Source organism: Coturnix japonica, chromosome 4 (genome assembly GCF_001577835.2).
Source record: "Coturnix japonica isolate 7356 chromosome 4, Coturnix japonica 2.1, whole genome shotgun sequence".
Taxonomy (NCBI): Eukaryota; Metazoa; Chordata; class Aves; order Galliformes; family Phasianidae; genus Coturnix; species Coturnix japonica.
In genome coordinates this window covers 71,141,083-71,245,299 of record NC_029519.1, presented here as the reverse complement: position 1 = coordinate 71,245,299, position 104,217 = coordinate 71,141,083, and the positions used below count along the sequence as shown (strand labels likewise).

Here is a 104,217-nt window from a genome sequence, read left to right as displayed (position 1 = left end):
GAAAAAGTGACAACAAAAGCAATAATAATAGAGGGCAATTACAGTATGCCTTTGCACACGGAAGCACAGCTTTTCCTGCTATCCTCTCTCTGTTGTAAACCAAAGAACAAAGATGAAAGAAAACCTGGTAAGAGTGAGTTGAAGCTGCATTTGCAGCTGGGTAGGATAGTACCATGTTCTGGGAGCTGATATTGGTGGGGCTTGCAGACTCTCAACCCCAAGCCCCAGGCACTGGCTGGGTAGGGGGCTGGCAGGGCACCGGGGCTCTTACCATATGTTGCTGGTTCTTTTTGAGCTATAATGGCCCTACCATTATTTGTCTGGTACCACAGCATGTCTAATATGTGGCTGGCCATATCTGTAAAATTGCCTTAAAACAAGGAAAAAAAAACCACAACTGAGAAGTTGGGGAGTTGACTGTTTCCTTCTGTAAGTGGATAGAGAGCAAGATAAAGGCAGACTGATTTGAGGAATTTGCTGTTTGCATGGATGATCTGATGAAATTCATTTTTTTGAATACATCCCAAATGTATGTGATTATTGTGTCTCTACTGATGCAGACATTTGTCTGTTTGAGTATTATCTTCAATCATGCATTCAAAGATACTTACACTAGTGGAATTATCATTACTGCTATAAAAAGAAATCTTTTTCTTAAAACAACATGACTCACCACTCTATTAAGCTTCATTTGTTCTTATTTAGAAGCTAATTTTCAGGTACCTGTTTTCAATCCAAGCCAAAAGTTCTTTTAACATCGTTTTTTTCCAATTCAGCTTAAAATGATGCAAAGTGACAGAAGTAGACAAATTTCCAAGTACTGTTTGTCATCCTATTTTTACTAATCTCTGCTTTTACCTGTTTTCCCCATGGCTGTTGGTCACTCTGTATCCATTGCTGTGGACAGTTTTGTGGAACAGAATATGAAATAATTTCAACACAGATAGTAGGTAGATTTACACAGTTCTGCATAGATATAGCCTTGAGAAGGAGCAGCCAAGATAGAAAAACTCATTCATTTTTCATATAAACTTTTTCAGGATTCTGTGGAGGGAAAAAGAAAGGGTCATATTCCATGCCAGGAAATTCTAAAAAGTGGTTGTGATTGCAGGACGTTGGCCTGAACTTGAGGTTTGCAAATGCTCCAGAGCGTTGGTCATTTTATACAAATGCCAGCACATTGACCTTGGTTCTGTGGCTGCAGGCACAAGGTCTATTTGGGACTGCAGAGGACTGTTTATTGCTTTGGGGAGTCTGATTTGTTTTACTGACATAAATTGTGTGTGAATTAGTGATGCATTTGGAGGCAGTGAGAGCAGGCAGTGAGACATGGTTCATGGCAGGAGATAGGACTGGAAGAGGAGCAGAATGTGACCCTCAGTTGTAGGACTCTCTAAAGAGTGGTCTTGTGAGAGTGGGCTTGCATGCAGGCAAGGAAAAGTAAGGAGAAAATGAGGGGGAAATATGTAAAGAATGGTTGTACACAGAAGGTAAGAAACTAAGACAGAAGTGAATCAACTGAGTAATTGAAAATAAACTTTATACTCCTTTGTCTGAAGAGAAGCATGAAAAGAATTCATGACATGATTTCCAGAAATATGTATTATTTATATGTAATAAATTAAGAGCTTGAACATATGTAGCATCTTGCAACACATAAAGACTGTTAGTGTCACAAGACAGTGCCTTTATCTGGCGATAGATTACTTGGAAATCACTGTTTCATCTGATCACCTTCTTTAATGGTTTAACCAGTGATTCTGAGTCATTTCAGGCAAGACAGATACCTGTTCATGAGATGAATTGTCTTTCATTTTTCAGGCTTCTGATTTAAGCCCCACTGGCGATTCCATGAAGAAAGGCAACAGCTCTTTTCTTAAGGAGCAACCTGTGTATTTGAGAGATTCCCAGGGAACTTCTTTCATAATGTTGTAGTTGCTTTAGTGTTCTGTGTTTTTCATGTACAGATCCTCTAGGAGTCTTCCAGTTTCCTCCTGGAGCTCTGCAGCCTTTTTTATATCTCACATTCCGGTTAAGAATAAAATGCTGATCAAGCTCTTAAGATTTATGTCAGAATGATTCCTCCCTTTTAATTCTGTTGAGGAAAATGGCTTGTCAGTGTTCTCTGTTTTGCTCTCCATTGCGTATCTCTCTGATCTGGCCTGTGCTTTGCAGCTCCTGAGCTAAGCAGAGTTGCAGTTCAGAGCTCTTTCCACCCATGCCTGTCAAACTGAAAAACATTTTTGGAGTGCTGAACTTGGGAACTTTAATATTTTCTTACTCTTTTGTTGTTTTTTCTTTTTTGCTGGTTCAAAATGAGTCATCTCCTGAAACCCAACAACTTGACAATCACGATGAATAAGGAAAGCTATTTTCTTTTAGGTAGTTCTTTCAGAGAGTTTGAGATTATAAATGTGCCAAACCAAAGGATGGCTCTCCTCAGCCTGAAGGTGCAGCACTGTAGTTGGTACAATATCTTTGGCTTCTGTCTGATCGATGGCTGTTGTATGTTATTTCAGAAGATACATGGAAGAGTCCAGGTAAAGTAAACTGTCTGTCAATAGGCTCTGCCTCATTTGATAAAAGAACCACAACCAGAAAGTTTTGTGTGACATTTACTGAGGCATGGTGATGATTTATGTGAGCATCGACTTCAAAAAGTGGGGAAATAGGTCCTATTATCAGGATGCACCAACTCATCACAGTGTCTGATAGGAATTGTCCTTGTCTTTTCCCAGCTCCTGGACTCTGACTGGGAACTTTTTGGGAGACTGATGGGGCCCAAAAGGCATTTATCTCCTTTTGTGGCAAAATATACTGTATCTTCTCTAGAGCGATCTGATATTAACCATAAATTTAGTCTCGGTTTATTATTTTAATAGCTGTCTTGAGCTTAACTACAGCATTCACCATCTTTTACATCATTGTTTTTTGAAGTGTGTGAGGAATGTGCTGAAGTTGAATATAATGCTAAAGGAAGAGTGATTCCAGAGCTGGAGACCAAAGCATGGTCAATGGCTGAAAGCACTTGCAAATAGTTCTGCAATGGCTGAAAAATATGTTGCTTTTTTTAATGAGCTCATTGTCTTAAAATAGATTACAGATATTTTATTTCTTAATAAATATTTCTTCTCAGAAAAAAAGACTTACAAGAAATTTCCTGTGAAGACACAAGAGGGAAGGAAAATGGGCACTCACTTGCCTAAACACAGTAACAGGGACCGATCCCACATATTTCAACTCTATTTGCTGGGCACACTCACACTTACTGCACTCATGTACTCACATTATTTTATTCTTACTTGTTAGTTCTCACTGAAAGGCATACTGATAATAGAAAATGGATTTTGCTAACTGGGAGAACAGTAGTAATTATTCCATAGACACATTGTTTTAAAATCACATTTAGATAAATTCATAACTAGAATGATTTTTTTTTACAGCACAAAAGCTGTGCACTTAATGGTTGGATCATTGTATTTGTAATGGAAATAATTAACACTGCATTTTAGTGTCTGCCTTTGTATTAAGAACCAACAGGAAGAAAGAGTAGAGCCTATATGTATTTGAAAAAAGCAACAGGTGGTATAAGTATAAATTATTGTTTCCATCTTTTCTGACTGTGAGGTTCTGAAAGCATTGTGCAAATTAAGTCAAGTGATTTCCAAAACATGAGACATGCTATTTGTACATTACCATCAGAGGAAGCCATATATGTGGATTGATTGTGTACTATGAATAGCAGTAATAGCATTTACACAGCATTTCCAGCCATGAAACAAATACTAATTAAAATAAATTGCAAAGTCTTTCACACCATTTTCTATGCTTGAGAATAAAACTGCTCCACTGCCTTTCGGCAGATTAGGCAATGTACTTGAGGTACAGTATCCTGATTTTCTATATGTGACTGGAGTTTTATCACCATTACAGTGACATAAACCCTGGACTAACATCTTACACAGGCACAATCAAAGCCAGAATTTCTCCAGAATTTCTCCAGAATTTGGAGGATGATATTTCCTTTAGGAAAATACTGTTTTTTTTTAGTTTCCTGATCTATAATTGAATTATGTGATCCTGGAAACAAAGGTTTGTACCCAGCCCATCTTATAGATAGGGCAGTACTTTTAGTGGGAAGTGATGCAGTGCTGCCAATCACTTATCACTAAGATATCCAGATGTAACTTATTTATCAGTCTTTGTGCCAAATGCCTGGTTTCTCAGCTGTTCAGCCTCATATATCTGGTGCAGAGTGATTTCAGCAACCCTAATAGCTCTGATGAAGATAGACAGTAAAAGAATAATTTGGATGATTTTTAGGTTAATTTCTACACCTGTCTGTCATCTCTTTCTTTTAAAAATTAATTCCTGTAACATCTAGAATAAGAAGGTGATGGTTTGAATATTGAGCAGTTGGACAGGAATCTGACTGAAGCAGATTCAATCACTGTGTGAATCATGTTGCAAAAGGCACTTTGCTTATTCTCCTTCAATACCAGCTCAAGCAAAGACACTATTAAATTATTTTGAATAATTTGCAATAGCTACATTTTGGAATCTCTCTGCATGCAGCACTGGGGTATCACTTTTTCCCAGTGCTCAGGTGTTGGCAAAAAAAGCCTTTTTTTCAAAGATGCTCGTGGCCCAACTGGCTGTATTCATTTCATTTCAAAATCTAATCATTTCTGCTATTGCTCAGATTCATTGCAAAAGAACTGCCTGTTACCACTAGCATTTTAAAACAGAAAAATTCAATAAACTAATCATTGCCATTCCATAGTGTGGAGTTGTGAGCAGCGAATGAAGTGAGCATAAGAAATATGGCCAACAGTAGAAGTGGGAACACATTTAAAACTAGCCCTGTTTTTTTTTTCTCACTGCAGGAAAAGAAAGCTTTAGATGTTATGAGCAGCAAAACTGAGGGTGATGCATTATTTTTAGGAGTACATTTAATTCCTCTTATTTGTTGTTATACTATCAAAGTCATTTCAAAAATTTTTCCTTAATTCCTTTCATTGTTCTGCTATTTCAGCAGCTGGCAACGTGATGCTGGTGAGTGAAGATAATTTTTAATATTTGCTAGTTATTCACCAGCTTTCATCAACATGAGGGCTTTTTGAACAGCCCTCTCATAGGTAAAGAGGAATTCTATTGACAAGATGAAGATAAATTTACTGACTAGCAGACTGGTAAATAAGAGAAATGCTGTAACATGAAGATAGAGGTTTCTATGATAGCTGACCCACCTTGGATATATCCAGTGTTCACTGGTATTTCCAGTACTCTTCAGGAGTACTTCTGAATGACTAAACTCCAGCCAAATTCTTTGAGGCAGGGATCAGTATCTCTATTGACTCAACACTGTAAGTACTTATAAATGGCCAGTACACTGGGTATAAGTTAGGTAGCCCACAAAGAAAATATCTAACAGTGTTTGACAAGCAGGAGATGGTGACGTCTGCTCAGGGTTACTGCAGCTGTTATGGACAACAAGTTTGGTTTGTGATGTGGTTGGCTGTAGAAGGAGCTAGGTAGGCTCATCCACAGGAGATGTGCCTGGATTGCTTCCTCCCCCAGCAAGGTGATTGCACACGTGTCAGCTCTTGTACTGGAAGAGCCTTGCTGCTGGTGAGGTACTGTAGGCCAAGTGTAGGAGATAAGCTTTATCTTCCCAAGAGTAAGATATGTCCCATGAAATATGGATTGGCCACATCCACACTGCAAATGGCCTTTTGTAACAGTAATAAAAAAGAGAAATGACATGATTTTGAGAGAAGGTCCCTTCTATCCCCAGGGAAATGGGTACTGAAATGGGTTACAACTCTGAACAGCATTATCATGTTGAGCACAGAGAGCTATATCTTCATTAGCAGTTTCCAAGGCCTGAGCGCAAGTTGTGGTGGGATTTATCTGACAAATGAAGGTGGGCTGTTAAAGGTCTAACCCTCTCCTTGTTCATTTGTCTCATGTGGTGCTGTATTCTCTGTTTAGAGTGGGACAAAGCTGTACACTGTCCTTGTTTAGGACATCCTTCCTTCAAGTCACTGCCACCCATGAGCAGCACAGAGCAGTCTCTGGTGAATTCAATTTTATCCTGCTGCTCGGAAGCATGGTGATTTGCTTAACTCTGATAGGCATAGTCAGCTTCCCTGTCTTCAGTCAGTTTCATACTGCAATCTTTCTGAGGCAAAGAGTCATCAGATCTCCACTGTGCCTCCAAATGCTCCAGCCCCAAAGGGTAAAAGAGACCTTGAGAGGATGACTAGCAGAAATAAGAGTATCTCCTTGGTAGCCTCTGCTCTCAGACAAGGTTGACTATGGTCTGCAGATAAGAAATGCTGCAGTGTGCCTATGGCTCTCACATCAGCGCAACTCCACTGCTTGTCATGTGTTGTTGGCTAGCACTACAGTGATATTTGGGATGCTGGGAGAAATTCACGTATCTAACAAGCCATAGATCACTCTTAGTATAGGCATTAGAAAAGCTACTAAGTTATGTGAACATGCTGATGCTTAGAGCATATTTAATGGTGTTTCTCTCCCCCAAAATGCACATACTATGTAACTACTGAAAACAGATGGAGAGCTAATCCAAGAACTTAATTACCTTTGCTGTGAAAGTACTAATATTCTACAACTCTGTGTCATATGTTTATTGTGGAGCAGATGTTGAGCTTTGGAATATATATAGAATAAACTGCTTTCTGTTTATTTTCAGCATGGTATTTGTTGCTTGAGTCATTTGGGAAAATTAAGCTTGTGCCTACCAAATTCTTAGTGCACAGCAAGGTGCTCTGTAAGTTTTCTGTGGTTAATGGTGGTGTTGACTCCTTCATACTGCACTGCTTTAATGAAGCACTCATTCACAGTACCCAGTCCCAATGACACAAACTGGAGTCTCCCACTCCAAAATATAAAACAAAAATTGCTGCTGCCATTAAGGTCAAGCCCAGAGAATAGAATTGTTCAGCATCAATTTTTGGTGTGTGGGTTTTATTTCTTGTTTGGCTGCTTTTTTGCCAAATGGTGTTAAAGCACAGTGTAGTTCGGTACCATGTCATTTATATGTCAGAGGTTTCAGTTGTAATTACTAGGAGATTTTCCAGATCGATATATTTAACATTATAAATTCCAGATGCTAATTAAAGCGTTTTTTCTATTCCCATTGATTTCCTTTTTTGTTTGTTGTTGTTGTTTTGTTGGTTTTTTTTTTCCTTTTTCCGTCATAGTCAGGAGGAACACTGTTGTACCCTGTCCCTGTCAAGCTCAGTTTGCCATGTTTTAGAGTGCTATCTAGAAACAGTACAAATGGCATGGCTATGCCATTGCATTTCCAGTGTGAAACAGTTTAAGGGTAAAGTAAGTTCTGATCATGTAAAAAATGATCAATCACTCTAGCTTGCTTGTTAGAGACAAAAATACACCAGTTAAAAGGAAGAAAGGCTTTTCTAGGTGCAGTCACTCAAAAATTCAACAATTCTTTCTCATACTCTGTAAGTTAAGAAAATTTCACTGAAAAGATTTGATTGCAGCGTGGAAAGAAAAGCATGAAAGATTAAAGTCACAGAAATACAGGTTATTCACAGAATCATTGAATCACCAAGATTGGAAAAGACCCAGAGGATCACGCAGTCCAACCATTCACCCATCACTAACAGTTTTCACTAAACCATATCCCTCAACACAACATTCAAATGTTCTTTGAACACCTCCAGGGTCGGTGACTCCACCACCTCCCTGGGCAGCCCATTCCACTGCCTGACCACTCTTTCAGAGAAGTAGTATTTCCTAATGTCCAGCCTGAATCTCCCCTGGTGCAGCTTGAAGCCATTCCCTCTAGTCTTGTCATTAGTTACATGAGAGAAGATGCTGACAACATCCTCACAACAACCTCCCTTCAGGTAGTTATAGAGAGCAATAAGGTCTCCCCTGAGCCTCCTCTTCTCCAGCCTGAACAATCCCAGCTCTTTCAGCCACTCCTCATATGACCTGTGCTCCAGACCCTTCACCAGCTTTGTTGCCCTTCTTTGAACATGCTCCAGGGCCTCAATGTCTTTCTTGCAGTGAGGGGCCCAAAACTGGACACAGTACTCAATCACAGAATCACAGAATCACAGAATTGTAGGGTTTGGAAGGGACCTCTAGAGATCATCGAGTCCAACCCCCCTGCCAAAGCAGGCTCCCTACACGCATGTTCACACAGGAAGGCGTCCAGGTGGGTCTTAAATATCTCCAGAGAAGGAGACTCCACCACCTCCCTGGGCACCTGTTCCAGTGCTCCGTCACCCTCACTGTAAAGAAGTTCTTCCGTACATTCGGTGGAACTTCCTATGCTTGTACTTTCATCCATATACCCCTAGTCTTATCCCCAACCTACTGAAAAGAGACCAGACTCACCACTATGGCTCCCACACTCCAGGTATTATAAACCTGGATCAAGTCCCCTCTCAGCCTTCTTTTCTCCAAGGCTAAACAGACCGAGTTCCTCATAGGGGAGATACTCCAGGCCCTTCACCATCTTAGTGGCCCTCCGCTGGACTCTTTCCAAGAGATCCCTGTCTTTTTTGTACTGGGGAGCCCAGAACTGGACACAATATTCCAGATGAGGCCTCACCAGGGCAGAGTAGAGGGGAGGATCACCTCCTTCGACCTGCTGGACACGCTCTTTTTAATACCACCCAGTGATGCCATTGGCTTTTTTGGCTACAAGGGCACACTGCTGGCTCATGGTTAATCTGTCACCACCAGGACGCCCAGGTCCCTCTCAGCAGAGCTCCTCTCCTGCAGCTCTTCCCCCAGCCTGTACTGGTGCATGCAATTATTTCTTCCTATGTGCAAGACTCTACACTTGCTTTTGTTAAACCTCATCAGCTTCTTTCTGCCCAGCTCTCCAGCCTGTTGAGATCCCTCTGGATGGCAGCACAACCCTCTGCTGTATCAGCCACTCCTTCCAATTTTGTGTCATCAGCAAAGTTGCTGAGGGTGGTCACTATCCCCATCAAGGTCGTTGATGAAGATGTTGAACAAGACCGGACCCAGTACAGACCCCTGGGGGACGCCGCTAGTTACAGGCCTCCAGCCAGACACCGCACCGCAACGACAACCCTCTGCACTCTGCCAGTCAGCCAATTCTCAACCCACTTCACCGCCCACTCATCTATCCCATACTTCTCTCAGCTTTGTTATAAGGATGTCATGGGGGACAGTATCAAAAGCCTAACTGAAATCAAGGTAGACTACATCTACCGCCTCAATGTGTGGCCTCACCAGTGCTGAGTACAGGGGGAAAAATTCCATACAGAGAAGGAAACAGCTGTGCTTGATTTGTGGCTTGGGGGGCTCCCAGCTTGCAGTTTTTTCCCAAACAGGATCCCTGGTGATTCAGGGGCATTTCAAAGCAGTCAGATAAATTGTTATATCCCTACTCTCCATACAGCTTCTGTCTGTCCTCTGTTCTGTTGTGATCCTGTCTTTTCCAATCTTGGTGATTCAATGATTCTATTATAATGACTTAGGGTTTAGCATTCAAGAGTTTGAACTTATTTAATCACATATTTTTTAATGCACACATTGTGCTAAAGTAAATAAAAAGATGCAAGCATCAATAAATTAATACAACTCTCCATACTACTGCCAATATAAACTGAGCAACACATGAAGGACTTCACTATTCCAGTATAAAAAAGATCATAAAAAGGCACGAGATGTTCAAGTTGCTAATTAAGTCATGTGGGAATTTCTGAATACACTTTATATTGGACCAAAGTAAAAATAACTCATGGAAACTTATTTTCAGTGATATTTTAAGCTTCTCTAAGTTCAGCAACTATCACAGAATCACAGAATCAGAGTGACCCGGGTTGGAAGGGACCTCAAGGATCATGAAGCTCCAACCCCCCTGCCTGGCAGGGCCACCAAACTTCCACATTTACTAGATCAGGTTGCCCAGGGTCCCATCCAACCTGGTCTTGAACACCTCCAGGGAGGGGCATCCACAACCTACCTGGGCAGCCTGTTCCAGGACCTCACTAATCTCTCAGTAAAGAACTTCCCCCTAACATCCAACCTAAATCTTCCCTCTTTCAACTTAAAACCATTTCCCCTTGTCCTGTTAAACTATGATTTGAAGTGTACATAAATCAGTTATTTAAGTGTCTGTGAACTGTTCAAGAGAAGTACTTCAATCTGCGTGATTTAATAAAGTCTCACTTGATCCAACATGTGTAAGAAAATAGAGTACTGGATTTTATGGATTACTGTTATTAGGATACGGAATTTGTTCTGCTGAAATCTTGTTAGCCACATAAAGTCATTATATAGCTATTAATACATAAATATATACATGAATACTTATATATACTTAAGTATATATGTGGTAAAAAAAGCTCTGCATGTGAACATACATATATATTTCTTTCCCTAGCATAGATATGATAACCAGAACTGCAGTAACATCTCTGATAACTGAATGCGTTTATTAACATGGCAGACCATTTTTGTACACAGCCTCTGTTTTGAATAAGAAAATCTCTGCATTTTTAAATTACATTAAAAATTAATGACATAACTGCACTATTAACCTTACAGCAAGAAGTCTCTTGAATTTGAGATGCACATTTCTCTGTGCATATTATTTGAATATATTGTAGAAGAAACATCTGAAAGCAGCAATTATCCTAAAATAACTACTAAAAAAAAACAAACCCCAAACCTTTTTTCTCCTGACTACCTTCCTAACTACAAAAGGCTTTTAAAATTGATGAGCATTCTTCATACCTTACTGAACACATACAAGGAATAACTGTCTAATAGCTTGCTGTCTCATAAGTTTTACTCTCTTTTTAGTAGTAGTGAAGTACATTATCTGATTCAGAGTGATTAGTCACCACTGTGACAGAACTGTATTTGACCCCATCAAATAAAAGTAGTGTTGAACCAAATTGGTGCATAACAGCAGTGTCACAGCCAGTGGACAGCCACACCTGAAGGTAAGAAAACTCTTGACAGTTACATTTTATTTTTAAGGAGTGATTTTCCCTCAAGTTGGAAATGTTTATGGGAATTTATGCTATGTGTTAAGTTGAATGTGGTGAAGATGCGCCTCAGGTTAGAGGGTCAGTTGGCAGAGCCAAGCTGGTCAGTGCTCGGCATTTGTCTGTTATTTCTGCTTCTCACATTCCCTTCACAGTTTAGTTTATATTTGAGAGGCTGCTATAAACATGTAAAAATGCACATTAGTGGAGTGGTGCTGGTCCTTCTTCTGACATATGATGGGAACTCCACAGCCAACAGAGCTGTGGTGCAGGTGAGGGGAGAGCTGGCTCCATAAGAGAACAGGGACTCCTCCAGCCTTGTCACCTTCTTGGGCTTTTATGGCATTTGTTCCTGTGATGCTTTTATTCAGTAACAGTGGCGAGGCTCTGGAACAAGTGACCAGAGAAGTGGTAGAAACTCCATCCTTGGAGACATTCAAGATCAGGCTGGATGGGACTCTGAACAACCTGATCTAGCTGTAGGTGTCTGTTTGTTCCAGGGGTCTTGGACTAGATGATCTTTAAGGGTACCTTCTAACTCAAATGATTCTGTGATTCTGTGATTCATCCTTGTTCTCTTACATGTAAATTCAACTAACAAAAATGCAGACTGTGACAGGTATTGTGAAGATGTCACATAAGGAGGAATTAGATAAATGCAATGCAGGGCTATTTTTTGGATTTATAAGGCAAGGAGAACTGCTCTCTTTTGTGTCTGCATCTTAGATAGAGGCGAAGGCTGGAGTTCTTTTGCTATGAAAGACATTTAAAATGATGAAACCACCAAAAAATACAGAACAAAGCAACTCTTAAAATCATTAAAATGGAACACAGAAGGCCATAGAGCAGATAAAACATATCAAATATCATCTTAATAAGTAGTAAATGTTTGCTCTTTAATCAAATGCTAAATTAAAGAGGGATTCTGCCGTCGGCAGTGACAATATTGTGGAAACTCAGCCTGACTTTACCCTTTGTAAGGAGGGCACATTGTTTGAGTTGTGCATGTAGGTCAGACAAATATTACAGATGCCTAGGGCAAATCCCTTCGTTGTACTAATTCCTACAGAGCAGCTCACAAAGTACAAAGCAGACTGTAGAGTTATTTTAAATTTCACTCTTCCTAAGAAGCAGTAGTATTCTAATTAACTGGATAATAAACCACAGGGTGGCAAGATTGGAAACATCTGTGCAATCTACTCTTGACTGGACAAGGAGCCAGCCCTGCAACATTTTCATGTTTTGACTTTCATTCATGTTGGTAATCAATCATTCTTGCACTGCTTTGAGCATATTTTCAGCACTGCAGAGAGTTTTTTGTGAAATCCCAGTCTGCAATGGAAACAAAGGTTCTGTGATTCTGTGACATAAAATTATTGCACAGTCTCCAGAGGAGGGCTACAAAGATGGGGAAAGGTCTAGAGGACATGAAGTATGAGCAGCAGCTGTGGCCTCTTGGTTTGTTCTGCCTAGAGCAGAGGAGATGAGGGGAGGCTGATGGTGGCTGCAGCTCCTCACAGGGAGCAGAGGGGCAGCTCTGAGCTCTGCTCTCTGTGACAGCGACAGGGCCCGAGGGAACAGCATGGAGCTGTGCCAAGGGAGGGGCAGGTAGGGGTTAGGAAAAGGTCTGCATCAGAGGGCGGTGGGCATGGAACAGGTTGCCCAAGGCAGTGGGGGCAGCCCTGAGCTCCTGGAGTTCGAGAAGCTTTTGGACAGTGCTCTCAGACACAGGGTTTGGGTTTTGGGTGGTCCTGTGTGGAGCCAGGAGTTGGACTTGATGATCTTTGTGGGTTCCTTCCAACTCAGGATATTCTATGATTCTGCTTTTATGATCTATCATTTGAAAGACAAAAGAAATGTCTTTGCCTTCATATTACATTTTTAGTCATTCCAAGTAGCGTAATGACAGTGAAAGCATGTATGATGTGTTACAATTTTCTGTCACTTCTAAACCTGAAAAAAAAGTTCTTAGTACTTTGAACAATTTTGCATTCCAGAGTGATCATCTCTTCATCACCTCCTACATCCTGTGGGCTGACACCACCCACTCCATTTGGATTCCATTTCTTCAACCCATTAGCTTGTACGACAAGCCTGACCCCACCTACAACTACAGTTTGAGAATATGTATATATGAGAATATGTGTGCGTGTGTGTATATATATATATATATATGATACATATATAAAATCAACAGAACTAATAGGCTTTTTAAATTTTAAGTGATCCATACCAGCTGTCACAGAAAATACAGAAACTTGCCAGACATAATGATTCACCTCCTACTATTGTTGTATTGTTCCACCTTTTACTTTCTTACTAATACTCATTTCTATTTCTAATATTTATCAGCCAATGTGAATAACCAACAAAGGCTTGTACCATGTAATATCTTTACAAAATTGAGTTAAGAAGCTCTTAGAGCAAAGAAAGAAACTTCAGTACACAGTTTTCCAATGATTATCACTAAGCATAATGTTCCAGTTTGCATTTGAAAAGTTCCCTTGAATGGAGAAAACTTAGGGGCTTTGGTATTTTTCTGGAAACATATCACAGAATCACAGAATCACAGAATCACAGAATTACCCGGGTTGGAAGGGACCTCAAGAGATTTCATGTCTTCCAAACCCCCTGCCTAGCAGGGCCACCAAACATACACATTTACTAGAATAGGTTGCCCAGGGCCCGTCCAACCTGTCTGAACACCTCCAAGGACGGGGCTCCCACACTCACTGGCAGCCTGTTCCAGACCTAAACCACCCTTCTAGTAAAGAACTTTCCCCTAACATCCAACCTAAATCTTCCCTCCTTCAACTTAAAACCATTTCCCTAGTCCTGCTATTATCAGCCCTTTCGAAGAGTTTACTCCCCTCCTGGAGTAAGTTCCCTTCAGGTATTGAAAGGCTGCAATGAGGTCACCTCGCAACCTTCTCTTCTCCAGGCTGAACAAACCCAACTCCCTCAGCCTGTCCTCATAGGGGAGGTGCTCCAGCCCCCTGATCATCTTTGTGCCCTCCTCTGGACCCTTTCCAAAATCTCCATATCTTTTTTGTACTGAGGACTCCACACTGACACAGTACTCCAGATGGGCCTCACAAGAGCAGAGTAGAGAGGGATGATCACCTCCCTATCCTGCTGACACCCTCTCCTGATGGAGCCCAGATCCCGTTTGCTTTCCGGCTGCCAGAGCGCACTGCTGGCTCATGTTAAGTTTCTCATCTATCAGGACCCCTAGGTCTTTTTCAGCCGAGCTGCTCTCAAGGACAACTCCTCCCAGCCTGTACAGGTGCCTGGGTTCTTTCGGCCCAAGTGCAAAACTTGCACTTTGCCGTGTTGACCTCATTAGGTTCACCCGAGCCCAGCTTTCCAGCCTGTCAAGTCCCTCTGAATGGCATCTGTTCCCTCCACCGTATCGACTGCACCACTCACTTGCTGTTCATCAGCAAACTTGTGAGGGTGCACTCCATTCCTCATCGATGTCATTAATAAAGATGTTAAAGAGCACCGGTCCCAAGACAGACCCTTGAGGACGCCGCTCGTTACGCCTCCACCTGGACATAGAGCCATTGACACCACCCTCTGTCTGCGGCCTTTTAACCCAATGCTTATCCATCTAGTTGTCCACCCATCAAATCCACCTCCCTCCAATTTGAGATGAGGATGTGATGGGGACCATGTCAAGGCCTTGCTCAGGTCCAGGTAAATGACATCGGTCGCCTTCCCTTCATCCACCAACGCCGTCACTCCATCATAGAAGGCACAAGAATTAGTTAAGCATGACCTTCCCCTGGTGAAGCCATGCTGCTGTCTCGGATCACATGCTTGTTCTTTATGTGATCAAGCATTTGTCCAGGAGGATCTGTTCATTAATCTTCCCAGGCACAGAGTGAGACTCACCGGCCTGTAGTTCCCGGTCTCCCTGTCCCCTTCTTGTAAATGGAGTGACGTGACCTTCCTCCAATCATCCGGGACCTCACCTGACAGCCACGACTTCTCAAATATGATGAGAGCGGCTCAGCAACCACCTCAGCCAGCTCCTCAGGACCCTGGATGCACGCCATCTGCCCATAGACTTATACTCATTCAGTCTAAGGAGCACTCTCGACTTGCTCACCCTTACAGTGGGGAGGATTTACCTCCTTGGTCCCCACATGAGATGGGGTGCAAGACTTAGGGACGTGAAAAAGACTAGAATCCTGGCCACAGTGAAGACCGAGGTGAAGAACTCATTCAGCACCTCAGCTTTCTCTTCATCTGTTGAAGCCATTTCTCCTTTTAAATTTACCAGAGTAGGCACGCCCATTTTGGCCTGTCTCTTCTGCAATGTACCTGTAGAAGTTTCTTGTTGTTTTTCACATCCCTCGCCAAGTTCATTCTGCCTGCGCCTTGGCTTTCCTGATCCCACATCTGCAAGTTCGGACGGCATCCCTGTATTCTCCCGGGTGACACAGCCTTGTTTCCAGACTTGTACACCCCTTTCTTCACCCTCAGTTCTCTTAGCAGGTCCTTGCTGAGCCATGCCGGTTTTCTACCTCTCCTGCCCACTTTCTTAATCAGGGGAATGGAGACCTCTTGTGCTGCCAGGAGGCATCCTTGAACAGTAGCCAGCTCTCCTCACGTCCTTATCTTTGAGAGCGCGCAGGGATCTTGGCCAGCATTCCATTGAGTAGCTTGAAGTCTGCTCTTCTAAAGTTGAGCATCCTGGTCCTGCTCTTTGCCAGGCCCACATCGCTTGAGATCACAAACTCAACCAGGGCATGATCGCTGGAGCCCAGGCAGCCTCCAACCTTGACATAAGACTGAGTATTTGATATTTTTCTTTCCTATTTTTTTTTTTTTTTATTTTTTTTTTTTTTTTCTTTCCTATTAGTGTTGGGATTTCTCAGTTCTATTGAACTGTAGGTCAGCCCGTAGTTCTCACTGCAACCTGTACATTTATGCCAGTGTGACTGAACAATGATCCGCGTGGAATATCATCTTACCTCCATGAGTTATGTACGCAGCTCAAAAGAAGGTGAAAGATGGATGTAATAGTAATGTTGTAATGTTTTGTATTTAATTGCTCATTGAATGGGTCCTGAGCCATTCACTGTAAAAACAAGCCATCTGTCTTGCATTCTTTTTGCCTCAGCCATATTTCATCCTTTTAACCAATTTAACTTTCCTTAACTTTTCTAAAGCATAAACAAACCTTATCATCTAACTCTTCCTATGCCTCTTTTAAAATATGAGAGAAAAGACATTTAATACTACATTTTTTCAACTGATTTCCTATGCATATCTTTTGTCTCTTTTTTCTTTTGATTACTGGTGCAAACTGAGGAGTGATTCCACCATCAGCTCAGAACGATACCTGAAATTCCTTCCAGCATGTTTTATACTAGATGCTGGAAGAGTATCTGGCTTAATCCAAACTAAACATATGTAAATACATCCTGCTGCCTGAGGGACTTAAATACAAACCTGTTCTCTAGTTGGATAAAAAGAATCTGAAGAGTTCTTTTGATGCCTTGAAAGAAAGCTCAAAAGTTGCTATTAAGGAGAACTTTTCTACTCATACATTCATTTTAAAGCATATTTTACAAAAGAAATCTGGCTCTCTTACTACACATTAGCAATCATTTGAGAATCACTGCTCAGGAGAAGTCTTGAACTAACTAACTTGACAGTTAGTTACCCAAATGATTGGTCTATCACAGCTCATGGAGATTATCAATTAGGAAGATAAGGTTTCAGCAAGTAAGTGACAGCACATAAATTGTCTAAACTTGCTTTATAGTGGTGTTTTTTTAAAGTAAATATTTCTTATGCTGAATACCATAGAATTAAAAAAAACCCTCATTTTTTCTTCTGAAGAATTATATCCAAATGGCTTATTTTTTATTTTATTTTATTTTATTTTATTTTATTTTATTTTATTTTTATTTTATTTTATTTATTTTATTTATTTTATTTTATTATTATTTTATTTATTTATTTTATTTTATTTTTTAAGAATAAGAATTAAAACAGCCAATCTTTTATGAGGGATACATAAACTGTCTCTCTCTGTACGCATATGCATATAAAATAAAATAAAGTTTAGTGCAAAGAGGTGAATCCATTAGAAATTTGGATTTATGATTAACTCCTTGAGGTCATCTTGAAAATGTCAGACTCTAAGGAAAATTGTATTTATTCTTTCCTACAATCTTTAGCATGTTTATTTTTCCTAACAAATCAATGCTTTCTTGTTTCAAATTTTGAACAGTAAAAATATTTCTTGCTATTGATTAGTAAAAATAGGAAGAAAAGGTGGAAGAAGTTTAAAGAAGTGAGCATCATATTTAGCATGACTTAATATTTAAGTGTAAGAAAATCAGCGTCATAGAATCATATCACAGAATCATAGAACATAAAATTGTAGAAGGTTGGGTTGGGAGGTTGTATAGCCCAACCAGTTCCAACCTCCTGCCATGTGCAGGCTGCCACCACCAGCTCAGGTTGCCCAGAGCCCCATCCAACCCGCCTACAGCCTACTGGATGGGCACCCACAGCTTCTCTGGGCAGCTGCAGTACCTCACAAGTAAAGATCATCCTAACATCTAATCTAAATCTTCCCTTTTTTTAGTTTAGATCTTACCATGATGTTTCAGTATGGCGGCTTACAAAACAACAGGTAAATTCATTCTTATTCATGTTCTTAAAACACTGTAATTAAGAGGTCCTAGCAGAATAATATTTTGCTTTTTTTTACTTTTTGGGAATTATCTTAAGACAACCACAAACTACTGCAACCTCATGCATTCCTTTGTTCTTAATTGTACTAACTGGAGTAGAAGGAAAATTAGCAGAATTATAACAGAAACATGTAAAGGAGCCCTTATCATCCTCTCCCTGTGTTTCTCTTAGGTCACAGCAAAAGTGACGTTAATGCAGCTTAGCTTACCAAGAAAGACAGTTGTAGTGACTCAGGTTATGCTTGATTGCTTACTGAGCTGTGATAACTCGATTACGAGCCCAAGCACCAAGCCTTTACTGTGAAATTCACCTCTTCGCAGGGTTCACTCTGTAATAACATCACTTGCACAGTACAGGCCTAGAATGGAACTAACAGCTCAGTTAAGATAACAGCTGGAATCTTGGAATTTAAAAAGCTGCTTCACCATTTGGGTCTATACAGTTCAGCTTTTTAGATTGCATTTCAGATGCTTTTTCTGGAATTGGCTGAAAGAAAAACATGGCAGGTGTCTCCTAACCATGCTTTACTCTGATTTGTTTCTTCTTGCTGTGTGAGGTGATGGGAGCTGTAATAGTTTGCATGGGTATCACTGTAAGGAAAAGCACATTAAAATAGTCAAAAGGAAGAAAAAAAAATCAGTTGTTTTGGTGTTTTTTTCTCTTTTTTTTTTTTTTTTTTTTTTGCATTTGAACCTTGAAGATGAAAATTCTCCCATATGGCTGAAATACTCACAGCTTCCCCCACTACAAAGCAGATCCTTGTGAAATGAAAATTGGCTTCAGAACCTGAAGTATGAAATTCAAGTTTTATGCATATTTGAGATCTCAAGTTTTCCATATCTCTGTACCAGAAAGTCATTTGACTGAATATCACATCATAAAGTAGAGCTTTAGCAACTCAAAAATCACTAGTAGCAAATGGCAACTTGCTGCAAAAAAGGCCCACTGGATTCAATAACTCTTACACATCTTTATTTCTACCACTAGCCAGTTTTAATCATTTACCCCTCACTTATGCCTGTATTTTTATTTCCACAGCCTAATATAAACATATGAAAGAATAAAGTGCGGAATCTGTCTTGGGAAGCAGAATGTAAGTACAACTCCATAAAATATACAGTTTCAGAGCTAAATTTTCTTCGCCATAACTCCCAACTAGCCAAAGGCAGAGTCCAAATTGAGTTGAGTCATTCATATGAAGGGACGTACAGCCTTGTACTGGGACATACAGAATGTCCGGGGAGCTGAACGCAGACAGATTTAACTTCCATCACATATTTAATTCTGCAGATTTATTTTGCCACCTTTGTGCGTGGACATAGCTGATCAGGCACACACAACCCACCTGTGATGCTTGTACAAAAGAACACAAAGTAATGGTGTCTCATTGAAACAGGAGAACTGAACCTGGCCCCACACAGAACCACTGACAAACACATGGCCACAGACAGCTTGACATGTTCAACAAGAAAACCAAACAATACATTTGAGATATTTTCCATGTTGTCCTCTCATTGCTGGAGAAGCTATAGCAGCAAATCATTGGAAATGAAAAACATGAACAACTTTAACAGCACAAAACTCTCTTCAGAGTCAGAGATGAGAAGTTACACAGCACCTGCACATCTGCAGCTTCCACAGAAACCTCCACAGCCCCAGGCAGAGGAGACAGCAGCCACTTCTTTAGCCAGCAAGCAGAGCAACTGCACCAGTACATCTGGAGGCTGGAACTATTTGCAACTGAGCCATGGGCTGGAGCAAAGGGCACAGGAGTGGCAACTGCTGGCAACTGCTGTCCTTGTCTGCAGCCACTGTCTGCAGAAAGTGTGTATCTGGAGTGTGTCTAACTGGTCTATGGCAAGAGATGGGTAAGGGGGACTCAGCCCCTATTGTTAATACTGCACAATCCCCTGAGCTGCGATATGAAGTTCTATTGAAAATCCTTTCATCAACATGTTTATAGCTGGGCTCCAGATGGAACTGTAAGCAATTGTAAGATAATTTTATCCTGTTGAAGAAGTCCAACTGAACTTCTCTGCCAAGCCATCATGATATTTTATTGAAGATATCTGATAGGCATTACTTGTTGACAGTGTTTCTGTAGTGCACATCAATGAATAGCACTGAGTGCTATATTTTTCCAATTGTAATAATAATAATGGATTCTAGTCCAGCCACCTCATCTCAGTCAGATCACATTATCTCATGTCAGTAGCTCTAATTGCAAAGTAATTTTCAACCTGAATGAGAGGGTCTGAACTTGCCAGTCTTGCCCTACAGGCAGTAGAAGAATTTCTTCTGGAAATGGTCTGCAGGGGTGGTGTTCAAGTTCATTTTTTACCTAGCCACCATTTAGCAAGCCTCATGTAACATATCACATAGGCAACAAGAGCCACTGAAAGAAGACATATTCATTTGCTACGTATAGAACTTTAGGAGGGGTTTTTGAAAACACCTTTCTTCATTTTTCTCTGTGGTATTTGATTAACTTGTACATCTCATGATCAGCTGGTACAGTTCTGATTCACTCCGTTTCTTATGAGTAGCACAAGTATCATAAATCTGAATCTTCGTTCTTAACTCTCTTCCTTACATGTATCTTTTTATTTTTTTCATCTTATTTGTTGCTGAATTTCTATCCCAGTGAAACAGCATAAATCCAGGCAGAAAGTCTTAGAACAATTTTCTTATGTTACCCAGTGATGAAATTACCCTATTAGGCAATTTATGCTTACAATGTGTGCAGCAAATATATCACAAATAAATAAATCACAGATGCATCATTTAGAATAGCTATCAGGATCTCTGATCTTAATTTACAGTATGAAGCAAAACAATAACCATCTTGTTTAGTCAGGGAAGCCTGAACAGAACAATTAATAGAAAGCAATTCTCCATTTATTTCTCTCTCTCTATATGAATATATGTATAGTCATATATACATTTATATTCTGGATATATATAAGTATATACATATATATATATTTTAAAAATCCCAAATTTATGAACTTACTTAAGCATTAGTAAATATAACTTATGGAAGCAGCTGTCTCTACCTAAATGCTGCGCTTGCTTCTTGTTCCATTTTCCTCTCTAAGAGCAGCACTAAGACTTACTGGCTTCTCATATGAAACAACAGCTATTCAAGTGCTTATTTCCAGCCTTATCATCCAAGTTACTCAAAGAGTCAAGAAAAAACATTAGTGTAATTACAAAAACTAAAGTTCATTAAAAATATCCTAAATGAAAGCCAACCACCTGGCAACCTGCTGAGCCTTGCTATCATTATGCAGACCTTGAGGCCATTTTTAAAGAGCATGAAATAGCTTAGAAACTTATAAACAAGGAGAAGGTCCAGAGTTTAAGAATTAAGCCCAAATTAAATTAATGTCCAAATAAGAAATAGGTTCCCAAGTTCCTTTGGAAATCCAGCTGTTGAGAAATGATGTTTACAGGGTCTCAGGAAAATTTTGGCTTCTAAGACTTGTTCTAAAAGGAACTTGAAAAAGAGGAATTTGTTGAAATTTTACACAAACAGGAAGTAAGAAAAGAAAACCAACTCCAGAGAAAAATTAACAACAAACACCTTTGGGAAACTTGGCATTTGATTATCTTCTCAATGCTACACCCTACAACTACTATCAAAGTTCTTTCCCTTCAATATGAGGGTTAGATTTCCTTTCATACTAAAAGTTCTAGAAATAGTCCTACAAAAATATATGTACCTATCTCACAGAAACACAGTGCCAGCTAACTCAGAAACTATGGGAAAATGATAGATCATGATTTGCGGGACAGATAGAGAAACGTATCAGGCCCTGCAGCTCCCCAGTTATGAAAAGCTGGGAGGTCTTCATAAGAAGCAGCGAAAAGCCAAAATAGCTGAAGAAGGACTGGAAGGTTGAAGTGTCACCTGTCTTCTTTTTCCTTACTTCTCATGTGTAGGCTTACTGACTGGGAGCAATGCAAGCTGATCCCATTTCAGGCTGGCTCACATTGATTCCTAGCAACCCTATCCCTGCTGGCACTCCTACCCATTCATCTCCTGCCAGGTATACACACGCCTCACTGTCAGCACACAACAGTGCCCGGCCAACTACTGCTCCCCACAGCCAGTATGCTTCCCCAGCTCTATATTCCTCCAACCCACTACTTTGCAGGTGTCCAAGAAAACTCTGGCTCTTATTTATTTAAACAGCTGCTGCTACTCTGCCTCCAACTTCCCCTACATCACCCTAGCTGCTAACGAGTTCACCCATACTCACTTAAAAACATATCTGCAGAGGAAGTAGTTCATGTTGTCACATTAAAAATACAATATACTCAAAATACTCAATGAAAAGAACACATTTTTTTCCCCCAGCCACCCTAAAAGAACATCCATGTTTTACACAATTGCTTGTTTTGTTTCCCCATTGTCCACTGAAGAAGTGAAGTTTGATTCTTGCTCAGCGCTTGATTTCCTCTCTTCATGGTAATGGTTCATTTCTTGCATTTCCAAGGAAACTTTATTTCTTTTGGCAAATGCAAGGCTGATCTCATTCAGTGTCTTATTCTTTGTTTCAGGCAGGACAAAAAACAGGTAAGTTGCTCCTGCAAAGCAGATGGCAGCAAACACGAGGAAGCAGTAGGTTTGCAAACCACTCTGTGAACAGAAAACACATGGGATATGGTCACTGTGTGCATCAAGGTAAAAAAAAAGCCAAAAGGAAATAAACATCAGGAATGGAGTGAAAGTCCAAGTGGGTGGTATAGAGCAGTTTTTAAGCAAGTACAGTAGGTGCTGGCATTCACTACAAGTCAGTGTGCCTTAGAAGTTCATAAAAATGCATGAATCTACAGCTCTTTCAGCACCAGCAGCTCAAAGACATGGCAACAAGCTGCAGGCAGAGGTGCTGAGAGGCACCAGGCTGGGGCTGGGTGCACAAGGAGCAGGAGGAAGGGGGGCTTCTGCTGCCTGCACAGCTTGACCCAGCCTTGCACTTGGGCAGCACTGATGAAGACAAGGCAGGTTTTTCACCAGACTGCTCTGAACACAACCTCTCAATTTCTAGGTACAAAAAAGGAGGCATGCTTTTATGATATATTGCAGCTGTACATGACACATGAGAAACCTGTCATAGCCAGAGGCATCTGCATCACAGATGTTACAGCTCTGAGATTTGCAAAATAAACAAGGAAGGGAAAAAGACAGACATTTCTATCATTTCCAATGTTACAAGAGCTTCAAGAAGAAAAATTTCCATGAAATTCAATTCTTTCTTGCCAGAGACGAGTGTAAGAACTATTATCCCTAACTCCTGAAGAAATTCAAAGGGTCCAGGATCCCTGTAGCTCTTTTTGATCTCCTTCCTTTCTGTATGAATTTACCTCATTCTGTGCTCTTAAAGCAAATGTCTAATGAACATTTCTTACTCGCTTTAATTAACAAGGGCAAAATTAACAAAAGCTGTTATCTCCAGATCCACAAATAAGGCAGTCTTTCCACAGAGCTTTGTGTGAAGTCATGAATACTGAGCATGGGGAGAAATTCATGTCTCAGACACAATATGAGGTGTTTGAATGGAGGAAGCAGAAGGCTCCATCTTCTATTTCTTCATCTTCGACACTGTTGAGGCAAATCTGAAATCTCCATGGGAAACAACAACAGCTCATAGTCAACACTGGTTGAGATTTGTGGCTGTGAGTTCCTAGACTTACATATTTATGATTGCCATTAAATCATGACAACACTAGACAATGACATAACAGCAACTTCCCATAAACTTTCTACTATATGTCCACCATAATTAAATAGCGCTATACTGTAGGGTGGGTAAGGAACTCAAAAGGGTTATGCAACTCCTGGGAATGTTGATATGTTTTGCTTGCTCAATATACATAATATGGAAGCATGGAAGTAGAATATGAAGTCATGTGTGGAATCAGGAAGAAAAAGAAATAAACTTCTGCAGCTTCATGGCTGCCTGCTCAGAATTTTCCATGGATAATTCATTACCTACTTCAGCCCCTCAGCTCCTGACTGTAATAGGAAAGGATTGAAAGTGCATCCTCTGAAACACTGCCTGTGGACTCTTGAAATCACTGACACAGTTTTTGTTAAATCTTAGAAGCACAAAGTCCTGAACAACCTGACAATCACAAGCCAATGAGCAAGGGTGATGAGGAGGAAAAATATTCTGGGAAGGAAACTGATACGGCTTTCAAGCTTATATAGAGGCAGAAGCAAATGAATTTAGTAGACAGGAAAAAATAACTTCACAGTGCCTCATAAATCATTCTGTCATGTTAAAAAAATCCAAATTTTGCATCTGGCTTCTCTGCATGTTAAATTACTGTTCACTGCAATTGTAGGGTTACAATCTAGAATTATGTTTTTCCCATTTTAAGATGTTTGTTGAACTAGACTTTCTCCTTGATGCAAACAAGCCATTAATGCCCAGTTTTACTTAGCCTGGCCACCAGTCCACTGTGCATCTTGGTAATGCTGCCACAGGTTACTCCCAGCTTTGTCTCTCCTGATCATTTCCTTGCTGACCACTATTTGAATTGGTGTTTATTAACTTCTTTGATTTGTGCTCACTGAAACCTTTCCTAATTGCACTGAATACTGTCATGACCGCATGATTTATTTGCAATTATTTTACATAATATATTTACAATTACTGGTAATAAACTTGCTGTCCTTAATTTCTGCATTTCCTTTTAGATATTGCCCCCAAGGGCCTCCAGATGAAATTTCACAGAGAATAAGAGAAAAATTATACTTTCTTATAAATCCTGCTAATGAGTTCTGTAGGAAGAGACTGTTGCTTTGCACTCCAAATGTTCAGGAAGATGGAACCTTAATTCCTGGAGAGGATCACCACAGGGCAATCATGAAATGATTGTAACTTTTCTCATCAGCTAGTGTTCAGTCATAATATTTCTTTAAAGCAGGTTATCATTTTACACACAAAGAAAAGACAAACGTTCATAAGCCTTTGTAACTCAGAGTTCAGCTAATATCTTCTGAATCTGTGTCTGCAATAGAAGAATGCAAATTACATTACCCATTTTAAGCATGAAATCTTCTATCTGCACTGCACACTGATAAAGGAATTAGGACAGAAGTACAGAATAAAGCAGAAGGTAAATATCAAATCTTGAATCCTAACTCAAAAGAAACCTTAAATGAGGCATGAAAGGGATACAGCTCAGCCTAGATTTTTAATTCATTTTTTAGCTTTCCCTGATGTATGCTGAATTGATTGGTGCCAGAGGGAGGAATCAATGAATGGACGAGTATATCTTGTGCTCCTGTCAAGAGATGCTGAAGGTAGGGTAATCTGCTGGAAAGAGGCTGAGCACTGACTTACTGCACACTCAGGCTGAGAGGGAGTTCTGTTGGACTGGAGTAGGAGTAAAAAACTGGGGAAAAATTTCAGTGAAAGCCTTCAGTGGCCATGCAAGGTACAGATACTCTGCAACTCTGTGCACTTGGCCCATTGGGTATGGTCTCAAAATCCTCTACTGACATGTGCATTCTCAGAGACATAACAATAATGATAACACACGATAAAATTCAAAAAGTTAATTATTTCAATGATTATGAGGGATAGAAGCATGTATTTCCATCTGTTTTCCATTACTTCTTCAGTGCATTCTTCTGCATGAACATCTGAGGTTCAAAGTTGCCAAATATTTCAGGAGGTTTCCTGAACAAGCAGGCTCCATCTCTTGAGAGGTTCATAGTTAGTCAGTCAGAGTCAAGGTCAGATACACAAATGCCCTTGAAGGACCATGTTTTCCATGGGTTATGGAAGACTGCCTGATTTCCTGGGCTCCCAGCAGAGGGTATGAGAAGAGCAGACATGATTTTTGCTGCCATCTCTCCAGGAGTACACCCTGGGTATTGCTAGTTAGTCAGTAGGCTACTAAATCTTCTTCAAAGTAGACTTAAAGTGCTTTTTTTCAAGGATGCACAGGATATTTTAAAGTTAAGAATAAACTTTTAAACTCATCACCTTCTATTTTCATATTGGCTTTCTAAGGAGCCTATTTAAAACCCAATGTTTCTATAAATGTCCTGCCACTTGAATGTTGAATTACTCATTTTTTATCCTCTTCATATTTCTGCAGCTGATCAAAGCTCTGTATTCTCTGAAAAGTTGGAAATCAGGAAATGATTCATTTAAGGAATGCATTTGATTACCACAAAAAGGAATTAACATCAAAGCACTTTAACAATTCTGCCAAATCAGATCCTCAGCACAGCAAATCAAACCTGATTCAGACAGTGGCCTGTAGCTCTGTAACTGAGGTGTGTGAATAACAAAGTGCAGCACAGCACCATCCTTTTAAAGATTTAAATTTAACATATTCTCAGATTGTGTAGGTCTGCTATTGGCATTATGCAAAATGTACAGGCCCAATCTCTCCTTAAACAATCTCTCCCCAATCTCTCTTTAAACATAATGCTAAAGAACACTTAATTTTTTTACCATTAGAACTTAAAATGCTCAGAATCGATGAACAAAAGAGCTAGCATTAAAATTTTGAGATCTCTAGGGTTCATAAAACAAACAAACAAACCAACAGGCAACCAAACAGCAACTGCCCCAGATTTGCTCCTCAGGCAATAGAAAGTTACTTACTGATTTAACTCATTTTATGGTAAAGATTAATTTCTAGGCAGAACGGCTACACTGAAAATGGGAAAACTTACATTCCTGAGCATATACAGAAAAGAAATGCACAAATAAACAAATTCTGAATCAGATTTAGCAAGCTTACCAAATAAATATTTTTAAAACAGTACTTTTCACTCCCTGCAAATGTCAGAATTTCTTTCCAAATGTGATACCAATGTGATTCCTTCCTACTGAACTACCTTTGTAGGCTTTCACTACTCTTGGGAATATAATCCATAAACAAACAAATGTGTTTCTAGACAATGCATTTCAATTTCCATTTGAGCTTTTATTTACAGAACAGCAATATTTTTTGAACTCTGCCTGATTTCTCCATCAGTTGCTGCTGGGTCTCATATATGGACTTTCTGTCTTCCATCTTTGCTTTCTTATTTGCTTCTGCATTTCATAGTAGTGAAGTCAATAACAAAATTATTTTCAATATAGTGGAGTTGGAGTCCTAGAAAACACACACAATTTCAGCCCTAAAAGTTAAATTGCAAGGCTGAAAAAAGCAGGAGATTCCTTCAGCACCATCCAAACTTTAAGTGGGAGGCAAATGTACCTTTTCAACTTCCTAGTCTCTAAATTCTCAACTTAAAATGTCTATGCACTTTTGGCAATGGCAATGGATGCTTGCATTTGGGGGTTACCATGAAGTTTTGAGTCAGTAACAGTCAATTGGATATTTGAGGTAATTATATAAAATAATAATGGTTTGATGCCTTACTAAAAAAGTGGTCCACAAAACAGTAATTCATGTGGATGTTTGGCTTTATTTTCTCTTGTAAAAATAAGGGTGAAAAACCACAGAAGTTCAGAAGAGACTCCAGTAGGAACTTATACATATAACATAAGTGAGGGAAATAAATTAGCTTCTGAAAGGGGGAAAATAAACACACACATAGGTCTTTGTATCACAGTAGTAAGCAATCTGAACAAGCTGTGTGACAGCAGTACTCCATATTATACTGAGCCCCATCTGGATCACAGATCAAAGCATGATATTCTTTCAAGACTGTAGTAAGTGTAAAGACAAAGTTGAAGTTTACTTAATCTCGAGCTAGTGATAATTTGTACTCTGCCACTTTCAGATCTCTCTTTTCTAATATAAGTAAAAAGCTTACATATGAAGAATGTGTATGAAAAACAGTATTGTCTTTGAATTCTGTGCTTAAAAAGCCAGCTAGTGAAAATGCTCACTATTTCAGGTATATGACCTTCCACACAGCCCTTTGCTTTACTCTTCTATTACCTCAGTAGCTGCCTCTGCCTTTCAGCATCAGCATCTGGAGCACCAGCCCTGACCTCCTACACCAGAGGGTTAGTTTCTCATTTATTATTGAAGCCTGTCCCACATCTAGTGACTTATCCACAGTAAAAAAGTGCAGCCCTTTGCACTGCCAGTGAGCCAAAAAGGAATTGCAGAGGCTGTTTCTGACAGTTGTTTAACCAAACTGAAGTGTCAGCACTCAACTACAACTTAAGAATTATATGCAAACCTTTGAGTGTTCATCTCTCAGATCTACAACACAATATACATTTGCTTATCAACATGCCTCAATCTACAGTTCTACAAAGAAACAGAACAGAAAAGTACATGATGGTAAATAGATAAATAGAAATACTATGACTCTGTAAAAAAATGCTTTTTAGAACCAGACAAAACACTCAAAACTGCACACTGATGTTTATTAGTCCCTGCAAAAATGAGCTATTCTATGCTACTGCTCTGTCAAATGTCTGCAGAACACCATGCAACTTGTAGAACTATTGCCTCAGGCTTGCTGCAAACACATTTCAAGAGAATAAGAAATATTATCCATTGAAATAGCGTAAGCTTCTCTTGGGGCAGAAGTAAAAGGGAGAAAATCATTGCAGTCCTCAAGGACTGTATGTAGGCCTGGAAAGGTGGAAAAGATAGAAAGATAGTAAATGAATTCCATTCAAATTTTCATTTATTTTTATTTATTTTTTTTTTCTAGGCAGCTAGGCAGTTCTTTGTCATTTAGACAGGGATCTACATCATTTCCTAGTACAACCATGTGAAGAGATCTGAGATCTCCATCAGTTGTTTCCCCAGCACTACTCAAGTTTCTCTATCTTTCTCTGCTGTAGGCATGCAGCCTCACAGTACCACAAGTAAAAGCCAAACTCCACCAAGGAGCAGAGTCAGCTTTGCACTTAGTGGACCTGTAAGCACATCTGAATACTCCTCTGTTACCCCTGGTAATTCCTCCAATCTCCTTATTACATACTTATTACAAAACAGTTAGCATGGGATATTAATGGAATCAACTGGCAAATGCCAAGTACATTCATGGCCGATAAAAACGACTGTTTTCCTTCATTTCTCTCTGGATTGCTTCTGTTTCCACTGTGTTACTGGGAAAGTGTGTTATTCTACGATGTAATTTAGTGTATCTGTTGAAATATTCCAATGTCAATAAAATACACAAGGATATTTTAATGTGTATTTTTTGAAAATGCACTCCTTATACACAATGATTGTAGAACCTTAAAAAAAGAGACTCTGCAGTCTTTCTTCTAGACTAGGAAATTACTCTGGTAGAAAACTTCTGCAGCAGAATATTGGTTTACCATGTAGTCATTAAGTGCCCCATAACATTCTAAGAGAAGAAACTGAAATATGAATTAAGAATGGATTAGAATACAGTAAAAAAAGCACAGTCACTTGTCATGTCCTGAAATTAACTTCTAATTCTTAGTAATTCTGTATTTTTACACTACTTTAGAAAAACAACACCATTCCTGAGATAACATGATATAATGTCCTGCTGACCTATCTTGGTGCAGAAAGCTGTCACTGCAATCATTTTGAGGAGTAACAGCTGAACACTTGCTGAATACTACTAGAGCTTTTCAAGCATTTTTCTTCTGCTGTAGTTTGTTGTCTCATCTGCTAGCTTCAGCTCATGGCATCTATTTCCACACATGTAAACACTCATATTTCTTATTTACTATATTGTCCTGTCCTTCACAATCCAGACTTCCTGAGCATAGCCATTCCTACCAGGTATCACTCACTCACAGATTCCTGTACTGTGGGCTCCAGAAAAGATAGAAAAGGTCGCAGATTTTCTATCTGGCAGCATAAAATAGAACTGCAGATTTAGAGTGGTGATGCCAAAAAATGCCCACAAATAATAGTTTTGAGTCTGATTACATTAGTAGGTGTGTGTCTATATCTGCTTGTAAATGTATGAGATTAGGGTTTTATTCATCTGAGTGTTTGGGAAATAATTTCTGTTTATGGATGCACCTGTGAGAAAGAGAGAGCAGGAGGCTCATGTGCAAGCAAGCATGTTTGTATTACGTGTTATTTAGCTATTGATCACTCCTCTGTTTAAGAAGTTCTTAGGACTGTAATAAATGCCACACAGAAGGATGAGCTCCTTATGGTTCGTGAATAGCTTACAGAAATGCCAACACCTGAAATATATTCACTTGTGCTCTTCAGTCAACAACTAAAAACCTATGAAAACCTTCACTCTCTTCTGTTCAGCAGAAGATTTAACAATCTGCAACAAACCATCTGATAGATGACGGGTGAAACCAGTTAAATTTAATGCAGGAATAGATGCAATTTAATATTTGTCACTGTATAACTAATTGGTAAGTTTGAAAGCTACATCAGTTCTTCAGGGGAAATTTAGAATTTCAAGCACAAAAACACACACCAGTGTGTTAGAAAACAGAGATGCAGAAGAGATACATGGGTTCCTCTGGTCAGGTTTATTGTTTTGTATGTTTTGTTTGTTGTTCTTTGCAATGAATCACTTCTGCCACAGGGAAAATGATCTGTTTCCTCTTATTATCCATAAAAAAGAAAATATATTAAGCAGCAATAAGCTTGCAGAAGGATGACTAATATAACATTGAAGGCCTTCAGGTTAGAGATCCCTCAAATTTTCCTGCTCAAGTTGTTGGGAAATTCACAATATCCTCTGATAATTCTGAAAAGTTTAACACCTTCTGATCCTTTTGAAACGAAGAAAATAACTATTTTTTTCTCTGTCTTCTGTCATTCACAGTCAGCCTTTCCTACTTCATGTTTTTTCTCTAGGTGGAATAGTTTTAGTAACACAGCAACAAAAAAAAGTTGAAAAGAGCCTTCTGAAACACTTTCTGTGTACACTTAATGAGAAACTTCCTCTTACGAAGGCTTCAAATGTCAATAAAATCATGAGAAACCAGGAACACAGATGCCATTAGAAAGGTTGTCTCAGTTCATGTTGGACACCTGTCTACATGTCTGTTATATGTCTTTTATAGATCTCCAGTGATGGTCAAGCTGCAATTCCTTCCCATAGCTTTACAAATACACAACAGTCTCAAAAGGTTTGCCTAACTTCCTTTTTGAAGCAGCACCTGAAAATACAGCATGCATTCTCAGTGCTTCGTCAACTGGACCTGGACCCAGCTAAACAGAGGATGGGGAAGTAACTGCAGGTGGGTCTCATATGCCTGCAAATGTTCTAAACTAAGTTGAGGATCAAAACATCTCCCAGCTCAAGCTGTTAGCTGAACTAACCCCTTCTGACTGCTTAGTTCATGTTACTGCTTAGTTCATGTGGAGGACTGTGATATATATACATCTTAAGTGTGAACTTCAGTGATCCAGTGTAGAAATTGTTCAAGTAATCCATTCCATTTCAATGGAAACTGACAGTTAAAAACTATCACAGCAATCAAGTCTTGGAAGTTTCTAGGACACAACTGGACAAAGACCTAAGAACCTGGTTTGACCTCACAGCTGATCCTATCTGAGCAAGAGGTTGGCTCAAAGACCTCTTGGGCTCCCTTTCCCATGATGCAAAGGCTTACTTTAGATCTCAAGACACTGTGTATCTGGAGGGCTCCTTTACATTTTCTAAAATGATTTCATGTATTAAAAGGTCAGATTTTGAAAGACTGACCTGACAGAAACAAATAAAACAGAATTGTTGCACTTTTACATGCTTTCCAAGTAGGCTGCCATGTAATAAAGTGCTTTAAAAAATCTTTATAGGATTATATTCACAAAATGTGCAGTTTGAGACCTACTAATGTCACAGTATCAGGTGTTCTTGTAAATTCATTACAGCATCAGTCGTAATTTTAAGCTCAGTTCTGACTGTTTGCACAAACAGTGCTTTCAATAGGCAGTGATGAGGATTGGAATAGTAGCTACATTTTAAATATGTTGCAAAAATTGATTTGTATAGTGGATTTTCACATTTCATTATGTTTTCATGTGTGACTCAAGCCAGTGTTTTATTATATTACGTATTTTTACTGATGGTTGAGTGGAGAAAATCTAAGCACACTAATTAACTGGTGGCCTTTGCAATAATAACTACCAGGTGATTTTAAAAATAACTCTAATGTTAATATATTTTTTTTCCCCAGGAGTTTGGGATAATATTGTGGAAGTGTGCCAGTGATCACAGAAATGCTGTCTCTCAAGCAATCAGATTAGCACTTAAATACACAGAGAGGATTATTCGTTCATTCCATTAAGACATTTTAAAGATTTTTTTCTGTCTTAGAATTGCAAAACTAAGCTAAGGAAAGGCTATTGCCACTCTATAAAGGGTCAGGTGAAATACAAGATGAATTCTGAAAATAAGCTGACTGAAACAGAAAGAAAAGAGAAAGTTAGGGAATGAGGAGATGTTATAGTTTGATCTTGTAAAGAAGGTTTTAAAATCATAGTCTGAATAACACTGCTTTCATCTATAGGTTGCTTTTAAAATTTCTTTTTAAAATCCAAAATCTCTGTAATATGGAAACATAATTTTCTTCATTAAAATTAAACTGGTATTCCTGTAATCATATAAAGGGAAATTTTTATGATGCAAAGATTTCCCAAGGCAATAGCAAACTTCATGTGGATGTATACAGAAACACTCAAAAAGCATTAATGTGCATGTGAAATAAATAGAAATTGTAGTTTGCCTTTATATTTGAATTTACTGAGGACCTTTTTAAATAGCAGACCTATTGAGGGGGTTAGCAGAACAGAAAGGTTACATTACAGGGAGAATCCTGAGCTGAGTAAATTCATATTGATGCTGATGACTAAGGTGAAGTTTTCAAAAACATGTAGGATTTGTCTAATTGTTTCTCTGCTTAATTTGATAGATGTTCCAATGACCTCAGTGGGAAATTAATGATATCAATTCTACCTGCTTTTGAATATCTCACATGAAATGTTTGAACCAGCAAGTCCTTTATCTGAGCTATAAGACTGGTAAAGAACACTCACAGATTTCACTAAGCATTAAAACAAACCCTTAACACTTCCAGCTCTGGGGAGTGGAATTGAAGTTAATGTTAACAGTAGCGCAGTTTGGAAGAATGACAGCCTTTATACTCGTGAACTTTTGAAGGTGATCCAAGTAATCAAAATGATTAAAGTCATTTTCCTTTTAAAAGAAATTTTAAATTGTGTCAAATGTAGACCAAGGGTCAGATTTTATAATTCTTTCACGTTCTCCCATAAATTCCCTCAGACAGATGATTTCCAACAGAACTACTTAATAAAAGCAGTTTCACTCTCAAATGATAGTTAACTTATACAGGCTTAGAGTAAAACATATTTTTACAGTATCTGCAAATACTGCTGTTCTGCATATAACAATGCATCGCTTAATCTTCAGTTTTTAGAAAGCACAATCAGCAATAATACTTCCTTGCTGACTATTAAAATCTCATTAATCGAAATTAATAGATTTGTGATAATCTCAAATCTCTTTTGCTAGTGAGGACCTGAAAGTATGCTAGAAGGCTCTTTCCCCTTTATACCCTTCACTGCACCTTATGTTGTCCTCTGTACATTTTAAACAACTAATCAGAAATTCTGTACTTGTCCTGTAGTTTTGAGCTTCACACTGAAAATGTTATCATTCAAGCTGGATGGCTCCTTAAAGAATTTGAGTATGGTTTCTCAAGGGACTGATCAGCTCTCCTTCAGCTCTGAAGATAGACAAGTAGCGTTCATGAGATCTTCAGAGATTGGGGGTGGTCCTGGGAGAAGCTCACGATCAGGAAAAGGCCATCAGTGTGGTTTTGGATGAAAATCTGCTATAAGCCTCCGTCGGCAGATGGCTGTACATCAACTGTAATGAGGCATTTGTAGGAAGCAGGGGGAATGCTATTTTGTGTACATTTTATTCTATTTTTATTTAAAATTTTAGTTTTTTGGACTATAAGTACATGCTGTTAAAATACAAACACTAGTTTTTGGGCAGCTCTTAGTGAAACTGACCTCAGACCTCCATGCAAATAGTTCAGCCTAGGAAATAAAGAAGCAACTCACTGCACGTGAAGCTTATGTGAGCTCGAGGAAGGCGACAGAAACTAGGTGCAGCTTGAAGGAACCATTTCAAGAAGCTCAGACAGAGGGAAAACCAAAGAGAATTTATTCACCAAAGAGAATAATAAGGATCCTCATAGCACCAGATACACCTGAAGCTGGATGGCACAATGACTGCAGGCAGCAAGGACAGTCTGACTTACAGACACAGCCATCACATCAGATTGCATTGCTATAGCACTTCTCTTGGTAACTTGCCATTTAGGGTTGTTCACTGCTAAAATATTTGCTATTTTTTTCACAGGATGATTTTTCCTGTGACATTTGGATGATATAAGGGTAGCACAGTTAAAATGCATCGTAAACACAGCAGGAATTTCATTCAGTTCAATGAAAAGACATTTCCTATTACCAGAAAATTACTATTCAAACATTATATGGTACAGCAAACAGCTGTAGCACATCAAGGATTGAGCATGTTGAGTACCTGAATGAAAGGGAAGAGCAGTCCGACTGCAAAGTTGGAGAGCCAGTTGACTGTCCCAGCTACCATGAATGCGGCCGGCCTCTGAGACTGCTGGAAAAACTCTCCTGTGAGGACAAATGGGATCCCACCTGGAACAGGGTCCAAGAAGGTGATAGTATTAGTAAACATCCTCTACCAACAGCTCCTTTAATAACAGAGGCAAACACACTCTGTATTGCACATTTTAGCAACAAACACTGTCCTGGGGTTCTCTTTTCAGGTGCATAGATGGGCTTCTGAGCAAATAGTACGATTTCTCTAAACCATAGTTTAGAGGAATGTTACATTTTGCTGTTTAATGTCACTGCATCTCAGTGATGGGAAACAGGTAACTGCCCAGAGAATTCACACAACTTCCAGAGTGCCACGTGATGAACTGGTTATTAAAATAAGGATCACCATTTCTACAAAAATGCTTGAAATTCCGAAAATTGAGAAATATTCCAAAATACTTTTTGGCATTAAAAACTAGAGAGATGGCTCTGAAGAGCTCAAATAGTATTTTTGGATAGTTATTGCCCACTTAATTTCGGTAATAAAAAAAGCAAAACATTTGCTTCTCTGTAGGCACATTTTTCATTGATATTTATTCAACACATTCACTTACTAGCTGGCACTTCTGGCAAGGTCTATCCCTCCCATCAGCCAAGGACTCTGACCTCCATAATACCCAGCTCTGTTGAATACCACATTTGTCACTAGTGTTTCCTTCCACTTAGGCAGTGGGCTATTTTGTATAGCACTGGCGTGTTGTTGGTCTAACAATAACCCTCAGGGAACAGCTGTCTAGAGCTGAAAGTCACAATTTATCGCCAGCTTCCTTCATTTTCAGTGTGGTATTTCTATAGAAATATTTTCATAGAATAAAGCATGAATTGTAATTGCTGTCTGGATACTTATTATAGTTAATTAGACACGTACAATTTGCTTGCAGGATTATTTTGTAGCAGTTTGGAAAAATGTTAGTCTCATAACATTAGTCATGTTTTTAGTAATCTGTTGCTACTAATTTCTAATTTGAGAACCTCATGTCTGCCTTTGTTATTATGCCTCCTTTTCTGCATTATCACTTATCACTTGGCTTATTAAATAAAATCATAGAATCATAGACTCCTTAGAGTTGAATGGGACCACTGAAGGCCATGTAGTCCAACACCTCTGCAATGAACAGGGACACCACAGCTAGATCAGTTTTACCAGGGCCTTATCCAACCTTGCCTTGAAAGTCTCCAGGGGATGGGGCATCACTGGGCAACCTTCTTCAGTAACTACCCTCATTATAGAAGATCTTTTTCTTATATCTAACCTAAATCATCCCTCTTTGAGTTTGAAAACATTTCACCTTGTTCTGTCACCACAGACCTTGATAATAGGCGTAAAATAAAAGGCAAAGTGATAGAGAAAAAATCTAGATTATACAGTAGTAAATGCCACTCCATTATCAACTAGTATGGCTTTTTGTGAGAATATATTTACAACTGTAGCAAGTTCAACTTTCTGTCCCAAAGACTGTCAGCATAAATTACACATTAAAAAAACGTAGAGCAAATATGTATTCCTATCTCATACGTAGGTAACAGAAATACAGAGTTTGGGCCATCTGTGCCCCAGTCTTTCCACAAGTCACAAGTAGTATCCAAATTCTTTGATCAAAAAAGTGACCACTACTACTTTGACCACGTAGAACAGACAAACAGGCGTAACTCACTGAAATTCAAGTAATGCTGATCTATCAATCCTCTGTAGTTTACAATGCCTATTTCATCATGCACTTGGGATTGGGGTTCAAAGCCTAAACCATGGCAGGCAAAATAACAATCACACCTGTCCTGCTAGTATCTGTTTTAGGTCTCAAATGTCGTGTGAAGCAGTGGTTTGCCAGAGCACCTGCCTCTCTCAGAGAAGAACTGAATGATTGGATACATAGAAACCATGGAAGTTATTTATTTAAGATCATTTATTCTGTCATGCCTTTGCTGTAGGACAGTCTACAGAGGTGCTACTGTTCTTGTCAGTATAATAAAAATGCTGTTCTAGATCCATTTGAGAAAACACACATTGTAGAAGAGAGGAAAAAGCCAGAAGCAAAAATGAAAAAAAAAAGTTCAGGACAGAAACATATCAGAAAGAATAAATGTTATAGAAATAAAAATGCACAAGCATTGTTAGTAAAAAAATATTCCTTGAAATTCAGATGTAGTATCTAGACACATATTAATCACCACTACAGCTTATTATGACTCCTACTTATCACAAAAGCTCTTCAATCTAATTTGAAAATTAATCAATTAATCTTGTGAAGGTAAAAATAGCATATTGAAAAGGCTTAAAAAAAAAAAAAAAAAGACAAAAAAAAATAAAAAGCAGCTCCTTGGAGCTCTCAAATGTCTACAGCGTAGAATTGTAGAATCACCAAGGTTGGAAAAGACCTAAGAGATCATCCAGTCCAACTGTTCACCTATTACCAATAGCTCCCACTAAACCATGTCATTTCGTGGCACTGTAATATGTCAAGAGCTTCTTCCAAGTCAAAGGCATGGTGCACTTTGCCATGGCAAAGGCAAAGGTGCACAACCACCAGACAAAGCAAAGCTGCAGACTTTCTCATGGCACAGACAAGAATTTCCACAGCATCACAAAATGGAGAAAGCCAGATTACATAGAAGGATGACTTAAATTAAATACACAAGACAATCAAGGAGCCTGAAAAGTAATTGGTGACTTAACTGAAAAACAGGCCAGGTCGAGAGATAAATGAAAAAGAGAATGAAAGCAGAATATAGCTGGATATTGCAACATGCCAGGAAGAGCAGAACTTGACCTTACTAGGACAAGGGGGATATGAATGCCTACCAAGAAACAAATCACTCCTCAATGGAGTGAAATGAATAGAGAAATTAGGGTAAGGTGAAAGAAAAATGTAAATCCTTAAGATGCTAACAGTGAAGGCACCTGAAATCAGCTAAACTCATAACCCCAGGCATCCACCCATCGCCAGCTGTTTCAAGGTGCAGAGGTACTCAAAGATCTTTTTGCCTTAAATCAGCCTCTCTGAGAACAACATTCAGGTGCATGGGTTATAAGGAAGCTTGTAAGATGCTTTGAATTGGTCAAGCCATGTTGTAGAATATGCCACCACTGTCTCTGATGCAGGTTTGATCCTCATTCTCTATTTTTACAGAATCTGAGGATTTTCCACAGGTTTTTGAGTGGTTCAGTCATCACAACAATATGGCATCTTACCAACTGCTCCTTACAGTTAGTTTCATTGTAAGATACCCAATGAATTAATTGGTCTGTGCTCACTGCCGTTCAATGGTTGCTTGGAAACCACAGCTAAATGCAGTCTAACCAATCCACTGGCATTTTGAAACAGCCTTTTAGCATTTTATCATGAGTTCTGCTGCCTTGTATGTTTAAATTTGGGTAAAATGGTTTCACCTTAAAGCTAACTGGTATTCTTTCTCGTGGGTGATGAATCTTGAGATAGTGTTTCCACTGGGAGAATTTCCAAGCATTTTTCAGTTGAACAGCTTTATTTTAGCTCTGATCAAAAAAATGAAAATGTATATTATGATTTCCTGTAAGAACACTTTAGCAAAATAGGTTCTGAGCATTAAGTTAGAGAGCTAATGCACTGACCACAATACTTACAGCAATTCATTTCTAATGCATTGCTGTTTTCAGCATTACAGTGAACAGAATGGAAGAAGCTCCTGACATATTACAGTGCCACTAAAGACTGTTCCAACCTCTTAGCATGGTACCTCTATTGGAAATCACACATTGCTATTGCAGGCCTTGCATACTAATGATTTAATGAAACTAAACTAAGCCTATATGACAGAATTTGACTTGCACCAAAACATTTATATCTATGCATTTGATTTGTTTTCTTCCATAATTAGTGCAGTTACACATAGATTCAATGCCACTTGGTGAAAGATATCCAGAGTTTCAACCCAACAGATTTTTGTATTTGAAATTGGAACAACAGAACAGAAACAATATTCTTGCTGTACAAGCCAGACATTTTCAAATAGATATTTACATTTGCATGAGTATTTATGTTTTCCTATCCAAATATTAAATGCACATATTGACTAGTTTGTTCAGTAAGCAGGTACAAAGAAATACGGATTAGCAAAAGTTACTTGTTTCAGCACAGAAGTCTGAATGCAAAAAAATGTGAAAATTGAAGGAAATACAGAGATCCTAATTTTGTTTTTATCCAGTACCTAACTGGTAGTTGGTCCTAGTTATATACATGATTTATGAAATAAGACTGTTGAGAGAATAACTGCCTAATACAGGTCAGGGAGATTTATTAGATTGGTAAACTGCCTCTAGAGGCAATGGAAACTGCATCCCATAAAGCAGGGAAAAGAAAGGAACTCCAAGTTCCCTGCTCATCTCTTAGCACTTAGGCTTAAGACACAGCTCCATGTGTTCAGCTGGCAGCCCCACACAAACTGGGGTTTCAAGCTTCACAACTCAAAGGGCAGCTGAATGCCTTTCCAATAGGAGAGCTTGCAAATCCTGGAAAGTCTGATTAGGGTAAGAACTGACAGATCTTCCAGCCCTGCATTATGGGAAAAATAGTCTTCAAGATGAGATGTTTTGACTGAGCGAGCAAGTACTTTGCAACAATGTTCTGTTTTGCTAAAAGATGTCTGTGTAGCTCTTGATCAGATCAAGCCAAACAGATTTTGACCACAAGGCGAGGACTGATATATCCTAATAGGGCTGGAAAACAGAATGCTAGCTCAATGAAAGGCTTTAGTGTGTGCAGTACAACTGGGAACTCTGGAAGACAGCTGTGGGGGAGAGGCAATGGAAGTGAGACAAAGCTCCTGGAAGAAAACTGCTGGCAAAGAAACCTGATATTCTTCAGAAAGACAACAAAAGGATGTTAGTTTGTAGCCAAGCCGCCCAAACAAACAGATTCACCTGAAAAATATACTGCAGATCTGCTGGTGAAGCGCCCAGCACAACCAACAAGTGCTTTCTGTCTCTGTGAGCCTATATATAGAACATACTGATTTTTACAGAGATTCTGGGTAGCTGCCAGGTTATTTTGCATGCACGTTCTACTTGGTGGAACAATATGCCCCTCTTTCTCAATAACGGCGCTACATTTTCAGATAGGACAACTGCCTTGCTAGCTAATCCTGTTTAGAGACCTGGGAGAGGAATGTGTGATAAGGGTAGGCTGAGTCAAAGCTTCATGCTGCAGCACTCTTAAATGTCCCCAGCCCTCCACAGGAGAATTGTTGATCTCATCTGTTACAGCATTAAGGAAAACAGGCAGTTGGCTTGTATAAAACAGTATAGCTGGTTAACAACATTATGAGCTGGAGCTCTTCTGCATTAGACTAAAGGCCACTTGCACAAAGGATTTTTAAAGCTTCATCAGCCGAAAACAAACCAGCAGTGCAAACCATAGAACCAAATTAGCAAACATAAAAAATACAGAATCCAGCAAAACTAATAATATAGTAACAAGTACCTCACAGTTATTAACATTCTTGCTTTTAGTATAATGCTGTATGGAAAAGGCTTTTGCATTTCATAACTTATGTTTGGTTTAGCATCTATAAAAGTTGCTATTCCAACAGCCTATAGAAAATCAGTCCTGGAGGAATTTGGATCTTTACTGGTGCAAGCTAGACCACATCACTTTGGATCAGTTAAAGTAACAAAGCAAAGGAGTACAACACAAGTACATAGTGATATACTCTGTTGCAAAATCACTGGTTTAAAAAAAAAATCTCAGTTCTCAATTATTGATGTTAACATGTATGACATACAGCAGTAAGGCCACTGATAAACATAAACTACATAGTATTCCTTCTATGTTCAGTTTGGTAATTAAAGTAGATGTTCCATGTATTTTTTTCAGTGCTAACAACCTAAGTATTTCCTTATCTGAACCATCTGATAATTTCTTCTCCCCCTCTTGAATAATAATTAATGCATTTTCTCTTAATTTTTCAGTTCTGATCTTAAGCAGAATTTTATGAGCACCCATTTACTGACTGAATCATTTTTATCTTAAAAATTGTTTAATGAAGGCAAAATGCATACTACATAATTAAAGAGCCCCAGTAAGTTCAGTCATTTTCAGATATTCTCCTTTACTTGAGTTATACCTCTTAAATACAGCTCTGCTCTTGGAAGCCCAAGAAATAATATTTCATGGCTTTTCCTTTTCCCTGTTTCCCTGATCCTCAGAACTCACTCAGTTTTGACAGTACGATCTTTTTAATGAAACCTAGACCTGAAAGACAAGAGCAGAAAGCAGTTTTCTACTCTGACCTCTACCTCATTTAAGCCTAAAATTCACCTCTGAGTCTGCTTGCTCTTCCAGCACAAAATGTCCACTATTAGTTCATTCATAAATGTTTCAGCTATATGCAAATTGTCACACCCTGTTTCCATTATCCTTAGTCATTTCTACCTGGTGTGCATTCAACTTCATAGGTCCAAATACCACTCCCATGGTCTTCTTTGTCACCAGTCAGACAATTTTATCACCCCTTTTTAGCACAGTCCTCCCAGTCCAGCTTTGTCACAGCATCAAAACTTCTGCATTTGAAACTGATGCTTGCTAACACATCTTGAAAAACCTCCCACCAATTTATACAAGTATCTGGTGAAAAATTAAGTAAAGTAATCTGTAAATACTGCAACTCAGAACTATGGAAGACCAAACAGACACCAAAAACCAGTGCTCTGACATGTGGTTAAAAAAAATACAATTCACAATTACATTCAACTTTTAGCTGCCTGTAAATAGTCTTTTAAACATCTGTTGTATTTTCAGACACATTTATCATATCAGAATCTTAATTAAAGCCTGACTTCCTATTCTTCTATTTGAACATGAAAATTTTTATTGAGGTATGACTAAGAGTCTTTATGATATTATTCATTCTGTAATTATTTTCAGTATCATTGCAATGATAATCAGATCCTGATTAAAATTGCTTCTCTTAATATCAATTTATTTAAAAAAAAAAAAAAAAAGACCTTTAGTAAGGGAGTTTTTACTTTAGTAAATGTAGAGAACTGTCCATTACATTTTCATTCACTGTAGGTTCAGTAGTATCATGGAAATGCCTGAAATAAAGACCCTTGGGTGCCTTCAGTTCTAGATACAGGACAAAAAAGACAAAAGCCCTATCAAGTTGAGTTTTTGGCTTCTGTTGGCTTCCTTGGAGGTGTTCAAGACCAGGTTGGACAGGGCTATGGGCAACCTGATCTAGTAAAGGTGTATGTTTGGTGGCCCTGCTAGGCAGGGGGGTTGGAACTACATGATCCTTGAGGTCCCTTCCAACCCGGGTCATTCTGTGATTCTGTGATTCTGTAATAGTCTACTTGGATAAAAACAAAAACAACCAAACCAAAAAAACAGGCATGATTTCTCTGTGACGAATTCAAGATGATGGCCCATTAGCACAAAATGCTGCTTGTTATGAACTTATGCAAGCTAAAACAAACTTGAAAACTCAGTGTGGCGTGACACGCTTTTCTCATGAAATGTTTTAGCAAACAAATTAATCATAATATCACTACATAATTATGTCATTGTAAAGCTGTGTTCCTCCAGAAGGATCCCAAGTGTTAGAATGTTGTACATAATCAGAGAAGTTGGGACAGAAGAGTCTCTCATTGTTCCTCCCATTTAAGATGTGTAACAGACTGTTTTCACAGTTCCTTTTCTGGGAACTTTCGAAGTCTTTAGGATGTGGTGTCTCAAACACCACATTAAATAATTCAGCTGTTGCTACAGCTGCTACTGTTTCTGATTGCAGAAAGTTTATGAAGAATAGGAAACATGCAGTTACTGTGCCCAATAGCAAACACCAATATCTGTTTTCAACCATACAGAAAGTCAAATGGATAGAGCCTAAATGAAGTTGTCCTTCCTTTACTAGTATCAGCTCAAAAAATGACAGTATCAGTTTTGCTGCAGTGAGACATTTAAAACTGTCTGATGAAGTAGAATCATTCAGAAAGAAGAGATCCTTAAAAGCTATAGAGATCTGAACAAAACGTTCACCATTTTCAGTCAGTGCTTCACGTTGCTAGCCCAAGCATAATAGCCCTAGAGCATTTCAAACTCAACTTTTGAAATTACATAGCAATTGACTACAGCTTTATGATCCTAATGCTAGTGGTAATACACCTTAAAAAGTGACACAAAGTGAACAGCAAAGCTACATGGGGAATCTCATCTGCTGTACCATTTGGATTGCTGGATGAGAGCAAATAAACGCAAAACTAATCTAGATAGTTCCAGGTGTGATAAAACAACTGAGGTATAAATAACATGTCTTTAAGCTATGTGATAAATGTGCACACACTTCTTTATACCGCTGAATCTATACTTTTTGCATTGAGGGTAACTAATAACCTTCATATGCGTAACAAGTTGAGTTTAAGCCCTACAAAAGAAAATCAGTGTCTGGATCCTAAAGATGAAGATCCATATTCAGCCTCTACCCCAAGAACTCCCAACCAGCAGATTGCCAGAATTTTTGTTGGATGCATTCTGGAGGAAGAAGAGACCTGTTCTCATGTTTCCCTCTAAACATCTGCAGCTGGCATTACAAGGCAGCAATGCATGTGAGGCTGTGGTCTAACACTGTATAGCAGCTTATGTGTTCATATGAGCCCCAACATTTAGCTGTACACACACATTAGAGTATGCCTTATTTTATTCAGCAGAATGGAAGGACATCAACAAAACTAAAAGTTGTCTTTCATTCAAGTTGTCTTTCATTTGATTTTCTGAACTACTTTTTCCCCTGAAAGTGTCCCACCTTCAATAATTTAGACTGGCTATTAAGACCCACTTTTTGGTCCCTACAGCAGCTTCTCATCCTTATACAAAACTAGTGAACATTTGCACTTAAATGTTGACTATGGAGCTTAGCAGAAAGTAGATGAACTTAGAACTTTCCTTTTGTGTGCATTGCAGCTGCTTAAAAGGAAAATAAAATATTTTTATTGTCTTGCATTTATTAGATCTAATTTATTAGTTCTACATCTGTTGTTCTACATAATTATTAGTTTTCTCTTTTGTAAATATAAATATTTTATACTACTTCACAGAAGAAAAAGGCTTTTTGATTAAATACCTATACAGCTTGTAAACTGTGAATTATAAGGCCTTCAATATTTTTTACTAGGCTTTCCTTTTCTACTCCCTACTAATGTGAATCATGTACATAAGTCACTTATGTAATATTTGAATAAATCAGCTTTTTTTTTTTAATGGAGCCCCAAAGCACATGGATGCATTTTTTCAGCAGTAAACTTCCTAAGATTTGGAGTTGTGAGCCATCAGCAAGTAATTAGCTATCATTCAGGCAAACCTGCAAGTTCAGGTAAGAGGAGTGCTCTCAAGTGTCAAAGTGTTCATTTTTTGAAGGCTTCAATTAAAATAATTTCTAAAATCTATTGTTAAAGGGAGGAAGTTAATACATTTGCCTGCTGCTAAGAACTCCATGTGTCATCTCCAGCAATTCATTTATCCAATAGATAGTTACCTTAAGAATACTAAAGGATCTTTTTACTTTCTGAACTTCCACTAATTGTAAAGATTTAAATAACTTCTGCAATAGAACTGTTAAAAGGTACACACTTACTTTACACTGATCTCTATAGAAAGAAGTATTAAAACAAAACAAATATCCCTGTCTTTAACATAATCAAGGGACATGCAATTTTACCCTCCCCAAAATTCAGTGGTGATGCAACCATGTTGAAAGCAATTCTGTTATTTTATTCCTTAACAGCTCAAAAACTCCGTTTACTGAAAGGCAACCAAAGACAAGTTATTATGCGAAGCCCTTTAACTTCTCATTCATTTATCCCCTTGATTTAATAGCAGTAGTTGAAAATTCTCCTTCCTCAAGTGTAGGCAGTAGATTTTTCCATCACTAAATGGAAAGGGATTGGTAAATCAGATCTCCTGCTCCTGTGGTTTGCAGTCCACATAAATTAAAGAAATGGCACTCTGCATTAATATGGCAGGCTCTGATTGCTGGCAGCTGGGAGGCTGAAATGGCACCCATAGGGCAACTTGTGTTGGATGGATGGCTGTCTGCTGCAATGGAGAGGCACGACAGGACAGAGGATGGGGCCAGAGAACCCAACTGAGACAATTTATGGTTCATATTACACTATACTTATATATCTCTGGGTCAGAGATGAGTTATCTCTGAATGGAATTGTAATTCATGTATGGAATATTTAGCTTATCCTAGGGAAGCAGTTTAAAATCTACTGTTGTGTCCCCAGAAGCCATATAACTGTTAACAAACCAAAAATTTATTAAATAACTAGGAAAACTAAAAGTTGCTTCTATGCATATAACTATCTTAAATGATGCAGGAACTATTCAACTTTATCCAAGGATGCTTGCCTGCTGGAAAGACTGTAAAGGCTTATAGTTACAGAATAAAAAATGCTTTAAGAATTAACCTAAACTTTCAATTCTACCATATTTTAAAATAGATATACAACAACACTGATTTATTTTCTTCTTTATAATACATTTTTTTCTAGTACAAGAGAACATTTTTCCACCTGAGCAAACTCCAAACACTTTCCTGAACTGTACTGAAAGAATGGCTCTGTGGGATGCCACGAGCATTAGAAAGTCGCACATCCCACTCCAAGTGGAGAAGCTAGAGAAATCACACACAGCTTCAGTAAATGCCTATTTCAGGTGGTAATAATGACACTGCATTTTATTTCAGTACTTTTATGTATACATGCATGCTATCACACCTTTCTTTGTGTTTTACATCTGAGATTTTTTTTCTTCTCTGATGACATTTCAGACTGAAGAAACCTTATGGCTTTCACAGTGACCCTTCTATCACAACTGCTCTGCTGTCATTACAGTTGTATGCTGGCATTCAGAATAAGAGCACAGACTATTTTAAACTTTAAATAGCAAAATGTCTTTGATACACCTCAGGGCACAGAATTTATTTCCTCCAAGTTCTCTTGTGTTTACTCTGTAATGTCAATTTAACATATGCTGAAAATACTATTACCATGTTTCCACTTTATCTATATTCAGCTGTGTTAGGAAAGACTACACGCATTCAATAAACCTTGACAAATATATATCATAAAACTCAGTTATAAGACAAAACCCTCAAAACAGAGACAAAAATTAAATGAAACATTTGTCTGTAATGGTCTTGTTTGCTAATGTTTCTTATTGATGCCTGAAAATGCAATCAGTATTAAAAGCAACAATTGGAAAAGGAAGATCTCACAACCATAAAATTATTATTATTTTTTTTTTTTTTCAAATTCCATCAAAGAGTGACTTCTATATCCATTTTATGTGATGAGCCTAGAAACATACTGATGATATGATTTTGCCATCTTTATTCATTCTGAATAGGAACTAACTTTGAAAGTGGGAATAGAGCAAACTTGCACTGATTCACTTCTGATCCTGTTCATGCTACATTCAGCCTTACACAAGGGGAGTGTTAATCACGCACAGAAATACCTAAGTGATTTAGGGCCAAATAAACACTTCTGAGGTGTTACACAATATAAGACAAAGTCAGATGTACTATTGTTGTAAGCTAAATTTAAATCATGGACTGCGTGCTACATGGAATAACAGCTAGAAAATCCTCTCTGAGAATGTTTGTCTTTTCAGGCACATAAGCTTTTTTGACAAATGGAAGCAAAGACTGTACAAAACCTTTGGGTCTAGCATCTCTGTTGGAGACAAAGGGACAACACGGGTCTTGGAAATAAAGGAGCACAGAATTAGACTGAATCCAGGTCGAATCCCATCCTCAGCTCTTTCAGACAGTATTTCATACAGTCCTCTTATAAATCTGTAAGAGTTGTTTGCTTAGTTTCTCCTTTCACTGTTTCCACTTAGAAGCTAATACAGAGCTGAACTTCTCCAGTGATTAGAATCTGACTTCCAAATTTGACTCTAAATTCATTCCAGGCTACCTAGCCAACTTAGACTTGAGTTGTTGTTGTCTTCTGCAGTAACATTTGCTGTCAACTTGTTCTTTCTTCTCAGTGTTATTCTCCCTTTTGAGAATGTATTTAGAAACTGAAAACATACACTCAACCTTCTCTTTTGTTAGGCATTAAGAAGATACTCAGCGTCTTTTCTCATAAAACTCTACTTCGCCTTCACAGTATCCCTTCTTTGCAGCCTTCCCGTGCAAACTGCTGAATGAGCATTGTTGTATTCTAACAATCTGCTCTAAGCCTTCATCACTACAGAGATGATGTCACACTCGGTAATACAGTGAGCATTTTTCACATTGCAATACAGAGAGATTATAGGTGGCAATATGAGGTCTCTAGGAAAAGGTGTAAAAAAACAGGCATATAGCGTGTTAGTATAACACTGCCTTTCAAATGACTTACATATAAAATAGGATCAGTTACAGAGAAGCTTTCTATGTGGCATTCTTATGGACATTTTCAGATGTCCTTAAATCTGCTCCTCAGTTTCTCTTTTTCACTCTAACTGCCTACACTTACACATCATCTGTTACAAGAAATGAAGATGATGAAGTGAAACTTCAACCACATCAGTATTCTTGAAGGGCTATCAAACCAACATGAATTTCCTGCACAAAGATAACTTGAGTTATATAGCAATGGATATAAAAAAGACTATTCAGATTTAGGAAACTTCTCCTAGTGCTTGTGGTAATAAAAGCTGATTTTTTTTTTCCTTTCAGAGCACTTCAAGAAACTTGATGGGAATGTCCCAAGGAAGAAAAGATGTTACTGCACAAAGGTGGCTAACTTCCCTGTGAGCTGGATGCCAAAGGAAGAGCAATATGAACAGCTTTTCACAGGTCTTAGTTCAACAATACTGCACTGGGTTATTTGTACATATTACCAAAGGTTAAAATAAGTCCAGTGCTTCAGTTTACTGTGCCTCCACTATCACTGAATTTGCAAAGGTTTGATATGAAATAGCCAATACTTCTTCAGTTTCTGAAAGGATGTTATAAAGGAAGGATTGCCTCAAAGCTAGCAATATTTTTAAAACAATCCACCTCCCACTCTCCACTTTAGTTTTTAAAGACGGGTCCAACCTCTCCTTGTGCAGCATTGCCTCCTCCATTTCTCAGTCCTGGAAAGAAGGATGCCACGCATAAACAGTACACTAAAGAAAAAAGTAGAAATAAATCTTTTCAAACGAAGATGTTCTTAGGGTCTCACCATATATTTTGTTATGCTTATTTCGATTGGGAAAGTTGCCTGGAAGTCTCCCTGACAGGTGGTGCTGCACCTTTGCAGGAAACTGTCTCTGAATTGTACATATCCTGGGATACTCCATTTGTTGTTGTTTGTTTGTGTTTGCTTTGTAGGGTTTCTTGCCTTTTTTTTTTTTTTCTAACTACTTGGCTAGGAGGCAAAAGGGCTCAATTTTTAGCATATATAAAATTACCTCAAATTCCCCTTGTGTGCACAACCATATAAATATTTTTCAACTCACCCAGCAAAATAAAAAATCATTTGCTTGTACACCAAGTGTTGCAAAGACACAGTGGGTGGATTGGGAATTCATCAAAACAGGTACAAATAAGAAGAATCTACACTTTCCCTTGTTAAGCCAGATTTTAGTGTGGTTCTCCTTAAAGTCTCATAGATTCTGCAGGCATAGTTCAATATGTTAATTCTGTATCTGTGAAGAAGCAGCTGTTAATTGAGAACAAGAGGATAACTGCTTTTAGTGTTTTCAGTTCCTTAATCGCTAAAACACAAGGTCAAAGAAGGAAGATGCTTTGCCCATACCTAAGCCAATCTATCACAAACTAAGTTTCCAACAAGCTACACATTATTTACTCAGTTCAAATATCTCTAATCAGTGCTCTTGTTCATGACATTGAACCTGTACAAAGGCAGGAATGCTCTGTAAACCTACTCTTACTAGATTTAGGTTAGATATAAGGAAAAAGTCTTTTACAGTGAGGGTGGTGAGGCACTGGAACAGGTTGTCCAGCAATGTGGTTGATGCTCTGCCCCTGGAGACATTCAAGATGAGGATGGATAAGGCCCTGGGCAACCTGATCTAGCTGTGGTGTCCCTGTTCATTGCAGGGAAGATGGACCAGCTGGCCTTCAGAGGTCCCTTCCAAATCTAAGGATTCTTTGATCCTATGATAATCCCATCAGTCCCTTTCTGTTTACTTTTTTTTGGATGACACTTTCTCAGATGAAGCATACATTTCTGGCAGGTCGAATATGTGGCCAAGAAAAACATTTCCATGAATCTTCTACATTTTAAGGTGAAAATTGTAAAACTATTTACTAATTTTGTCCACAAAACCAAAAATAACATTGGAAAGCAATATGTTTCTCTTTAATCAAGTGCCTTCACTTGTGTATAATTAACCAAGAAAGCACAATGAACAAAATGCATGAAAGAACTCTGTTTACAGTTTATAGAACTTTTGAAGGGTTTTTTTCTCTTTCAGATCATAGATAGTCTATTTTGAACACAAGAGCCCCTTTAATTTTTGAGCAAATACATGAAAGATTGCTTTCTGTTAATCCTCTTCTGACAAAAATGATTAAATACCATATCTCTCACATGCCTGAATGTACCTGCTGTTAGCATTAATGATTCATTGCTAAGCAATATGCCTTGAAAACATCTGTAAGCTGAAAAATCCGAGTTCAGAAAATTGAAACAAATAAAAAATGCAGTTTATAGTAACAGCTGATTCTAACTGTAAGGAGCAGATGGTACTCATCCATATGCTATTCTGGAAGTAGGAGACCACACAATATATAAGCTATTAAGCAAGCATCAGATGTTCTGACAAGAGAGAAAATACTGTATTGGAAAGACAGTATTATAATCTAGAAAGTTCTAGAAGTGATCAACTAATTAGTACATGATTTGTGAGTAATTGTATTCTCCTTTCTATAAGCCAACCTTCACTGATCTAACAGAGCCTTTCAGAACGATAAGACTTAATCCAGGCATTTCATTGCTTTCTTTGTTCTATTATGGAGTAATGATACCATGTCCTTTTTTCTTTATGGAAAAACAAATATGGTGTGTAACTGAATGTGGGTTAACTAATAATATCAACAACCACCAAGTATATATATAATTACACTGTTATGCACTGGAACAGAAATAGGTACAGGCAGCTGAGCTGATCACTGATGAGTACTACCTGTGCATTGAGAGTGTATGACAGTAAACTGTAGCTGCATGAGGAGCTGTAGCATGACATGCTTGAAACTGGAAAAACTGTAGAAATCCCTTAGACTTGAATCTATCTTATACTGGAGTCTCAGAATGGTGTTTTCATTCTTGAATATATTTTCCTGAAAAGATTACTCTTTTAACCACATTGCTGTGCTTGAACACCTGACTTGCTGAGGAAAACACTGAAAAACATTTCTGTTATAGAACAATTCTGATCTGTGTTGAAACATTCAGCAATTTCATTTTATGTATTTATAGAAATGTGAACGTAGGCAATTAAACAGAGCTCCTCCCTTTTTGTTGCATAAAGTGGCAATGTTATGTCTGCAACAGTGTGTTCTTTTTAAAATAAGTGTTATAATAATTTGAGTAATTCACAAATTGATACACGCAGTTCATTCGTATTTCAAATATTAGGGAGGAATACAGAAAATTTTACTATGCTGAAGATAATACACATAAGAATATCTAGATGTGAGAGCTCTAAAAATTGGTTTGTAGTAGGGAAGAAACTGCGATCTGTTTCAACAGAGTTTTCTAGACGGAACAAAAGAAGATACTTCAAGTAGCTGCACTTAATTTATTTAAGCTACTTAAAACACTGGAAAGGAAGTATTGAAGAAATCTGAAGTCAATATTTGATTTCCATTAGGCACTGAAACAGCAAGAGCAGCCCTGTTCTACAGAATTCTTTTTAAATAACTCTCAGTCTAGAAATCACACACCAGTTATACAAGAGGTTTAGATGAACCTGGGATAATATAGCAGGAAAAGGGGATTGCAAGATTGCTTGTGTGCTTTGCCTTAGAGTTGGAAGTAAAGTAGGAGGAAGCCTTACTATGCCCATATGGTGGGTGCGTTAATGATCAAGAAGAGGAAGACTGCAGGCTCCTAGTTAAGCCTTTTAGGCACCTTCCCTTTCCCAGCCATCTATCATACGCAGAGGAATAAGTACAGAGATTAGTAGCAAACTGTTTTCCCAGAAATATTACAGTATTTTACACATTTTCTTTTAACGTAACAGCTTTTCCAAAAGAGGATCCAAAATATTACAGTTATCTTTCATTACAATATCAGCAACTATTTTCTTCCCTCATATAAACCACAATCCATTAATTAGATAACTTCAGGGATGAAGATGTGCAAGAAGTTGATTAATGTTTAATGTCACATTCTTTATAAGGGAAAGCCATCAATAAATGGTTAAACAAAACAAGACCTCAGAGGAACAGAAGTCTTTCAGGTACACAGCAGAAGATGCAAAACAAGTTGCATGAACAGGGGTGATTTAATCCCTTTTGTTAGAGAACAGTTTGTAAGGGAAAATTTTAAAATTTAATGATATTTTGACATTCTGTATGTGAACTGAATTTGGATTTAATACTTTTATCTATCTGCAAAACTCTTTTGTTTTTTGTTTTCGTTATTTGTTAATTGCAGGATCCAAATCTGACCAAGTAACTGAATTCCAAAGCAACACCACGTAAGGCAATATTATACAGAGACAAGAATGATCATAGTCTGTGTAAGTTTTTTAATCTTCTATCCAGTAAGAAATGCTCCTGCTGCTCTTGTCCTTTCATTCTCCACTTCTGAGAATGGTCTGGTTTCGTTACTCTTTTATTACTTAAATATGTTCTTTTTAAGGAAAGCAAAGTACAAATATTACAGCCTGGGAACACTGGATTGTCTGTGAAATGGTATCCACCTCTTCCATGAAATCAAAACATACTGGGGAAAAAGCTTTGATAAATTCATTATAACTTATAGAAACAGTTAACTAAGGGCATCGGATTTGAAGTGAGTGTAATCAGCAGAGAACTGCTAAACAAGAGACAACTCCATCATCAGGATCTTCGCCATCATCTTACTGAAGAGGCTATGTGGAAAGTCCCTTGCACATCTCTAGAAATGCAGAAAAGAAAGGAACTACATACCACTGTCTCACCCACCCCACTGGTGCCCCAGTGTCCTACTGCCATTGATCTGTTAATCTAAGAGTTATTAAATGAAACACCTAGCTTCTTCTTTGAGCATTTTTTTTATAGATCGAAAAAACAGTGATGATTGGTAATAGCCAACATTTAATGTGGTACTGATTACAGACTGATCATCAGATTATTTCTGACAGCTGACAGCTAAGTAGAAATACACATGCATGGATTTTTATACGAATGTTACTATCACTCTGTATTGCTGTTACCTTTCCTTCCTTGTCTTACCCTTGAATTCTTTAGACAAGGAGAAAATACTATTTCCAAGTAGTGATATATAAAACCAACTACCGGTGCAAGAATACCTGGGATTTAATATACAAATTAACACAAAAGAATATACACATACCTGGTCCAATGCAGAACGATGCAATAATTGCAAGAATGCAAAATATACTGAGGTAAGGAAGCCAAGACACATTATTCTGGTAGAAAAAAAAGACATTAAGTGCATTGTACTTATCACCAACGTCAAAACAAAACAAAACAAAACAACTGATAATGTTTTCCAGAATGCTTTTCTATTACAGAATTTAATCTAGGACTATTTTAGAATTTCACAGCCTTTCTGCAGAATTTTGTTACATTGTTTTGAAGGTCTTACTTTCTGTCGTATCCACAGAGAAAAATACTAGCCTATCTCCTACACCACTGAAGTCACACTCTAAATTCTACTTCTTGTCCTAAAGCTCATGCCAATCTGGAAGAGAGTTTATGCACTTCTACTCTCTTGAGATATTTTGGATGTGTAAAAAGAGCAGCTATGATGTTCCACAAAGCTTCTACGTTCTCCAGTCAAAGACTGGGCAGTATCTTTGAATTACCTATCTTTGAATAGGACAGCTCTATCTGAGCCTGCACAAAGCACATGAAAAACACAGTCAAAGCATTTTTTGTCAACAAGGAAGGTCATGTGTGCAAGCAGCAGCTACTGGGGCAAGAGAACAAGGTATAAATGGTTTCTTAATGGACTTGGAAATGAAATCATCTATTTTCCCCTTAAGGTAATCTGTGTTTATTTTACTACAAAATACATATTTCTTGATTCAGATCTCCAAATGATGGGAAATGAAAATACTGTACATTATTTCTACTGATATTTCAGGACACTGTTTTTAACCATTTAAATTTCTCTATGAATGTTTGTTAAGAATACTATTATGCAAAGAGAAATTCACAGATTCCTGTTCCTATATCTACCTGTTTCTTTTTTCATCAGCAAATGTGAATATTGAATTTGTTATAATTTTACTATTTTCTTTTTTTGGAAGTTGATTAAGTTACATATCACTACAGTATCCTGAGAGTCACTGTAAAATACATTTGCTAAAACAAGTTATTATTTATTACTAAATTAAATAATAACTTTAATTTTCTGACAGTTTTCACTTACAGTGACTTATTCCTTTAGTTACGCAGAAAACATGATTATGTTCTCCTGGGCATTAATATAGAGCAAGTGATTTGTAGATCTGCCAAATTTAGACATTCTAGAGTTTTCATATGAACTCACAACCAAGGTCCCTTAAGGCACTAAGAGAGCAAAGGTGCAAATACACAGGAGATATAAGCGGCCCTGAGATCAACCCTGGATCCTTTATTCAGAGCAGTACCCAATCTATAATGTTTAACAGACTGAGATGTTTCTGAAAAGAAGCAAAAAAGAAGGCACTCAGTCTTCAGAGATCTCCAATAGCTGAATGTCTTCATCTATCAAATGGTGTCTTAAATGCTTTGGCAGAGCAATTCTTAGTCAATTTACAAATCTTGCAATAAAAGCTCTCTGTTGGAGGGCAGACTTATTGCCATGACAGGTACGTGAAGTAAAGCTTTCTTGGGCTACACATACGGGTAAGTCAAATAAAACTTAATCATGTTGCTGCATGCATCTGCTTATCTTCAACCAAGAAGTAACATTTGAGTCAGATCAATGTCAAGACACAGAAACAACATCAGGCAAGGAACAGCTTTATAGAAGACCACCCAAAAACATGCTGTTCTAGACTGTCACTTCTACATCCCAAAAGCACTCAAAAACTGAGGGAAACAGCGTGACAATGAAAAGTGAATTTAAGCAATAGAAAATGAGTTTAGATTGGTTTATCAATCCTCCTTTGAACATCTGAAATATTTAGGGACATGAACTGCTAGTAACATCTGAAAACTTAGCCTTTGCAGAACATCTGCTCTTAGGTCTTTGTGTTTTCAATGAAAGTATCGGAAACGTAACTTGATAAAAAGATTAAGCATAGAAACTTTTCACAGTTGGAAAAAAACACCAAACACATCCAAGCAGATGAATAAGGTTAAAATAAACAGTATGAAAGAAAACTTGAAGAAGACTGCTCTACAAGATAAAAATAGAACAGAACATTTCCCAACTATGGGTAAAATTGTCAGAGTAGTTCATGTTATGCCATGAAATGAATGATACAAAATGATGCAAAAGCTGATAGAGCTAATCACAGCATTTTGAAACCACCATATTTATAACCAAGTGAAAGACAGACCTTTAAATCCTTACATCAAAACAATTAAAAATACTTATGTAAGAATACTGTTTAAAACAGACAAAAGAGAGAGTAAAAAATACATAGGAGCCATACCTGCAAAGTCAGAGACACAGTAAGAACTGCAAAGAAGACAATCATCAACCCAAAACCCCCGATGAGAAGAGGCCTGCGTCCAAGCCGTTCAATAACTAAGCCCTGGAAAAGAAGAGGCATATGAGTTTCTTGATAAACCAGTGAATGAATCAGAGAACGTAATTTGCTCTTCTGGTAAATATGAAGATGAAAAATGAATCAACAGAGTATATTTTGTACGTATCAGCTATGCTGTGTTCATAATTGTCTTCATAATGTTTACATAGTCTTACCTGTTTGGAAAAACAAATCAGCATGGCATCCCGATTTAAGAGCTTGGGAAAAAGAACAGTGAAACCACCAGAAACATTACTTGATAATAGTTTTATATATGTATTTCTCCTACAGATCAAATGTAACCATATAGATGGAAAAATATGTAACAGGTTAATTCCGCATTAGTACCATTAGCTTGGCAGATTTCAAAGATACTGCTATGCTTAATTTATTGTGTAACAATTTCTTAAGGCCGTACCTTGGTCAGATAAAAATAATATGATGGTAACAATGTCAAGCTCAATTTTTTCTTACTATTCACTTTTTTTAGGGGAAAACTTATTCTGCTGTGATGGAATCAACAACAAATTCACACCAAGTTCATATAATAACGTTCTTAATGATTTTTAAATGTCAAAATGTTGAAACAACATCTCAGATTTGTATTTCAACTATTTCTTAATTTCAACAGTTAATTCAATATGTCTTTCAAAATTAACTGTAATAGTTAAACAACTATGTATTAAAGTATGTCTTTAAGCATAGCATGTTTTTAGCACAGATAAAATCATTTTTCCTTCATCTAGAATTTGTTGGTTTTTTTTTTAATTTCTGGTTAATCAGTATTAAGAAAGAAGTTAGCCATGACAAGAGCTTTTATTTGAGTAGCCAGATTAAAGAAGGGAGAAGGGGTTATAGAAGAGGCATTTATTCACATTCTGAATTTACATTTCACACCTGAAGATAAATTACTTCTACAAAAAGTCACAAAATCCGAATACTTTTCTGTTAGAGAAGAAAACAGATTTTTGAAAAGCTGCAACATTAAACAGAGTTTTTTGCTAGTCTGAGTCACTAGACTAATATCTATCATAACATTTTTCTAATATTCTGCTTTCTCTGACAACTGCCATAATTACAAATTACAAAATGAAAATGAGAAAATGATTTGACGAAGTCCAATATTTCTCACTTCAAATAACTTAAGAGTCAGAAATCTGAGTCTGTCACAGTTATGTACTGGAGACTGAAATCCCACTTTCAGACATCCCTCAAGCAGAAGATGAATTGAGTAATTAAAATGAAATCTGGAGCAACGCCTTTTTATTTATTTATTTATTGCAACAGTGCACACCAATGCACTGTGAATATCTAGAAGAAACAGGATATAGGGAAGCACAGTCATTCAGGGAAGAAATACTCTCACAGTGCCAGCCTTAGCAGCAGTTGATATAAAAGGCTTTAGGACATGGCACCCCTTCACCCCAGGGAGGTGCTCTTCCACACCACAGAGCATTGTGATGCTGCAGAACACAGTGAACAGCCAGCTCTAGCATTATTTCCTTAAATGAGGAAATATACTCATTTTGACAGTTTCCACAGATTCCATAATAGAATTTATTTCAGAGTACAGTTTAAAATAGACTTTCTCTAATGTTATTAGGGTTTTACACTGCACTTACAGAGTCCAAATGTTCTGAAACTGCAACTGCTGCACTGCAAAAACGCTACAAGTTGTCAAGTATTTTCAACTACAATTGATGAATCCATCCTGAAAATACATGTGGCCACGTATAAATGTAACCAAAAGGAATTTTTTACAAATATGAAGAATGTGAAATGGTCTGATGAGTTCATCAGAAGACGGAGTCTTCTACGGTGTGTGCAATGGATGCTGCACAGGTAATTTGGCATACCAGTGACATTCCCTTTTTCGATTATAGATTGTTGTTTGCTATTGAACAGTCTTGGTGTTACACCAGCTGGTGGGGTTTGTATTAAAAAGGAGTGAGTGCTGAACGTTTCTTTCAGAGGAAAAATAGTTCACAGAGGACTCATGTACAAAGCAAAATGTGGGAAAAAAAGTGCTAGACAGTTTCAGGCTGTCAAGCTCAAAGGAAATCCCAGCAATGGACTCCAAAGAGAGTGTACATACACTCATGCCTGCATACATTGATGTATTTTGGGCACATTTAGGCAAATCTAGGTGGGTTGCTGAGGAACTCCCAGTTTTAACTGCTAGCAGCCAAGCACAGACACAGTTATAGCAGGCTCTGTGTGCTGTCTGCAGAAGAGAACAATGCTTTCTAATGTATTCTAATTTTGTTTATTTGTTTGTTTATTTTCATTCAGAGGAGAGAGGGAATATAACAAAAAGAAATCCAAGTAACACAGTTATTTTCCCTGAGCTGAAGCCAAGCTTCCCAAGCATTCATCATGCTGCAGAGTCATTGCCATTTATTACAGTAGCTCTTAGGAACTTGAATGTTTCAGCTTCTGGACACTTCCTACAGTTTTGTTTTTTTTGTTCTCTCAAAGAATTTATCATTACAATTCCTGGTGGTATATCTTGTGATTTATGGAATGGACCAAATTCATCTTCTAGAGAAAGTAAAAAGCAATCTTTGTACTTACTCACTGGGACACTATGATGTACCCAGCTTGCTGGAAATTGTTAAATTATTGTTAAATTATTTCCAAAGGTGACACTAGGTAAATCACACTGACAGCATTACAAAACCTGGTGTGCACTGACTCAAAAGGCTTCTCCATTAGACACAATCAACTTGAACAATCACAGGTAGAAGAACCCTATTTCAGTTTAAAGATAAGGACTCTTCTACTTCGCTCAAATGCATGTCATACTTCTTGTATCTGTAGTTCTAACCCAACCAAATATACATAACCCAACAAAACACAACTGCTTGTGGCACACGTTCAAATGCGACATAGTAGCCCCAATTGAAATGGGATATAAGACTGAGACAATCTCATTAAAGGCAAGAGCAACACTTTAATGCACTCTCCCTATCTGGTAAAAAATTACAAGACTATGGTAATAGGCAGTACGTGTATTTGGAAAGCAATGTCTTTCTGAGGAAGCAGGCAGTCAGAAGGCTGAGCAGAACCACCCCAGGAACTGTTAACAGGTCACAGTTGCTCGAACACAAATAAACCAGTCCACACCAGAAAAGCCTCTGAGAAGGCCCTATTTTTTATGGGGCCTTAAAATATTGTTCAGATTAAGTACATAGATGCTTCAACAGCCATTCCGTCAAGCATTTTTCACTAAATTTTAATTACAAAATTATTTTTTAGGATTTCTTAAGAAAACCAATGATAAAGCATCAATATTTCAAATTTCTCTGTTGTTTGTTCTCATTTTCTTGATGGAAAAAAAGCTCAGATGAAATCTGAGGTTTCCCATGTTAAAAAAAGAAACAATGATGATGATAATAATAATAAAAACCCATACTATAAATAAGACTGTAAACTGACAATAATTTCATTTTTTGTTTTGACTATACAAGTCCAAAACTTGTTAACTTGCAAAATCCACGAAGAGGCCCATGACTCATAGAAAGCTAAAAATGATTCACTAGTTTTCAAGTATTTATAAGTCTGCATGCTCCACTGGTTGGTAAGCACTGACAATTCTTACGTATTGAAGATTTGTAACAAAAATATACAAGTTGGCAGAGTAAATGAAATAATAAGGAATTCGACATGTTCTGTTGTTTAGTCATAAAATGAATTTTACAGGCGATAGCACACTGAGTTATTTGCCAAATTGAGTAGGTTGGTACTTACATAAGTGTGATCATAAACACACATCTGCAGAAACCTATGCCCTGAGCCATTGTAATGAAAATATCTTAAATTATTGAAAATGTGTTTTAAAAAAAAAACCAACAACAACAAAAAAACAACCAAAATCCTTCCAACCAAAACATTTGTTAGCAATAAGGCAACTGATATTTTCTTTTGTCTGGCAGGAAACACCTGTGAATAAAGCTTAAAAAGCAAATGTCGATCTTTTCATTTGAGTCAGCTGCTGATATTGGGGGCTGACATGTTAAAAACAGATCACGTTATAAAAGATCAGTGAAGACAGGGAGAAAGATGATTATGTAAGCAAGTTCTGTAGCCCAAATGGGAGGGTAATGAACACTATTCCCTACTCACTTCCTGGCTGCAAATTATACTATTAGATTTCTTTCATGTCTCAGCTCTATACAGAATTCTGGTCTACATGTTAACATCAAGAGTAACTACACTTTCTTTTTGATGTATTTTGCAAGTAGATATGAGAAAGACTTTATGTCTAGGTTCAGATTTAATATGAAATGCCATCTCCATGTTATTGCCATAAATAGCTGGGCTGAATTGGATAATCATATTTACACCACCGACGTGACTATTTTATGACATAATGTATAGTATCACACATTCAGGAAAAGAAGAATAACAGAAGACTGTGAGTTACAAATGAGTTTTTGATGTATATATAGTTTTGCCTCTGGTAGGAATTATACAGTTGCAAAACAAAGAAAAGGTATTTTATTTAAGTACCTAGACTGGACTTCAAAGGTCCAGCACCACATTTGATCACCTAAGTAAGTAAAAGCCTTAAGTGCCTTCCCTGGCAATTCAGTTCACCCAAATCTGAGCTCATGCCATGGCCAGATAAGATCACAGAATCACGGAATATCCCGATTTGGAAGGGACTCACAAGGATCATTGAATCCAATTCCTGCCTTTCACAGGACCACCCAAAATTCAAACCATATTTCTGAGGACATGTCCAAACACTTTTTCAACTCCAGTCCTTTACTACTGCCCTTAAGAACCAGTTTGAATTCCAAGCCTCCCTCTTGGTAGCTACCAGTCTAGAGATCACTATCAGCAAAGGAATTGATTTCTGAGTTCCTATTTTACAGTAAACTTTCCATAGTCAATCTCCCCAGACAGAAGAACTTTTCCATTCAAAGAATATGGTCTCCATACTGAACATCTTCTGGGCTAGCCTGACCAAAATGCAGCCCACACACAGATTTGTTCCAGTCTTGATCTTGGTAGTGCCTGGGTTGGCTCTTAGGGTAGCACACTAAAACCCCACTAATTCCATTTGTATGACTTCGATAAGCAATCTTCAATGGAGAGAAGTTTCTAATACTGATGATTTATCTATTAAAAATACCATGTCTGTCTTGTGTCAGGCACACATTCATAAAAGATAGACTAGATAATGACCTTGATCTATGATAAACTATTGTGCCTGGTGTTTTATTTTCTAATATTATCTTCTGAATACCCTGAAGATAGAAAAGACTGGGGAAAAAAAAAATAATTACTCAAAAAACATTTTTAATGCTTGAAAGTGTGGAGTTGTGTCTACAGAACTTTCATTTTCATATATATCCTGTAGATATATATGTGCTGAGGAAATGCAGCCTCTATCAGACTGTCGCTCAAATCTACAGAGTGGTGTTTCATAAGATTTTTTTTTTCCTGGAAGGCATTACATCATTACTTCCTTGCATGTAATTTTGTCTATCCTAAAGCTCAAGAGTAATAAAGCAATTTAGAAAGAATAATGTCCTTGCCTAAAAATGATCACATTGACCATCTGTGGATTAAGGCAACGTGCATTAACAGGATCACAATTTGCAATTCATCCTGTAGTAAAAATATGCCAACATGAACTCCAGCTGTCTGGGAAGTTTCTTGGTCAATATCTCCTTTCTTCTGCTTGCTGTTTCTCATTATTTTTCTCAAATATATAAATCTAAGCATGTCTCAGCTCACAGATTTGCTCTATAAAGATTTCACGTATTTACATTTGAAACTGTGAAACGAGGATGAAATTTGTAACAAGTAATTAGTGACTCATTGCATCTAAAATAATTCAGTATTTTATATTCTAAATGAATCACTAAGTATTTTTTTATTTCATTTCTTAGACATGCTTAGAAATGGTTTTGTGGGACTGGGTAAAGCATATGTAAATCATTTACAAACTCACACAATTGAAATTTTACACAGACAAAACAAATTAGCATGGTAGGCAAATTTAGAAGCCAACAGTTTGCTCATGTAGGCAACTATTTATGGCTTTCTACAATTATAGATGATGAGCTGCATAAATATTTTGCTTGGATAAAAGAAATTATATTGATTGCCAGGTCACTTTTCCCCCCTGAATCTGCATGCAGTAGCAAGCTGATTAGAGACTACCTTTTTTTTTCCCTTTAAACTTATTAATAAAAATGAGGCTTTCATAATCATGAAGAACCCAAAACTCTTGTGAGTCAGTTATAATTTCTTAGAGAACAGGGTCTAGGCAGAATGAGCACCTGTCTTTTATTGCACAGGGAGAAGGAAGGCAGAATCCCTTGTCTTCCCTAGACACTGGGATAAATTATTAACCAATCAGTCTGACAGCAGCTAGAAGATAGTAAGGTGATAAGAGCAGTCAAAACAGATTTGTTCAGTGCAGATCAGTACGACTCCTTTTGCTGTCGGGGAGAAAGCTAAGCAGATAGAAAGAAAATGAAAAACATGATGGATTGTGACTTCAGTGAGCCTTTTGACAGAGTTCCACACGACACTTTATATTTGTGCATATGAAGCTTTTCTTTCCTAAAGTGCAGCACTAGGAACCTTTCATTACTGAATTTCATCAGATCAATTTCAGGCCATAAGTCCTATTTTTTAAGATCTTTAGTTCCTGCAAACATTTTTGAGTTTCTGAACTTTGGTGATCTTGGGTGACACCGGTGATTATAAAAAGGATCTTTCTTACCTAGGGAGCATTTTAAGACTAATGGACTCTGGACAAACAGACACAGAATCCCACAATAACAGCTACCTCTCTAAGAATAGTTTTGCAATTAATTTATTATCATTTCATATAGCCCACATCTGGTGTATCTTATATTCAACAGTCTCAATATAAAGGACTATTTCATACACTATGTTTTTAAATTGTGAAACGTATTGCTTTAGGATGCTGTGGATTCTAAAAACATTTAGAAGTTGAAAAGTAACAAGACAAATTCAAAGAAAGAAATTCCATCAAGGCTATCAAACATCAGCAAAGGTTCATCAACAGATTAATCCCCATTATTCTCACTGAGGTTCAGAGTCTGGGCATTTGATCATCTAGCAGCTATATATAATATAGTGATATATATAATATATAGTGATATGTATATAATGATCAGAGTTGGCTCTGATTGCATTGTGGACCATTTACTAAAAAGATCTGGTTCTATTACTTACTGGAGTATTTACTGAAACCCTGGAATTTCTTAGCAATTCTTGTTTCTGCTAGGAAGAATGATAAAAAAAAAAATATATAAAGTTCTCCCCTTGCTTTCTTCTGTTTCTTCCCTTTCCCCCTCTGAATAATGTCCATAAAGCATATGCACCTTAATCCATATCTAACACCACCAAAAAGCAAAAATTGTTATTGAGATGTTGCAAGAGGAAGGAGAAATCCCATTCTTACTTCAGGCATACAAAAAAAGGAATTTATTCATAGAAATGAAAAGTAGTACAACTTTCAGTTGAAACACTGAATTCATGCTCTTGTTCTTTTAAGCAGCAGAACTGGAACATTTATGAAGATTACCGAAATAAAGTTAAAGATTCAAAGCACCATTTTTCTTGAGCTGAAAGAGTAAATTTTAAGGAGGTAGAGATATCAATACCTGAGCATTTCCAGAGGCTCAGAAAGAAGTATTAAATGTATTCCTCTCATACATAAAGAAGCTACTAAATATACAGTACAAAGTAGACACAACCACAACTACCTCTCTCTGAACGAGCCATGCTCTGTGCTCTGCATGAGCCCCATAAATGGATACCAAGGAGGAACTGAAGCTGATAGGCCCTATTAATAGAACCGTTTTAATATTGTGAAATCATCCCCATTCTGTTGCTATCTCTTTCCAGAGAATAGATAGTCCACACTAGATGCATCCTCATGAATTATGACCAAGACTTCACGAGCAACATTCCCTCCTTTCCAACAGGCCCATGGGAGGGCTCTGAGATAAACCACTACAGCAGTCACTCTAGTAAGTCAAGTCAGTAATGAGTTATCACTTATGGTGCTTTAGACCTTGCTCTTCCGACCTTCCTCCTCTTCACTCATATGAAGGACAACTGGATTTAGAATTAAATCCAGAAATAGCATTTTCAATTGTTTTTATTAATTACTGAACTTAATCTTCAATATACTATTCTGGCCATGTTTTAACCTATATAAGGAAATAAAATTGGTAATTTAAGTATTAAGCATGTTAATGGATTCCTACAACTTTACTTACAGAAGAAACAGCAGCAAGGGTCTCAACAGCACCAGTGCTTAGAGTAACGTATGGGATTGTTTCTCTGTTGATTCCAGCTTCACTAAAGATGTTGTTTGTGTAGTACCAGATCTGTATGGAAGAGAAGAGAATGAGTTATTAATCACTATGGTTTGGAATACAAGCCTTTGTCATTCAGTTCAAGTATCTCATCTACCAGGCACCAGATGTTAAAATAACAAGTGCTCCTGAGGTATTGAGAGCTGGGCAGAATGGCAAGTGAAGGAAGGTGCAAATTTCAGTGGATTAGTCACAAAACCGTACACTTCCACCTGGATTCAGACAGAATTACAAGGAGCTCTAACTCAGTTTGCCTTAATTCACTTTAGGAATAAATCAAAGAAACTTACTTTGAACAACAGGATACAAGAACACAAAGCAAAACCACTTAAAAGAACAGATTTACATGGTGTTAGAGAACACTTCAGAGATACTTAACAACAGAGGAAAGACCAGAAAGAAGACACTGAAAGACATAACATAAATTGCTGCTTTCCTGGACAGAAGGTGTGAGATTTGTCTCGTACTTCATTGCAAGGTGGAAACCTGCAGTCAAGCAACTGCCCTAACCTTTCTTTATTAACAACAGGGAAGAAGGATACTTTCAGATTGAGGGTGGTTTGTTAAAGAGTCAGTAGTTTTTAGGATGAAATGAATCATGGATTACAAACACCTATAAGCACCCTACATACATTCCTTCCTAATAATTTCTTAATAACTCCCTTCAACAGGGGTTGACAAGAGAGGTGGTGGCTGCCCCGTTCCTGGAGATATTCAGGGTCAGGCTGGACAGGGCTCTGAGCACTTGATTGAACTGTAGGTGTCCCCATTCATTGCGGGAGAGTTGGACTTTTTCAGGGAAGGTGACTTTTTTAGATCCCTTTCACATCAAACATTCTATAATTCTGTGAAAAGACAGCAGTGAAAAAGTAGTTGATGCAACAACACTAATGCATATTACATTGCATGCTGTACGCACATAGATCTCTTCCTACATCTGCCTAATGCCATGTCTTCTCTACAGTAAGCTTGAAGGGCACACTATGGTAGGTTTTTTGCTTACTGAAAACAGATTGCTGCGCAGCCCACATCTGTTGCAAGATTTCTTGGCATTGGAAATACAGTGCCTTGGTGGCAGGAGGGACCCAATGGAAGCGTAAGGAACCCGTTTAGGAATGACTCTGTCAAAGTAACATGCAGTACAATATATTGTTTTAATATGAAAAATTTGAAGTCTACCAATGAATGGCATCTTCTCTGTAGTTTTATTCTGCTTTAGGACCAAGATCTAATGGTGGAATATAAATATTACAAATGTTATGCATCAGAGATATGCTTTACCAGATGAAAAGAAAATGGGTTCATTTACTGTTGTCAGTTGAGGTCAAGTTGTCTGGTATTCTGTTATAATCAAGTAGATTGATATGGTCAGGGCTGCATCATGATTTCTGTTCTACATAGAAAATGTCAAATGTATTATTTTTTAATATTTTATTTTTTTAATTATAAAATAAAGCCTTAAAATTGAGTAAACATACACAGATACCAGCAGAATGATTACAGAAGTCTGCCATTTGTTAATTTCCCCTGAGTGGGACCTAAGAGACTTGCCTGAAAGAGGTCCAGCTTTCCCATATGCCCTGCACAGATGGTGGTTATTGGAAAGATCAGACAGACTAACAGGGCACTACAGACAAAGTGAAGGGTGAGAGCTATGCCTTAAGAGATGCTTTTGCAGTTAGTGAAACTTTGCTGACAGTGACTCACACCTGGCAAGTGACTTCAGACACAGATAGACAAACCAAGAACCAGGTTGAGTAGTTAGTGACACATCTGTACCTCTAATTTATTTTCTGAGCTTTGGGTGTCTGGTCAGGAAAGCCAAGCAGAAGAGACAAGGAACCTGAGCTTGTGTTCATGTGGTCCAATACTTTCCTTAATTGCTTTCATCATTCATTTTTTTGCTGTTGTTTTTTCTGGATGGACCAGTTAATTTCAGAACATAAATTTGATATGAATAATGTTATCATGGATAACATGGTTGGAGAAATGAAGTAGAAATAAAATGAAGATGAGGCTTGAAATAGCCAACTCAACATACAGGTCAAAACAAAAATAGTTTTTCTAAGGCACTAAATTATACTTTAAAACAATTCCAGCTTTCATTTTGGTCTGCACCCCTGACACACACACACAAGCAATGAGACTATAGTTCTGCTCTGCCATGGAATACTGAACAATTTCAGTGACTTATTTAATAACTGCAAAGGCCCCAAACTCTTCTTCCCCTGGAAATTTAGCTGTGTCATTTTATTTTGCTTATGTGATCAAAAATGTTGGAGAGTCTGAATTATAATCACAGAATAGTTAAGGCTGGAAAAGACCACTACAATCATTAAGTCCAATGACCAACCAACTGCACAATGCCCACTAAACCATGTCTCTCAGTGCCACATCTATGTTTCTTGGCGCCCCCGGGTACAATGACTACACTTTCTCCCCAGGCAGCACATTCTAACACAACTCTTTCTGAGAGTAAATTTTTCCTAATATCCAAACTAAACCTCCCTTGACAAAATTGAGGCCATTCCATTCCCTCTCATCCTATCACTGTAACCTAGGAGAAGAGACTGACCTTTACCTCACTACAACTTTCTTTCAGGCAGTTGTAGGGAATGAAAGGTTATTTTCAGTTCTGTTCTCAAAAAAGTATCCACAATGAGGAACAGAATAGCCTATTAGCACTGAAATCTCATAATTAGGGAAACCAAACCAAACAAACATATCTTATCTATACAAATGTTTTTACAGTTCATCTTACAGCATGGAAAATCTGTCTCTCTCATAGTATTTCTTAAAAACATGTTTTGATACTAGAGTTTTAATCACAATAATCTTTCTAATGATCTTTGAAAAAATACTTTGTATTAAGGTTTGCAAGGCTATACAGATACCTTAAACAAGTCTGAACTAGTTAGCTTAGCAATCAAGAGCATTTACATTTATCACTGATCAACACTGAGGGGGAAAAAAAGGAAAACAAAAAAAAAAACAAAAAACAGTCCTAGCTGAATTACTCCTTAATGCACAAAATCACACTAAGCAGTCACATCTGCAGTTTATTTCAGCAGCAATAATATGCAATAAGATGCGATGGTCTGAAGGACACTTACTGCATTTAGCCCACAGAGCTGGTAGCATCCCATGGTGACAACCACAGTGATCACTTGCCATCGTACAGCACGGGTTCTAAGGAGCTGAAGCACTGACACTAATTTGGTGTTTCTTTGGACTCGACTCTCTGCCAGAACTTCTTCTACTTCTTGAGACACATCTTCTTTCCCAAGGAAGGTCTGAAATGCTACACAGAACAAACATTAAGCTAGACACTAATCATTTGTAACAGGCTTGTTTCATGATACGTGAGGCAATCTGGAGACATTTATGGGCTCCAACATAATTATTCTTCTGCCAAAAATATGACTCTATTCTGGGTATAATTCTTGCAATCTATTTCTGAAACTGCAACAAGAATATAAATAATTTAGCACCATGTCAAACCTCTCCTTATATTATTTCATATATACTACAGAATAAAGCCCAATGCAGAGTCAAAACCCTGCATAAACTGAGAAAGAAAAGTTTAATATCAAGCAGTTCTCACCTTTATTTAAGTTAGCTACTTTTGTGACCAAACAGTATAGCAGATCTTATTTCTGAAGATAGATTGGATAGAGAAGTAATAATATGTTAAAATGTGTATAAGCCTGTTGAAACAAGAAAGGCAAACATTTGAAAGGAATAGCTATTTGTCTTCGGATTGTCTAATTTTCAATATCATACAGATAAGAATTAATTTCTTCAATGTATTTATTATTAGAAAGGATTATCCAAAGAGGTTCAAAGGTTTCTATCTGTTGACAATTGACATATCAGAGTGAATTCAACTGGTAAATATAAGCAAACAACCCTGAATTTTCCTGCAAATAAAACAATTAAGTATTATATCACTGCATGTTGTTGACTCACTGAGAAACCCTTCCAGTTTGAATGATAAAAGCTTTTCTTCTCACATCCCCTCCAAAAGGTACTACAAGTGGATACCTCCTGGTGGAGGTGGTGCATCTCCACCAAACTTGTAATACAAATCTAGTATAAATTAATGATTACTTCATCACAATTTTATGAACATATCCCAGGGGTTGGCTTTTCAAGAGATATTTAAAATGTTCATCATCTTGGAATAACTGCAGAGAAACAATTACATTAAACATATTCCTGTAACAAGGCTTTGTGACCCAGTAGGATGCTTACTCTAAAAACAATCCTTTACACAGCAGGTCACCTTAATGTTGCTCCCGTTAAAGGAAATAATGAGTTATTTTTATTAAATGAATAAGTTGATTTATTTATCCTAGAAGCCAAACTCATTTTTGTCTTATCCAGTGCTTTGCACAGCACTGCATATTAATCAGTAACTTTTCAGTCCATTCTTTTGGATCACAAAAAGAACTTGGATGATCAAGAAAGCCAAAAAAAAATTGACTAGTCAAGAGTAAAACACCCATCCTCCATTTAGTTTTAGAAGCTACAACATATAACTTCACTTGGCAGGTAAAAAAGCCAAGTAGTGGCCATTAGCTGCTGTGAGGGGTTGGCCACATGAACAAGCTGGCTGAAACAATATAATTTGCTTCATCACTTGGTGAGTGTGCAGTGCTGCACACTCTGCCAGGTGGACCCTAGTTAACAGAAGGCATCATTTTTCAAAGGATGGATGCTCACCACCTCTGGGTGCTGATTCAATTCATAACATTAATTTATTCTGATATTCAGTTTTTCTTTCTGGAAAGGAGAGGTCAGAAATTTCAAATTCTCTAAGTCAGCATGAGTGCTGTCCTTCCACGTAGTTCTCATAAATCAGAAATGAAGTAACAGATTCAGGTCTTAGAATCAAGAATTTAAGCTGCTGAGTTTTGTTGTTGTGCCATTTTTCAGTAATTATTAAATGACATACAAAACAGTTGTTAAAATGAATGCAATGTATTTAAAGTAGTGTAGGATTGGAACAACCTGTAGCATGCTACAGTTGATGTCTTGTGCTTAAATTTCACTATTGTCTGTACTGCTAGAGCACTGACAAAAAATCAGACAACTGTGAGAATAACCAGGCATATACTCTATTATCCTTCTTTGAAATGATTCTCATAGATTTTTAAGCATCTAGTTTATTGGCCTAAATTAGGTCAGTGCACAATTTTCTTTAGTTTTTCCTGTTTGCATTCCTGTAGGGCACAAAAGTGAAAAATATAGGTGCAGTCAAGTAAAATGGAAGCAATCTGTCTGTTCTGCAAAAGGGAGCTTACTGCATTTTGTGAGGGACCAGGAAGTTAAAAACAAAAACAAGCAACAACAACGAAAAACAGCAATTACCAAAAATTACCAAGTACATGGCAGGAAAAAATATAGACACCTGCTTTCTTTTTCTTCCCTCCCTGGTATTAGGACACGAGATGTTAAAGTTGACAGGAAACTTTGACAGATGCATAAATAATCAAGTCAGGAAATGCCAGGAAAATGCTATGCTACCCATGCATATTTTTCAGTAGACAACAGTAACAAATTTTCCAGCTATTCAATACAACTTTAGTGTTCTTTCATTAACACTGTTTCAGTACAGTAAGAATCACAGTTTTATACATAATTAATGCGGAAATAAACTCTGCACTAACCGGGAAAAATCAGAGGTCATCTTATTTGTTATTTTCAATTCTGCTCATTTTGTATTTTAAACTCCTTTATTACTGGCACTGAGAATCACAGTAGTCATTCTTATCTCCGACTGCAGTGACTCATTTCCTGCTTCCCTTCATAGGGATACCTTGCTTTCACATCTGTACCCTGCTTGTTACAATTCTAGTAATCTTTAGAACTTCTCCAGATTTCTTGTTAATTTTCTTAGACCAGAAGATCCTAACTCTTACACCTTTGAAAACTTGAAAAATGAAGCAGTACAAAGCCATTTGAATATTGTTGTTCTGTGCTACCTACGGATATGTTCATTTTCATTCCATTTCATTAAAACTGGGGTCTTTAACACTAAGCTTTGTATATCTCTTTTGCTAAAAGAGATTTAAACAGCTATTTAAATATAGTAAAATATTAACTACCACCATGTAGCATGGCAACATTTAATACTAAATCCAAAGTTGATATTGCAGTTCAGTAAATGCAGCAGCAAGAAAAAGACTTGCTCATAGACCTGTGAGTTAACATCTAGTTTGGCATTACATCTATACCTCTTCTCAAACCTGGTTTTATAGACCATCAGCTCGCTATTTAGATTCACTTGAAACTAAACAAGATGTACAGAGGAAACAAAATAACCGCATGCTGCCTTAGCACAGAACAAAAATTGATAAACTGAACTGCACCAAAGTTTCATTAAACCAAGTAAATTTTCTAAAAGACATGAGGTTTAGGAAAAGCTTGCAAGCAAGGCAGACACACTGTGGTAATCCCAGCTTTTGGCAGCCAGCTCTAAACCAGCAAGTATAGCTTATAATTCTTCAAGACATGCAAAAAGCACATAAACAGAAATAAATCATAGGTGACCTTCCTGACACTAATAACAACTGCATCTAAATCATTAGATTTTCAGCTTTTTTTGTTGTTGTTTCCTACAGTAACTCTGATTTTAATGTCTCTGATACATGTAGGCTCCATGGGTGTCTTTGAAATAAAAATAATGACTTGCTTTTTAAAATCAGAAGTGGCCTTGCTCTTTTATCACATCAAAAGGCATCAACACAAACTACATCTTTTTTTTAAAACCACATTATTTTTTACACCAGGTGCAATGCTCTTTCAATAACCATGGGAATTTAAATGTGTGACTGAACACAGCAAACGAACAGATTTTGTACGTCACCAACAGATGTTACTGTGACATTATATCCAAGTTATTTGACCCTTGAGACATAATAATGTTATGGTTCTCTGGGAAGCAAGGATACCAAATGACTTCCATTATTGGTTTACATGATGTGTTACTGTAGCTATATTTAAAATACAGATTTCCTCTTTGCAGCAGTATTCTTCAGAAATATACTCAGCTCTCCAGATATTTGTAAACAATGTTCTTAATCACGATTTTTTTCTGCTTTATCAAAATACTACTGATGATCTTGTTTGTATTACTATATATCCAGTAGCCACGGTCACAGACCAGGGATTCATTTGGCATGCAACAAATATTCAACAAATACCAAATACCTGTCTCACCATCATAGATTTTGGATCTTAAATGAAGAGAATAAATTGGATGCAATCACATTCATTGATTTCTTTTTCCTCTTTCTACTCTGTTACCCTTTTGCTATCACAGTTTCTTGGCAATTTTTACAGGAACTGTTGAATCACAGACTGAACATCTGACTGACCATCTAAGCTGAGCACTGAGTAAGTTGCGGGAGCACAGGGGAAGGTGATTCACCTGTGTGAGCAGAAGGGCTGTAGTCTGGCTCCACCGCTTCTAGACCCCATTTAAGGGCTGACTACCACTAGGGAAGGATTTCTTTCTGGAGATCACTCCTCTTGGAGTTTTCCCTGTGAGCCTACACAGGTGAGCATTTTCCATTTGTTTCTGATTATCCCTTTCTAACCACACCATTCTGTATACATGTTTATTATGCACAATTTAATGATGATATCCTTTTAGAGTCTTTCAATCACTTGAATATTTATTTCTTCTTATTATTATTATGCAAGCTAAATGTCAAGCATTTTTCTCCCTTCTTTTATTCCAAAGATAGGGGACTTGGGATGGTTTTTCCCTCTCTCCATTGCCAGACTTCCAACTTATTGAGTAAAGCAGGATTATAGATTGTACTGTGAATCCAGTCAATCATTCTGCCCCCAGATAGTTCTCCAACATTCAGCAGTGAAAAAAGAATACAGGATTGGATTTGACTGGTTTCAGGGAGCCAGATGCAGGATATTGACTTCAGGAAGACCAGCAGTGCTCAGCTCATAGTACTGCTTTTAGCATAGTATCCACAAAGAGAAAAGTGATCTGTACCCTCCTTACTCCTGTGCTTGTGAAATAGTTTGCCTCATAGCAGTGTGGTTTACGCTCAGACAACAACACCTGCCTACTACTGCCTCATCTTTTCTCTTTTTCATTATTATGTCTCTTATTTGCCACTTAAAGGTATCATGCTCTTTTACACTGCTTCCAAAAAACAGAATTAGGCCACTTGTAATTTGGTAGTTAAAGTCTGGTTATCTCCTGAGGGCAGAAAAAAAAAATGGAGAGACTAAAACAGGCACAGAACTGGAAACTCACTGACCTACATTATCCCATTGGATTTTTATTGCTCTAAAATAATTAGGAAGATTAACATTGTCATCTCCATTTTAGAAGCTTTTACATAGAGTATTTTATAAAAAGACTAAGGTAGTCATTTGCCTTAAATATAGTGGACCTTTTGCAAATAATGGTTTTATATTTCTCCAAAAAGACATAATCCACAATGAAATGTATGAAATTTGCACAAGTAGCCTTGTTCCATTAGGGGAAAGAGAGCGGATTTATTCACAAAACAGACTTGCACATTCCTCATATTATTTTGCAGATCCAACCTAAGACAAATAATTCAAGAGCACTATGTAGTCATTGTTATAATGGAGAATACTGCATTGTCAGTAATGGCTTATGAGCAGTAGTTTTTTCATAATTCTCTGGTCTCCGTAATACACAGGCTTTTCCTTATGCGTTTCTATAGATAAAGCCAAAATGCAGATGGTTTTTCTTGATTGTTGATTCAATTATCCACATTCCTATTTTGTGAATCTCTCCCACTTGCTTTTACTATTTTACTGCATTAGAGAAACTCAGCTCTTGCCTCATTCGGGTTTCTCTGTGTGCCCTGGTGGAGACGAAAGCACCAAATCCCATTCATCAAGCTGACAGTGCAGGTCTCTCTGGTCATTTTTCACCCAGGCATTCCATGAATCACACAAACATCTTCCCCACCTATCTGTATACTAACTACACATAGAATCATAGAACTGCTCAGGTTGGAAAAGACCTTCAAGATCATCAAGTCCAACTGCAACCTAACTATAATACCCTGACTCTAACAACCCTCTGCTAAATCATATCCCTGAGCACCACATCTAAACAGTTTTTAAACACCTCCAGGGATGGTGACTCACCATACAAAGATGCTTTCATTTGCAAATCTATGTTAGGAGAAGGGAGATTACAAGGCATGTGCAATGGTAAGAAAACTGCTTATTTCCCTAATGTGCTTTACAATAAGCCATGTAGATACTTTACAACAGAGAAATATAAGATTATACGATCCATACTGCCTTACAGGGGTAATTTTATGAATTGTGAACAGTTAAATCTTACCTAACAACTATCTGTACCTATTTTGCATCTGATATCCCAACAGGTTGCCTTGCTTGGGAAGTGAATTGTCTAATCTTGGAAGAATCCCTTTTTAGTAAGTAAGGAAAGGGAAGGAAATTGATTAGAATATATTGACATTACTGTCTTAGGCTCATTATATATGAGGTTATGGTTGAACTTGATGATCTTTGAGGTCTTTTGCAACCTGAGTAATTCTATGATTCATATATCTATCTAGATTCACCAGTTACCAACAGATTACAATCAAAAAGAGTTTCAAAATGTACTGCACCACATATCAGAGTTAAATCTTGATTTTAGAATTAATCAAGTCCAAGAGCTTCCGTTCATATCTATCAACTTTAAAAATTTATTGATATCAGTCTCCTTTGGTTTTTGGTATAGATTTACATCTATACTTGTTCCAGTGGCTCAAGAAATCCACCTTTTCATCTGAAGAAAACCTCATTAATAAGCTACTGGCTAAAGACCATCTCAAGTACCATAGCACTGGAAATAAGGTGTGGGTAACTTTGCTATTCTGATGTTTTCTACTTCAAAATCCACCTCCGATGCTTCTAGATTCATTTTCAAACATTTTTAGAACGTGTGTTGAAACTGGCCTATTACCAACAGTAAGTGGTGTGAATTTCCAAGCAGGTGAAGTTGTTTTCATGAGAAATTATGACAGTTTCTAAGCTCTACATGCAAGAGAGCCAGCTCTACTATCACTAGTGAGGTTCCCAAGCACTGTGGAAGCATTCTGAATAGATCTCTAAAACAAGTCTAACATTATGCAACGTGATTGCAGATGCAGGCTCTTTGCCAGACATAGCTCTGAAAGTACATCGACAATTTTATCAAGTTGAACAGAGATGGTTTAAGTTTGGCAGCAAAAGACGTTTTCTCCAAGCCCAGGCATAGTGCTACAGAATTGAGCTACTCAACTGCCTGCCCTAAGCTGCTTGCCATAGTTTCCCTACTGGATGGTCTGTTTAAGATCCTCAGGCAGGCCATTTCCTTTGTAGTCTCTGGAAAAGCAGTTTTCTGCTTCCCCAAATCTCTGCAAAGCTCAGAATTCTTATCAAAGCCAAATTTATTTTACTTCCTTTTAAAAACAAACAAAAAAAAGCAAACTATCTGATCCTAAGAGGATTGCTCTGAAAGTAATACTGTCAGAATATCAAAGGTGGATGTTTTGGTATGAGAGTAGAAGCTGGATCTTCTTGATAGTTTTCAATTATATTTTGTTGCCATGTGACAGATGGCAGCAGAGGAGCAGTCTGACAAAAGGGTGTCTGACATGGAAATGTATATGAAGGAAAGGTGTGTCATTGAATTCCTCCCTCAGGATAAAATGGCTCACACTGACATTCACTGACACCTGCTGAACATTTATGGAGACCAATTATATCACAAGCAGGCTCTTTCCTTCTATGTACGGTCTTCTTTTAAAAAGATCACACTACAATAAGCAAAAATAAACACTTTTCTCATTGTGATGTACTGGAAACTGTAACTGGACATAGTTATTTCAAGGGGCAGAGTATACAACAACTTTTTTTGATGTTATTACAGATTATGCATGGAATGTAAGGTAAGAGCAAAATATTCTGGTCTGTGTCTGTGAAACTGAAGCAAGAAATCTGGGAGCTCTGTTTTCAGATAAATAGGTATGTGCCATTTTTATCATACTAACAAAGGTTGTTGAGTCACAGAACATGTGGTAAACAAAGTGACTGTGGAGCAAAATCCAGGAAAAAAATGTGCTTTCATTAAGAAAATGGCAAAGACTATACGTAAAGGACAGTCATAAAGACTGAAATCATCTTTCACTCCCCAGTGAACATTGCATGTAGTGTCTGACACATAGCAGGAGGATGATTTGAGTTTCTATCACCAAGCATAACATTATATAAGTTAGCTTGCTGGTGAAATTCATGCACAGAAAAAAAAAACCAAAGCAACACTTATTTTTAGAGACATAGAAAAACAAATGGAAAAGGCAAGCGAAAGATAATTGCCAAGAAGATATTTGCACTTGGAATATTTTGCTTTCACTCATATAAAAAGTCCTTTCCAGACTGTATCCCTTAAGCTTTCTTACAAGAATCTGAGTAACACATCATACCTTTTTCTGCCTTGCTGGTATTATGTTTTTCAAGTAGGAGGTAACGAGGACTTTCAGGAAGAAAAGGCAGAATCACTACTTGTATCAATGCGGCCACCGAGATTCCTGCAGACAGATGCAAATATCAGTCAGTAGTGTTCTCTCATGGAGAAACTAGGAACAAGAATAGCTTTGATGGAAAGTGCTGTAAGTTCATCATTTGACATATTGTGCCAATGAGCAGGGTAACATCTTCTGTCTGAGCTCAGTAGGGAGTCTGAATACTTTTCTCTTAGATCTCTTTCCTCAAGGGATGAGAAAGACAGAATTTAGGTCATCAACTGACTGAGCATGGAAAGAGAGGCAGGGGAATTAGAAAACAGCATTACTTAAAACATTTCTCCTTTCCTTTGGTATTAATAACCACATATACAAAAATATTTATATATACTCAAATATACATTCTATAAATCATCCTCATTTGCACTAATTTCACATGTTCTTGAAGAAAAGAGAGTTCCAGTTTTGTGTGATCCTGTGTGGAGCCAGGGGTTGGACTGCACGATCCTCGTGCATTCCTTCCAACTCATGATATTCTATGATTCTGTGATTCTCTTTAAGTAATACAGTGCTATCTTCACATAGTTAGATATAGCTGCAGGCTGTCTCTTACTCTAATCTCATTGATCAAAGAAAGAAATGGCTTAATGATCCAGTTGTAACATGGATAAAATCCCGATAACAGCTGATCCGCAGTAAGTTGCAGACAGTTATTCTATTTCTTTATCTGGTTTCTGTGCTAATTAAAGTGTAAAAAAGTGGGTTTCATTTATCCTGATTCCTTAATCATGGCACCTTGTAGTAGTCCTCTCTTTTAGAGTCATCTAGCTAAGACTAACGCATTGTACTCTTTTCCAGTTTGAAGTAGCTAACCCAGCTCCCAGCTCAATTTGCCTTATTTCCAAATCCATGAAATATAAAAGTATTTCCCATTTACCTTGCAAGTGGTCTCCTGGACCTCTCCAGCCAGGAACTGAAGCACAAGAGCAAACTGTAGTATACCCACAGCAACTCAAAGCACAGATTATCTGTTTCCTACAGTTCTCTTTATGTGACTGCCAAAACTCCACCTCAGTGCAGGTGAAGAGTGTATGGAGTATGAAACTACTCAACCACTGGCAGTTTTCAGATAGAATTTGAGTTTCACTGTTTTCTTTTAAATCAACTAAAACAAAGTTGTCAACCTCAGACACACTCATTATTTAAAATTAGCTGCAGAGGGCAACCTGAGGAAAGCTATTTGAGGAAAAGTTTGGGAGAGGCAGTAAGGAAAGCTTATCTACCTCCCTGGGCATACTCTGAATAGAAGATGCTAACAAGAAGCTGGAAAAGAAAGTTATTGAGGTATTATTTTCTGCAGCAAAGTGGTCTGCTATCAGTCCATGTTCTTAAGATACCTTTTCTTTCAGTTATCTAATAACAAGATGCATTTTTTGTTTAGTAGTTTTCTCCTTTAAGTTCATCGTTCACCTATTTAACTCAATTCTTTCTAATCTGAGAATTGGTCCTTAATTGAAAAGCCTGCTGAGACTTCAGTGCACCTACTGCTCAGGCATAATGTCTAGCACATTTTCAAAAGCTTGGCTAGATCAAAAGCAGATTGCACCACATCCTGTCTGATTGAACTCTGAAAAGGCATGGGGAGTTTGGATCCAGTTTATCCCTTAAAATGAGTCTATCCATTCAGACCCCAAATTTTCCCTAAAAAGATCTGGCTACATTTTATTTCAATATAATTTTCCACAGTCAAATCAAAATTCAGAAGCCCTCGGGCTACTTTCTGTTGGCACTTTTTATCTTATGTTCTCCCACTTCAGCAATACAACTTCTCAAACAGAACACCCAGCACACCATGAGATGTAATCCAAGCCCAGAACCTGAGCAGGGATATGGGGTAATTTAACAACTGCAGGCAGAATGAGAGGGGTATCTCCCAATCATTCTTTTCTGTTGTCCTTTCAGTGGCAGGTTGTTTTTGTTTAAATGTCTGATGAGAGTAAAGCAACTTGAGAAAGGAATTTTTCAAAGGGTTCAAACATCATTCCTATCAGTCCTCCTCAAAGCCTTTGTTGCCACAAGGATTGCAAGATCCTGTTCCTTCATTCTGAATTTATTTATTATTTTAGATTCTGTTGAGTGAAGAACTCTACTCCATATACAAGCATCAAGGCTGAATGATTATCAGTCTTATTTAAAAATTAAGAAAATTAAACTAACATTAAGACTTTAAGAATTGTTAATAAATACATATACAAAATGGGATCCTGGTGTTAAGAAACTTAAGAAAACAGGCACTGTTTTCTAAAGCTGTATTCTAAATGCACCTATAAGCAGACATTTCTTTTAGATGAAGTTATAAAGAAAGAATAATAATAATATAAATAAATACCTGAATATTTTAATATATATATATATATAAAAAATAAAAAAGAATTTGCTCTTTGTTATCACATCGTATTTCCTGTAGTTTTTCCACAATACCAAGGATGCATCTTAAGTGTGTATTATTACAATGAATATTCTGCCAGCCTACTGGGACTTGCTTGGAATATTATTTCTCCCTTTTTAAAGTCACTGAGACTGCGTGGTTTTCTAGTTCACTTTTCTGTCAGGTAACTCTTCTAAGAGTGTTATTTTGAAATGAGTAGGAATAAGATTGAACTTCTGAACTTATCCTCCACAGTAAATAACACATTCTGACAGTATAATAAAATTTTCACCTCATAAAACACTGAGCTTCCATTATTTCCTCTATGAAGAGTTTCTGATTTACTTTTTATTATGTTAACTCCTAAAAAGAACTTGAGATAAAACAATCAAATATACTTTCACATTCTGAAAGGAAGTTTGATCATCCCTGAATTTTGTAATTTAATTGAATTCGTATGGCTGTGATGAAACTACTCTTTTGCCCTTTAGGTATGGATGGGGTAAACATCTCACTTTGACAGGAAAAGTTAAGAAATGTATTTTATTTTTAATGGAGTGTGCATATTATAGAAAAAAACCCCTCACATTGGTAAGTGACTGAAATCAGTTGAAATGTTTCCATCTATTTCAAAAGGTTTCAGATGTTGCCTGTTCAATTCTACTGCAGAACATGGGTTCTACGTATTTTTCTGCTAATTTGCATTATCTACATTCAGATTCTTCATCTCTATACAGAAAAGAATTGTTAGGACTAAGCTGAGTTTAAAAGAGCTACATTTGTTAGTATGAAAGCGTAAATATGAACTGCAGAAAATTAAGCTGAATTAGACTCTATAAAAGGAATTAAAGAAATCAGGGAAAGGAAAGGTACCCTTTTACCCTGACCTTTTCTAGGTAGAAATAGAACCTGTTCTAGGACAATGCTCAGAAGCAATAATAAAATGAAGACAAAAGACATTTTAGGCGTGACTTGGAAGCTACTTCAGTGCTTTGCCTCAGTTGTCACTAAGGAGAAGAATAGAGACATTACTGAAAGAAAAGAAAACAACCCCATCACATTTTATCTAACAAAAAACTTAGAAGAGCATTAAATATTTTAATTACAGAGGACTTGACTCATCACCTGCTTAGAACTGGTACAAATAACATGTCAAGATGGTACGATTTCAATTTTGAACTGTCACATTGCGAATATTTGCTTAGGCTGAGACAGGAAAAACCCAGCTTTGATCTATTTACAAAAGGCAGCTAAGTAGAGGAGCAAGTTCAACAACCACATACTCAAAGATTGATATAATAAAGTGCAAATCTGCAGAATTATGTGATGGTAAACATATATGTGTATGTGTATGATTGTGTGTGTGTGTATGTGTGTGTAAATCATTACTGGGGTTTGTCAATTAAACAAGATTAAACTATATTAAAATACAATAAAGTAAATGTTATTATGTCTGAGAATTATTGGCTAAAATATCGAAAATGGAAGATACTGCACAAGTTAAGAAGTGGAAAACAAACTAGCATATGGAAAATGTCAATAAGCCCTGCTGACTGTTGCACTATTGGACTGTATGCAGGTCAGTGGCCTATGTAATTATTGGTTACGTTTAATATTCGTTAATTAGAAAATTTTTATTGATAAAGTGATAAGACACTTTCAACACAGGAAAGGCTAAGAATATACACATACATATAAATATTAAAAAAAGATAATTGAATTATTGTCAGTCATATAGTAGAAGAGGGAAGATGCACTGCGTTGCCCTATAAATAACTACTCATTTTGGTAAAAAAAAAATGGTGAGGCTAATTAAGTCTCCTAACACAAGACACATAATAGGAACAAAAAAGATTGAGTGAGGAAATATGTAACTGCCATAGGCTCTATTATTCCAATAGACAAATTATTTTAAAATTTATTTTAAAATCATAATTTGAAAAGCATAACAGCCACCTCACAGGAACATTTGTAACTTTAGAATCACACATATTCAAAAAGAATCACATCTATGGTAATTTCTAGCTGCCTTGAAGCATCCAGCTGCAGCCCCAGAAGGATGCAGGTCTCCTAGGTTTTGTGCATCACATCTGCTAGTCCTATGGGGACATCGAGGGTACGCTAGCTTTGATCCCTGGGGTATACCACTACTAATCTCTAATAGGACTTTACTCCATTTACTTCTAGCATATAACTAGACATAATGAAAGTGTTATACTTTTCCATTCTACACAGCTAGATAATTGAAATCACAGATAGGACATGCTGGGAATTAGAGAAGGACCCTGGAAATCATTAGAGTATGACCCTTTTCCACTGCAACATAAGCAACAAAGCCATGTAAGCAAAAAGCATGCAAAAAAGAATTGCAAGAGTTCGCTAACATTAGTTCTCCTCTCTCTCTTTTTGCTATACGAATTCTTTATTCTACATGTTAATTATATGTAAATTCTCACTCCAGCCTTGAAAGATACATATCTTTAACAATAGTTATTGTCATGGCTCATCGGAAGATAAAGGTATAAAACAAAAGAGCTCAGAACAGTATGAGGAAGACTGATTGATTCATACTGTTTTATATTGTTAAATGTGCAAGATCTATTTGAAAAGAATATTACAATTTTTTCATTGGTGTCCATCTACAGGATGTGGGCCACCAGAGCAATTCTGAATTGCTTTCTTTTCTCATTTATGACATACAGACAGCTTTTAAGGAATCCTTGAACCTGAATTTAGAGTCTAACAAGGAAATAAGAATATTTAGTGGAGTTTTGACAAGTATAGGCAAAGAGCAGCCTTCATCAACAAAGAATGTAAGGCCATTTATTGCATTTCCTTTTTAGTGCAAATGAAGGAGTGTTTTTGAAAGAACTTGGTTTCCTACAGAAACTTTCATAAGTACACAGCTGTCCATCACTTCAAATATGCAATTTTCAAGGGGTCTTGTAGGACATTCCCCTAATAGGCCTTAGGAGATGAGCAAAGCAATGCTTTTAGGATGCCATCTTACCCACTATGAAACAGTATAATCAAGCTAGACAAGTAAGTATGATCTAGAGAGACCTACAATGTATAAAACGGGGTTTCTGAATTAAACAAAATCTACTTTCCCGTTGGCCTACCTACAGCAGACATCTGGTCTGATCTGAGCAGCAGCCGGAGCCATGCACCCACAGGGGAAATTGCAGCAACAGTTCCACTTTTACCTGTCCTGAATTCATATATATATCTTTTACATGGCTTTCTTGTAGCCATACAAAAATGGAAAAGATACTGAATCTACAGTCTACAGCATTTAAAAGATGTTAATACACCAAGGAAAAGCTTTGGAGTGAAACACAGACTTACATGCAGGAGAAACACAACTACAGAAATACCTGGAAATATGTGGAATATGCCAGAATTAGGCCAGAGAATATTCCCTCAAGATCATAAGTGCACATTTGAACTTTCAGAACTGAAGCTGACAATGCACTGGAAAAGGATCTGTAGGGAACAATCTGTCAGAAAAATTCTCTGGCTGATTTAATTGCAGAATCACAGAAAGAAAGAGGAAACACCTGAAGGGCAGTGTTTTAACAAATGACAGGCCTGAAACACTTTCTGCTTATCGTAAATGTCTGTTTTCTCCTTCAATATGCAGAAAGCTACACATGATATATAAGCAAAACTGTCCTAGATTAAATAATCTTGTAGCCAGTAGCAGAAATTCAGCACTCATGTTATGGCAGATAACATGATTCCATTCCTATGGGCCAGCACCAGGTTGTCATCTGCAGTTGCCACAGCTTCCTTAACAGCACTAGACTACAGAAGGCTAAAATGAGATGCTAGCAAATGAAAACAAGTATGCTATACTTGCAGTATAATCATAGAATATCCCAAGGGGGAAGGGACCCACAAGGGTCATTGAGTCCAACTCCTGCCTCTACACGGGACCACCCAAAACCAGACCCTATGCCTACAAATGTTGTTCAGATGCTTCTGGAACTCTGGCAACTTGGTACCACAACCATTGCCCTGGGAAGCCAGTTCCTGTGAAGAGCCTTTTCTGATATCCGTGCTTCAGTTCACCAGGCAGTCAAGTGACTCTACAAGAACTCCAAATATTGGCTTTCCTTCCCTGTAGCAATTGATTATGGAATTTCTCCAAGGAGAATCTCAGTCTACTTGTTTGTACTGTCCAGATGTGGCCTCTTCAGAAGACAGACACAACTGTTGTTAAGTGTTGCTAAAGAATTGAATGGGGTCAAACATCCAGATATATTCTCACTTAGCATAGTTCTTTGTCCGTGCAGTCTGGAAATCAAATGTGTGAACCTGAGTAAAATTTTAAAAAACTTTTTTAGCTGTTTGATAAGTAAAGGGGAATAACATGTGGTCTGTGTTCTAAAGAGCACTAGTTCCTTGTTAAAACCAATAAAATAACCAAACCAAGTAGAATGTAGCTCCTTTAATTAACTAGAGGACCATACGTAATAGTGAGAGTGTGTATAATTCTGTCTAACTGTCCTAAATAAGCATCAAATGATTTGCTGTTTTTTTCATGTGTATTATGGTTGTAGCTGCACTCTGTATTCTGATCGCTAGCTTTACCACAGAATAATTTCCCAGTTTCAAGCTACGGCAGGGGAGATTCAAGCTGGACATTAGGAAGTATTACTTCTCAGAAAGGGTGCTGAGGCACTGGAATGATCTGCCCTGGGAGGTGGTGGAGTCACCGACCCTGGGGGTGTTCAAGGAAGACTGGATGTTGTGTTGAGGGACATGGTTTATTGGGAGCTACTAGTAATAGGTGAATAGTTGGACTGAATGATCTTTTAGGTCTTTTCCAACCTTGGTAATTCTATGATTCTATTCTATGATTATGTAGAAAGTAGGAGAATGGACTGTGTGGCACAGGGCAGCACTTCCTCACTTTTAACTTCAGTGCTCCATACGTTTTCTGCATGAGCTTAGAAACAGAGATCAGACCAGAAACAGAGATCAGACCAGAAACAGAGATCAGACCAGAAACAGAGATCAGAGCTGGACTGCAGTAACAAGGCCAAAGAATGAATCTTTTACCCCAGCACTAAGTCTGGATCTGTGGACATGCCTCCTGCATCACCTGTACTAGTTTTATAAATAAATAAATAAAATCACTATGGGGCTGCTTAACCTACTTGACACAACGAGCAGTTAGCACTTTCTGAATTGCCTCAAGTAATAGAGCTTCTGAGCCATTTTCATCACTTTTTCACATTTAAATGAACACTGCTGCATTCAGTAAGTGAGGAAGTTACCAATTAGGTTGTTAATAAAAGCTTGTAAGGCTATGCCCCAAAGCCTTTGTAAATCCTTTTCTGTAGAGAGACTTCTATAAGACTTCTGAAAGCAACAATCATATATAATCCAGATAAATGCATCAAGATCCAATTTAAAAGTTAAATTTTCTGCTCAAGCTACTTCAGCCAGGAGTCTGTTCCAAACATCATTCCACTGAATTTCAGCAAGCAGTTTTTCACAGAGAACACTTCTTGTTAGCAATGTTATCTTCAAGATTAAGCAAGACCCCCTAGTTCTTCCCTCTAAACTGACAGTCAGTTCTGCTCCCTTCCCTCTATTTCCTCAGACAAGCATGTGATGTTCTTACTCTCTCCTCTTTTAAGAGGGAAGGTTGGCCATGTTTGCAGCCCTCCTCATGTCAATTCCTGTTCCAAACAGTCTCTTCCAGCAAGATGTCCAGATCAGCCTTTGTCCTTCCTTTCTTCAAAAGCATCACAGATTAGATACTACAGTTAATAACCTCAATACTTGCTTAAGTTACAGGCAATACACGACAGGCCTCACAAGGAAGTCATTATGAAACAACAACAGAAAACAAATGTTCGTAACTAGCACTATTTATAATCAGTTCTGATGGAAGAAAGCAACCTATCACAGAGCAACCACAGAAACAACAAAAGCTTCTGTGAAGTTAAAAAACAACATTAAAAATTAGGTCATTGCAAGACATACTCAACGAAGGTGTTTTTCTTGATACTAACGTCAGCAGTAGTACTCAAAGTTATCACTTATGACAGGTTCCGACAGATTGTAGCTTCCTTCTCTAGTTGCTTTAAAAATGTATAAATTTCAGAAACAGAATTACTGCAAACATACATATATTACATACTGCAAAATGTCACATTACAGCCTTGGCCTAAGTTGTAATGAAAATCATTTCAGAATTCTGAGGGAAGGAAGGATTTGCTTTACAGCAACAACTGAAATCATTAAGAAGACATTGTGAACATGTAGCTATCTCTGAAATACAGTAGCTGTGGATCTAAAATACTGTTTTTGCTTCGAATGTATAAGAGATTTCTCCAACAAGAGAAAGAGGAGAAAAATATTTAGAGATCTGGAAACAACTCCATAAGCATTCACATCATTACTGATGAGAAGCCATAATATTAATCAGCAAGAAGTTGATACCTAGAAAGCAGCCAACAAACATTTTGAATGCACTTTTAAATATAATTAAATACAGTGACAGAAGTTTGAGAGCAATTTTCATGGAGAAGAGGAGGAAAGCATTGCAAGACCTAAAGAATCCCGAAGGACGACACCATATTTGATCCCTTCCACCTTCAACAGAAATGTCTGGCAATTGCTTGTAACTTTTGCAGAACTCTTACTGATATCAAGGGGAACATCACACAAAGCTATGGAACAAAATCCTGGCTTGACTGAAACCAACAGAAAGTTAGCCTTCAAAGTTAGGTAAGACTGTACTGGGAAATTTCAAACAGCTCAAGGTTTCCTCCCTCTGTACTAAATTTTATTAATGTATTAAAAGGAAAATACACCCACATACCCAACTAGATAAATCAAGATAACTGACATAATTTCATTGGAACAACACTAATTCAAACAAGCCAAAACTTTGCTCCTTTCACAGACTGATGTCACTCATCTTGAAAAGGAGTAATTTTAGTGATAAAGTGTATCTCCTCTTATATAAACTAATTGTTAACTTCAATGATGTAGTATTAACTAACAGTATACTGAACCAGTTTGCAGAAGCAGAATTGCAATCTTCTTAATTTGGAAGGGAAAAAAATTGAGAGATATCCTGAAGATCTAGCAAGGAGTACAGATTTTCATGCAACACCTTATCTTTAAAAGCGCATTAATATTTTGTTTGTTTGATTAATTTTTAAATAAAATTTACCACTTAGGAGCTTAAAGTAAGCAGCTGGACCAGCTTCTTGACATTTAATACACTCTTTTGTATAACTCTGGCTTTCAAGGCAAGAAGAGGGACATTGTAGAAGGCAGGCAGTGACGTGAAAGCCACTTTAAGTTCTTACCTAAGATCTGCTGCCTTAAAGGATCAGAGAGGAAAACAATCTGTACTTAAACTAAAAGGCAACTTGAATCAATACATTCACCTTCAGGAAAGCTCAACAAGATAAATGATTCCAAGGACAGAATAGGAGAACTGATCAGAACAAAAAAAAAGAAAGAAAAAAAAAAAAGAAAATAGTCAGGGATGATGCTATGGTGTGTTTACAGAGGAGCTGAATTTGAATGGAGGTGGGAGGAAAAACTTTCCTCACTTTTAAACTATTTACTACTTTTGCAGGCTGTCAGAAGGGGTTCTTTGTTCAGGTTTTGTTTTAAGTGTATTGCTGCAGACATTTCCTCCACCTTGTCTTGAAAACTCATCTCTGGTTCAAAAGTATTTCCAAGTGCCACCCTGAATAAATCTTTACTTTGTTTTTCAGAGTAATGCCGACATCCAGTGGCCACTAAGTTAATTTCAGCCTTTGGGAACAAGACTATCTTTCGTAACAGGATATCCTCTTAACTTAAGAGTATATGTTAATTCTTTGTTTCCAAAGTATGGGTGAGTTAAAGAAGTGCTGTAATCACTGCACAAGGCTCAGGTTCATGTACAACTTCTAATCAAATACTTTCGGTTATTACTTTGAAGAACTGTAAATCAAATATGCAAAAAACTCCCAAGCATTTACATGATATTCAGAGAAACCAGAAATCAGCATGAATAAATGTATATCAAGTAAGAGGATGGGAAAACATGCATATGTACATACAAGCTGTTAAAATTACTTGCCTTACCTACTCAGTTATGCACGCACTTTTAAAAGACATAGAAGATACTTGGAGATAAGAAGTCTACTGAATACTTACTGTCCCAAATATCTCTGGCAGCCCCAAGACTTGCCCCATGAAAACACCGACACAGATGAAAATTGCTGTAACCTGACCCAATGAACCACGAATTTCCTTAGGAGATATTTCACTCAGATACATGGGAAGAGCACTCAAGGAAATGCCTACAAAGGAAGGAGGAGAAAAAACATAAATTGTCATACCACCTTTTCAATATACAAAGTACAAAATGAACATATATGGAAAGGAGTCTAACTTCTCTCATACCATTTCATAGCCACGGGAATGATTATCTCTACAGGCCAGTATTTGAAAAGAAGCAGCAAAGATTTCTGAAGAATGAGAATCACAAGTAGATTTTATATTTTCAATTTGTTCATCACAAAGGAAGGAAATTCCAGTTTAAGGTGTAGGTAAGGAAGAAAAAAACATCAGGACCAGGGAGAGCAAACAGCAGCATACAATGCATTTTTACCATAAAAAGCGTCAGTAGATGTTTTTCTCAATAAAGGTTTACCACTGCAAATCACTTTTAACAGCAGGCATAAAACAAGGGTGAGAGTGCTGCTCAAAACCAGGAGAAAACAAATGCATGACCCTGGTTATGTATACTGTCTCATACTGAAATTGTTCCAAACGTTCAACCACATGCTGGTAATCTGAGACAAAAGTCAACAGCTAGCATCAATATTACCCATAAGTTGCACATTGTAAGTGAAACACACATCCACATTTAAAGAACCGTAGTTTGTGCTTATGGACATCATAGCCAAATTTTACTAGAACTGAGGTTTAACGATACAAAAGCAAAATCACTTTCGTTGCCTAGGTTCATGTAATTATACAGATAGGATAAAGCCTATTGGCGCAGCACATTATGCAATCAATCATTTTGAACGAAGAGGTTATGCCACAGTAAAGGACAGAGAATCAGGAAAAATTTTATGGGTCCCGTCGAGAAAAATAAAACCTGATGCAGTGATCACCCAAAAGGGCGGTCTGGGAGAAACAGAAAACTAATCGAAAGCTGAGTACTTTTCTTTCAGGCATACTGTTTTACAGAATAGAGCTGCAATAGATTTCCTGCTGCTGGCTCAAGAGGCACAGGTGCAAGGACTTTGAAGGGTTGCTTACAACTTACGATGGAAAGAGTGCTTAATGAGAGAATGGAGTTCCAGCGGATATACGAGAAGCTTTGAGCAGAAGGATGAACTGTATAATATAACCAAAGATGCCTTGGACATACTGATTAGAACACCACTAACATTGTTAGACATTGCACCACTTATCTCTGCATGTTTTGTAACCTGTATACCTCACTTTATAGTTAATATGTGACAAAGTTTAAATTATATAAGGACTAACACTTTTATATATTAGGATTTTTTATATATTAGGATTATGATCGGCGCTTGTGTTGTAACGGGGCGTGGTTTTGTTAAGCATGGGGAGGGGGAGATGTTGTATGAGGCGTGCATGAACACTCGGGATGTAACGCAATAGGCCCTCCCCTGCTCGGTTATGCATATGTAGAAGGAGTTATGCATATGTAGAAGGGGTGTAGACGAAGTAGATAGAGGCTTATTTAAACTGCTAACAAGCATAATAAAACGCCATTTAGCTATTCACCATTGTGAACATGTAGTTAAATGGGCCCCAGCTGGACCAGGTTGGATTCGCGGAGGCTTCACGCTAGAATCCGGACGTGAAATGAACTACAAGTAACAAAAACCATCTTAGAATCTTTGAATCAAGATGAATCTAATCAGTTCATCATATCTGCCTCTTCATCAGGCAAACATTCAACCATTTAGCAACCTGCAACATTGCTGAGATCTTCATTGTCAGCCGCAGGACTATTCTAGGGCAGAGGAGCTTCTATGAGTCACTTTTATACTGAGAAAACAACATTGCTAGGAGTGACTGACAATGTCCAAGCCTCCTTCTTACACTTACTGCTACTAGAATCAGATCCGATAGCTTCCAAACATATGGGAGCAAGAAGCTTTAATAAATAGGCTACATGCTCAGAGCAAAAGGATTTTCTTTGCTCATGCTGTGGGGGTTGAGGGAGGAAAGGGGAAGAAACAATCAAGATGGACATCAGCAGCTAGGGGCAATTACAGTGTCTTCACTGAATGCCAGATACTTCAACCCTTGCTCTACGCTGTTTTGTCCCTGTGTGTCTAGTCCCCAGAATGCCTCTTTAATGTAAAGAGAGATCTAACTGATGGAGGTGAGAAAGTTTATGTGTGGCACAGGCATTACAGTTAGGTACAGCTTGATAAAAGCTTACCTGCATCAACTCCCATTATAATGCGGCCCAGTATGAGCATTTCAAATGATCCTGCCACCTGAGAGAGTGACATCAGTATTGCAGCTGCCACTGCAAAGACATTGTTGAGCAACAGCGTACATTTCCTAAGAAGAGAAGATACTTCATGTAAGCATCAGCACCAGAACAGACAGATCTTGTCACATTCCACGTACACTAGGCTATCACACTTAAATAGCTACAAGTAAATCCAAAAAGGGCCTAACGAATGGTGCTTTGTACACACTGCGTAGAGTTCCAAAGCACAATATTATATGTAAATGTATATAGATCCAAATCTATACCATAGCTTTAACATAAACAATATCATGGTCAACAAGAGGGCTGTACTTCAAAGGTACACACCCTAAGAACACAAGAGCCATGCTTGAGATTCTCTATATGTGCAGAAATAAACTGGATTTCTATCTGTGTAGGAACCAGTGAATACACTTCCAATTGCAATAAGCTAAATTAACTGTGTTTTTATTTTACATATAGGTTTTGCCATTTTGAGAACTTTCAGACTTATATACCTATGACACTAAAAACACAGGAAAATGAGGAAAATCACTACTACTCAGATTTGAGGACTCATTCATTCAGCAGCGACTCATGAGTCTCATAACTTCTGCAGAACAAAACACTTCATGAAAGAAATTCTAGGTAGCATTTCCTAGGCCTCAGATAGTCAGATGTGAGCACTGACATGTAAGGTCTCTTTCTGAACTTGTGGAAGAAGCCTGGTTATAAGGTCAGTATATGTAAGGTCAGTAGCTCTGCTGTAAATATCCTCAATTGAAAAATGAAAAAAGAAAGCCTTCCCCAGCTCAGAGAATCACTGCTATCTTATACACATCCTGTTTCCTCCTGACTGGTATGGATTTAAGTAGCTTTTTTGCTAAATTACAGCTTGGCAGGGCCAGGTTCAAACCTACAAGTGACTGATAATCTTAAAATTCCCAAGCAGAATCATATGTGGTATAGTGGCCTCTCAGTGTCTCTAAGGGGGAGATACAAGAAAGAAGGGGACAGGCTCTTTAGCGGAATCTGTTGTAGTAGGACAAGGGGAAGTGGTTTCAAACTAAAAGAGAGGAGATTTAGACTGGATATGAGGAAGAAGATTATCACAATCAGGGTGGTGAGTTACTGGCACAGCTTGCTCAGAGAGGTGGTGGGAATCCTGTCCCTGGAGACCTTCAGGCTCAGGCTGGACAAACTACTGAGCAATTGGATGGAGCTGTAGGTGTCCCTGTTTATTGCAGAGGAGTTGGACTAGGTGACATTTAAAGGTCTCTTCCATCTCAGACTATGTTTCTATGCGGTAAAGCTACAGAGCTCTGTCTTTGCCAGGTTTTGCAGTCACTTAATTAAGAGCAGTTTTGTTTTGCTCTTGAATTATAGTTCAATATTGAAACCTACAGTCCCATCCACAGCAATTTATAGGAGACAACTGATTTGGCAACAAAATGAACATGGAGGAGAACATCACTGATTATGTTAATTATGAGAAATCCATTGACTTTTATAGTAAATTACGTAGGCTGACAGTACACCAATTTTAATGAAGAGCTGAAGTGGTATTAAATTTTTAAGTATCCTCAAGGGATTTGCAGCCTCCATATATTGTGATTTCCATGGAAAATAACAAAAATGACCAGAAAGCTATCTTCACTTTCTTTTCCAATGTAAAAAAAGAAAAAAAGTGACACAGAGCTTCACATACATCTTGAGTTCAACACATAGCCAACAAACAGAATCATCTCCTCCAATGAACCAATCACCCAGCTGGTTACAATAGATTAATATGTTTTTAAAAGGAAGTATTATGAATACTTGTATTTAAATTACTTTTCCAACTTTCCCATAATTTTTTTCTTTTAGAACTGTATTATCCCAGAAACAAGGCACAGAAGAAAGGAACACATCAAAAGCCTTGTTTATATTGCTCGCATAACTCTAATATAAGCAATATAATGATACCACACTTCATAGAACACTGTAGCAGACACTTCCCTTTGGGAAACTCCAGTCAGTCTGATGCTCACAACATTTATAAAGCGTAAGTGCACAAACTTCATGCTAACTAATGGTAAGAAAAGAAACATACTGTTTCATTGGTCAACCTAATCATACATTTTGCATCCCAAGCCAAAAACATGAAGCAATTCTTAAATGGTACATGAAACTTAGTGTAAATAGCCCACCAAGCTATAGCACATAGCACATTTCATTTCAGTCTTGCTGAAGGTCTTAGTACCCCTATTTTTGTAAATAGGTAAGCAGGCAAATAGGGAGCAAACTGAACTCAGTCTAAATCTAACTTATAAAGCAGTGTCAGATTTAGGAAAGGAAACCTGGACTGACTTACGCCATGTACTGCACTATCCTGACATACAGGCATGCAAACAGTCACTTTTTGTGTTAAGAGGACCCAACTGAGACAAAAAAAGATTTGGGGCTTTTAAATATGACATAATTCATGACAAACTCTGTGGTACACATAGCACTACAAATACTAGACAGGCATTCATTTAAATTTAAACGCCTTTATTCCCTTTTCTGTTCAAATAGTTCAGAACTTTTTCCAGTGCAAAGAAATAAAAGATTAGAAAAGGAAGATGCAATCAAAATCATTTGGTTGTCTTAGCATTTTTTTCCACCAGCAGCTATATTCTAAGAGAAACAATATGTTTTACAACCTAGTACCAAAAATTGGTTCTCTCTTATGATTAGATATCTGTTCTGCTGTAGAAATGTAATTTCAAATTTTATACTCAGTTGGAAACATTAACAAAAGATGAGCCATGTTCTCATCAGATTACTTTATATATATTGGCAACCCTGCAGATAGCAGGAGGGTTGAAACTAGATGATCACTGTGGCCCTTTTCAACCCAGGCCATTCTATGATTTTATGGTATGTACACTGAAAAAGACTTGAGAATCTACTCATCAGAATTTGGCTTTTTCCAAAATTGCATCTCTCTTGTGATTTCAAAATTGTCATTTACCCTCATGGTAATGGAAAAATCCAGAAGCCAGATCAAAATCCAACTAACTACATGGACTCCACAGTTGCAAAAATTAATTATGCTGTTTTTATTTGAATTAATAAACTTTTTGCATGAAACTCACAACTAGAAAAATGATTGGATTGAAGTGTCCTCAAAAAATAATCTCTGTCTCAAAATTCATTAGCAATAAGTGTTCTAGAAGCTCATCTTGGGGGGCAGACATAAGTTAAATAAAAAGAACAGCAAGAAAACTAGGTATTTAAATAACAATCAATGCCAGTAACAGAATGAATACTGATCACTGTTTTGGTTACCGAGATAATTTAGATAAATTACTTTAATCGCTTTGCTTGAACATAGGACCTCTCGCTATGAATGAAGGCCCTTTGAAATCCTTGCCCTGAAACTCTCTTGAAATATAGCAGCGCTTAGAAATCCAGTATTCTGAAAATTATGTCATTAATCTTACAGCTATGTGAGGCAGGAATGCTCTTTTCAAAGTCTCGCTTATTTCTGACTAATGTTTTTGATCTCCTTAGTACATTATTCGGTGTCAGTTTAAATTGAGCAGACTTCCATCATACACACAATTCCCCAACCTACACTTGAACCATTTAACAACGCAAGTATTTTATTGTTGTGTCAACACTTCACAATGTGCTCTTCAATTACTGTAGTGATATGTCAGTCTGACTTCCTAAACCAGACAAACACACTGCAATAAGAACAGCAAACTCAAGAACTACAAGTTGATGTGCCGCCTATATCCAATCTCTCTGAGAGATACACTTCCTTCCAATCTCCAGTCAAGTACTCTGTGAGAGCACTGTTTTCATGATTAAACAGAGATAAACATCATAAACAGGGATAGAGCTTCCCAAGATTTAAGACTCTACCCTGGAAATACAGTATGCTTTCATCTAAGAGGTGTGCTTATGATTGGCAGCAGCCACCACCTCAACAAACTTTCACACAAACTTGTTCTACTCTTCACTAAAAAACAAATCTTCTATGAATTCATTTCTTACTTAATTCATTTCTTACTTAATTCATTAAAGCAGAGACAATTTAGTGGCAATTCCAGAAATTAAACAATCTGACTCAAGGAGACATTCATATATTCAATAAGCGTGTTAAAAGGCAAACTGATGGATAAGCAGTAGAAATTGTAAACAAACATTCAGAAAAAGATAAGTGGCAATGAAAAAAAGAACACAAGATCAAATTGTGAACTGACAAGACAAAATATGTTAATGAAAATTGTGTAAGAGATTTACAAGGTATATATAAGGTATATATAAGGCTTCTTGTGAGCACAAAATGGAAATATGTGAAATTGCACTGTTTGGGGTAAAAAGAAACAAAAGTATGTAGAATAGGTGGGACAAAATGTAGAGACAATCAAAAAAAAAATCTAAGCAGAGGATTCGAGAGCAGGGGGGTTGAGAGATAATATACAGGCTCTGAGTACCATGCAAAGTATGTGACAGAAACAGAGAAAATGTTAATACAAGTAAGAACGGTGAAAATGGAGACTTATATTTGAGCCTCTTGGATGAATTTCTTTGGTGATTCAATCAAGCAGAGATTATAAAATGATTTTTAATCATTTATAATTTGTAACTTCTTATTTGAGAATTAATTAATTGAGATTTCATAATTAAGGAGAAGCCAAATTAGTAGTTAAGATGCATGTTATAGGGTTTTTTTTTAATCCAGCTCCTTCCAAATATAGAGAAATTACTTATCAATTTTAGAACTCTTTAGAAGATGGCATGTAAGAGAAATATCTAGCTGTTACCTACTGCAAAAATGCAAAGCACACTAGCACAAATATTTGTAAAATATTAATATTTTTTTATGGTCAAGTTTTGATCAAATACTGTATTGAACAGAGTGGTGAATGTGTCACCAAGAAAGTGGAAGAAGAAACAAAAACTTCACTGTAGTCTATTTCTTCAAACCATATTTTAAGTTGACACATGGATAAAAATAAAAGGGCAAATTTTGGTCACTCTATGATAACAAAAGTTCTTGAGACATAAATGAAACGTTTTTTTTGTATAGCTTTAAGATACACAGGAGACTTGTGGGACAAGAATCTGTCAATCTTTTCCAAAATAGGAAATATTTTGGTGTTTTGCACACTTGTTTATTCAACATTTTTGACACCTCAACATGATGCCAGTTCTGAGCAAATTACTTCTACTGACTCAAAGCACAGTATGGCCAGATGAAAAGGTATTAATTTTATTCTTTGAAATTCACAACTCTTAGAAATGAGATTTCATAACTCAATGATGTTTTACTTTGCATTCTGATAGACATGAACAGGGTTTAAAAAAAAATAAAATACAAGTGAATATCTCTAGATAAGCTATGTAAGGAACTGCTTTAGATATCAGTAGTTTTCCAATGCACTTGCACTTACCTTCCAAAGAACTTCACAATTGGTGTAACGATAATAGCACCCACAAGACCACCAATGGCAAAGATGGAAACAGTTATAGACCAGAGGAGAGTCAGGGTGCTTTCATCCATTGAGAAGCCATATCTTCGTTCCCAAGTTTCATTGTAAAACTTCTTGATATACTGAAAGAAAATACATAATTATACATATAAAAATTCCTCTTTAAGTATGCAGCTTACAAGAACTGGATGAATAAACAGCAACTTGCATGCAGGAACCACTTTTGCATTTCTGTCTTCCTCCTCCAAAAAATGGGGACCCACCTATAAATGCAACTGTACTACAGACTAACTCAACCAGTCAAAGCATACATACTTTTAAGAGCACTATGGAAAGAAAACATTAGCAGACCCGAATAGAGGAGAGATATATAAAAGAAAAACTTCACTAAAGACAGTGTGCTATGATTTAAGTTGCCAGTACAGAATTAACAACAGAACACTTGGCACATTTCCGCACATCAGCTGAGCTCCACTGATAGCTCACAGATATACCCTTAACCTCAAGCAAGTGCGGCATCACATACTAGAATAAGACAAGCTAAATGAAACTGCACTGTCAATACTTCTTTAAAAATATTTATATAAATAAATAAAAGTAAAGAATAATTATAAATGTTTCAGTAGTGGTAACTACAGTTTATTTTGTTGAGTCACTGATCATGAAACAATCTTATGCTAAGAGCAAATAGTTTTATTGCTTTCTCATGGGTCTGTCATGACAATAACCTTGGGAAAAAAAAATAAGGAAGAAGGGAGTGAGGAAGGGAGGGGACAGGTAGAGGTGAAAATATCTTGAAGAGTCTGGTAAACAGGCAGAAATGCAGGTGTAAGGAGGGTGGGAATCACAACTGATACCTGCCAGAGAGCAACATGACTGACATCAAGCAAAGAATTCAGCTTGTTTTCCATGGTACAGCTCCAAAAGCTGAATGTTGACAGATTAGGTATGGCGTGAGAGGAATTAAATGAAGACTGCCCACACATCTGCACACACTAATCACAACTGTGGTAGTTTCAGTGCTTTCCCCATTTCCTGACTCTTCTTTTCCTCACGTATGGCCTTTCACGTAGTATTGTAAAAATGACTGGCTTCAAGCAATTTCTTTAGCATAGTTTCAGGGAAAAAATAGATTGAATTGAAACCTGCTTCAGCAAGGGGGTTACCTGCTTTGGTAGGGGAGCTGTACTCCATCTCTTGAGATCATTTCCAAACTCTTCAGTTCTGTGATTCTATGACTCTGTGAAAACAACTGGTCATAGAACCATAGAATGGCTTGTGTTGGAAGGGACCTTAAGTGTCATCAAGTTCCAACCCCCCTGCCATAGGCACAGTTGCCAGCTGCTGTACTGAGTTCTAGATCAAGTTAACCAGGAACCCAGAAAGCAGCAGATCTCTCTAGACGTTAGCCAGGAGGCAGATAGGCACCTCAGTGACACTCAGCAGTCTCCAATTACTAAGACTTATCACTTTCTTTTAGTGGCACCAGACTTGACTCTGATCATTGGTTGGATCTTTTCAATATGAACTGGTATTCATGGACTGATGGAAGAAGGGAACCTGCTCCACTTTTATGACATATGTATGATAACGCAGAACCAGTCAGCCATGCAAAATAAAGGACATACTAAGCCAAGCATCAAAAGATAACATTTTTCTCCCCAGAAATTCACAGCCAAGATAGATAATTACTAGAGGAGGAAGATAAGAACTTTTAGATGTTGGTTTGATACTACAGGGGGAAAAAAACCAAACAACACAGTAGAAAAAAAAGAGCCGGCTTTTTTTGATACTTTTAAAGTTAAGAATCACAAATTGCTTCTGTAAATAAATTATAGCTTCTTCCCTTCACATTTACATAGGATGTTTTTTGAATGAAGTTCAGGCAGCTAAACAAGTAATTTATTTTCAGTAATGAAAGAAGTATCAAACATGAAATCAGACACCTAAGATGCAGAAATAAATCTATCTCCCAGACAATTGAGTTCTCTTAAAGAAACAAAATCCCAAGACCTGGCTTCTCATAGAATGGTCTCCTGTCTTCTTATCTTTTAACAACACATCTATCCCAAAGCCTACATTTATACCCCATGACATCTTAATTCCTCTTAAAAGGCTTCCATAAGGGTTCTTCAGAATATTTTTTGAAAGTCCAAGTGACTCTTGAGTCTGTGGAGAACTCCAGACTCCTAATGGATCTTTACCCTTCACAAAAGCCATGCCTGCTCTTTCCCAAATTCTCACTTTTGTATTATAGTTTCTGCTAGTTTGTCAAGTGCAAATATCTAATTCTTAACCTGTCTAACTCTCTCCCACAAAATTACTTTTTCCTTCAAGTCACATTAATTCATTCAGTTTCTGTATTATTGATGTTATTTATAAGAAGTGATATGTAGCCTGTATTTTTGGGTATTTTTTTCAGTCTTATGAAAGGCATTTTGTCAGTTGGATAGAAAATCATGACTAATTTTATTTCATATCTCTACTGATTTTAAAATATATCCAATACATCCTCTATAAAAACAGTTCTGGCATGGGATCTTCAGGGACTTTTCTATTCCAAAACTTTAATTCAGTTTTCTTGCTCTGTCCTTGTATTTCTGGAACATCATTTTTTAGATTGGTCTATCAGACTTACATCCTCAGGTCTCTGTAAGCCTTTTCTCCTTTCTGAAAATACTCAGACCCCATGACCAGCTCACAGTTTTAGCTATTAGCATGCCAGAGTTTATATTATTTTTCTGCTTTCCTCATATGAACACAATTGTAATTTTCTGCAAGATGGCTTTATAACAACTACCCTTGCTGTAATGTTCAGTTATGCTTGATTTTCTCATCTTTCTAAAATGTAAAGGCTTCACATTGCCAGTATGACATTTTTATGTAATCTCTGTATCAACTGCAGAGACATTGCGTATTTGACTTCTTTTTCATCAAACTTCTTCACTTTTATGTCTCTCTCACTTAGAAACCGAGAAAAGATCTGATGCTATTATTATGTTGTGGTTATGGTATTCCAGAAAACATGAGGTACCCCATGACCACTCCTGCAGAACAGTTTTGCACACCTGTGTGATATGATTCCTCACAAACTCAACATTATCTCAAAGTCTTGTCAGGCTCCTCTCGCATTTCATCAGGCATGACACAGCCACTAAAGTATCTTGGGGTAGCACTCAGCAGTATATGCCTTCCACCCAGTTCTCCATGTTTAGGTTAGGAACTTCCAACCTTAGGTATTCCAGCCTTGTATGCATGAGCCTTGTATACCTGAGGGCTTTGTAGAGTTTGCAACACAATCTCTGCACATGCCAAGTGTGTTAGGGAGCTGGAGGTAGAACATATCAGACATTGCCTTCTTTCTATTAAATTTCTGGCTAGATTATTGTGCCCTGACTTTTAAAAGGAAGACAATGACATCTTATTACTCCCATTCTATTTCATGTGCTCCCATACAAACAAAAGCAAATTATTAGATGAAAATATGTCCAACTGAACATGGTTAACTTTGCAGTGAACTCAATTTCATAGTGAATATCCAAATAAATCCACCACTAAATCAAGTAATAAATCCTACATCTAATATCATACTCAGGTTATATTTAGATTTTGATTTCTAGCTTATTCGAGATTCAGTTTTGATAGTAATGAATACTAAGAGAAAGCATTTTAGAACACTATTAGCATTTCTTGCTAATACTAATAACTAAAAATAGTATGTAAATTTTTTCCCCTTGTCATTCCTAATTTTCTCAGCACTGCTTTCTTATTCATAATGAGACATTAGATAAGTGTAAATATTCAAGAAAATAAAGTACGAACTACAACATTTAAGAATAAGGGATAAACATGCAATCACATTTCTTTTGCCTAGATTTCCACTGACACTACATGGGAAGGTATTAACACTGCACATGACCAAATCATGTTACTTGTCTTAGCAAGTTTATAAATTAAACTCAGCTTACAACTTTTAGGGGTTAATGCACTCCTACTATAACCTCTTGTAAGAGCACTATTTTTTTACAGGTAAAAGCCACTCCCCTCAATCACCTCACATTATTCCCAGCTTCACCTCATGTGGTGACACACAGCCACACAGGTGAAGACATATGGAACAAAGGTTCCAATTCTTGTGCTGCAGGAATCACAACATTGTTACAGCTCATTCCTCCTCACCACGGCTATGATCAGATCCCAGACTCCTCTGTTCAGCCTGGCCAGTGCAGGATAGGAACAAGAAGGTGGCCTGTCCAAGGCAAATGGATAACACAGCTTGAACTGGGAGTTACAGAGAGGACCAGGAGCCACACTTGGTAGTATTCTGCTCTTGAACCATGCAACTATGTGCTCTCTTTGTGTGTGTGTGTATAAACAGGACTATTCCTGAGCCCTAGCTACTGTATAGTTTAACACAAATAAGGAAGATACTAAGTTCTCAAATATTGCAACAACACTCTGGAAAAAGACAGATGTCGCCCACACCTGTCATCAGCTTGACCAGCTCCACAAGCATGGTGTCAACATTCTGTCCAATAGCCACAAATAATAATTTTGAGCAAAAATAGACAATCCTGGAAATACTACTATCCATTATACTTGGAATTTAGCATTGGTATAGTTGCAACTCCAGTCTCCCTATCTTCATTCCTGTCTGATCACCACTATAATCAATAACATGGCTCAAATCTAGCAATCTGAGCACTGGCAAACAGCATTTCTGATCATCCTTTTTGTCTTTTACCCCTACAGAACATGGCAGGAGAGTTTTGATTATCAGATGGTCCATTTTTCATACGGCACTTAAAAGTTTAGAAAGCCAGACAATTCGCACCGCTCCTCTGACAGCACTGACTCAGTGCAGGAAAGATGCCTATCACCACTACAATCAATACCATTGTTCACAGAATTTCAGCTCCCTGCTGATTCTGTCTAAGCCATACTTATCTCCTGAAGATTGCAGGGTGAGGTGATGGACAGACATGCCATACTAGAATAAACATCCAATCTGTCTAAACCGGTGTTATTGGTACAAACGGTACCAGGAGCTTCAGGAAAATTCCCAGAAGCTGTCAAGGGAACAACAAAAGCTTCCTACAGGGTGAGTCAATTTATAATCCTCCACATCGTCACTTTACCAGATACAATATGAATGCAAAATGTGAATTTCAGAATTTCCCCTTCCATTATTTGCATGACTATTGTATCCATCTTTCATTAGACTGAGCTGCTCAGGTGAAGCTAAGCCACATATTCTAACAACAGGTTTCCATTAAAGAAGGAGCTGAACTTTGGAAAGGAACTTTTTTAAAATGGAGTATCAACAACTCACTGAAAAAATGACCAGTTACCTATTTTTAAAAGTCTTTCTTGCAACTGTATTGAATTGCTTAATGTGGTACTTGATTGATTTAAGCATCTCTGTAGACCACCAGTGTGAAAACAAAGCATTCAGATTTCCATGCAATAGCTGATATTTTAATGAAATCCCTCAAATGCTATACACTGATTTTACAATGCTCTTCTCATCAGACACACTCCATGCATTGCAACAAACTGTCAACACAGCAGCTTCAAAATCAGAACAAAAGAAATCCTCACCACAAGATGCGTAAGAGGAGGCCCGTTATATAAGAGGCAACAAGAGGCATTTATAGTATCAGAACTGTGGGAATGAAATGTGTCAGTCTCCAGAACTGAAGGAAGAAAGTTGCTGAATATGCACCTACAGCTACCAGATATTCACTAGACAGAAAGACGGGCCATTAAAAGTGTTTTATCACATAAAACTGTGCAAGAAGATTTAGCATTACTCTGTGCTTTAGGAAGTTTCTTGTGAAAGAAACCCTGGACAACCCCTCATCTTCACAGCAACATTTGTTTTCTTGACCAATACTGAACTTAGCTGAAAACCTCAAAGATATCAGAAACAGTTGTTCAAACACAGAAAGGTTAACATAGAAGATTTAACTTCTTCCACCATATCAGCAGGATGACAAGGGCAGGACGCTGGAGATAGCACTCTAGATAGACGATGCTGCCCTCCACTGGTACTTAACTCCAGTTGTCTCAGTAACTTACCACTGCAGGTGCGTTCACCACAGAGAGATTGTAACCGTAAAGAAAAGACGACCCAAAAGCACCAGTTAAAGACGCTACAATTAGACTTCCAGACCAATTCTGAAAAACAAGGAAAAGATGTAGCCACTGTTAGTATACTTTAAATAGAAAAGCTGCAGTTTTAAACACTGCTTGTACTATCTTGCATAGCTCCTGCAGGCAGATTTCCTTCATGCAGAGTAATGGCCAGCAGCACTTCCCATTTCTGCAGGCCAAGAAACAGTAAATCTGAAGTGACAGCACCTCAGTTAACATTTACCGAGGCATAAATGAACATTTAAACTTCTTTCAACCTCAAAAATTCTTGCTTCAATCAACCCGTCTGTCCCCAACACCAAAAGAAAGAAAATCTTACAGAAGGATCTCAGCAAAAGAAATTTGGTAATGTACAACAATACCACAAAGCACACAGTAGCATATACTTGATGCAAAACAATTTGGAGTAGACCTGACTTAGGGGACAGTATAAGAAGACAGCATATCCCCTTCCTACCCACCCCCTAACCCTAACCTAGGGTTAGGGCATTGTACCAGCAATTCACCCTCTACAACTTTCATCCTTCCATTCCTTACCCTTCCTCCTGCATTTAGCTGATAGCCCCAACTTCTACTACTAATTTCTTCATCCATACAAAAAGCAGCATTGCTCTGGTACCGGAGTATTAGTCACTTGATTTGAAACTTCCATATTTTGGGGTCCTTTCCATTTCATCCAGCCTTGCTTTCTGCCACTCAGTTCTGCTCCTGGCTTTTGGAGTGCTGCACACATGACCAATGCTGTTCCTAATTTAATTCTCAATAGATTTCCTAAGAGAAATCAGTGCTTGGCTATTGTTTTGTACATCATGGAAGACAGATCACCTTTCTTGACTTCTGACATTTCATTAAAGTGGATGACATTTTAAAGCATCTTTTCTATTTTCAAAAACTCTACTAAAAATCTCAAATATCAGGCACAGTTACTACTGAGAGATGAAGATCTTGAAGCATCAGCTACGTTTGAGCAGGTAGCAGCTGGCATGACAGCAGAGGCGATGAATAGGAGCAAGCTCCTCCAGAACAAGTACAGTAGGGAAAGTGGCTGCAGTGTGGCTATTGACACATGCTGGGGTTCATGTTGCTACCGCATTGTTGCTGACACTTGGATTCACAGAGAAATAATGAGATATCCACTGACAGGGCAGGAGCTGCAGTGCACAGCTCTGCACTCATAGGGTCTGCTGTGCTCTGCAGCTGCAGGTCTAAAGGGCTGTCCAACAACAATCCAGTGTAGTTAACTTCTTCCACATGGTGTGGTAGCCTTTGAAGAGATTACACAGTTCATTAACTGCTCTATTTTCAGTTGGGTCAGGAGGAATTGTACAGCAGGAGAAGAAAATCTCGTGTAAGAATTATATCCCATGGAGTTCATTAAATAATCCTCGTACAATTTATTATTATTAGCCAGCTTCTTAAAATGAACCTGCCACACACACACAGCTTTGCACCATTACTTCAGTAATTCATAGCAGAAATTTCAACATAAGGCTTTATTTAGGTGTTGACAACACCTTGCCCATTATTTCTCTGAGCAGAACAGCCATTCCCTCACTTCTAGGAGTCACTATTACTCTGAATGAGGGATGAGCAGTGTCCCTCAGGGGTCAGTACTGGGACCAATGCTCTTTATTATCTTCATCAACGACATCAACAGCAGGGTTGTGTGCACCCTCAGCAAGACTGCAGATGACAGCAAGCTGTGTGGTGCAGGTGACACGCCCAAGGGAAGGGATGCCATTCAAAGAGACCTAGACAGGCTCTAGCAATGGGGCTCAGGAGAACAGAAGGCTCCAGAGAGACCTGAGTGGCCTTTCAATATCTAAAAGGGAAGGGCTATGAGAAAGAAGGGAACAGACTCTTCAACAGAGTCTGTTGTGACAGGACAAGGAGAAATAGTTTTAAACTAAAAGAGTGATTCAGACTGGATATTAGAAATCTATATTTTTAATAAGGGTAGCAAAGCACAGGAACAGGTTCTTCAGAGAAGTGGTGGGTGTCCCATCCCTGCAGACACTCGAGGTCAGGCTGGATGGGACTCTGAGCAACCTTATGGAGCTGTAGGTATCCCAGTTTATTGCAGGGGAATTGGACTAAATGGCCTTTTGAGGTCTTTTCCAACTCAAACGATTCTATGACTCTGTGAATTTAGAACACTGAGGAAAACATACAGGAGTGCTCCCAAAGGGTTCATAAATGATAAGTGCAAGTTCTCCTGTGGTAGTACTGCTAAAGGATCTGCTCCAACAACATTAAACACCTTGGAAAAATCCTACAAACAAGACGATAGATGATTTAGACCACACAGTCTATGCTTATTAAAAATGTCAGTGAACATCTGAAACTTTCAGCGCAGGCAAATTATATGCACACAGGGTTAAACAGCAAATAAGGCAGTACAAACCATGAGCATGCCATCAAATTAGGAATCTCAGCATCCACTTTATTTTCAAGTGCTGCAGACAGCAAAGTTTAGAGCCCACTTTAGTACCATTCAGTTTATTCATATACAGCCTGCTGCAGAAGACACACAGAGCCTCACGCAAAGCTTTACAGATCTTGGAACATGAGCTTCAATTTCTCCATGACCTGTCTCCCCTCGTGCACTACTTTAAATATTTGCTCAAGTTTTAGCAATGCCAGATAAAAGCAAAATGAAACAAGAAGGGGAAAAGAAGAATTTTCTGTGACAATATATTAAATAAATAAGTGAATAAATGAACAAAGTGAGCTGAGCCTCCAGCAATCTGCTTGATAATGGCTGGAAAACAAGAAGTAGTCACACCTCCCCCAAAGGTGCTCCCTTCCTTTACCACCACCAGAGTGCTGATGTTAGTGTAGGCTGTCACCCTGCATAAAGGTGCAGTAAGGAAGTTTCATATAGGACCACAACAAAGACCCCCGGGCTCCGGAGAGCTTCTTACAAGTAAGAGTCCATGTTTCTTTTGCTCTTATCACAGATCCCAGAGCTCTGATATCCTTCGGAAACGTTTTTACCAACTCAACTTCTTCGTTCAGTGCGCAGTGCAATAATCGTGTACTATGAACCTTCAGTTGCTTTTGTTTTTAACATACACTGGTTTGCATTTCAGTTTTCCAAGCACTGCTCGGGATTTTGCTTTTTGGTTAGTGGGTGATTTTAACCTTTTCAGGTTTAAATCGAACAGCTGTAAGCAGTAAACACTGCACAGGCACAGAAGGAAGTTTGAGGATCTTTCAATGGACTCTGCTAAGGTTTCTAACTAGCCATAGGCACCTGATTTCCTTACACCCGACCCCTCACACCGCTGCTGGGACGGCAGACGGGTGCGTGCCCACCCACGACCCCCAGGCTGCTCCCTGCCCTCCCCCACTGACCGCAGCGCAGCCCCGCACTCCACGCCCCGTTCTCAGGAGCTGCGCTCCCAGCGGGGTCTCTTCCACCTCGTGGTCGGCTTTGCCCCGTCTCCGCCGCCTCTCCCGACTCTAGCGGACACGGTATTTTTAGTTCAGCCCAGCCGGCACCGGGCGGGGAGGGCTCCGCGCTGCAACCTGAGCCCGTCCTCACTCGGTGACTTACTCCGCTCCCACGGCCGCCGTGCCCCTGCCCGCTTCTCCTCCCTCCCTACCGAGCTGAGAAAGGTCACAAATCCTCCCTTTATTCCCCCGAGGCCGAACCCCGCCGGTGTCCACACCCCTCCTCCGCCGTCCCCGCTCCCCTCGGGCTCCTTACGCTACTTGCGCTTCTCCCCTCGCGGCGGCCGCCCTCCTCTCTCTCTACCAGCGTATCTGCCTCGGGCGCCGCCGCAGGCTCCATGCCGCCGCCTCCGCACGTGCGCAGCGGCCGCTCATCTCCGCCGGGCAGCTCGCGGGGCGCGGCCGCGGGAGGAGGGGGGGGAGCGAGGGGCAGCACGGCAGTGCCCGAACCCCGCACCACGGCCTCAGGGATTGGCCTGTGCGGAGGGAGGGATGGGGTGGTCCAGAGGGCTCTGCTGAATAACTTAACCAAATAGCCTTGAGCCCCGGGGAGGAGAAGGGTTTCCGCGCTGCGGGAGGGGGCTGTGGTCAGGTGCGCTGCCAGAGGGATGTCAGCGCTTCCAGCTCTTCGTTACGCAGGGTGCCTATTTGCAAACGTGCATCGAAACGTTGAGAGTTAAGCTTCAATGCATATGTCTCAGACTAGTACTAAGCACGTCTGGGAACGATGCTCTGATGTCTGCAGCCCGTAGTGGTATAAATCTGTGCTCTTTCTACTGCTAACTTGCCACATACCTCACAGCTACATTGCAGTTCTCAAAGACACAGAAGTAAATGTCATAAAACACAGCAGGTCTGAAGGTAGACAGAAATGTAGAAACTTGAAGATGTCATCAAATCATTAAGTCTGGAAAAGACCACTGGAAAAGATCATCCGGTCCAACCATCAGCCCATCCTGACCATGCCCACTAACCACGTCCCTCAGTGCCACACTACACAATACTTGCACACCTCCAGGAACAGTGACCCCCCAACCTCCCTGGGCAGCCTGTTCAATGCATCACCACTCTTTGAGAAGAAATTGCTCCCAGTATCCAACCCAAGTCTTTGTCCAACCCATGCCCTTGCCACACATTGAGCAAAGCAGCACTTGAACAAAAAGCCAGGTGGTCCTTATTAACACATAAAGTTATCGTTCACATTGAGAAACATCTGCACAGACAGATAACCCCAACAACACTTCTGAACTTTTCAAATGGTCACTAACAGTACAAGGGGCAAACTGGGAGAATCGAGCCTCTAAAGTGCATGGAATGCATTTGAGATGAACCAGTACCTGTGTTTTATTTCATTTCATTTAACATAACACAGTGGGAGAAGCTCACTGAATTTGACACTCAAATGATAATATTGCTGCATGTGGGCAACACATACATTTCTCACATGCTGACATAATGGCAAATACACTGATAGAAGAGTTGAGATGTTCACTTACCATTTTTTTCTTCACCTCCTTATTTTGTTTAATCTCCCCATTGCTTTGTTGCTTGTTTTCCATCCTGTTACTTTATAAATGGATAGCTGAGGAGGAAAAGAGGGAAACTTATAGCAGGATCCAGCAAGTGCTCCAGGAAGGCACAGCAGCATCAAAAATGCAGTTAAAAGCAGCCAAAAATACATGTCAGCTGTGCTGAAGTCATCCACCTGGAGGTCTATGCTTGGATTTGCCCAAATGTTGGGTCAGAATGATTCTGAGGCTTCTCTCACCTCTTTACATTAGCTGTGCCACTGTGTAAATGCTTCTGCAAAGGATGAGCCTATTTATTCAGCGCCCTGAATTCTTCTCTAATCATCACCATATGTACTTCAGCTGTGTTAAAAGGCATTTTAATAATCACTTATTAATTAAGTAATCTGGTTTCTGTAGTTACAGGCAGGGTGGATTATCTATGCTTCATGTCATGATCTTGGGAAGCTCATCAATCTGTTCAGTTTGTCCTGAATATGGATTATGGTTTCTTCTGCATCAACATATCAAGGCTATCACATTTCAATATCTTTGATCATTTGAATGTTAAGGTATA

The 104,217-nt window shown here is 38.0% G+C and overlaps 1 protein-coding gene across 1 annotated transcript; it reads right to left on the bottom strand.

Moving 5' to 3' along the window:
- Nucleotides 1-18,706: 18,706 nt before the first annotated feature.
- On the bottom strand, nucleotides 18,707-102,527 carry SLC2A9 (solute carrier family 2 member 9). The gene is made up of 13 exons (XM_015862887.2): nucleotides 102,389-102,527; nucleotides 98,602-98,700; nucleotides 92,482-92,642; nucleotides 87,017-87,141; nucleotides 84,735-84,884; nucleotides 79,810-79,830; nucleotides 74,091-74,195; nucleotides 65,712-65,899; nucleotides 62,500-62,610; nucleotides 54,128-54,229; nucleotides 51,871-51,946; nucleotides 34,237-34,364; nucleotides 18,707-22,401 (listed from the first exon to the last, which is right to left on the bottom strand). Exons 1-13 carry the CDS (start codon nucleotides 102,470-102,472, stop codon nucleotides 22,144-22,146), a joined length of 1,608 nt encoding a protein of 535 aa, XP_015718373.1. The 5' UTR covers nucleotides 102,473-102,527; the 3' UTR covers nucleotides 18,707-22,143.
- Between the last annotated feature and the right edge of the window lie 1,690 nt (nucleotides 102,528-104,217).

What these genes read in the sequence shown, in the direction of transcription:
- SLC2A9 (XM_015862887.2), bottom strand. Translation starts at nt 102,472, where the DNA reads ATGGAGCCTGCGGCGGCGCCCGAGGCAGATACGCTGGTAGAGAGAGAG. An exon ending in AGGGGAGAAGCGCAAGTAGC is followed by an intron (nt 98,701 to 102,388) that starts GTAAGGAGCCCG and finishes CTTGTTTTTCAG; the next exon opens with AATTGGTCTGGAAGTCTAAT. An exon ending in ATCTTTTCCATTTTTGTATG is followed by an intron (nt 74,196 to 79,809) that starts GCTACAAGAAAG and finishes ATCTGTCTGCAG; the next exon opens with GAATCTCGGTGGCCGCATTG.